This window comes from Papaver somniferum, chromosome 7, assembly GCF_003573695.1.
Source record: "Papaver somniferum cultivar HN1 chromosome 7, ASM357369v1, whole genome shotgun sequence".
Classification (NCBI taxonomy): Eukaryota; Viridiplantae; Streptophyta; class Magnoliopsida; order Ranunculales; family Papaveraceae; genus Papaver; species Papaver somniferum.
This window is the reverse complement of record NC_039364.1, coordinates 264683285-264827463: the sequence shown is the minus strand read 5'-3', so window position 1 is coordinate 264827463 and position 144179 is coordinate 264683285. Positions and strand designations below refer to the sequence as shown.

Below are 144179 nucleotides of genomic sequence, written 5' to 3'. Positions count from 1 at the left end.
GCGTTGTTGGTGCTTGGGTAGTCGATTCAAGTTGTATGTGTGTACAAACTCGTGCACCTTGTCTTGTCTCATGAATATATGGGCTATTGTGTGCGTATAAATGTTGGATTTCCTGGATTTTGTAGACGTGGACATAGTTGTATACCATTGTTCTGTCTCACGAATATGTGGCCTATTTTTTTGTGTGAATGTTGGATTTTTTTGATTTTTCATATGTGTACATAGTTGTACACCATCGTCCCTTCTCATGGATATATTGACTGTTATTTGAGTATGGATGTGAATTTTCAGGAATTTTACAGCTGTGTACATAGTTGTACACCAATGTAAATTAAAATATTTTAAAATTGAAAATTATATGGTCATATGGGTACTCTTTTTACTCGTCTCGGAAAGAGCTTTCCGAATATATAAAGTTCGCTAATTTTGGACGAGTGATTCGGAAGATAAATCATTTTTTTAATTATTTTTATATTAGTTAAAGTTGTTGACGTCATGATAAATCACTTTGGACTGAAATGTAAACATTTGGACTAAGTTGTAAATCAGGAAGGTTACTTGTGTATTTTCCATATTTCAAATAAAGAAAGGACTAATTTGTACCTAGTTGAATGGGTCAGGACTAATTAGTCTATTTGGATGGGATTTTGGACTAAATCGTATTTCCCTTGTATATATAATTTGAGGCCAAAATACTGGCTCCAGAATGAAAGTTAGGCCAAAAGCTTGAATTCTAGAGCTCCTGGACCCCGACCAATAGGAATTAAGAATTTTGAGAACTTTTCGGTCTTTTCTGCCGCACACGAGTGATAAGTACTTTTACGAAATCATACAAAAACCTAATCTTTAGACGCCACTTTTCCTCTCCCAATTATCCCTTACTTTCTTTCTCATGAAACCCTACACAACTAGCGAAATCCTTCTTCAAGCAAGTTGTCTTACGGCAAGGAAACTTAAATCTCAAAGGGTTTACGATAATAATCATGACAATATATAGGCAACTCAGTGGGGTTTTTTAGTGATTCTGATTTTTTTCTTATTATTTGGTGAAGGCTGTGAAGGTACTACTGATAACGGAACGAAGATCAATCTATTCGTGATTTTTTTTGGAATCATTATTTGGGATTGAAGTAGAAACTCTTGGAGAAATCTTAGGGTTTTACTCCGGATAAGATTTTATGCTTCTTAAATGGCACAAGTAAAACTATAAGGATTGTCATAGTTTTAGAAACGGCTACGTAACTCATTACAAGGGTAATTTATCAATAGTCATGTATCAATTTAATTTCTTATGTCGTCAAAATATATACTGAAGTAGTATTGTACTATAATCTCTTTCGTATCTGTAATGTTATTCGTACATATAGATGTGATGGGAATACTGCTATGATTTAATTATAATGTTATTTGTGTATATAGATGTGATGGGAAACTTCTATTCGAGTATTAATTTACTTCTAGCTGAAATCTCCTCGGCTAGAGTTACGCTCTGAGGAGATGCTGGCGAGAGGAAACAACAGAAAACAATCAAAGAAATGTTTTTATACAACATAATGCATATCTGAAAAGGATACGACTTAATTCACAATGAGGAAAATTTGGTAAGATCCATAAATAGTTAAAAGAACAAGCTTATTATAGGGGTGGCATGGTTTATTAGAGGGGCGGCATTCTAATAGGACAAAAAGGGTCATTACATGATAATTTAAGGTGTCCCTTATCAAAAAACTGGAAATAACAAATTAACCCTCATTATTGATAACCTAGTTTAGTGATGATAATAAAGTTTAGTGTTAATGATTAATTTCACTTATATTAACTCAAAATCAAAACAAAATCAGATTTTTAGAGTTAAAAAAAAAGTTCAGATGAGAAAAAAGAAAAACTTTTGTGATATTTGTGAAATCCTAGATTTTGATTCACTCAACCAAAATGAGTGATTCCAGTGACCCGGTATACTTGTAAATTAGTTCCCATTAGCTTTTTCTCTCTCAAAATTATCTAAAGTACGTAACGAAATCAAAACTTTTAAATTTTCAGAAGAACTTACGGTTGCAATTTTGATCATGACCAACCGTAACTAAGAGTTACGGTTCGTAAGTTATCGAATACCAACCGTAACTGGTTAGATTTAGGGAAGATCCAATCGTAAAACCAGTTACGGTTAGTAATTAAATTTGGACAACAACCATAACTAAATTACGGTTGGTAACTAATGAATCGAGACCAACTGTAACTAATCTACGGTTGGTGTGTCAACTTAACTTTTGAACCGTAAATCATTATTTGCTAAATTCTTAAGACACATGAGTATTTATGGTTGGTATGGTTGTTTGAGTAACAAACCATAAATCAATTACGGTTGATAAATATGATGCAAATACAAACCGTAACTGAACATATTTCTCAAAACTAAGAACTTACGGTTGGTATTTGAGTTAAAACCAACTGTAACATCAACACAATCTACAGTTACGGTTCGTATTTGAGTTACTACCAACCGTAACTCACATGCAACCAGAAATTTCAATTTCAATTTTCATACAAAACCCTAATTTTTGATACAAAATTAACTTAAATCCAATACGATAAACTAAACCCTAACTGGGTTTTTCCAAATATTTTTCAAACCGTCGATTAATCGAAGACGATGAAATTTTCAGTTTTAATGGAGGTTACGGTTGATGGAGGAGAAGAGAAGATGAAGAAGAAGATGAAAAAAAACTGATTTGATTTTTTCTGATTCATTAGGTTTTAAAAAAATTGATTTGATTTTGGTTGATTTAAGGTGAAAAGGGTAATCTAGTCAATTTACATCCCCTTTAGGACATCCCCTAACCAACTAAAGGGACATTACTATCACAATGCCGCCCCTCTAAATAACCATGCCGCGCGCCCCTATAATAAGCTTGTAAAAAAAAACACTATATTATGGGATTGATCATCTCATCAGTCGCTAATATTTTGTACAAAATAGGAAATGACCTTTACTAGCAAGGAAAAATAGTTGGCATTGTACCAAATTCAATTTGGTATATTATTTAGCATGTTCAGAGTGCAATTCTATGGAGAAAAAATTTAAGTGGGGTGCACCATGCAAGATCAAGAGACATGTACCAAGGTAACAATATTACTGCACACGTCAGAAAACCCTAATTGCATTAAACTATCAAAGAACTAACTGGAAAAATACTTATGCATGTATAAGCTAGAATTGCGAATACAAGATGAATCTGTAACTAAAACTGGAGCATTTTTTATCATAGGATCTGTTGCTGACGTTCTATCCGATGACCATGAAAGGGTCTCAACGGTTATGCGAATTAATGCGCTGATGGGAAAGGTATATATATATACCAACCAATGATAATATATAACATATTTTTCTAGCATATGAGAGCACCAAAATGAAAAAATATAAAAAAGTTTGTAAAGAATCTTGGTAGAAGATGTAATTGACATATTGTCCAGACGCACGTACATATTCGAAATCCAGATTGTTGGGGGGAAAGTTCTGACTACAGGACTATTTTATGTGCAGAGTAAATGATTTCGGAACTGCCTTACAGGAATGTAAATTGGTTTTTAGTTTACTCTCTTCATTTGGCTTTCCAAATGTTTTAGATGCAGCAGTTTCGAGACACACCATTAAGCCGGTTGAGGAGAGCTCAAAAGAAAAAGACACCAGAATGATAAAGGTATTCCAGTCTTTTTTTTCTTTTTTTTTTATAGAGATGGAATTCTGACTCCAAAGTCCAAACACTTCATTGAGCTAAGTTTCTCTAAGTTCAGTCAAATATTTGCCCCTGTAAGTTGCTTATACATTTTTGTAACTGAAGACTGTGAAATTGTACATATCACGGTACTATCTGTGGTTGGTGGCATCAAGCAGCTGGCAAAATTTCTTAATCAAGGTAAGGTCGTTTTGAAGAATGAGATGCACTGCTTGCCATCTTTTGTCTAATTTAGATTTTAACAACAATTATTGTCGTAGAGGAATAATTAGACTATCTCGGTCAGTTATTTGTGTCACACTAGCTAGAAGTATTTGTCCCTTCCGGTTCTCTGTGACCTATTGATTCATGTTCGTCCTAAATTAAGTTTGTTTCATCATGTTTCTCATTAGGGTAGATAAACTATATATGATACCATTCACCGGTGACATGGATGCAACTAAGACATACGTAGTTTTCGGTCTTTATACCATTTCAGTAGTTAGTAAATAGTCAATAGTTTATCAATAGTTAGTAATGGTCTAGGAGGAGTCTTTTAACTCTTGGAATTGGTTCCAAATAAGCGTGTGATTTCATTTTTCTATTTGTCAATAGGTAGCATTAATTTTTATATGTGAAATACATTTGTATAATGATGTTTTATGTGCTGTCTGTTCGAGAGCATAATTCAAAATCCATGATTAATCATTACTGGCACAAGTTCCATTAACCTTTTTCCTCATGGGTTGTATTAATTTCATAATTTGGTTTTGCAGGCCGTATATTTTTAGGACTATGTAAGGAACAAGGATGCTATCTTTTGACCACAACTCACATGGAAAGAGAGACATTATGTATACCAAAAGAGAAAAGTATGAGTATCATTGTATCAGTATCCATAAGAGATTTAATCCATGATTTAGACAATGAGGGTTTTGTACATAGATGTAAAATTTATCACTAGATCAGTGGTTAATCTCTGGGAAATACAGTAAACTATGTGTCAGTTGTCATTTTTTTTAAAACGCTTACTGAAGATTAGAAAAAGATTGGTTGTCCCAAAAAGGAAGACCGCTATGCTGATTCTCTAAGATCTCTACAGTTTCAATTATATGGGACTAAATTTCACCCCGGTTGTTTGAATTTCAGCTGCAACTATTCGAGTTGTTAAAACTCTGCAATTCCTATACAATTAGATACTACATTTTGACGCAATAGGCGAGACCCAGGCGATCCCTATACAAGTAGATACTACATTTTGACGCAATAGGAGAGACTCATCTCTACACTATCAACACAGATAATAATTCAATTAACTTATCCCCGTGCAACGCACGGGCAAGACACTAGTATAATAAAGTTAAGTAAAATATGTGAAAAATAAAACTCAAAGGAAAATATAGAGAGGATATTGTGCAAGTCGTATAAAAAGAGAAATTATCTCCTTTCTGGGTACAAAAATAAAAATAATCTCTTTTACCGGGACGTACCCATGGATCAGCTCCATATCAATTACATGTTCCTCTCTCAATCTTTCTTTAGCTTCTCTGGCCGCACCATGACTCGAATCAGTCTCGGTCTTTTTAAAGCCTCCACCTTCTTTTTCAATTCTGTTCTATACATACCGACCACCTGCTTCAATTTTGCAATTGTTCTACTTTTCTCAACTTCCAGAGCTAGTTTGGCTTCAATTTCAGATATCTTTGCTCGCAACTCCTCAAGTAATCGAGCAGCTTCCTCCTTGTCCACACTGATCTTTTGGGCATCTTCAAGGAATCAAGCAGACTCCTCCTTGTCCACGCTCTCCTCTGGTCTGAATTGCTCTAGTCTGCATTTCTGAGGAATAGTGAACAAAACATATTGGGGCATCTCCTCGTAGCACGGAACCTTTTGTACCAGTTCCATATAAACACCTCCAATCTAATGGCAACTGCAAGATGAAACTTAGCTTATATAAAGACAACTCTCTTTATTGATATTTAGAAAATCTCTCAAAAATAAACACAAGCTCTAATCTTGCTCATATGATCAACCACAACTTTGGTGATCATATATATATAACTATGAATTCCTTTTCCTAGTCCTATTACCTTATTACATGTCTTTCCTTTTCTTAGAACTAGATGACTTCTAATTCCCTTAGGATTATATGAATTTCCTAATCTTGTCCTAACCAGCTTGTTAGTGGCTTCTATGTTGAAGTTTAACCAACATTCTCCCTGTTAAGCTTCAACCTTACCCCGTGACATATATTGTACTCCAATCAATTGTCTCATTTCTTCAAACTTGATCCGAGCTAATGCCTTTGCCAATATATCTGCTTTCTGCTCAGTTCCTGGTATGTGTTCAACGTTGATGATCTCCTTCTCGATACATTCTCGTATGAAATGATACCTTTTGTGAATGTGTTTCGTCTTCCCATGAAACACTGGATTTTTAGTGAGTGAAATTGCAGACTTATTATCAATCTTGATGAGAACTTTTCCAGGTTCTCTTCCTTTTATTTCACCCAACAGTTCTTGAAGCCATATTGATTGTTTAGCTGCTTCTGTTGCAGCCATAAACTCGGCTTCACAGGATGAGAGGGTTACAGTGTCTTGCTTCTGTGAACACCATGTAATAGGTTCTTCACCTAGATAAAATATATGACCAGTTGTACCTTTTCCATCATCTTGGTCAATATTATGACTGCTTTCACTATACCCAACAATTCCTTTTGATCCTCCTCGACCATACTTCAATCCATACGTGATTGTTCCTTTTAGGTATCTTAATATTTGCTTCATGATGTCACCATGAGACTTGCGTGGACTTTGCATATAACGACTAGCTACTCCCACTGAGAAATCCAAGTCTGGTCTTGTGTGTAACAAGTACCTAAGACACCCAACATTTCTTATATAACACGTTGAATCAATCTCTTCTTCTTCTTGTGCCTTTGAAACTTTAAGTCCAAAAGCCATTGGTATCTTAGTTGGATTACAAGTTTCAAGTCCTGCTTCTTTCAGAATTCTCCTTGCATAAGCTTCTTGTTTAATCTGAATCCCATCTACTCCTTGATGGACTTCTATGCCAAGGTAATAAGTGAGTTTTCCGAGGTCTGACATCTCAAACTTTGATGACATTTCTCTCTTGAACTCATTGATCACCTTAAGGGAGTTGCCAGTCAAAAATAGATCATCTACATAGACTGCAATCACAAGAAGCGTTCAATTTTCTTCTCTTCTGTATACTGATGTTTCTTTAGAGCACTTAACAAATCTGATTTCTCTTAATATTTGATCTAACTTTGTATTCCATGCTCGAGGAGCTTGTCTTAGACCATATAGAGCTTTTGATAACTTATAAACCTTATGCTCTTGTCCTTTTACTTCAAAACCTTCCGGTTGTTCAACATACACATCTTCTCGCAATTCACCATGTAAGAATGTTGTCTTAACGTCTAAGTGGTGAATTTCCCATGAGTTTGATGCAGCTTCCGCTATTAAGAGACGAATTGTCTCTAGTCTAGCAACTGGTGCGAAAACTTCATCAAAGTCTATGCCTGATTCTTGAACGTATCCCTTAGCTACAAGTCTTGCCTTATATTTGTTAATAGTTCCATCAGCATTTCTTTTAACCTTGAAGATCCACTTGAGGCCAATCACTTTTACCCCACCTGGCTTATCAACTAGAAACCAAGTCTTGTTTCTGTTGATTGAAATAATTTCTTCTCTACATGCTTGTGTACATTTAGTCGAGACCTTTGCTTCCTGAAAATTCCTTGGTTCATCATTAACAGAAAGTAGCATAATCTCACATTCTTCTGCAGCTTGAAGAACATAATCCTCCAGATACTTTGGCTTTTGTATCTGTCTTGTTGATTTTCGCAATGGAATGGGTTGAGTTATTTCATCGGTCTCCTCTTCTTCTTCTTCTTCTTCTTCTTCCTCTTCTTCTTCTACTTCTTCGTTATTCTCAGTGCTTTCATTATTCTCTTCTTCTTCTTGATTAACATCATTGTTTTCATTGGTATTGATGATTATGGGTCCTTTGCCTTCATCAATTACTTGACCCCATCTCATGTGAAACATTCATGGACCCCTACTTGGTCCATCATTAGTTTCTTTCCATTTCCAGTTTGATTTTTCATCGAATACCACATCTCGACTCACTATTACTCTTTTCGTTGTTGGATTGAATAATCTGTAAGCTTTGGATCCAGGCTCAATTCCTAGATGCACAAGAGTCTGAGATCGATCATCCAGTTTCTTAAGAGTTGCAGATCAACTTTTGCGTATGCTTTGCAACCAAACACTCTTAAATGATCTATGTTTGGTTTTCTATTTTGCAAAATTTCATATGGAGTCATGTCTTTCAGAGCTTTCGTAGGTATCCTGTTTATTAGGTATGTGGAGTGTCGTAAAGCTTCTCCCCATAGATAATTAGGTACCTGCATAGCCTTTAAAGAACTTCTTGTCATCTCCATTAGAGTCTTGTTTCTCCTCTCCACCACTCCGTTTTGTTGTGGTGTATATGGTGCTGTGAGTTGCCTTTTGATTCCATTTGACTCACAGAACTTGTTGAACTCTAAGGAAGTGAACTCTCCTCTATCAGTTCTAAGCATTTTGACCTCCTCTTTTAACTCTTTTTCTATCATATTTCTGAAAGCTTTGAATCTGTCAAATGCTTCACTCTTTTCTTTCATAAGAATAGACCACATATATCTTGAGAAGTCATCTATAATAACAAATATGTATTTGTTATTTGCAAGGGTTTGTGGTGTAATAGGACTATATAAATCAGCATGAAGAAGCTCTAATGGCTTTGAGGCTCTGAATGTTGTTGCTTTTGGAAAACCTTGACGCGTTTGTTTCCCAACTAAACATGATTCACATATCCTTGATTCATCGTTTATCTGTGGTAGCCCTAGAACCATCTTGTTCTGAGACATAGTTTTTAAGGTTCTGAAACTTATGTGTCCTAACCTTGTGTGCCACTTCCATGTCTGATCTTCCAGTCTCATATTCAGACACAATGGCCTTCCAATCATGAGACTTATCTTGTAGAGTCTATTCTGTGAGCGTGAGACTCTAACTAAAAGTCTTCCACTTGGGTCATGAAGTGTTATATAATCTTGTCGCATTCTAACATCACATCCAACTTCTGTAGCTTGTCCTAAACTTAGAATGTTGCTTTGTAAGTTTGGGATGAAGTAGATGTTTGTGACAAGCTTCTGTTCTCCGGTCTTGCTCTGAGATAGAATTGATCATTTCCCTTCAATTTCTATAGAAGATCCATCCCCAAACTTCACTTGTCCTTTGATTTTCTCATTGAGTTCAGAAAAGTAGTGTCTCTTACCAGTCATGTGATTTCTGGCTCCATTATCTAAATACCAGATTCCTTCTTCTCCATCCTTTGATTCGTAGTTCTTTGGTATTAGTTTTCCTTCGTTTAAGAATACAACTTCTTGCATGAAAATAGATGTATCTGCTTCCCTTGTTTCATTCTTGTTTGCTTCTTCCATCTTTTGTATTCTTTCAGGGCATACAGAGGAGAAGTGTCCTGGTTTATCACATCTGTACACTATGGGAAAAATATACATCTACAACTGGAGATTTGCAACACTTAGATATACATCGTAGAAAGTCCTATGTTTTACAACTGGTTTCAAAGAAAGAGTTGTCGTATATCATCACTACCAACCCTTAGGAACAAGGAGTTGCGCTAAGAAAACAAACGACAACTCCTTTAGCAAAACTGTTGTGACGACATTTAGGTATAACAACTTTGTTTCATAAGTGTAGTGACTTAGCCTATCACAATTCTCACAAGTGTTGTTGAAGAACACAAAAATATGATAATGAAAAATACGTTAGAGGGGAGATTCGAACATGAACCTAATGCATGGATGTATAGCTCATCAACCATCCTTACAGTTCACAAGTTTAGGTTTTTTTTTTTTTAATAGAAACGTATAACAACACTTATAAGTGTTGTTGAAGTTAAAATATAGAATGTGGGAAAAAATTAGGTTTGGGGGATTCGACCCTGAGCCTCCTATATGGAAGTCTACACCACTAACCATACCTACACTATCACAAGTTCTGTAAAGTTGGTGGTTCTTTAATATACTATTATGACAACCCTTCATAAGCGTTGTAAAACAAAATATAATGCTCAAATCCGAATGAGCCGCAAATAGCGCGAAGCATTCTCTGTAACCATATACATTCTTCTCTGTAAATAGTCACATACATTCTATAAGACCACCCACTTTAAGCAAAGCATGCAACTGGGGAATTATGGCAAAAGTATACCATCAAATTATAAGTTAGAAGGGAGGGAGCATATATATACGAATATAAGCAGATGTAGAGAAAATATACACAAGTTGAGACCAAGGCAGAATTTAAGTGGGCAAATATAGCAACCATAACAACTGAAATGTCTTATTCTCTCTCCTCCTTCATCCGGCCTTGAGACCGGAAATGAAATGATATATCATTTACATTGGCGGAGTTAAAAATGGTGTTATAAAAGTAACAGAGCTAGCATTTTATAATTAAGCACACAAATGGAGCTGTTAACTGTCTTTTTGCAAGAAAAATACTAGTATTAGTAAAGAAAATACAACCAGAGTATGCAAGCTGCATTCTTACAACCTACAAACCTGTACATATGAGAACAGTGGTCTGCACTCTGCACGTTTCTGAAAAACATTACCATCTCCAAACCGATATTCACACACAAATGATGATAACAAAAGCATCCCTGAATTACCAACAATAGAACATAGAGTTTGATAAGTGATAAATACACAAGCCAATACGCGCAGTCACATAGCACACACTGCAATACTGATATCAGCGAAAAAACACCCCATGTGTGGCAGTAGCATGGATACATAAAATATCCATAGAAGTGGCGAGTGATAGCAGCTACTGCTCCATACTCATTCTCAATAGAAGCATACTTCACAAATAAAGATCTTGCACTATTAATTAACAACTCATACAGAACTACACACTCAGTTGTAGCAAGAAACTTGAGAATAGCAGTTGAAGTAGATTACTGAGAAGGCAAATAACACCAAATATTGCTAAAGTAAGAATACAATACCGTAAAAACAATAAACTACTGATCTAACTTGTGAACTTCTTTTTCTTCTTCTTTTTGTTCTTCTTCTTTGTCGGAACCACTATGGTATATTCCCCATCTTCTCTTAAGTAACTCTCGCTCTCGTCATCCATTTGGAAACCAAGAGTTGAAGTATCTACTGGTTGGAAATTTGTGTCATGCTTTTCATTGTATTCCTCTAATTCATGGAAACCCCTAGGTGGTGGTTTCACCATCACATACCAGTTAGATGTATTTGACTCTCGAGAATAGAAAACTTGTCGCGCTTGCTTTGCTAAAATGAATGGATCATTACAGTATTGGTTCTTATGCTGCTTTAAATTGACTAATGTAAATCCATCTTCTACCTTCACACCAAAATTGGTGTGAGCCCAATCACATTTGAATATTGGAATTTGAAACATATGATTGTAGTCCAACAATAGAATTTCTTCTAAAACACCGTAGAACCCACTAGTTTCTGACAATCCTGCAACTAAGGTTGTTGATTCAATTGAAACTCCACTGTTTTGTGTGACTCTCTTAACATCCTTCCTAATAAACCTAGTGTCATTGATAAGCAAGCCTTTATATGATATGCAGTTTTCTAACGGCCCATAGGACAACCATTCTACCGTGTGTGATATTGGCATGCCTTGTTCAATTTGCATCTTAACCTACAAAGGTATAATCTCAAGACATAAGAATATAACTAAATTTGTTATCTAAGCATAAGAAGTTAGACTTATATGATTCATAATCTGACTAAGAGTGGACTAAACATACCTTTTGTTGAAACCAATCTGCAAATGTGTCAGACTGTATGGAATTGAGTTGGTCTTCACTAGTAATTTCCCTCCCAGCAGGAGATTTTAACTCGTCCATATGCATTCTAAGACAAAATTAAAATTAGAAAATGAAGTATTAATTGACAGACCATTTTTAATAAACGTGAACATCATACTTACATCATATATGGGTCAATTTCGGGTGTGTTAAAAAGCACATATATGTGAGCTATCTTTAACTTCTCACTATCCATACGCACTTGGACACCTTTAGAAAGAGGACGTGCTTCCGGTTTGGAACCATTTTGAGTGTTTTCGTTACGCCTTTGCTTTACTCCTGTTTCAGCTGCTTGGGCCTTACGAATATCAAAATACCTAACACACTCCATTCCAAGATAACACTCGGCTATACAAGCTTCAGGTTGTGCATAATTATTTACATATTCTTTGAATGTCTTCATATACCTAGGAAAGCCGAGTATGCAACAATAACTAGTTAATTAAATATTAGTATCTCTAAGATACAAAGGGCATAACTTTCTACACGAAACCAAAAAACAGAAGTAATATAAATTAAATTGGCATACCTTTCAAATGGATACATCCAACTATATTGTACAGATCCACATAATCGCACTTTTCGAGCTAGGTGAATTGTCAAGTGCATCATGACATCAAAAAGTGACGGAGGGAAGTACCTCTCCAACATACACAAAGTCTCAACAACTTCTACTTCAAGTTCTATTAATCTATGGAGATCAACTGCCCTTTGGCATATTTCGTGAAAATAAGAACATAACCTGAAAATTGCCTCCCTTGGCCCTACAGGTAAAAGTCCTTGCAAAGCAACGGGTAATATTTGTTGCATAAGAACATGGTAATCATGAGCCTTAAGAACACCTAAGCAACCATATTTTGAGAAATGCTTTCTAAGATCAGAACTAAAACCATATGGAACCTTTAAATTTCTCATCCTATTATACAATATAGCCTTTTCCTTGTCATTTAAACAGTATGGTGCTGGTGGAAGAATCGTTTTTCCATTTATATCTACAGGATGTAATTCTGGTCTTATTCCCATACTCTTTAGATCATTGCGGGACTTTAGACCGTCTTTTGTTTTGGACTTTATATTCAATATGGTACCAATAATACTCTCGCAAATATTTTTTTTTGTATGCATAACATCAATATTGTGTCGTAGTAATAAATCCTAGGAAGATGGAAAAACCCAACATTAGTAATTAATTCTATAAAGAAATAAAAGATCAGACATTTAATCTATGGAAAAACCCAACATTGATAATGTGAAGTTTAGAGGCTAACATGGTGCAAAGCAGAAGAACCCATAGCCAAATATTAACAAGTAAGTTTGAAGTTATGGAACTAACCTTCCAGTAAGGAAAGTCGAAGAATATTGACCGTTTTTTAAACACCCGAAGTTCAGTTTCATCATCATTTGCACCAGAAATAGCCGCGTCAGCAACAACATCCCTTTTCCGCTTCCCACATTTAGAATTACCCACATTTGCACTTGCTGCCGCACTACTCTTGCCCTTATTCTTCTTATTTTGCTCTTTCTTTTTCCTTATCTCCTCCTCGTTCTTCTCCGCTTTCCCAAAATCATTTGTAATACTATTCTGACATTCAAGTGCCGCAGCACCAGACATAACAGGTGGCTTTTCCTTCCTCTCAATCTCTCCATTAAACCAGTCTTTATTCTTCCGAAGAGGATGATTATGACGAAGAAATCTCCTATGACTCAAGTAGACAGTTTTACGACTAAATGCCAACCAGTTTGAAAGTGTATTTTTACCGCAAAGAGGACATGCTGCCTTCCCTTTATACGTACATCCAGATAAATTACCATATGCAGGGAAATCGTTTATTGTCCACATTAATAACGCCTTCAAGTTAAAATCTGTTTTAGTAAACGAATCATATACCTGCACCCCTTTCTTCCACAACTCAAAAAGATCATCAATCAAGGGCTGCAAGTATACATCAATGTCATCTTGAGAAGTTCGTCAAAAGATTTCCTAGATAAACCATTTACTGTCTTGTGCCTATACAATTCAACAGTGATGGATAACTTTGTGTGTGTTTTACAATTAGGATATAACGGTGTGTCCGCCTCTTCCACATGGTTTTCCAAACCCTCATCTTGCACAGGTTCATGTCCCTGATCGATATGTGCATCAGCTTCAACAGCAGCATCTATATGATATGATCCCCTTGTTGCTCCCTCTTGGTGTACATCAGTAGAAGTGTGTATAGTCTCCCCGTGAAAAACCCACTTAGTGTATGTAGGATTCCAACCCCGTTTCAGCAAGTGAAGATGCATTTCTTTCGGAGGAAGTGGGAAAGTGAGATTATTACAATCAACACAAGGATAACTGAATTCAGAAGGATTTCCAAGTCTCTGAAAAACGGTATCTATGAAATTCTTCAAGGCCTCTTGATATGGAAGATCACCCCTACATGAAAGAACGACGAAATAATTAATCACGGAATAACACAATAAAAGAGGGAAAACCAATGTAAAGAATGTAATATTCTACAGTCAACAACATATTAACCTTGGCCAATGAACCCAATCTTTATTCATAATTTTGAATGACTTGAATCTGCAAATCTGTTCAGTTCTTCAATCCAGTTAAAAAAAACTTTCAATTTCCCTTCTCAACCAACACTGGAGCCACTTCTTTGGTTGGAATGTTGAATTTATTAAAGATTAATGGCACCTGGCGCAATCAAAATATGATAACCAGCATAAGTAACCACAACGGATTAACAAATAATAAGATATTTACATATACAAAAAAAAGATTGGAGCAGTAATTCTCTCATATTATCTGGGTGGTAACTTCTTAAATTACATTGATGCAATGATGCATCATTCATTTCACTGATGCACGAATCACTGGCCGTATGAAAATTATATTTAAACTTTTTTCTAATGGGGTGCAACCGGAAGGTCCATATCATACTGCATACTTCAATGAAAACCACACATTGATATCTATAATATATGCATGTGTATCAAACATGTAAGCAAAACAATGAAAGAGAGTAAAGTAAATCATCTTACCGTCACTTGAAGTCTGAACCTTGAGATCAATTACTCAAGTAACATCTCCGAAATAAGCATCTTTCGCCCCGGTATTGCGAGAAATTGAATGAAATGAATTTCAGTGAAATCATTGGATACCAGTATATAACAATAAAAAAAGCTTTTGGAGACTACTTTATAATTTCAAAATATGATAACCAGCATAAGTAACCACCCAGATAATATAATTCTAGACATTCAACACATTGGAGCAGGCAATTCTTATTCTACATTGGATCAGAACAAAATTGAACTCAGAACACACAAATGGAGCAATTGAAAACTCTCTAGAATCATGAAACCCTCTTTTCTTCATTACTGCCATGCAAATAAGAAAGGAACAAACTACCCATATTGTTGATTTTAATCAAATTTTAAACCAAACCCATATTGTTTTGTGTTGATTATCAAAAAACCTAATTCAAATTTTAATACAAAAAAGTCACTGAAAAAAACCTAAGTCAAAAATCAAAAAAACAATATACCCTAAATTGAGCTTTGGTTACAGATCGATCTTCAACTTCGGGAAATTGGTGGAGGTGGTTAGTCGAGATATGGGTTACAGATCGATCTTCAACATTGTGTGGTGATGATGAAGTTTGTGAAGTAATCTCCTGAGATCGATGAAGTTAAAAACGATGGTAATGAACGGAGCTGTTGGAGTCGTAGACGATGAAGTTGCCAGTGGTTTGGGTGATGGAGGTGTTGTTGTACCGAAGTGGTTTGAGTAATGGTGGTTTGAGTAATGGTGGTTTGAGGTGAAGTTTCTCCGTCGAACACACTGGGGAGATGCAGTTGAGGGAAAAAAAGAAAAGGATAAGGAAGGAATAGATATGAGAATGATGTTAAACAAAAAAAAAACTTAACGGTTGTAGATGAAATAGAATTAAAAATTAAATGAATGGGTGGTTATGATGTGATGATATACATAGAATATTCCAAAGGAATATTCCCAGTATATGGTTGGATTCATCGTTCTTATGAAGTCTCTGAGTTAGAGTAGTCCACTCACCGCCAGGTTTCGATCTCGGAGCCATGTTATGTCTCGAAGTTGCCAAAACCGGTCAGGTTTAAGGGTTGGAGGAATATTATGAAAGCATCTTACCTATGAATCGACAGATTCATCGTTCTTATGAAGTCTCTGAGTTAGAGTAGTCCACTCACCGCCAGGTTTCGATCTCGGAGCCATGTTATGTCTCGAAGTTGCCAAAACCGGTCAGGTTTAAGGGTTTGAGGAATATTATGAAAGCATATTACCTATGAATCGACAGATTCATCATTCTTATGAAGTCTCTGAGTTAGAGTAGTCCACTCAGCGCCAGGTTTCGATCTCGGAGCCATGTTATGTCTCGAAGTTTCCAAAACCGGTCAGGTTTAAGGGTTGGAGGAATATTATGAAAGCATCTTACCTATGAATCGACAGATTCATCGTTCTTATGAAGTCTCTGACTTAGAGTAGTCCACTCACCGCCAGGTTTCGATCTCGGAGCCATGTTATGTATCGAAGTTGCCAAAACCGGTCAGGTTTAAGGGTTGGAGGAATATTATGAAAGCATATTACCTATGAATCGACAGATTCATCGTTCTTATGAAGTCTCCGAGTTAGAGTATTCCACTCACCGCCAGGTTTCGATCTCGGAGCCATGTTATGTCTCGAAGTTTCCAAAACCGGTCAGGTTTAGGGTTGGAGGAATATTATGAAAGCATCTTACCTATGAATCGACAGATTCATCGTTCTTATGAAGTCTCCGAGTTAGAGTAGTCCACTCACCGCCAGGTTTCGATCTCGGAGCCATGTTATGTCTCGAAGTTGCCAAAACCGGTCAGGTTTAAGGTTTGGAGGAATATTATGAAAGCATCTTACCTATGAATCGACAGATTCATCGTTCTTATGAAGTCTCCGAGTTAGAGTAGTCCACTCACCGCCAGGTTTCGATCTCGGAGCCATGTTATGTCTCGAAGTTGCCAAAACCGGTCAGGTTTAAGGGTTGGAGGAATATTATGAAAGCATCTTACCTATTAATCGACAAATTCATCTTTCTTATGAAGTCTCTGACTTAGAGTAGTCCACTCACCGCCAGGTTTCGATCTCGGAGCCATGTTATGTCTCGAAGTTGCCAAAACCGGTCAGGTTTAAGGGTTGGAGGAATATTATGAAAGCATCTTACCTATGAATCGACAGATTCATCGTTCTTATGAAGTCTCTGAGTTAGAGTAGCCCACTCACCGCCAGGTTTCGATCTCGGAGCCATGTTATGTCTCGAAGTTGCCAAAACCGGTCAGGTTTAAGGGTTGGAGGAATATTATGAAAGCATCTTACCTATGAATCGACAGATTCATCGTTCTTATGAAGTCTCTGACTTAGAGTAGTCCACTCACCGCCAGGTTTCGATCTCGGAGCCATGTTATGTCTCGAAGTTGCCAAAACCGGTCAGGTTTAAGGGTTGGAGGAATATTATGAAAGTATCTTACCTATGAATCGACAGATTCATCGTTCTTATGAAGTCTCTGACTTAGAGTAGTCCACTCACCGCCAGGTTTCGATCTCGGAGCCATGTTATGTCTCGAAGTTGCCAAAACCGGTCAGGTTTAAGGGTTGGAGGAATATTATGAAAGCATCTTACCTATGAATCGACAGATTCATCGTTCTTATGAAGTCTCTGACTTAGAGTAGTCCACTCACCGCCAGGTTTCGATCTCGGAGCCATGTTATGTCTCGAAGTTGCCAAAACCGGTCAGGTTTAAGGGTTGGAGGAATATTATGAAAGCATCTTACCTATGAATCGACAGATTCATCGTTCTTATGAAGTCTCTGAGTTAGAGTAGTCCACTCACCGCCAGGTTTCGATCTCGGAGCCATGTTATGTCTCGAAGTTGCCAAAACCGGTCAGGTTTAAGGGTTGGAGGAATATTATGAAAGCATCTTACCTATGAATCGACAGATTCATCGTTCTTATGAAGTCTCTGACTTAGAGTAGTCCACTCACCGCCAGGTTTCGATCTCGGAGCCATGTTATGTCTCGAAGTTGCCAAAACCGGTCAGGTTTAAGGGTTGGAGGAATATTATGAAAGCATCTTACCTATGAATCGACAGATTCATCGTTCTTATGAAGTCTCCGACTTAGAGTAGTCCACTCACTCGCCAGGTTTCGATCTCGGAGCCATGTTATGTCTCGAAGTTGCCAAAACCGGTCAGGTTTAAGGGTTGGAGGAATATTATGAAAGCATCTTACCTATGAATCGACAGATTCATCGTTCTTATGAAGTCTCCGACTTAGAGTAGTCCACTCACCGCCAGGTTTCGATCTCGGAGCCATGTTATGTCTCGAAGTTGCCAAAACCGGTCAGGTTTAAGGGTTGGAGGAATATTATGAAAGCATCTTACCTATGAATCGACAGATTCATCGTTCTTATGAAGTCTCCTTAGAGTAGTCCACTCACCGCCAGGTTTCGATCTCGGAGCCATGTTATGTCTCGAAGTTGCCAAAACCGGTCAGGTTTAAGGGTTGGAGGAATATTATGAAAGCATCTTACCTATGAATCGACAGATTCATCGTTCTTATGAAGTCTCCGACTTAGAGTAGTCCACACCGCACAGGTTTCGATCTCGGAGCCATGTTATGTCTCGAAGTTGCCAAAACCGGTCAGGTTTAAGGGTTGGAGGAATATTATGAAAGCATCTTACCTATGAATCGACAGATTCATCGTTCTTATGAAGTCTCCGACTTAGAGTAGTCCACTCACCGCCAGGTTTCGATCTCGGAGCCATGTTATGTCTCGAAGTTGCCAAAACCGGTCAGGTTTAAGGGTTGGAGGAATATTATGAAAGCATCTTACCTATGAATCGACAGATTCATCGTTCTTATGAAGTCTCTGACTTAGAGTAGTCCACTCACCGCCAGGTTTCGATCTCGGAGCCATGTTATGTCTCGAAGTTGCCAAAACCGGTCAGGTTTAAGGGTTGGAGGAATATTATGAAAGCATCTTACCTATGAATCGACAGATTCATCGTTCTTATGAAGTCTCCTTAGAGTAGTCCACTCACCGCCAGGTTTCGATCTCGGAGCCATGTTATGTCTCGAAGTTGCCAAAACCGGTCAGGTTTAAGGGTTGGAGGAATATTATGAAAGCATCTTACCTATGAATCGACAGATTCATCGTTCTTATGAAGTCTCTGACTTAGAGTAGTCCACTCACCGCCAGGTTTCGATCTCGGAGCCATGTTATGTCTCGAAGTTGCCAAAACCGGTCAGGTTTAAGGGTTGGAGGAATATTATGAAAGCATCTTACCTATGAATCGACAGATTCATCGTTCTTATGAAGTCTCTGACTTAGAGTAGTCCACTCACCGCCAGGTTTCGATCTCGGAGCCATGTTATGTCTCGAAGTTGCCAAAACCGGTCAGGTTTAAGGGTTGGAGGAATATTATGAAAGCATCTTACCTATATGAATCGACAGATTCATCGTTCTTATGAAGTCTCTGACTTAGAGTAGTCCACTCACCGCCAGGTTTCGATCTCGGAGCCATGTTATATCTCGAAGTTGCCAAAACCGGACAGGTTTAAGGGTTGGAGGAATATTCTAATGGCACCGATATTATTTATAGATAGACGGATTCATCGTTTTTACGAAGTCTCTGACTTAGAATAGTCCACTTACCAGTTACCGCCAGGTTTCGAGCTCGGAGCCAGGTTATATCTATGTTACTTAGAGTGTTACCACCAATTTTTTTTTTTGTAATTTTGTCTAATCCAACGTACCAAAGTTAGGGAAGCAACTGCTACTAAATCTAACGGTGGGAATCTTGTGTTTGTTTGTCAAAATTGTGTTTCTTTGCCAATCCGTATGCTTTTGCTTAGACCAATCAGAATATTCCACTTTCCCGCCCCAGATAAGCCCCAGTTTGGTCACGTGTTGCCCAAGAAATTTTCAGACAATATTAATGTTTGACCACTGCACGTGTCCTATCCCATGTTAATTCCCCCCAGTATTTTCACAACGCGCCCAAAATCATTATTCTCTTCACTCTTCACAAAAATAAGAAAACTCTCTCACCAAAAAAAAAGAAAAAAATCTCTCACCTATCGCCATGTCTGCAACTGTGAATCTCTAACCTTAACAACCTCTTATTGGAAAACCCTAACAATCTCTCATCAGGAAACCCTAACAATCTCTCAATCACTCAAACTCTTCAGAAAACCATAACTATCTATTAATCTCAGAGCTCTTCAACTTTGAAGAAAACCCTAACAAATTTTCAAGAAAAGGATTTCACGAAGGGGTAATCTCTCATATTCTCAAATCTTAAGAAAATAAATCTCTTTGTTCCAGTTTTCTATTTTAGTAATTTTGAGTTTTTTTTTCTTCACATAAATGTTCAGATCTTCACATGCAATTTAGGATTTGTTGTTTCCATGATGAAATTGGTATTGGGTCCTATTTAATTTTGGGAATTTTCGATTTTAGGTCTTTTTATGATGATTTTCATTTCGATGATTGTCTCTGCAGCTCATGTTCTAGTTTTTTAGGTCTTTGTTCTGTGTTATAACAAAAAATCCCCCCTTTGTTCGATGCATGAAGTATAATTTAGAATTCGTAAGAATTTGTGATTTGATAGGTGTAGCCTTATTCTCTTTAGGTGTATGATTTGATTATATTTGTGCCAAAGCATGAAGTTTAGCCACTGTGATTATATTTTTGCAAGGCATAACTGCAATAATGAAGACTAACAAGGAAACAATAAAGAAAAAGCTGGTCAGGGAGTTGGCCATAAAGGTAAAGGCTTCTCATCTCAATTTCAGTGTAAATAAATTTATTCACCATATCATTTTAACTAACCTATATGCATTGTTGTTGCAGATGAAAAAAACAGTCCAAAACTGATAAAGGTTCTCCATCTAGAACCATCCCTTCCACCTGAAAGTAGGCGATCATCACCAAGGAACAAGAAGTTTGCGATAAAGGTAAAGACTTTTCATCTCAATTTCACAACAAACTACTTACCTTCTCATTTTAACTAAGCTACACTTTTTGCAGATGAAAAACAAGCAGAACACTCAACAGTCCCCAACTGAAAGTGCTTCACTCACTTCAAAGCTGCAAACCCCGACTCAAACCAAGTCCGCAGAACCATCTCTTTCACCTGGAAGTAGGCGATCATCACAAAGGAACAAGAAGTTAGAACCAAGTGCTGCTGTTTCTTCTCTAACTAAATGTGCAACAACTCCAAAGCGTCGTCGACAACCTGAAAGTGCTAAAATGTCATCACCAACTACAAAGAGACAGGCTACTAGGAAGAAGAATGTGCAATCTGAAAGTGCTCAACATTCACAGACCACAACTACAAAGTCCCAATCAAAAAGATCTGAAGGAGATACTGAAAAATCTGGAGTGGGGCGAAAGAATGTAAAGCGAAAACTTGACACAAGCATCACAGGCCCATGTCTGAATGTTCAACTTAGGGATCCACACGACACTCTCGCATATTTTCAAGATGAAGAAGAAGAGGAAGAGGAGGAGGAAGTTGTGGAAGAGGATAACTCTGATCATGTGGAGCCTGATGATGAAGAAGAGAATGATAATGGTAATGGTGATGATCCTGAATTGGAAGAAGAAAATGATAATGGTAATGATGATAATGAGGAAGGTGAAGAAGGAAAAGAAACGAAGAAAAGAAAATATGTTCCACGTGGTCCAACCCAGATGTATGCACTGAAGTTAGATTCTGCTGATCCGAAAAGAACAATTTCCTTCAACGCTAATGAACAACCGATTGGTGATCCATATGTGCAACTTGCAAGTGTGCTAGGGGTGCTTGTTCGGAAACTTCCATTAACGTACAACGATTGGATACTTGTCCCTTATGAAGCCAAAGAAAACATATGGAAGATAGTCTCGGTTCGCAATTGATAACTCTTTTCATTCGTCAGTAATTATTTAAGTCATAGTCAACAATTATTTAATTCATAGGGTATTCTAATTCAATTATTTAAATTTATTTGTAGAACCGATTCATTGTACCTGAGTATTACAAAGACTATTATTTCAGCAAGATGGGAACTTATCTTAGAGAAGCAAGGTCAAGGAAAGCTGGTTTGGTACTCGACGCTTTGGATCGGATACAAGGGGAAGAACAAAAGAAACAGCTGGAGAAGTTAATGCCCAGGACCATGACAGTTAGGGAGTGGGAAGAGTTTGTGAAACATGTAGACTCTATTGAATTCAGAGTAAGTAATTTCTATTATATAGAATGCCTATATATTTGTATTAAAAACTTTAAAGTCTGTCAAATGATTTTTTTACTTTTCTATTCAGGTCAGAAGAATAAAAATGCAAGAAAATCGTTCAAAACACACCACCCCACATACCATAAGTCGATAAGGTTACGCCCGATTGGAGGTGAAATTGGTATGTTCTACAGTCTTGATATTCACCATGTGAAAGCTATTGCATCGTTAAAAATATAATTGTTTGAAGTTCTCTACAAAGTTTTATCTTAGAAATATTCTGAGATAATACCATGTTGTTATGCTATTCTTGATGACTCATGTATTGATACATTTATTTGGCAGCAAAAAGAGCAAAACACAACCAAAGAGATTGATAGAGCTATAATCTGGAAAGTTGGTCATAAACAGCGCAAAGGAAAGAAACCACATCCTGGTGTTGTAGAATCTTTGGTAAGAAATCTTCTCATGTTACTTTGTTTTATTTGTGTGTGCTTGAAAAAGTCAAAAATATCTGATGTTTTACACGCTTACACAGGAAAAACTTGAAAAGCTCGAGAAAAGTATCATGTTGATTGTGGATCATCCGTGACAGATGATATTCTTGCAAAGGCCTTTGGTGAGGACAAGAAAACTAAAGGGAGACTTAAAGGAATTGGTTTTGGAGCGACACATAAAAAGGTTGTTGCGCAGTCCCACTATAAGATGATGATTAAAGAGTGTCAAGAATCCTATAAAGCATTGAGTGATCGAGTGGTGCTACTAGAGGTGAGAATTTAACTTGTCTTTTATTAGGTCTCCTACTGCTGATTGGTCTTAATATAGGGAACGAAATCAAAATGTGTTTGCAATGGAGTCTTACCCTCTCACATGTTAAGTCCCAGCAACAATCATGAGGCTAGCACTAGCAGAAATGTTATCTGTAATGAAAGAGTCTCAACTGATACCACTCCAAGTCATGTCAGGAAACAAAATGAGGTTCAAGTGCCAAAGAGATTCCAAGTTTGCAAGTTTTTAAGCTGGTACAAGGAGGATGAGGTGGTTGCAGAGGCTGAAATTGCTGAAACAGATCCAAGTAAGCAGATACATGGAAAACCAATCGGTCTTGGAGCCTACACTGTATGTGTGAAGGTTTCTTATGTGGATGATGCTCTTGTCTACCAAGCTACTTCAGAAGTCAGAACTGTTCATGATGTTGTTTCAAATTTTATCACATGGCCCAAAGATAGAATAATCTACCAATAGACTTCTTAATCTTCTGTGATCTTTTTGGAGACTTAACTTTTGGTAACAAACATATCACTGCCACTTTTTTGTATGTTTTGTGTATATCACATTGGTATGTGAATGCTTTAACTCTGGGTTTGGTTTAATTTGAATGAATCTTTCAGTTTAATCCAATTGTTTATTTACATTTCAGTTTAATCTAATTGTTTCTTTACATTTCACAAATAGTAGTGACAAAAGTGAAATATATATTCTGAAATATGGGTTTGATCTTATTCACAAGTATTGTAAAATAGTTTATTTACAATCATAACTATGTGTTGTCCAAGATAGTCCTACTACACATAGTATAGTTGTATCAAGGTACTTCTACAATGCTAACAAGTGTACTGACTGTAATATTCACAATACTAATAAGTGTTATGTTAACAATTTCTGCTACCCATGACAATAATTGTAAAAACAAATGTTCTACAATGCTAACAAGTGTACTGACTGTAATATTCACAATACTAGTAAGTGTTGTGTTAACAATTTCTACTTCATACCACAATCATTGTAAAATGAAATCTTGCAACATCAGCAGGTGTTGTTCAGAATAGTTATACAACTCAAGGAAGTGTAGTGAGAGGAGTATTCACAATACTAATAGACATCTTGAAAAGGTTTTCAACTACATAAACTAGATATTGTGAAACAGTTACTTTACAACATAAGTTTGTGTTGTCCAAGATAGTTCGACAATTCATACAAGTGTTGTGAAAATATTATTCATAATACTGGTAATTGTTGTTGCATATGTTTCTACGATATGCTACTTATGTTGTCCACGATTGTTCTACAATACAAGCAAGAGTTTTGTTAGGTTATCAAAAAAAATCGAAAGAGAATCACAACATTGACAAACTATTGTCGAACCATGAATCACATCACCCTTTACAACACTTGTCAACCATTGTAGAAAAACTTGGACTTTCTACAATACCCCCGTTCCACAATGCATGAAATGGAGTAGTCGTAGGGGTACTGCAACTCTTATCTTTTGTCGTCAATGATGATTTTTCCCGTAGTGGTAAAAAATAATGTTTGATCTATCCTTATTTTCTTTCCCTTGGTTTTGATCATTCTGACTTGTTGTTCTATCTTGTGAGTTAAACCTTCCTCCCCTTCCTCGGCCTCTGTTTACTCTACCACCTCTTCCACGACCTCTTCCTCTTGTCGCAGAGTTTTGTTGGTAAGAGTTTGTGTACAAGAGTTTTCCTTGAGTTTATCCATTGTTTTCTTCATCAAGGATTATCTCTTCATATGCTTTCAATCTTACAATTATATATTCATAGCTAGTCTTCTTTAAATCTAAGACTTGTTCGAGAAAAGCTATGGTATAAATATACTTGGATCTTGGTAAACTATTGAGAAACTTCTTTACCAGTTTATCTTCATCAATGGATTGTCCAAGTGACGCAACTTTTGAGGCTATCTCTGATAGCTTTCCTGCAAAGCTATCAATAGTATCAGTGTCTTTCATCTTCATTCTTTCAAATTCAGATATTAAGGTTTTGCAGACGGATTTCTTTAACTCGATCAGCTCCGAGATTACGTGCCTTTATTGCATCCCAAATTTTCTTTGAAGTTTCATGTTCACTAACTTGTAGAACAAGACATTCTGGTATTGCTTGAAAGAGTAATCCAATGGCAACATTGTTTTTGTCTGGGTCCAATGTACCAGGATCAATTGTTTCCCAAACTTTGTAGATTTTCATCAGTAGCTTCATTCTCATGGCCCATACTGTGTAGTTTGTGGCGTTGAGGATTGGAACTTGTATTGATGGTGGCGTGAACTGTTTTGCACCCACAATGGTGGTTTCGTTTTCCATGGCTCAGAAACAAGCTCTCATACCAATTAATGACAACTGCAAGATGAAACTTAGCTTATATAAAGACAACTCTCTTTATTGATGTTTAGAAAATTTCTCAAAGCTAAACACAAGCTCTAATCTTGCTCATATGATCAACCACAACTTTGGTGATCATATATATATAGAACTATGAATTCCTTTTCCTAGTCCTATTACCTTATTACATGTCTTTCCTTTTCTTAGAACTAGATGACTTCTAATTCCCTTAGGATTACATCAATTTCCTAATCTTGTCCTAACCAGCTTGTTAGTGACTTCTATGTTGAAGTTTAACCAACACAATCGACTTTTCGAATTCCCTAATGGCATCCGAGTAAAGTTTGCCGTGATGGTTCAGAGCAAACCACAGTTTTCTCGCCGTGTCGAACTTTTTCTCGAGATCGGCGAGGCACTGTTTAGAGTGTTGTACCATCCCCGCAGCATCACAAAACTCATCAATGGTCGAGTATTTTGAATGCTCTTTTAAAAGAGCCTGGATTTCATCCGGGAATCTTATCATCCTTCGTAGAAAACGACAATAACGGTAACCATGATCATCATCTGACAAAGCCATCTTCTTCTTAATTTATTTATTAAACCCTATGGTGTTTTTCTCTGACTATGTATTTATATTTATAGTGAACATAAATCAATAAATAAGGAAACGTAAAATCTCATCTCTAAAATAGATACAGCTGCTAAAAAAAATGATCGGTTTCCTTGTTTAAGGATGTCTAAGTCATAATAATGTGTAAAGAACAAGGAAACTTGGCAACGCAATGCCATGATGTTTCTGACTGCTAAATATTGCAAGTTATTGAATAGTATATCAGCCGTCTGCTTGGACATGAAAAATACGTAAGCTTCCGAAAATAAGTTGGAAGTGCAAATCGACTACTTCGTGCTTAACTTACCCACAAGTAAGTCTGAGATATTCTGTCATCCCCATATCACTGTATAAACTGGTAAAGATCTAGTCACTTTTAAAGAGACCCCTTTATTGATTCGTTACCTGTATGTGTCGTCCCACCGTGTTCATTCAGAAAGAAATCTGTATGTTTAAATACCTCATGCAACCAAATTCCCAATAACTGCTGGATTGTTAGAAATCTGGATTATATGTTTACTTCACACACTGGTCTTATTTTCTTCTTGCAAATTGGCTAGACTGACCGCATTGTAGATATAGATCATAATGATAACAGGAAAACTACATAGCCTTGGTGCTGAATGTTACAAATTCCCAATAACTGCTGGATTGTTAGAAATAAGAACACAGGCAAAATTTTGTCAATTGGATTTTTTGCAAATAGGAATTAAAAAAAAAAAGTTCGTGCTCTAACCGCCAGGCAGTATCATTATTTATTCGAAAGAAAGAAATTGTGTACCAAATACGAAAACTATACAAAAACAAATAGCCTTTGGAGGAAAAAAAAATGAGCTCATATGGGCACGTTTTCTTCAGAAGATCTGAAAATAATGGGAACCCTTTCCACATCGTGCTTGTTATATCAATGCTTGATAGATTCTTTGTTCCTGGTGGTATTTCAACATAGGAAATTCATACTAACTGATCAGTGTGGGACTATAAATTTTAAGAAAGGATCCTCTGAAGCTTTAAGTAAAGACTTAAAGTCTTTCTTTCTGAATGTCTTGTTGTGGATTTATTTCCGAGTCAAGATCTGCAATCAAAACTGGCAATTTTTGGTGATTCTATGAGTGTCATTGAGATCTGGATGTGGGAAAAGGGATTAGAGTGCATTATTATGAGGCGATGGACGTCGTAGACCACCCATTTAAAATAACTTGTCAAATTGCTTGGATGTCACCTTTTTTAGTTTGGCTTCGAAACTCAAGACTAGGGCTGAATATGGTCTCGGTTTTTCGCTGGAACCGGATCGAACCAGACCAATTAGGAAGAAATCAAACCGAACCATTTACTAATGGATTGGTTATGGTGTAGAAAGTGGAAAACCGATAGTGTTGGTTTTGGTTTGGTTTGACCTCTAAAACCGAACCAAAAATCATTGGAAAACCGATTAATTTTTAAACTTAGTTTCTACAGTTGAATTATAAGTATTAGATTCTACCCATTGATTTAGAGGATAAATAGAAACCCTAAATCTAATATTTCATTATGATACTCTCCCTCTTTCTCTTTCTCCTTCTCTCAGTCGCCTCCCTTCTCCACCCCCAACTACAGCAGCCACTGCTGCTACTCGACTTTCTTCTTCTCGTCTTCCTTCTTTTTTGTTTGTCATTAACTAAATTAAGATATATTATATATCTTCTTTTGATCTCTAGATTTAGATTAAGCTTTAACTATTCTTGATATTCTTTTTATTTATCTTTTGTCTGTAAATATTTGTAAACCAGTAATATTTGCAGCTACGATTTTTTTTCTGTAAATTTGTGTAATTTTTTTTTTTGGTTTGACATAATTATTGGTTAACCAAAAACCACTGGGACAAACCGAAACCGGCCGGAACCATTTGGAAACCGAACTAATGGTTAATGGATTGGTTTGGTTTAGATTTTTAGAAACCGATAGTATTGGTTTCGGTTTTGGTTTGGCTAGAAACCGAACCAAAATCGACCATGAACATCCCTACTCAAGACAGCCTAAGAGCGTTTAGACTTCCCCCTTAAGAAAACCAACATTCATCTGTATTAGGATATATACTAGTAGTCAAAGTCATATTGACTTGACTATAGTAGTTTTTCTCTCAATGTATAAATACCTCTCATATATGTTTGTCTAAACTACCGAATTAAGAACTCTTTAATAATAATACCTTTCATTACATTGTGATAGCTTTCTCATGGTATCATTGAGGTCGGTCTGGGAGCTCTCTCTGTAATAACAAGTTTTTCAATACGTATCTTCCACAGAGTGTGATTCAATCACGATTTAGATCAAATACATATTAAAAATTCTCTAATCTTCTTCCACTTCTTGATTTAGAATTTTAGTCATCTTCAGGATTTCTTGGAATTTAGGGTTTTTCAACACGTTTCAATATCTTTCTTTTATCATTATTTCATCAATTTTTTATGTCGAGTACTAGGGGAATGATGAATAATATTCAACAACAACAACAACAACAACAATAACAATTGAATCAAGATGGTGGATCTTCCGCTGCTACTGCTTCTGTTAATGGAGATTCTGGGTATTTTTCTTTGCCTTTTAATAACATTGGTAATTTCATCTCAGAAAAATTAGATAATATAAATTTCTTGTTATGGCATGATCAATTTGAGTCCGTATTAATAACTACAGATCTTTATGGTTATGTGAGTGGTGAAATTGTTGAACCTCCTTCAGAAGTAACTATTAATGGTATTACGAGTGTTAATCCAAGATGGGTTTATTGGAGAAAGGCATATCATTTGTTGTGAGTTGTCTTAAAGCAACTTTTACTCGAACAATTTCAGGGGATGTTCTTGGGATGAGTTCTGCTCGCCATATATGGCAATATCTTGAAACTAGTTTTAGGTCTCAATTTGGTGCAAGACGTAATTTGTTGCGTAATCAGTTACATGGGTTAATAAGAGGATCTCAAACTGTTAGTGAGTTCTTACATAATTTGAAGATGATTACTGATTCTCTGGCAACAATTAATGATAGAGTATCTGATGCTGACATTATGATGTATGCTCTTAATGGTCTTGGTAGAGAATATGACACTTTTTTATAGCTGCTCAAAATCATGAAACACCTTATACATTTGGTGAATTGAAGGCTAGGTTGTTAACTCATGAGCAGTGGCTTAGTGATCAAACTCAAGGTCAAGCTAGTTTTGTTTTTGATAGTACTAATCCAACAACATTCTATGGAAAGAATACTCATATTGGTGGTAAAAATGGTAAAGGTAAATCAAAGAATTTCAAGAATAATGGTTCTACTTCAAAGAATGGGTCTTCTTTCAAAGGTGGTGTTGGGTCTACTAGCTCTATTGGAGATGTTTCTGATGAAGATGCAAGAAGACCATTTGTGGATTTCTCCACAGTGGAGTGTCAAATATGCAGGAAAACTGGTCATCTCGCAACTAGGTGCTTTTTTAGGTATCATCCACCAGTTACCAATACTAATACTCAGTCTTCTAATGCTGCTAATGTACAAAATGTGGAGCAAACTTTCAGTGGAGTTCAGGTTAACTCAGCTATGTGTGATGATCCTTCTGGTGCTGCTTCTTCTACAACTTGGATTTCTGACTCAGGAGCTTCTAGGTGTATGACTGGAGAATCAACAATTATGCATAATACTTCTACATATAATGGATCAGACAAGGTGGTTGTTGGTAATTGTAAGACTCTTGCTATTTCTCAAACTGGTAGTTCTATACTTCATACTTCTACTGCAAATTTCAAACTAGATAACATCTTATTAGTCCCAGAAATAGCTCAGAAGCTACTGTCAGTAGCTCAGTTTACTAGAGATAACTGTTGTTATTTTGTCTTTGATCCTTGGAGTTATGAGATTAGAGATTTAAGTTCTCACACAATTTTGGCTCAGGGTAGAATGGTCAATAACTTGTATCATATTCAAAATTTATCTTTCAGCTCACATTCTCATTTTACATCCTTTTCTACTATGCTTGCTTCTTCTTCTTCTGTTTGACATAATAGGTTAGGTCACCCAACTTAGAAAATTGTGCATCATTTGAGTTCTAATAATTCAATTTCTCTGAATTCTAAGTCTTTTGATTCTCTTTGTCATCCATGTCAAATTGTCTAAAGTAAAAGACTTCCTTTTCATCTTTCAAACACTCATGAATCCAATCCTCTAGCACTTATCTATTGTGATGTTTGGGGACCATCACCAGTGCTTTCTTATGCGGGATATAAATATTATATTATTTTCATAGATGATGCAAGTAGATTTCACTGGATTTATCCAATGAAATTGAAAAATGATTCCTTAGATTGTTTTGTTCACTTCAAAAATCTTACTGAAAATTTGTTTTCTACAAAAATACTTTGTTTTCAAATAGATAATGCTTGTGAACTTGCAAAAGGAGTTTTTAAACAATTTCTAGATTCTAAAGGTATTCAATTAAGAGTTTATTGTCCAAACACACCAGAACATAATGGTTTAGCAGAAAGAAAACATCGACATATTACAGAAATGGGAAATACCCTACTTTTTCACTCTTCTTGTCCAAAATATTTTTGGTTTGATGCATTTGTTGCTATCACATTCCTTATTAATAGAAATCCTACTCCTGTTTTATCCGTGAAATCTCCCTATGAGATTTTATTTTCATGCTTTACCTGATTATTCGTTTTTGAGAATTTTTGGTTCCACTAGTTTTCCATATCTTGGACATTATAGACCTGATAAGCTTTCTCCAAAGTCAGTAAAGTGTGTGTTCATTGGTATTGCCCTGTGCATAAGGGTTATAGATGTTTTGATCCAATTTCTAAGAAGATTCATATATCTAGGCATGTGATACTTGATGAGACTTCTTTTTATTATGCATCTTCTTAATCTACTTTGTCTAGTGATAACTTACAAACATATTCTGAGTCAGAATCATCAGATTCTGCTATTTCCCAACTGTTGCTCCCCAGCCTTTTGTTGTCACTAGATCAATGCAAAGAATTTCAAAACCAAAACAGTTTCCTGATTTTGTCACTATTAATAACTACGGATCTTTATGGTTATGTGAGTGATGAAATTGTTGAACCTTCTTCAGAAGTAACTATTAATGGTATTAGGAATGTTAATCCAAGATGGGTTTATTGGCGTTCTGTTGTGAGCTGTCTTAAAGAAACTTCTACTCCAACAATTACAGGGGATGTTCTTGGAATGAGTTCTGCTCGCCAGATATGGAAATATCTTTAAATTAGTTTTAGGTCTCAATTTGGTGCAAGACGTAATTTGTTGCGTAATCAGTTATATGGGTTAAGAAGAGGATCTCAAACTGTTAGTGAGTTCTTACATAATTTGAAGATGATTACTGATTCTCTGGCAGCAATTAATGATAGAGTATTCGATGCTGACATTATGATGTATGATCTTAATGGTCTTGGTAGAGAATATGACACTTTTTTTATATATGCTCAAAATCGTGAAACACCTTATACATTTGGCGAATTGAAGGTTAGGTTGTTAACTCATGAGCAGTGGCTTTGTGATCAAACTCAGGGTCAAAGCTAGTTCTTGTTTTGATAGTACTAATCCAACAACATTCTATGGAAAGAATACTCATATTATATTGTTTTCATAGATGATGCAAGTAGATTTCACTGGATTTATCTATTGAAATTGAAAACTGATGCCTTAGATTGTTTTGTTCACTTCGAAAATCTTACTGAAAATTTTTTCTCTACAAAAATACTTTGTGTTCAAACAGATAATGCTTGTGAACTTGTAAAAAGAGTTTTTAAACAATTTCTAGATTCTAAAGTTATTCAATTAAGACTTTCTTGTCCAAACACACCAGAACGGAATGTTTTGGCATAAAGAAAACATCGACATATTACAGAAATGGGCAATACCCTACTTTTTCACTCTACTTGTCCAATTCTTTTTTTGGTTTGATGCATTTCTTACTGCCAGATTCCTTATTAATAGAACTCCTACTCCTATTTTATCCATGAAATCTCCCTATGAGATTCTTTTTCATGCTTTACCTGATTATTCTTTTTTGAGAATTTTTGGTTCCACTTGTTTTCCATATCTTGGACATTATATACCTGATAAGCTTTCTCCAAAGTCAGTAAAGTATGTGTTCATTAGTTATAGCCCTGTGCATAAGGGTTAGAGATGTTTTGATCCAATTTCTAAGAAGATTCATATATCTAGGCATGTGATATTTGATGAGACTTCTTTTTATTATGCATATTCTTCATCTACTTTATCAAGTGATAACTTACAAACATATTCTGAGTCAGAATCATAAGATTTTTCTATTATCCCAACTGTTGCTCCTCAGCCTTCTATTGTCACTAGATCAATGCAAGGAATTTCAAAACCAAAACAGTTTCCTGATTTTGTCACTAAACATTCAGTTAAACATCATATTCCAAATGCCTACACTTGTTCTTTGAATACTATTACATAGCCAAAATCTTACAAAGAAGCATCTAAGATTGTACAGTGGGTAGGATTAATGAAAGATGAAGTTGAAGCTCTTAGGATAAATGAAACTTGGATTTATGTCTTACCAGAACCACACATGAAAATTCTTGGTTGTAAGTGAGTTTACAAGGTAAAACTTAAACTTGTACTTATGTCTAAGCCAGTGCCTCTACGGTATCATCTACCGCTATGTTTCTCATAATTGTTGTTTGGTTTACCAAGAAGAGAGTGTGCAACGAAAGCGTTGTTACCATGCTGGAACGTGTATGCTACTGCTAAACTTATAGGGGAGGCCAATATCTGCGTTTTACGATTTATATGATATTTTTATTCATGTTTAAAGAGTCTATCAGTTTCTTTTCTTTCGTTGCGCAGCGCACTTTCATACAAGGTGATTTGAAGTTAGCTAAGTAATGTAATTGGAGTTGCGGGATAACTTGAATGAATGTAAATGTGTTACACTGGCAGGTTAATGTGAATGTGAAATACTTTCGGCAATTCGCTTTCAGCTATAATTTTTTTTTTTTCAAAATAGTTTTATGAACACAACTTCTAATAAGAGTTGTGTTCCATATTTCAACTACACAAACCAGAGGTGGTGAAAGAATGTCTTTACAATATAACTAGGCAACATAGTTTTACAACTCTAACAAGTGTCGTGCAAATCTTATCATAATAGTAATAAGAGTTGTTACATATTTTTGCAATACACATCCTAGGTTGTCTAAGATAGTCTTTCAACTTATACAAGTGTTGCGTTACATATTTCTACGATACACATCCTTTGTTGTGTAAAATTGTCCTACAACACAAGCAAGAGTTGTGTTAGGCTTTCAAAAAAAATCGAAAGAGAATCACAACTTTGGATAAATATTGTCGAACCATGAATCACATCACCCTTTACAACTCTTAGTCAAGAATTGTAGAAAAGCTTGGACTTTCTACAATACCCCCATTCCACAATGCATAAAATGGAGTTGTCGTAGGGGTACTACAACTCTAATATGTAGTCGTCAATGATGATTTTTCCCGTAGTGCGTTTCTACCTATTTCAACCAAACAATGGTTTTGGTTAACAACAACACAAGTATCCATAAAAACACCAAAGAATTGATAGCTTACATTTCACAAGCCAGTTCCATATTCTGATACAAGTCATAAAATAGCCACACCTTCAGAATTAACCATTCTGGTCTCAACACCTTCTTCGTTTCCCTCCCTAAGATCAACCCTGCTCCTTCACTTTGTGACCGAAGCAAGACTGGAACGACCATTTCTTGGTTTAGGCCAGGATTGTACAGATTGATCTCTCGAATCTAAAGTACTTCCGTGCAGTACATTTGTTTAGATCTAAATTCGTTTCTCATCAACACACCCAAATTTACCAAAACCAGCAGAAACAGTTTTTACCCCAAAACAATGGGGAATTGGAAAAACATTTCACAAAACCAGATTATCTAACATGCATTTCTTATCTTTCTCTACTTTCATCCCGCAATCCTAGTTATATGAATGTTGGAACCTTAAAGTTTGAATATAGATAATAAATAGAGAGGCTTGTAGTAAAATAATTGAATAGAAGCAAAGATATGATTTTATAAGATCCTTGTTGGTTTTATATGTTTTAATTACCAACAATTAATGCATATCTCTAGAGAATAAAAATTAGTAATGTGCATTTACTAATTGGAGATTTTCTATTGAGAGATTTCAGAAATATTGGACAAGCATTTATTGGAATTAGGAAAATCGAATTTTTCCATTGATTGCATATCTTGAGAATATTTTCGGTTTTGGAAACTCCTTAGTGTACAAACATCCTTGGTCTATAAATACCTAAGTTTGGAAACTACGAGTACCGTTAGTCGGAAACTAGATAATTGCAGTGTTATTAGTTTTCGATTGATTTGATTAACTAACGGTTGTTGAAACTTTGATTGCACCTAGTTTGTTTATTCTTGAGAATCTTCTCTTCTGATATAAGATTCACTCAAAGTAGATCACAGTATCGATGGGATCCTTAGAACTGTTGTTAGATCTAAAGATATCTTGTGATAATCCATTGTTAATAGACTCCGTTATGTGTGTGATTGATCACAAGAGATTCAAGTGGTGTTGTGCAGGTTATTGAAGATTAAAGAAGATTTGAAGACAAAGAAGATTTCTTATTAGTTTTCGTATCTTGTGAATTTGTGTGCACAAACCTTGATCGGCTGGGATCCAACTAGAATCGGATTTGTTCAACTGGTTAGTTGCGTGAGATCGCATTCTCTATATTTTTCTTTGAGATTTATATTGATAGAGTGCGAATCTATACTGGACTATTTCGGTAGTTAAATTTAGATTGATCTATCTAGATAAATGAGTTTATTAGATCAAACAGAAGAGCCTTTGTCAAATAACTCATCTAAATATTTTACCAATATTGATTAAAGTGGTTACCAAACAAATTCTTCCTTTGATGTTTGGAATGCGGGACTTGCTATTCACGTGCGTGACTCTAAAAATCGAAGGCGCAGAGATACTGAGGGAACTAAGTAGCTAGGTGTAGTCTGCTTGGTCTCAACTGTACGAAGTTGGTATTAGATTTTGTATAGCTGCTTAATTCTAAGAGTGTTCGAAACTGGACTAGGTCCCAGGGTTTTTTAACATTTGTGCTCGTTAACAAAATCTTGCTGTATCTTTTACTTTGATTTCCGCATTATAATTGTGTATTATAATAAAAAAAATACACATATGCGTCAACTCCGCAGTACTTGATAGTGATCTTATAGAGTTTGGTTATTAACGAACCTATTATCAAGTAACACACTTTGTTGTAGTATCGTCTGGATCTTGTATCCATAGCAATCACACAAGTTATCTTGTTGTATTGTCTCGATCTTGTATTCATAGACAATCACACGAATTGTCGTATTGTCTTTACTCTGTCTATAAACGATCATATTCGGTAGAGAACTTATAAGTTGAAACAAAAGACTGTGGTGTATTTGGGTACCCTTGTCTTTTCAAGGAGGGAAATACTTATCTTTCCATATAATTATCCTAATGATGGGGATGGGGGCGGGGTGAGATGTGGATATTTATGTCATGTTTTTGGTTTGATTCATCAACAGACGAATACAAGGTTGTAGTCATTTTTACTTCCTTGGAAGATGTTTCGACTTTCATCCCAGAAGGAAAGGGAACTCCAAAATTAATAGGGCACAAAAGTAGGGGTGAGATATTTTTGATCCAAAAGATAGAGATGTGCAAACTGCATTGAGACTATTGAATACTTGAAGTGGAAAAAATTTTGTCGACTGATGTACGGTACCATAATAAGAAAAGCTAGACTAGAGGGAACAAATGATGTGATAATAATAGTTATGAAAATAAACTTTTTCCAAACTAGTTCTCTCCTGGTTTTCATAAATGGTGATGCCAGTAGGACGAGTGATGTATGGATAAGTTTATTCATCCAGACTACAAAAATCAGATGTTCGCTTCAGCATATTTGTACTTTTTGTAGCAACATAAACTGGCTTGTTCATGCAGGTATACTTGTCAGCCACCAATGCAATTTGGTATGTTCCCATCATGTTGATTATACCTCCACTTTCTACCACTTCATCAGCCCAACAAATATCATGTCAACCTCGTTCAATGTATGCCACAACAAAGCAAATAAGAAGCGTTAAAGAAACATCTAGTTTTGCTAGCTCATTTGAGAACCATAAAGCATGTTCTATCAAGTTTTCCCTCTGCACATTTAGTTTTCCCTCTGCACATTTAAGATCAAGCCAAATTAGGATCTCCAGTGGTAGTCAGTAGTATCATACTTTCATATTATAAAAAGGTAGCGAATTGACAAACTTCAGTGGTATTCAGTAATTTGGGACAATGATCTACAATTATTACTCATCTGATCCACTAAGAAAAATTAATCTCGAGGATATACGACACAATTTCATGCCATTCCTTTGAGAATGTCTAGTTTGATCATCATAGACATAGTATCTACATATAAAATAAAAACAGTATCAAAAAAGAGATTTCAATTGAAAAATGGGTTGTAATTTTCACTTGCCGGAACCTTTTGTTCAAGTTAAAAGGATATGGCCCAGACCCTATTTAACAATTCGACAAATAATACGTGAATCGATACGTGGCGCGAATTATACGTGCACGACTTTAACGAATAATATGGATCCGCGTTTAATCCGGCAATAAATTTTGTATGAAATGGTCAAACTTAAGGCGCTGACTCTTCGGCTAAAAAAGGTATGTAGAAAAAGTGTTAGCAAAAGGAATCGAACCCGAAAAACTCCCGCACTAACCCTCAAACCACCGTTCCGTGAGTTATTTCTGGTTAGTAATGCACATATATTTTATATTATTAAATCATAAGTTCTTAAAATGTAACTTTTTATAACCTCATACTAAAATGTAACTTTTTTTTCATTATATCTATCTTACAAAAAAAACAAATGGTTTTTGTCTAATCTGACGACTAAACATGGGCCTTTTCAGAGACCAACAGTTCCAACTGCTTTTAAAATAGGGAAGATAAATCGTGGCTCTGACCTAACCCCCGTTTTAAGCCCCCATCCGACGTCTGTGATCTCTTTTTTGCCAGAAATCAGCATTTCCTTCGCCTTCTCCTCCTACTGTTCTTCCATTTCAGAAAAATAAAACCCATTAACACCACCATTCAATCCCTTTAAATCATACGTCATGAAAACACCATTATGTTTCTTTACCAATCCCTACTAATATTCGACTACATAAACCCCCAAAAAAGTTATCCTGTGCAGATTCTCAATGCTTACCTATCCCCTTTCTCCTTTCAAAATTCATGTAAGTTTCTCTCATTTTGGTACTCTTCTAGGGAAAATTTTATGACTTTGATATTGTTGTTTCATGTTTTTTTTGTTTTATTTGATACTCTTCCAGAAGCATTGCCTGATTTTGTTGTTGCAGATTTTGGAGCACCACGGACTCAGGTAAATGTCAATTGAATTCCACTCCGTTTGAATTGAGTTATTAAGCTTTGCAATTGTTTAGTCACATCAACTGTTTGTTATAATGCATACTCATTTTTGTATGATGGGAACCCATTTTTATAAAAAATGATCGGTCACATACCAAGGTAATAATGCTAAACAGTCCCCCATTTTCCTATCATCAGCTAAACTTATAATGATATAGGAATCCATTTTCATAAGATCTTCTAACTCATTCTTTTTTAGCATTTGTATAACTTATTCATTTACTGAATTTAAATTCCCAACCTTTCCCTGTGATTTAAATGTTAATGTTTTGGGGTTTTGTTTAAATGATGTCTATTGCAGACTCTCAAATCATCTCTTTATGATGGGATTATGTAAGTTATCAAGTTAACTTGCAGTTGATGGATTAGCAAGTTAAATTACATGCTGAATTGATTGGTTATCGTTTTTACTTAGTGTTGATTTTTTTTGGTGATTTTGAGTATTCTAATGGTTTCGTATAGGGTATCAGGATGAGAATGTAACATTCTTTCTGGTTGTTAAATTCTTCAACATTTAAGACGTTGTAATCAGTGTAATGTATTTTTTTTTAGGTTCACGGACCTGAAATAAATCCTACAACGATTAAAACTGCAACAAGAATGGTGCCTCATTTTACCAAAAATCAAGCAAGTGCAATAGCTTTAGGCATGTAATCTTAACATTGTTTAAATCTTTCGGCAGAAAATTCAATGGTTCAATCTATCACTAATCAAGCCATAGCTGTAATCAATTGTTGGATGTAAGATGAGGTATTTGTGAAATTACTGTCATTTGTGGTTGTTCCTTTTCAACTATTATCATCAATTGCTTGACTCATATCATTTTTAGTTGTTCTTCTAACTGTTATCTGTTGTGCCTCACTTAACTGGAAAAAAAAAAGTATCATTCTCAGCCACGCAAGACCTCTCCAAATGTTTTCCACCCGTTGGTGAATCCAAAATCCTTCCCCATCACATATTGAGTTACCAACAAATCTGAAGAGTTTAGATGTTACTATCGTGGATATATGGTTATCCTGGATGAAGGAGTAAGTAAGGAATTGGGTCCTCGCTAAAATCATCACAATGAACTACAACGAATAACACCCTCTAGTGAGTAACGTTAACAAGGGATGACATCGTGCATTTAAGCATGAATCTACAAATTTTATAAAAGGCAGAGTGACATGATGTTTGTAGTATACTTGGTTAGTGATTTCTCTTCTAATCCAAGTGTTGGATTAGAATACCAGTGCTAGAATTGCTTATAAATGCCATTCTATTTAGCCTTTTTGTACACTTTGGTCATACTCAATACGCACTACCAATACTCTAAAAAGAAAATAAGCACTGCCAAATATTGATGATTTATCTAAACTAGCCACCATACGATCAACACCAAGTAAATATGTGAATGCTACCGGTGTACAAGAAAAAAAAAGTTATACTATATCTACTTTCAATAACATATCAAAACCCTGGGCTGTTACGGTACGTGTCATATTTTAGTAACCATACATATACAAGAATTAGGTTTTCTAAACTAATTATACGCGTATATATCCCAAATTACGAATAATTGACCCAATTTATCGAATTTACCTTCCGTAAAAACGAATAGTTAACCGAATAGTCGACCAACATTATTTTATTTTTTCCTCAGCAAAAGCAAGAATTAGATTGAGGAAGCTTACCAGAAGTACGCAAAAAACAGAAACCCACATCACATAGAGATTGAATATAGGCTCAACCCCCTGAACCCCAAAACCCGAAAGAAAATAGAACTTAATATACATAGAAGTGTCTCCAATAGACATAACATTATCAAGTTGAATCCCTTGCACAGCTTCATGGTTTTTGCACCAATAAAAAGCTTGAGTTTTGATTTATTTTATAACTTTTTCCACGCTGAAAAATGCGTCTTTAAAGACAAGCTTGTTCCGATGCGTCCAGATTGTCCATGAATTGTTGCTGGAAGGATCTTCCAAAGCACATGACCAACAACTGTCAAGTTTTTGAAACTCCGTCCTTTGATAATAAGGTCAATACAATTGGGCATAACCCAGTCCAAATTCGAATAAGGTAGAAAATACTGCCATATGCTAGAAGAAACAGAGTAATTAAGAAGTAAATTCGTAGAAGATTCACCTGTTTTGCAGCAAAAGAGACAACTGTTAACTATTAAAGTACGCTTTTTTTGCGGAGATCCATTGTTGCAATCTTCTTGTGATAGACCTGCCAAATGAAGAATCCTATCTTGTGCGGCCAAGCCCTGAACCATATACTATTTCATGATCCTTGTTAAACCAAGAATAAACTGGCTTCACATTGAATTTTCCAGATTTATTGACCGACCACTGAATTTATTTTCCGTCAAAATGAGCAATACACGTAGGGGTGAGTATGGGCCGGCATGGACCGGTTTTTACTTCATCCGCATCCAATCCAATTCACTACGGATTTCGAACTTGGCATCCTCATCCAATCTTGCATCCAACGGATGCACGGATGAACGGATTGGGTGCGGATAATCCAATGGATTTGTGTCAGTTAAAATTTATAATGAAAAAATAAAGTCAATATAAATGACTTTATATAGAATCTACAAATTTTATATATGTATATAAATAAAGAAGTGACATGGACAAGACTCCAAGCAAACATCTTAAAAATTTCAAAATTATCTGTATATTTTTTAAAAACTATACAAACGCACTTAATCTAACAGATACGGATGTCCAATGAATTTTCAAGATTGCATCCAGGCCCAATCCGTAATCCATTGGATTTCAAAAATTTCATCCGCGTCCAACCCATTAGCAAACGGTACGGACATCTGTCCGCAAAGATACGATTGGTCCTGGTTAAATCCGCGGACTACGGATAAAATGCTCATCCTTACACACGTACATATGTTGTGTCCCGAATTGCTAGCTAGGATCCCGGTCAGCCCAATACATCCAACGAGCTGGGATCATTGTACATAAGTACCCAATAATACCCGAATCTGTCTATTGTAGCCGGATGAAAACCGGCAAAACTAGGGTTTCGCAAGTAGAGTTCATCTGAACCGTTCGATTTACATTTATAAGCTATCCTGAATAAACCCTACACATCACAACTCTTGGCTTAGAGAGAGGCTGCCATTGTTTTTCTTCGTTCCAGCAGATTAGTTGTTTTCTCATTCACGTCACGAGGTAATATCAATCTAATCAATCTATTGCTTGAACTTAATCTTTTTGATCTGATTAGTCATATGAATCTAATTAGTTTTCGAAGTAATCTGTGTAAAAATTGTTTTTGAAAGCATTTAGATGTAATTTCTTTATCTGGTAGTTACTGAAATGTACTCCTGAAAACAATTTTAAGAATATAATCAAGGCTTGAATCTCAGAAAGGGCTAGTTTTCACATAACCATACTGTGGTTTTGGAGAAAGATAAACAAACTAGCCTGAGAATTGGTACTCTTTTGTGCCATAGGCCTTTGGTACAGGACCATTTTTAGTTACTTACTGGATTTGGATGTTACATCTATTTATATTTCTGATTTTTCTACATATAAAGGCTTTGATAAGAATTTTTAATTTGGATTTATTCACATCTACTTTGCTAAGAATGTTGTTCAGTCTCTATTTGATTTGAACCGTGTGTTAATATTTGTTGGGAATGTGAACATTGTGTTGATGTTGTAGTAGCAATAGGTGTCAAAAAGAATAATGTGATTTCTGATTGTTAGAATGCGGGGGTACTCGTTGCTCGCTTTTGGAATCAATGTGTTTTTGGTGGAACTGGTTATGTGTTTTCTTTGTTCTGTCTTTGATCCGACTATGATCCGATTATTTCATTATTACATTATATGTAAATTAATACTCCCTCCGTCCCACTCCTAAGTGACCTATTTGATTTTAGATTTTGTCCCAATGATAAGTGACCTATATCACTAAACAATGAGATATTCCGGAATTATCCTTTTAGTTAATTATAAATAATATATGAAATATGTATAATTTGATAGGCATGTTTATATTCGTTACGTAGGTGTTTTAAAATGCTTTTCAATTGTATGAAATTTGCGAACATCCGTGGAGTATTTTGAGAGATAAACCATTTTTAAATTTCACTAGTTATTATTCATAAGGGTATAATTGTAAAAAATGATTAAAAATACTATTTTCCTTGCTTGCCTTAAAAATTGTGCAAATTTCAAATAGGTCACTTAGGAGTGGGACGGAGGGAGTATTCAGTTTGGTTTTGAATAATGTGTTTTGTCGAATTGATCACATGTTAGTTTGTAACTTATATTGAAGCTGGTTGATGAAGAATGTTTTGATCTTTATTACTCAGTTTGGTTTTGAATTATGAGTTTTGCCGAATTGATCACATGTTATTTTGTAACCTTTAAATTCAAGCTGGTTAGTGAAGTATGTTAACTGAACTATATTTGATTTGAACTGTTTATCAATTCTTTCTGGACAATGTAAAACCATGTTGTAGTAGTTTGGATCAAAAAGAATAATGCGATTTATGATTGGTGATATATGAGGCGTAATGTTGGTTTCATCTGCCTCATTATGGTGATATATGAGGCGTAATGTTGGTTTCATCTGCCTTCGCATTATGTTTTGCAACTACTTGTATGTTAACTGAACTATATTTGATTTGAACCGTTTATCAGTTCTTGCTGGACAATGTTTTGATCAAAAAGAACAATGCGATTTATGATTGGTTTCATCTGCCTTTGCATCATGTTTTGCAACTACTTGTATGTTAACTGAACTATATTTGATTTGAACTGTTTATCAATTCTTGCTGGACAATGTTTGGATCAAAAAGAACAATGCGATTTATGATTGATGATATATGAGGCGTAATATTGGTTTCATCTGCCTTTGCATTATGTTTTGCAATTACTTGTGTGTTCTAATTTTTTTCTATTCTTTATTGTTTGCAATTTGCTATGATGATGATGTTTCTTATTTCTTGGTTAAGTACATTTGAGTATAATTTAAGAAACAAGATCCCTGTGCGTATAGTTTAAGAAACAAGATCCCTGTGTTAAAATAAACATGCTCTGCAGATGTCTCACCGAAAGTTTGAGCACCCAAGACATGGTTCGTTGGGATTTCTTCCTAGGAAAAGGGCTGCGCGTCACAGAGGAAAAGGTTTTTGTTTTCCCTAACTTTATTTTGTTCAGTGTGTTCTTTAAATTGAATAGAGTAGCTTGTCAACCTTGCAATTTCATTTAGTTTCCACGCTTGTTAATGCTTTGATGCATTTGTTCTTGCAATAATTCTTTGATTATTGAATAGTGCGTTCTTTGATTATTTTTTGTTGCCATGAGAGCTTTAAGAAACAATGTAGTGGCAACCTTATGCTTAGCTGTGTTCACTACTTGCGTTGTTGCTATTCCTTACAGTTCGATGATGTCTGTGCAGTGAAGTCCTTCCCCAAGGATGATTCATCAAAGCCATGTAGATTGACTGCATTTCTTGGATACAAGGCTGGGATGACTCACATTGTTCGAGAAGTTGAAAAACCTGGATCAAGTGAGTTATTATTATTTTATTCTTTTCATTTTATAATAACAACTCAACGTTTCATATTTAAGTTGATTCCAGTTGTATTGACCTAGTTGTTTTATTTTTACAGAACTGCATAAAAAGGAGACCTGTGAAGCAGTGACAATCATAGAAACACCACCTATGGTTGTAGTTGGAGTTGTTGGATATATTAGAACACCTCGTGGCTTGCGTTCACTTGGGACTGTTTGGGCTCAGCATCTTAACGAGGAAGTGAAGAGGCGATTTTACAAGAATTTTGCCAAGTCCAAGAAGAAGGCATTTGTCAAGTACTCCAAGAAATATGAGACTGAGGAAGGGAAGAAGGATATCCAGTCTCAATTGGAAAAACTGAAGAAGTACTGTACTGTGATTCGTATCTTGGCTCATACCCAGGTATTTTATTTCGTCTAAAGCTGTACATTCCAGTCATTTGATTATCAACAATTGCACCCATTACCAATTCGGGAAGATTGACTGGAGAAAATGGCTTGGGCTGCTACACCTAATTGTGGCCATTCACGCACATCATATGCATTTTTTTTAATATATATAACCATTTAATCGGAATTCAATTGGCTTGTTGACTTTGTTAGATTTTTACTGAGCCTGGATTTGTCTGTCTGTAGATTCGAAAGATGAAAGGGTTGAAGCAAAAGAAAGCCCATCTGATGGAGATCCAAGTAAATGGTGGAGATATTGCTCAAAAGGTTGACTTTGCTTACGGTTTTTTGAGAAACAGGTTCCCGTCGATGCCATATTTCAGAAGGACGAGATGATTGATATAATTGGTGTGACAAAGGGTAAGGGTTATGAAGGTGTGGTTACTCGTCTTCCTTGTAAGACTCACAGAGGTTTGCGTAAGGTTGCTTGTATTGGTGCTTGGCATCCTGCTAGGGTTTCCTACACAGTTGCTAGGGCTGGTCAAAACGGATACCACCACGTGGACTGAGATGAACAAAAAGATTTACAGGCTTGGGAAGGTTGGCCAGGAGTCTCACACAGCACTCACTGAGTTTGATAGGTGAAGTGACATCTCTTTGATCTACTTTCTGTTTTCTAGTTCAGTTTATTTTTGGTGTTTGATTCACCCTTACTTTGTTGCTGACCTTCCTAAATTTTTCTCGTTAATCAGGACTGAAAAGGATATTACTCCCATGGGCGGTTTCCCTCATTATGGTATCGTGAATGAAGACTATCTGCTGATTAAAGGTTGCTGTGTTGGGCCAAAGAAGCGTGTTGTCACACTAAGACAACCACTTCTGAAGCAGACATCCAGGCTTGCAATGGAAGAGATTAAGCTCAAGTTCATTGACACTTCCTCTAAGTTCGGCCATGGTCGTTTCCAGACTACAGATGAAAAGAACAAGTACTTCGGTCGTGCCAAGGCATAGGTGTTACAATTCATGGGGAATTTTACTCTCGTTTTCTCTTGAAGTTTTGGATTATCTGAACATTAAATAGCTTAGTTTTGAATATACCATGGATGGAGTATGGACCTATTTATATATTTTGATTTCTTTTCTGAATAAGAGGACTAATATTAAAAAAAAAAAAAAAAAAAAAAGTGCCGGATCTCTGTCCAGGATATAAATTGTGCCATTTGTTCACACATTGCCAAGCTATATGTTGTGAATCGTGATGCTTGCCTCCAATCTGCATCAAGTTCTTCTTAATAGCTGATGGAGAATCCACCAATGACATGTCAGTTTTTCAAGGCCTAAGACCATCAATCAATGCCCAGGGTATCCTCAATTAGATTAAAAATTGTCCCAGATATACTTTAACTTAGCATCTAGGTACCATCCAGATGTTGGGCTTCTGTTGATTCATCCCTACAATACAACACCTGCTGTCCTGGTCATGAGATTGAGGATGATCTCATGGTCTGATATATTGATAGCAGGCTCAAATGAAGGTGGTGCATCTGTTTCCAGACTTGACTATGAAGGCCTCCCCGCTTGCCTAGCTCAATCACCACAGCTTCACAAGCAGATGACAGTTTGTAGTGATTTTGGGTGCGTCTTTATTTGCTTGCTTCAAAGCATTTTGGGCGCATGTATATAGATTAACTTTGTTACAGTAACAAAAGGGTCGAAGTTTTCAATACTGCGGAATCACCTGAATGCAGTTAGCTTAGTATGATTTTTGCCAGCACTATTCAACATAGAAATCGAGATGTTTCTATGTAGCTGCTGCTGCAATGCAATCGTTGGAACTCCAACTCGATCACTTCGCTTTTCCCTCTCGTCTCCCATTGTCTCACTCCCTAGTTTGTTTTCTTCTTTTTTTTCATTTCCCTAGTTATTCCCATCTGAACTAGTGTCATTTTTTTTTATTACTGTAATGACCATAGCCTAATTCTGTTGATCTCAGACTTCTCAGTTGAAGGGAAGAATGATTAGTCCTACATGCTCCAGGAAGCACAACCCTACTCAAAATGCTTTCTATATGACCAGCGCTTGACTCTTCCAAATGGCTCACGCAGCCGTGCGGTAAGCACAAAGCGAACTATTCTTTCGCCTTTTACTAAAGAATACCGTGTGCTTGCCGTTTATAAGCGGCATACACCTATTTTTGAAGGGTTTCTCTTTTTCTAGAGGAACCCAACAACATTTAAAACAAATCTTTTAGTCCCCTTGCCTTTGCTAACCTTATGCCAATTCAAGCAAAATCTGAGCATTCTTGGTACCATAACAGGGGAAAATGTTCAAATAACCGACAAGATAGAACTACCTGCACAAAAGAACTGGTGCCAGAGCTTGTTTTTTTGTTGTGAAGAGGTCAAAAACTAGAGCGAGTAAGTTTATTGGTGACCAATTCAATGCTTTCAGTCTGTAATAGATCAGCTCTTGGCTCTTAGGCATTTATCCAAATGCTGTGTTTTGATATGCCAGGGGCTAGAGTCATTTTTCCAACTTGTATTTTGCATTTGGGATTTATGCATTTTATGTAACTTAGACAGTCAGAAACTATCTCCATTGGATTCAGCTAAAGAAGTGCTTGGCTGCTTTTTGAAACTGAGAATAGCAAATATTTAGTCCCATAATATTCAAGTCTGAGTTAGGGACATGAATGAAGTTATTATAAATTGGAGTTAATGCATCCCTTGGTACTCATCTTTGCGCGTAATAACCGAGGCGCGTCAATTGCTGGTTGAAAACTATTTCCAAACCCCCTCCTCGGCCTTGGGTCTCCAAGGGCCGTCTTGGTTTCCCACTCTTTCATAACCACCGTGCGGGTTTTGAGGAGGATAACCACCTGATCGCATCGCGGATTATAGCATACCATGGGAGGGGACCTTGCTGAGTCGGTCGCATTTGTCCTCCATCTGCATGCCACCCATATTGTTCGTTCCCATCCGCATACCTGTTGTTCACCCCCAGGCTGCTGGGTCATGCCACCATAACCTCTCATACCCATGCCTTGCATTCCTCCCTCATCACCCATACCTATACCTGCAGTCATAATAGGGTTAGAAGGAGCACTGGAGCAGCAAGGGAGCTTGCACCTGCACGTCCCATTCCAGAACAAGATTCAATAAGCTTTACCCGTGTTGATCGTAGACGTTACAGCCGTTTGCGGAACAGCTTTCTCTTCTCCCTGTAATTGATAGAAATCAACTCCAATATCGGCCAAAGAATTGGTTTTAGCTGCAGGGCACAAACAAATAAGCACAGAACCCAAAAAATAAAAAGAACAAAGTAAACCTATTTCCAGATATAATCCTGAAGTAATTGAAACATCAAAAGCAAAGAAGCCAGTGACAGCCCAGACTTTCAGTTCATGTCCTTGGTTTTTCAAATCTTGTTTTTCACCAAAAGCTCCCTGTGGCACTCCATATGGGTTTTGAAGACATATCCCGAATGTGCAGGGAACTTGTTCACAGGACCACCTGCCTGCGAAGGTCCTGTTGGAGCAGATAAATCTAAATATGGAGATCCTTGAGAAGTTGGCCCTAAAGTAAATTTGCAGCTCTGGTTGCGAGAATTGAGAGCTTGTAAAAGTAAATTTGAACATTGGAGACATCGGAAGGAGCAAAACTGAGGCCTTCAAACGTGTCTCTGAAGTCAAAGCCAGACAGGATTAGTTGAATCTGTAGTGGGGCTGGTTGGAAGGTTTCAGGCCACTGCATTGGGTTGAAAGTTGGCGGTGGAAGAAAAATCCTGCGGTGGTTGGTTATTTTCTGCGAAGGTAAAGCCTTGAAGGGAGTCTCACGGAATGGGTCTTCAGTAGGCTGTAAATGAGATAACAAACCAATTATCAAGTTTATCACATACGAGCAAGAGGAACATAAATATCAGTAATTTTAAGCAGCCATGATATTAAGTAATGGCAGGAATTTGATGCCAGGAAAAATCAGCCTTGGTCTGGGAAACCAGTAAGATTACACCCCAAGTCGAAAATCTTGAGTGTTAGCAACAACATCCTTTGCCGTTGAAACATCACAGCTTATTTTTTTAGATTGGTAAACTTGAGCTCTTTGCAATAGTTGGAGTTCTAATTTCATGTCTTTATGCCTAACAATTAAGATGTTTCCCAGACTCTCTTGTCCACTTATTATTTGTCCCCACTAAAATGAGAAGTTGACACTATTTGAAGTTTCATACCTGGCTCAGCACAGTGGATGCTGATGATAGTGCTGCGACCCTGGAGCAGAATCAACGGGTTCCAGCTTCAGATGTTGTGGTCGTAGAAGTTGAGGGGACGATAGCCAGAGCATCCAAGAAGGACCCAACTGTAGATCCATTACTTGCCGGAGGAGAGGAAGCTAACAAGACGAAATAACATTGGTTTAGCTCCAGCCTCAAGAAATAGGAGTTATTTAGCTTCAGGGAACTCGCAGATGCCACCAAACATAAATAATTTCAAGAATAAAAATAATCCATCAAACATAACACTGGTTAGTGGTATAGACCCAAACTACCTACCGGCTTAACTGGTGATGGCACAGCTTAAATTAAAATCACTCATCATCAACCAAAATTCAAAACATCCAATCTTTCATTACACTAAAACAAACACCAAAACTCACCGAAGGCAAAGAGTACCAGCTTTCAAATACACAAGATCACCGATACAACTTCCTAATTCATGGCCGATCCGGCTTTAAAACCAAATCAAACTTAGCCCCTTCTCTGTGTCAAATCATAACCTAAGGAGTAGTTGGCTTCAAGCATGAGAAAAGGGTTGTTGCTTTTCTGGGTGGTAAAAATTAAGGTGCAAATTAACAAACAAAACGAGAGGAAGAAGTGATTAGGGCTGTGAAGCACGGACACATCAGATTCATTTCGTGTCCGTGTCGGACGCACTATGGACACATGACGCGGCCACGACGCCCACACGACGCGTGACGGACGTATCAAAATCCGTGTCCTCACTTGACGCACGTTGGACGCACATTGGACACACATCGGACACACTCGGACGCACGTCGGACGCATATGTTACCCTATATCTTAAATTCCAATTTTTTTTATCAAAACTCGTCTCTCTCTCTCGTCTATCTTCTACTCTCAGAACTCAGAAGAATACCCCTTCCCACAGTCTCCCTCACCTTTACTCTTCTCCTCTCAGATCTAAGTTGATCATCCGAAAATCAACTTATTTAGTTTTTTACAATCATTTGCTAGTTGTTCTGGCTTTATCTCTTAGTTGTTTACATTGAATTTGAAGGTATGTTCTCTTTCTTTTACTCTCCCTTCTTCCTTCTGATTTGCATGATTTTGTTGAGTTATTGATTTTTTGTTCTATTTTCAATCTATTGTGAATTTGGGTTGTTGCTGTATTTGGTGAATTTAGGTTTTGTTTTGATTTTAGTGGTGGGGATCATGTGTATTGTCTACTGTGTAGGTTTTAGGGTTTTTTTTGGGGCCTTTGGGGGTACTTTTGGTTGTTCATTGAATTTGAGCTTTATATATAATACTTATAATTTATCTTTTAATTTTCTGCTTGTAATGATTTTATACTTGTATTTTGATGGCTATCATCTCTTTAATTTTGATGCAGATAGCCAGATATGAGCGAAGAGGTTTTAAGCACTACTCCGCTATGGAGATATGTGACTAAGAAGGATAAAGTTAAAGGTGGTGGTAATTGGAATTTTGTATGTAACCACTGTCAAGTTCCATATTCGGGTTCATATTCAAGAGTGAAAGCACATTTGTTAAAGATTCCAGGCTCTGGAATTAGAATATGTCCAAAGGTCAGAGAACATAAACTTCAGGAAATGAAACAATTGAGTGATGAAGCTGAGGCCAGAGCAAAAGCATCTAAGTTTAAAAGTGTGCCTCTGCCAACATGTGGATCAGGTAGTGGTTCTTCTTTTGCGTCAAATTCTTCATCACTTGTTGAAGATCCTAGGAAGAAGAAAAGAGGGGTTGAGAGCCCAATAGAGAAATTGTATAATGCTGCCAGACGTGAAGAAATGGATAGCATAATTGCACGGTTGTTTTATGCAGCTGGCTTGCCATTCCATCTTGCTAGGTGTCCATATTATAAAGTTGCATTTAATTTGGCTACATCAGATAGTAAAAGCATTCAAGGTTATATTCCTCCGGGTTATAATAAACTAAGAACAACTCTTTTACGGAAGGAAAGAGAACATGTTGAGAAAGAGCTAGAACCAATTAAGAGCACTTGGAAAGAAAAAGGTGTGAGTATTGTGACCGATGGATGGACCGACGAACAACGAAGACCCCTCATGAACTTTATGGCTGTTTCAGAGGCTGGTGCAATGTTTATTAAAGCAGTCAACACTCAAGGGTCAGTGAAGGACAAAGAGTACATTTCTAAGTTGATCATTGAGACAATTACGGAAGTTGGGCATCAGAATGTTGTGCAAGTAATCACGGACAATGCACCAGTTTGTAAGAGTGCAGGGCTACTTGTAGAAGGTCAGTTTAAACACATTTTTTGGACTCCATGTGTAGTCCACACACTAAACCTTGCTTTAAAGAATATATGTCATCCGAGAGATATTCGAACTAATGTTTTAGTATATGAAGGGTGTGCTTGGATTAGTGAAATTATTGCTGAGGTGGTACTGATCAGAAACTTCATCACTAAACATTCCATGAGATTAGCCATGTTTAATGAACATGTGGAGTTAAAATTATTCACACTTGCAGAGACACGTTTTTCCTCTAGTATTATAATGCTTCAAAGATTTAAAGATGTGAAGCAAGGACTCCGTAACTTGGTAATTTGCAATCAATGGTCATCATATAAAGATGATGATCCTAATCAAGCATTGTTTATAAAAGAGAAGTTGTTGGATGATGATTGGTGGAACACTTTGCAGTATGTTATTGATTTTACAAAACCTATCATAGAAATGCTTAGATTATGCGACACAGACGAGCCTTGTCTTCACTTGGTTTATGAAAGGTGGGATCGAATGATAGATGAGGTAAAGAGCATTATACATCGCCACGAGGGCTTACAAGAATATGATATTTCACCATTTCATATGGTGGTGGACGGGATTTTAACAGATCGTTGGAGTAAAAGTAGCACACCGCTTCACTCTTTGGCACATTCATTGAACCCAAGGTATGTATGACAGTGTAAAATATGCAATCGCTTATTTATATTTTCTGGTCGGTTGAGTTAAGTGTTAAAAAAAATTATACTAAAATCATAATTGAAACAACATAGGTATTATAGTCGTCAGTGGCTTGATGAACGTCCAGGGCGTGTTCCACCACATAGAGATCTTTTGATTGCAGGTCAAAGATTGAAGTGTTTCGAGAGGTATTACGATGCGGATGAGTTAAGAGAAGTTAACATTGAGTATGTTAAGTTTTCATCTTGCCGTGAAGAATTTGCAAATGCAAATACCATAAATGATAGATGGAGTATGAATCCTTATGTGTGGTGGGTTACTTATGGGGTGTATGCTCCTTTACTTCAGCAAAAAGCACTCATGTTGCTTGGCCAACCTTGTTCATCTTCTTGTAGTGAGAGAAACTGGAGTACGTATAGTTTCATAAATTCTGTGAAGAGAAATAAAATTACTCCACAAAGAGGTGAAGATTTGGTATTTGTTCATACTAATCTTCGTCTCTTATCAAGACGAACCCCAGAATACTTGTTAGGGGATACAAGAATGTGGGACATTGGAGGTGATTCTTTTGATACTATGGAGGGTACTGTTGGTGTACTTGAAGTTGCTGATCTTTCTCTTAATGAGCCAGAGATGGAACGCATGATATTGGATGATAATGAAGCTAATGTGGAGGAGCTATACCCCCTGGTTTGACTGTTGACGTTATTTTTTGGTGACCAGGTAACCGTCCATCTCCTTGATCTGTTTTATTCTAAAATTTTAGTTACTATCATGCCAATTCTTTGTTTTATGATGTGAATTCCCCCTAAAATTTGTGTTTAAACTGACCTTCTACAAGTAGCCCTGCACTCTTACAAACTCTGGCAAGTTTCATTTATGCCAATTCTTTGTTTTAAATTTCTACAGCTGGATCCTGGATGTAGCGGCATTCACATCATACTTGGAGGATCCTTGTTTTTTGGGCTAGTATTTGGTTCATGAAGTTGCGCTGTTGCGGGAAGGACTTCACTCCCCTTTGCGAAGCCTTCTAATTTTTTGTTGATATGTATATATATATAGACTAGTAAATGTCGCGGAAAGGACTTTACTCCCTTTTGCAAAGCCTTCTAATTTTTTGTTGATATGTATATATAGACTAGTAAATGTCTATATAACCTTTTGTTGATAATGGATATCTATGTTCTCCTGGAAGGCTGGAACATTTAGACAGGTAAATACTTAATCTTTTATGTTAGGAATGGGGACAAACATATATAATTTAATGAAAATATTTATATATATACGTGTCCGTGTCCTAGTATTTTGAGAAATTGCCGGTCCTCGTGTCCGTGTCGTGTCGTGTCCGTGTCGTGTGTCGGTGCTTCCCAGGATTAGGGCATACCAAATTCTCGCAAACAGATTCTCAACCGAAATGCATGCTTGACATTGTTTCTGCTGATTCTTCAATCTTCTTTTTCGATTGCTAATTAGAAGACTTAGGGTTTCTTCCCACAATTTTCTCATCTCCTTGGAGGAAAGAGAGAAAGACTAAGGGGTTTTGAGTTTGTTTTAGAGGCTTGCCAGAGTAAATGACAACCCAGCTTATGTAGGTTGCGCGGTTGGCTTTAATGCCAAGGAGTACAACACGCACAGATGGATAAGGTAAAAAAAAAATTATTTGTGGCTGCTGGGATTCGAGCCCAGGTTTCCACGGCCACAACGTGGAATTCTTACCACTAAACTACAGCCACAATGTTGAGTTGCAAACTAACAGGACTATATGTACGCAAGGCGGAAACTGGCAAGGGTCTTAAAGATCTACCAAAAGCACGTGCGAAGGAGAAGGATTTAGTCCCACATCTCTCAAAAACGCAAACTATACTTGATATTTAGATCTCAAGATTTGAGAAATGAACGTCGAGCTTGGTTGCGCGAGCTTGTTAGGTGGTTGAACACTGGTCGGGTTTCACCCGGTAGGTGCTGTTGTGCACGTTGTGTTGACTCGCCCACCCGGGTAGGTGCTGTTGTGTACGTTGTGTTGACTCGCATTGTCCGGGGGTAGGATTGGGCTGCGCTATCATTATAGCGGAGTGCGCCGCGTCAGGCTGGTTGCTCTGCACCTCTCATTCTTGACAGTGGAAGGATCATGAGTCGATGTGCCACAGTTCCAACTCAGCCTGGTGAGCTGAGTCAGATGAACAACCACTTCTTTAATTCTTTTTTTTTTTTTGCTTCAGAACAAATTTAACCATCTCCAGCTCCTTTAGGGTGACTGAAGTAATTAATCCGACTAATCCAGACTACAAAGCTTCAAACTCAAGTCCTCCTTGAAACTCTCTGGTGAGTTCAAACATTTTTTTAGCGAAAGCGTCTCATAGAAGGCCTTTATAACAGTTCATTTTTTTGTATTACGGGTTCTTAGCTCTGGCTTGCCTGTGAAACTCATATATGACATGACTATTTGTGTCCCTAATGTCTTCGCTATTCGGCACATGGAACATTTTAAGTTCCTATTTAGGTTGCCTGTGAAACTGCTATTCGGCACATGGAACTCAACCAAGCAAAAAAATTGCACCTTGGAGCCAACTAATGAGAAACATAGAATGGAATCTCACCAAACCAGAACCTGACAGACTTTCCATTATGCATTTTAGCCTTGGTTGCACAGATGCCAGACACTACAAAATTCTCAAAAAACTATGACGCGGACACGTATATACATATTTTATTTATATATATAATCATGTATTTATACAGCAAAGTCAATCATTTCGATCCTAAAAATTAGAAAATGATACTACATGTGTATAAATTTCAAAAGAAAAGAAGATATCGTTTGTTATACACGCCGAAGGTCAAACAATCAGTCACTGTTAAACACATGGCACAATCAAAATGCATTCTTAGAACAACACATGCCCAACTAAGGGTATACGTGATGTCATTTCCAATTACAAAACCCTAATGAAGACCTAATTATTGATCTAAATGTTTGTCTTTTTTTATTTGGTTAATAATAGTAAAAATAAAGGAAAACGTTAAAATGAAAATGAAGAAGAAAAAAAATGCATCGGACACGCGTCATCGGTGCGTCCAAAACAGACGCGCGCAGGACGCGCAAATTGGTGTGTCGGACACGCGCCTGTCAGCGTCCCACGCGCGTCCCGTATCCGACGCGGACACGGCTCAAGAAATGGAGCTTCCGTGCAACCCATATTTTAGCTGAGCAATTCCTTTCAATGGCCCATCTTCTTTCTCAATGCCTTGGCTCTCTAGATGTATTTTCCAAGAAAATCTGCAAAAGACAAAAATTGTTGATCGATCAACATTTTCTTACAAAGTATTTAAGCCCCATATCAAGCAAACATGCAACAGCAAGTGCATATCAAGCAGCGGATATGGCATTCCTTGATGCTCGCAACTTGTCGATTTCATTCTCCAGATGTTTTCTGATGAATTCCTTGGTGTGGGCATTCACTTTGTCAGTCTTGTTGAACATTATAAGCACTGGGATTTTCTTCTTTACAACAATCGCATTGGTCAAGATCAAGATTTCATATAGGTATTGGGCAGCTGTGCGACAGTTTGGCAAAAAGTCTAGAGCATCGATGACAAAGATAACGCCAGCTGCTTGAGGCAAGTATTTGCCAAGCTTTGGTCGAAGTCGAGGGTGTCCAGGAACATCAACTACACGGACAGGCTTTATCTTGCCTTTCTTAGAGGATTCAGAGCGTAGCACAAAATTTCCTTCATTTGGATCCACGGATGCAACAGTACCCTGATGTGCTGAGCCATCTGGAAGCTGGTAAAAGGGAACAGTTCTCCCACTACCATTTAAAGCAGCAAGAACCATCGTGGCAGATTTTGAATGCTTAATTAAGCTAGTTACCAAGAAAAATGCAAATAAAAGTACCAAAACAACAACAGCAACATAAATCTGTTCAATAGGTGATATCCGTTTTGTATTACATGGTTCCATTGTTCTATACTCATTTTGATGTATCCTTGGGAGAGAACAATGAATTTAAAATCTCAATCCGGAAGTATAGAAGAAAAGGAAAGAAGAACTTGTGGCAGGATAATAAAGAACTTGCTAGGCCTCTAATACATAGGCATAAAACTTACAGAATTCGTATGACTTAATGATTATTAGAACAACTAGGACTTGAAAATAGAAAAGTGAGACTCCCATTGTTCCCACCAGTTATTCGACAGAGCATGATACAAGTTTATAAATTTGGATAGATGAATATCTCGCTAGATGTCTCTAAACTAACCATTTTCTGCATTACGACTGGTCGTGTTTTATGTTTGTAATGTATTGTTTTCATGTATTATGTGTGGTAATGCAAACTGAGGTCTTTCATTACTTTTCTTACGTTTTTGCTCTTTTTTTCTATACGAGTTATGGTGACTGCTTTGCTATTCCAGTAATCAAAACAAACTCAAAAGTTTGTTGTAAGCGCATATAAGGGGACAGGAACAGGAAGTAACACAAAGAAGAGATGTATTGCCATTGGGTCAGAGTATCAGACGATAAGCTAAAAACTATTCAAAGTCGCAACAGGGTTAACGTCAGAGAAGAGATGACTTACTATCAACATATATGTTTATGTACTCCATAGCCTCGTACACATGGGGACTGGCATGTTTCTCTGTACTGGACTTTCTAGTGCCCTCCTGAACATTAAATTTCTGCTCCTTGTTGCCAAATGACTGGGGTGTACCACCAACTCTGTGTAGCTCAATTAACTGGCAAAAAAATAAACACAATCTCAAATCTGTAAAAAATTTAACCTAAGATATTTTACCAGTACATCAAATGCATAAAAGGAACAAGAGGAGGGTAAATTTTGTCTTACTGAAATATCTGCAACCCACATGTCAACGGAGTTTCAATAGTGAGAGCATGCCAAAAGCTTTCCATCGTGAATACTAAGGTCATCCAATGTAGACCACCCCATATCAACAACTTTGTGACACTTTATAGGCTTCCATGAGTAAACCTAGAGTTCAAGAAAAAACAGAAATTGTGTCATGTAGTGCACTTCTGAGACATAACATTACAGGATACATGATAGGTATCCACATACCTTCAATTGATTGTCCAGTGCCCAAAGTCATAGACTGTAACCCCATAAGCCTGGAAAGGAGAAAAGGAATCAGTTTCTGGACAGAAAGCAAAGTAACTAATACATTTTGTACACTAAGCACGCAGAATTGCGGACTCAGAAGCCCTTATGCCTGAAGCAGGCATGTAGATATAGATTTCTAGAACACTGGGTTGTTATGCAGCAAGTTGATACCTAATATATTGGTCCGCCACCATACCCTAAGTCAAAATCAGTTACGTAAGTCGAGGAGTTCGACATATATGGTGTCTATACAGTGGTGCTTGTCGGAAAAGCATGTACACTTCTAGGATCTAGCCATCTAATGAGTTCCTCCCCCAAGTTCCAAGTCTAGCTTGAAGATGATCCTTAGCTGTTGGCTGAGCATTTTATGCATGTAACATAGTAACATACATAGTAGTTCCCTATATGGTGCTTTTCACCCTTCATGAAGCAAGTGAAGTGCATGTAGAATATTCAAAATCGTGAGTGAACCATAAAGGTGTGCCACATTTACAAATACATTGTGACTTTGACCATGTCCGTGTAAGCTGGAAGCTATTGAATTTTAAACAAGCAATCACATGCAAGGTCTTTAAGCAGGTGGAAGTATACTCCTAAGGAGTTGATTTGGAAGTGTACTGCTCTACAGCCTTGTCTTATCCAACATGTCTAAAACAAATTATAACTAAATATTTTGTATCTAATTTTTTTTCCCAGAAATTCAGACACCAAGGGACCATGAGAAACCTGGTGCTCATAATCATGCTCCACTTGTTTGACCCTTTCTATCGAGTTAGAAAAGATTTAGTCTACGTCTGGTCAATGTTTGTGTACACAAAGACAGTCCTACTTGGTTGGAGAAGTTATGTCAAACCGCAACCAATTATGGGAGCGAAAACAACTAAAGGATATCTTTTTGAAAGGGAACAGTAAAGTACATACCACTGGTCCTGCCCATCTTCCAGATCCCAGAAGTTTACAGTCCGGTCCGCAGAGCCTGGAAACCAGTTCAGGTGTTACAATTTATCAACAAAAGAAATTAGGGATGGTGAAGGAACACATAAAAAGATGGGCTTGGTGCCAAATATATGAGATGACCTATATTTGCAGAGACAACCATAGCATGCAATAAGTTGCTGATAGGAAGCTTAATTGCCTTAATGTCACATAATCTATCTTCCCAAGTGTAAGAGATGATTGGAGTAGAGTCATCTCAAAACATGTCCTAGGAAAAATGTTGGGCCTTGTAGACCATTATACTCTGTGCTATCCGAAATACAATCCTCACACAGATATAAATACACAGAAATTAAGAAAATTAATTGGTAAGCAAAACACCTACAGCTAGAAGGAACTCCCATAAACTTAAGTAAAAACAGCCCAGGCAAAGATGTCAAAATCATAATATCGGAGATCTCATAAAGTCTAGGAAGATATTGAGTGAGTTTCAAAATATATCAGCTCCTAAAACTGAAATTTGCCACCTTGAAAAAAAAAGGCTTTACTAACAAACAAAAGGATTACTTGCCACATTCTACTCTTTATTATCACATAACAGAGAGGGGGACCAGCATCAACAAACCGGAAGCATAAATGAACTGAATGAACATGATGATGACTAATTCTTAGCTCACAGACAAATTTCTTCGATCCCAAATTCTTGGAATTTAAGCCACAACCACTTTTTGATGATCCAGCAGCCTTTTCTGTTGCCGAGCGTCTAATCATCAAGCTTGCTACTCTTTCTTCTGCCACTACAGACATCTAAATGATTCAAGCAAATAACAATATTAACACCAGTACACCTTAAATTGTTTAAAATGCTAATAACAAAACAAAAAGAAAATTCAAAATGAGAGACATGATTCTACCTGAAAGACAACTATAGACGGAAACATTGGTAATCAGCTCTCTCAGATTCCCTCTTCTACATGATATTCATCTTTGGTTGACCGTTGAGGTAAACCTGAAAATCAAATTTAACAGCTGACAGTATGAAAAACCAACCAATTTTTAACCAAGAAGTTTGTAATACCTCAGGATGGAAATAAGTGGAACATAAAGGGAAAACGGATTCAGGGACCCGTCATTCTAATAGAAACCAGAAAGTAGATTGACCATATTGCTAGGGAATTAGCTAATAATGGTCACAAAAAGATGGGACGGTGGTGATTAAACACTTGTGTATATATAGTGTTATCACTACATAAAAATCTTTGTTTTTTTTCTTCTGATTAATGAATATCTAAAATTGCTGCACCAACGCAAAAGAACTTGCAGACAGCTATAATTCTAAGCAAAAGACAACAAGACAAACAAAGTCGATAATTTTCATGATGATCATTCAAAATTAAAATATATTTTAACATACCTAGCAGGAAGTAGTAGCTTAGCACGTTCCAAAATGCAGACCACTTTCACCCTTGACTCTCCCCACAAAACGCTTCTGTATATAATAATATAGTAAGACTGAGTAATGCACAACGGAAGCAAAACCCACCAGCGATATGCAGTGGATGAATTCTTATAAGCCGTCATAGCAAGAGAAATAAACCGGTAAATGCATTTTAATAAAATTCCCAGCAACCAAGCCAAAGTCTCAACGGAGGTCAATGATCTTTATCCTCGGCAGTACGTGATACCATTTATATAGGTAGTTTCATGAAGCTTGTATATGTTGCACACGGGGATTACACCAAAATTCGACCAAGTAAAATGAGACAAAAATTATCAATATATGGAGCTGCTCACATTCGTTACTCTAGAATTAATAGCGAACCTAAGATTCATAATTGATTCAATCACCACATTCTTATGAGAAGATTTTCTATGTACCTGCAGTAAAATGGGACAGTCAGATACGCGGAACTAAGAAGAGCAGATGCAGTTGAGACATGAGGCCATGGAACTATGCAAGCAACAAAATGACTCAATCAGAACAAAGTACTGATTCTGCAATACCAAATCAATCTTACCAGGTAGTCACCGTGGTTGTTCTGCTGGTTCAATCGTTCTGAAACATCAAAAGCTCTTATGCCAACGCTATGGCTCGAACACTTCTCTGTACCTGGTAAAACTTCCTTAATCAGCAGCAAACCAAACCAACATATACAATCAACAAATGCAACCATTTGAAGTTAACTTTGGGAAGATCGGTGTTTTCAACTCCACTTCCACAATAAGTAAAACATGTCAAACTTCCTAAGAATGTTGTAAGAACAATCATTGAAAGGGTGGAGAATAATTTGTAAAAAAAGAAACAAAGGAGTGCTTTGGAGGGAGAGTGTGATCCAGATCAGTTCATACAATTGCCCTTAAACATTTCTGTGCAACAACATGGGAAGTTTAGGACTTCCACAACTTGTCAAGATTTAAAACTTCATCTTACTCCTCGGGCAAATTGTGTGAACCTTGATTTGACCTTTAGCCTTAACTTGTGATAAGTGGTTTACCAAATCCACTGCAGACACCAGCTGGAATTCGTATAAGGAACCACACATATAGACACTGGAAAGAACAGATAGAAATGCTGTATACAATGTTTCAGCAGAACAGAATACATTTTGTATAAGATATGATAAAGCTGCACATGGTGTTTTTCGCAGACTACATAATAGAAGATGCAATAGCTGACTAGAGACATATGATCTTGCACCATTTAACATAATTTGGCTGAAACTTATATCCCTATATGTCTGCTGATTATAGTCTTGTATATGTTTTTAAAATCTCAGCATGTGATCATATATGCAGGATTTTCTCATCTTTTCTTCTATTCATAATGCGTTCACTTCCAGAAAAACATCATTCTCTATTTGTATAACATTTAAAAGATTGGAGGCAATATTGATTTGGTAAATGAGAACAATCTTTTTTATTAGACTACTTCATGTGCAAATATTATAGATATACAAGATTTATATGAAAATCATTCCCTGATTAATTTTTGCAGGATCTAACATCAACAACAAGAATAGGCGAAGTTCAGGACAAGACACAAGACATGGAAATCATTCGAAATTCTGGAAACATATATCACTAACACCAATGCTTCCTATAAATCAGTTACCGTAGCAACTGAAGCTGATGCTGCCAATTCAAGCCACTTGGAGATCTTATGGGTGTTGGGCACAGCAGCAGTAGAATGTCAAAATAATCGCGAGGCTCAAAAAGGCTATCACAAAGCAATTAAGTACTAAGGTTCGAAAGGGTACGCATACCAGGTGCCAAAAGGGCTGCAGTTAGAGTATGTTCTGCTAAAAGTGTAATGAAGGACCTAGCCTGAAACCCCTGGTCAGGAAGTCATTTCTTTTACCATTCTTCTTCTTTTAGTTAGAGAAACTGAAAGCTGTAATTATTGAAGATCTAAATTCAATTCTCTAGCACCTTTTGCAAGTGAACCACCTATCCTATACGCTATACCCCGATCACCAAAAAAAAAAAAAAAAACAATTAAACCAAAATTTTTAAATAGCACAACAAAAAGCTATACATGAGTTAGCTGACCACTCATCAGAGGGTGGACTAGAAGACCAAGATTCCTTGCTTACCTAGTCACTGAAGGAAGAAGCTAGTTTAATTTTTGCAGGTGTATAGAGCATTGCTTGCACAATCCACGCCTAAACTCAGTAATACATTAAGGTATGCGAGAAAACAAGTGTAGCATAACCAGCAACCACCATAAAAAAAAATGGAATAGATTAATAACACACCTCCACTCCACCTGAAGATCGACCCGTAAAGATGGATAAATATTTAGTAAAATAGTAAAAAATTGAAGAAGTAAACTTAGAATAGACAGTTAGCAAAAGGGAATATCCCTGTTTTCCACATTTAAGCTTCATCATTCGAAAGGACACAAACTACTCAGCGTACTGATTTAATGGACACTGAAAACAAGTTTTTATCACTATTTCTAGTTGTACTCTAACATCTGCCATAAATATATTAAATTAAGAAAAAATGGGCCTTGATACAGAACAGCAAACACGAGTTTGACACTGTATAAACGGAAGAAGCTCTTAACCACAAATGTCGGTATCAGATCTTATTTCATAACACTACAAGGAATGCAGACAAAATTATGTGTCATCAATAAGTGACACTTACCTGCGGCTTCAAAAGAATGAGCAGGATTGGCAACAGAGAGGGAACCATAATGAGCCAAATCTTATCCAAATCACATTTCGTTTCACATGTGCTTCTGAATAGAATATCCGGTTTGGCCAGTAACAGCATATCCCGCTCTACCCATTTTATCAATCCATGCCTTAGCATCCTCTGGCCTGCCATACCTCCGTAAACCTTGTGCGATAATGCCATAAGTCCACCCGTTCGGTTCATAGCCTTTCATGCACATCTTATGAAATAACTGGCTAGCGTAGTCCATTCTGTTGCGCATGGCTAGTCTTCTCAACAGCAGATTGTATGTAAAAATGTCGGGCGGAAAGCATTGTTCAACCACTTCGTCCATATTCTCAAGAAATTCGTCTCCAGAACCCACCTTGATCCCGCCAGAAAACAAACCAACCAGCTGCCCAAGCGTCAGTTTGGAAGATAGGGATGCTTCTTTGGGTGTAGCTTCGAAATTAACAAAAGCTTGATAAAGAGTCCGGCCCTCTTTCCTGAAAGAATGATAGAGAAGTACATTTCCGATGAAGGAAGAGGCTTGGCGGCCATAATGCTCCATCTCTTGAATAACCTTCACTACCCTATTGTAATCTGTAAGTGTACAATATGAATTTATAAGCTCCTCGTAGTAATGGAGAGTGGGGATCAATCCTTTGCTCCTCATCCTGCATGAATAATTATGTGCTTTATCTGGCCTCCCGGCTTGACACAAACCAACCAGAAAAGTGTTGTACAGTCTCGTTCCAGGCTTTCCAGTGTTGCACAGATGTTCAAAAACACTCTCAGCCTCATCAGTACGTCCACTCTTTAGATAGCTATGCAGCATAAGAATCTCGGTACTCAAAAGTGGCGCAACCCCATCAACCAGCATCCTGTTAAATACTTTTCTTGCAAGGTCAGGTCTTTTTGCATGCCCAGCTCCATCTATGAAGAAGTTGTAAATGTCAGGGTTAGGTTGCTCTCGGGACAACTGCATATCTAGCAGCATAAGAAAATTGTCTTCTGGATTTCTCCCCATGCATACGGAGCCAATAACAGCTCTGTACAAAGACCTGGTAGGTTTGTGACCGTTATCTTGCATTTCCATCAGCAGTTTAAAGGCCATATTCCCCTGATTTGAACCGATAAACGCATTTATCATTTCCTTGAAAGTGTCACGGTTTGTAACTTTACTGGTTTTACTTAGTGTGACATGCATATCATAGGCCTCGTAAGGCCGTCTGGCATGGGCCAAAGCATTGATGCATGCATAAAATTTATCATCACATGGCACACCATTCTGTATGGCAATATTAAGCACGGTATTCATCTTACCCAGCTTATTTACACTCCACAAAGCATCCGCAAGAATAGAAAAGGTCTTCTTGCCAGGAAAGTAACCTTGCTCGATAGAATCCTGTAAAACCTTACATGCATCATCAACACTCCCGTCCCCGCAGAGCGTATTAATGAGATAATTGTAAGCCATGCTATTTAGTGATAACCCGTAATCCAATCTCGAATTGTACAACTCAAACGCAACATCAACCATTCCAGCTTTGCAAAAGAAGCATAAAACCGCATTCATAGTCGCTTTATCAGGTGTAACTTTTCCTTCCCTCATATCCAACATAAGGTCATAAACATCCATCAGCCGATTTTCCCTCAAAAGCCTACTAATCAACAGATTATATCTGAAAGCAGCAGGCAGATACCCTTCTAAGAACTGCTTATCTCGCACAAAATTGATAGCCTCGTTAATATTTCCAGCTCTCACAAGATTCTTAATCCAAATATCATAAGCAACCGGCATCGGGACATTTTTCAACTCCCAAAAGTCCTTCAACAAGTTACCCGCATGACCGAACATGTCCCTCTTACAAAACGCATCAACAAGAACACCCAACATATGATCATTAACAGCACCACCATTACTCTCCAACCCACGCAAAAACTCTTCCGCTTCCTTCAACTTATTCTGCTTCACGAAATTCTTCACTCTCAAACACGAAGTAACCTCATTATCAAAACCCCTCAAGGTAATCTGCTCCGATATAACATCAAACACATCGAAAATACCTTGCTCCACCAACGCATTCAAAAAAACATGGTACGCAAACGAATCCAAATCGAGCCCTTGAAACCTCATTTTACCAAACAACTGAAGTGCAATCTCAGGTTTACCAGCAACCGCATAACCCATGACAAGCGTATCGTAAAACCGCACATTATGCGCAGACCTTCCACTCTTAAACTTATCTAAGAAACTCAACATGACATTCATCAATTTCTCTTTGGTTAAAATCTTAAAAATCGCATTAAAAGTAGTACGCGTATGAGTAAACCCATGTTGCCTACCAGCCCAATCGAAAAACTTCAAACAAGCAAAAACCTCTTCAGTTCGATTTCCTTCAGAGTTTTTATTAATACCAATCTTACCTTTCTTCTTGTCTAAACAGTGTTTAAACACCTTCAACACAAGCTCCTCATTGAGTTTCAGCCCCAATCGACTCAATTCGATATCCCTTTTCCCATCTTTCGCAACTAAGATCTCGTAAATCCGATCAAGCTGCCCGTCGTTTCTCGAATTGAACCAATCTTTGATTGACAAAGCTAGCTCCTTTGATGTAATATCGTTCAGAGATTCATGTGGTAATGGTTTTAATGAAGGTAATGGATGATAAGCTAGAGAAGAAAAAGAATGAGAATAACAAGAAGATGAAGAAGAAGAAGAAATGATGAATTTTATGGTTAGGATTGGGGATAAACATGCCCTAGCTTTTCCCCATTTTGACAACATCATCTCATTTGATTTTTGAATTTCAATTAAAAGGATTCACAGAAGAAATTGGGATAAACCCTAGAAATGACTTGAAGAAGAAGATGGCATTGGTGTTACCTATTATTCAGTTGCAGAGAGCTTCAACTGGAGGAAGAAGACGGCGGATAAAACTGATTTTATGTCTTCATGTCGGTCTTAAGAAAAAAAAAAAAAGGATCTTCCGTGACGCTTCGGCAACGGAGGAGGAGGTTTTATTGGTTCGCGTTTGGCAAACGTTTCTGCTTCTTAGCCAGTAGTTCCCATGTGATCTTGGCCATGTTCCAGAATGTATTGAAAACTATTCATCTAACATATACTATTTCCCTTTCAGAAAAAATGATATTTTTTAATCTTTTATTTTTACCTAAAAATGATCTGGCTTGATTGGGGTATATTCAAACTAATTGGGGTATATCCAATTTTAAAGGGACTCTTTTTGAGGATTTTAGGGGGAGTCCTAATGGGTAAGTTACAAAACTACCCTTACCCTTTAAAAACCTATTACCCTAAATCAGTTTTAATCTTTTCATTTCATCTTCTTATTCTCTTCTTCTTCTCCTCCACAACCCTACCGGCTCCATCACACCACCACCAAAACTCGTCGATCAATTCGTTAAAATCGTCAATTCGAAAACTCCGATTAATCTTCATCAATGGATCCACCACAGCGGAGGGCAAGTCGTATGAAAAAAGCTAATCGAAAACCCAATGAGTATAATGGTTGCTAAGAAAATGAAGAAAAAAACGGTTGAAGAAGGAGAAATTGAACCCGCTCAAAACAAAGAAATGGTGCGATTAAGAAAGTAAGGGCCTACTTAAACTCACTCTAGTACCTCGATTTGATGTTTGCATGTCAAATTAGGGCAGAAAATCGAAAATGTGACTTGGAAGTTGCGATGCCGGCAAGGTACTATGTTATCAACCTTGCCGACTTTTCATAGTTAGGGTTTGGCCGGCAAGCTCTTAGGTTGAAGAACTTGCCGGTTGTTTAGTATCTGTAACTGCTACTAGCAGGGCCGGCAGGTTATTCAAATGTAGACCTTGCCGGCGTCAGCTTTTTAATGAAGCCGGCATGTTATTAGTTTTTACCCTGCCGGCCCCTTGTTTTGAATATTTGGTTCCTGATGCCTAGAATTTATAAAACCGGAAAGGTATTCATATAAGACCATGCCGGCTGTTAGTTGGCCGAAAGTGTATGGGTAATGGACCTTGCCGACCTGTAATGTGAAAAATTCATGTTATACTGTGTTCATATTTGTCATCAACCGGCAGGCTTTTGATGATACCCTGCCGGCTATACTTTAGCCAGCACGTATGTTTTAGTCAACACTTCCGGCCATTGTTCCGCCGGATTGGTTAAACATGTCGACCCTGCCGACCTGTAATTTTTTTTCTTAATTGTTCTTGTTCAGGTTGGAAAAGGCAAAGAAGAAAGCTCTGAAAGCTCTTAGTCCTCCTTCAAGACCTCCTCGTGTTGGTGAAAAACTCTTGACTTTAACACATCGAGGGACATACGTTGTGCCGGGAACGAAAAAGATCCGTATAACGAATGATTCTCAACCACCGTCGAGGGTACTCAGGATAAGGAAATGCGGCAAAACCTTATGAAACTCCGAGACGCCATCGACAAATTGACTGCGGAGGAGGTGATATTTGATCCGTATCGAGATGATAGAAATCAAGGTTTAATCCAAAGGAGAAATGAAGTTGTTGCATTATACTGTGGATCCTTGATGACTACGTTTGATGGATTTTCAATGTACGATCCACATAGGGTAATGCGATAATTGGGTTACATCCAAGAAGAACCTCATTTCGATGAAGCAAAGCCGTTCTTTACTGTGGATATGACTGATTGCACCACTTCCCAAAAAAGTATGAACGTCGCTTACCTTCCAGCACCAACTCAAGAACATTGGAACGATAGACGTCGCCGTAAAATCGATGTGACTCTTTTGGACGACGTGACCGCCGGTCATGAAGCTACTGAGAGATACATGACGTGGTACTTGGGTTGGGCTCGTCCTACTGTGATTAGGAAAATGACTGCGGAAGAACTGGCTCGTAAGAAGAAGATGGAATCGAAAGACCCAACAACAATGCTTAAGTTCTTTGTAAGTATTTAAGAGTTGCTCTTACTATTTTAAGATTGATTGCATTACCGAATCATTCTATTAACTGTTTGTTGTTTAAATGAAAATAGAAGGACCAGTTGAAGACCTTTGTGAGGGTGTTGTGTTGCGCGAAAGACAAAGGAGAGCCTTTGTCGATTGAAGAGCAAACCAAGCACATTTCCTATGCTTGCAATGTTGAAAATGAGGATGCCCATATATTGTTCAAGCAACTTGAGTCTCAAGTAAAGGAGGAAGAAAAAGCTAGGAGGGAAGCACAAGCCAAGATGAAGGCTGATAAAAAGAGGAATCGTAGTGGTCGTGGTGGTGAAGGTGGCAGCAGTGGTCGTGGTGGTGAAGGTAGCAGCAGTGGTCGTGGTGGTGAAGGTAGTGTTCCAAAACGGGGACGTGTTCGTGGTCGTGGTGAATGAATGCTTTCCTAGTTTATTTGTTTATGTTGTGGTGGACAAATGTTTAAGTTAATGGTGTGGACAAATGTTTGTTTAAGGTTTATGGTACATGTTTTCATATTTTGGACAAAAAGTGTTGGATTTCTAGTTGTTGAATGAATGGTTTGTTTAGCTATGTAAAATTTAAATACATATGCCGACATGCTTCTTTTAAGTTACATTGCCGACTGTCGCAGGACCGACAAGGTTGTGAATTGTCAGACTGCCGGCCCTGACAACGGAAATTGTGTAGTTACCAGGGTCGACAAGGTAATACGATTCCTACCTAGCCGTATGTTTACTAGCCGGCAAGGTAATATGTTATAGACCATGTCGGCTATGTGTGGCAAAAAAACCTTTCTCCTGATGACTAAAATATTATCAGGTCGGCATGGTAACAAAATTTCTATCTAGCCGGTTGTTTATTAGCCGGCAGGGTAGTATGTTATCGACCCTGCCGACTATGTGTGGCAAAAAAACCTTTCTCCTGATGCCTAAAATCTTATCAGGTCGGCATGGTAAAAAAATTCATACCTATCCGGTTGTTTACTAGGTCGGCATGTTGGAGAAAACAAACCTCGCCGGCGGATTCAAAATTCAAGTTTTTTTGCAAGTACAATTTCATTGATTGACTTGTACTTGGGCACTATAACGGCCAAATTTGGCCACCATCCAATAAATACACTACTTCTCTCTACAAAACAACCTATGAATAGTTCCATATATTATCCAAATCTCATACCATCATACAATCCATCTAACTCACCCAATAGCTAAACAAAAATGGCTTCATTTGATTCTAATGAAGATTTTGCAATCACCAAAGCTTGGTATGCGGAAAAACGACTTAGACGTCAATCCTCGGAAAGGGTGGATTCCACAACCTTTTGGGCTAGGTTACACAACAAATTTAGCCAAGAGTGTGGGAATCCTAATGCAAGAAGTGTTCAACAAATTCACAATAGCACCTTGTCATCGAAAACGCGATACTTGCCTTTTTAGCTCTCCAACCTCAGATTTTTAACACTCGGCCCTTCACCTTGTCCATTACGCAATTTGTGAGTAATTTTGTGGTTTTTTTTACGTAACCCATGTTGTTTTATCTTCCAATGAAACACCACCAACAAATGTAAGTTTGTTTTTGTAGCATGAAGTCGTGAAAGCGCGCAACTTGGAGGAAAAGGAGGAAGCATTCGCGTTCGATGCAAGCTATCACTTCTTGGCCGAAAGAATCCCGGAGGATAACCCGGACTACTTAGATGCTGTATCGTCTTCGTCGGAGGAAGATTGATGGTTTTAGAAGTTTTAGTGTAGGTTTTGTAAGTTTTACAAGATTGATGCTCTATGTAAGCCGTCACGAGACTATAACTCGTACACTAGGGTCGCCTAGGGGTTCAAAAGCTTGATGCACATGCTAAGTGCATTCGTTTTTCCGTCGACAAAGATTAGGTTTTATGTTTCAATCAATGTAGTAACCAAAATCGCATGAATAAAGTAAATACATCTTCCATATTTTGTTTTATGTTTGGTATAAGTTTAGATCGGCAGAGACAGAAATCCTTAACATGCCGGCTACATGTCAGCCGACAGTGTTATAAATTATGTGCATGCCGACTTTACGATAGCCGGCATGGTAGGAAATATTTACATGCCGACCGTAAGATTGTTTCCCAAAATAGTCGGCGTGTTCTTCATCTGAGGAACATGCCGGCCGAATACTGGTCGGCAGCTTATTCAAATTGGGCACTGCCGGCCGAAAACTGGTCGGCAGCTTATTCAAAGTGGACCTTGTCGGCCGAAGACCGGTCGGCACCTTATTCAAACCACGACCTTGCCGGCCTTGTGCATTTTCAAAACCAAATTTTTTGATCGAAATCGAACTCATAAGACAGATGAAGATTTAATCTACTGAATTCATAATTTCAAATTTTTAATCTAAACTCAATTAATTAACCTAATCAAAATTTTAGTATTAATTAACCAAGGGTATATTAGCCATTTATAAAATACAAGGTTAAGGGGTGGCTTGATTTTACTTCGAAATAACCAGATTTTGTCTTATTGGGTATACCCCAATTAGTTTGAGTATACCCCAATCTCGCCGGGAAAAATAAGCCTAACTGGGAATATAAGTTGAAAAAAATAGGCCTAATTAAGATTGTAAAAGTATCACTTTTCCTGAAACAGTATCATTTCAATTCTGTCCCTTTCAGAATTGAACTTTAGTCTGGCCTGAGACCAACTCGGCAGATATAAGCTTTCTCAAGATGAAAGGCTCATGTGTTCTCGTTTTGAAATGCCTGGGAAGCACTGACATGGACACGAGACACGGATACAAGGACCTCCAATACTCAAAATCATGATGACACGGACACGTTTTTTTTAATACGAAAGAAAGATTGAATTAAATGGAATCATACAATAGAGTTTCATCTGAAGCCAGTGCTTCAGCTAACCAGGAGGGAATAATTTGTTGCCATTCCTGTTTGTCTTGAAAAGAAAGTGCATCTTTCGCAATAGTATCTGCGACATTATTTCCTTCACGATGGACAAAAATACAGTTCCATATGTTAAAATTATTAAGAAGGTAAATGATATCCTGAATAATATTAGCATTGGTCCATTTGATAGCTCTTCTTCTTCCGTTAATCGCATTCACTACTCTCTGGATGTCACCTTCTAGATGCAGGTTCATAAAACCCTTCTCTTTATCCCACCTCACCGCTTCAAATGCCGTCAGTGCTTCAGCTTGCTCTGGATTCATTGCTGATGTGTGACTTCACCAAGCTCCATTGCTTGCACCTGTTGCATCACGACTAATTAGTCCAATACCTGCTAGATTATTATATTTGCAAAAAGCTACATCAAAGTTAATGATGAGTGCCAAATATTGTATATATTTATCCCTTTTTGTTGGCATTTAACTCATCTTTTGTGCATTAATTCTACATTTTATCCCATATTATGTATTTTCATTGTTTTCAAGAATAAATATTTTTCTTACTTAATTTTGCATTTTTAGGTAATAAATAAAGTCTGGATAACTTGCGGAGCGGAAAAGAGTTGAAGAGTAGTGAGAAGCCGGAAGAAATTACGCAAGGAAGCCGCAAAGAATGGAGCGCACGTCCAAAAAAAGCTAGGAATGGGCTCAAGAAGGAAGAATTGTTCTTAAAGAAGATATGGGCGTGGCATACCCAAGGCCCAAAACCCTTACCCAAACCCATTTTCTATAACCAAAACCGCCTCCATCTTCAGCCGTCGGATTGGATCCATCTCATCATCCGATGGTCGCTCCTTCATCGCGCATCAAAATCTGAAGATCCTGCAAAACACCATAGTGCCTAAATTCCAAGCCTTCAGATTAGATCATATTTAGATCCTACGGTCGCTTCTCTGCCTGTTCATCAAATATCGATACTTCCGGTTAACACTACAACACCTAACCTCGATCTTCGCCGTTGATTTTGTTGTATCAAAGCATCTGACGGTCGCTACCAGCCTCTTCAGGGGTAGCCATCCGATTCACCTACCAGCTTCGCATCCAGTGACTCAGATTCGCCAACATCGAAATTTGATATCCCGCCTCACACACTAGCAACCTATACCTATACCCTAAACTCGACCCATTCTTCTCCTCTTTCTTTCTTCTTCTCCCCCACTCCTCTGCAGAAACCACCGTACACCACCACCTTCTCCACCTCTGTCACCACCTGCTCTACCACCTCACCTCTGCAGCGCCATCACTTCTTCACCATCATCACCCGACACCACACCATCCCCCTAGCCGAGTTGCTTTAACTCCTCTCACCAACTGACCTAGGTGAGGGTTGATAAAACACCTCGAATTAGGGAGAAATTGACGCAATTGGAGTCAGAGAAGGACCGAGAGGGAAGAAAAGAGGCATGGGTCACCACCAATTCAGCGAATTTGGTGAGCAATTTCGGAATTGAAAAATACCTAATTTCTAATTTTAGGGTTTGAAAAAATTTTGGGTAATTGTATGCTATAAATAGAGAGTGTGTAGAGCAATTTGAGGGTGTTCTTGGGCTAGCCGAGATTCCCCCAAAATTGGGTTAGTTTAGGTTTAATTTTAATTTCAATTTCAACTGTTTAATTTTAGGGTTTCAAAATTTCAATTAGATTTCAATTTAGGGTTTCAATTTTAATTCCCTGTTATGTTTCAATTCTAATTTCACTGCATATGTTAAAATTGTTATTTTCTGTTAATGTGCTTGTTTTAATTTCATGTTTTAATTTCCAATCAATTCCTGTTACATGTGTCCTGTTAACATGTGTTGTTCTTGTTTATGTGTTAGAGTCATTGTTAATGTCCTGTTAGTGCCATGTAATGTTTAGTGTTAAGTTTGTGATACATGTGAAGTGATGGAAGGCTAGGCTAGAAGCCTTAGAAGCACTGAACTGATTGTGCAATGGAAGAAATCAGTGCTCATAGCAAGCTGATTATCTTGCCATTCCTTTTGTATGCTTAGGATGCAATGTGCTGATTGTGCAATGGAAGAAATCAGTGCTCATAGCAAGCTGATTATCTTGCCATTCCATTTTTGTTTGCCTGTATTCTTGCCTTAGCCTTGCTCTGTTAGTTTCACTATCATCCTTGCCCTTGGCCTTAGGCCTTGGTTCATCTTGCACTGTTTTCTGCTTGTAGTTGTTGTGTTCTTTCCCTTTGCTATATTGCCTTGTTTTGCTTGTTGAGTCATTGTCTTGTTAAATTTTCTTCATTGTCTTTGCTTCTTATTGCATTGTCTTTGCTTCACTGCCATCTTTGCTTCCACTGCCCTGCAACTCTGTTGCTTCTCTTATTCCACAGCCCTGCAACTCTGTTGCTTCTCTGTTTTCTTCCTCTTGCCTTGTTTTGCCCTGCTGTTGCTACATTCATTGCTTAGGCTGTTGCTGCTACTTGCACTGCTTGTGTTGCTTTTGCCCTGCAGCTGCTGTGCAGCACTTGTGCTGCTACTGCATTGCCTTCCTTTCTCTTGCTGCTGCTGCTGCTTCCTCCCAAAGCTCACAGTTCATTCTTAGGAATAAGGCTAAAGCCAACTGAGCCCAAAGCTCACTTCAAAAGCTGAGCCCAATTCAGTTCATTGAAACCAAAGGTTTAAAGCCCAAGGCCCAGTGCAATTCCAAAGGTACAAAGCCCAAGGTTTAGTTCATTAAGGCCCAGAAATAGGTTCAGAACAAGAAAAGGCCCAGTTCAGCCCAAGCCTAAGTTTAAAGCCAAAGCCTAGTGTACTGATAGGCTAAAGCCAAAGCCAACTTCAATCACAAGCCCATTTACACTTCAAAGACCAACTGAGCCCAAGCTCAGTTCATTTCATTGTTAAAAACAAACCCATTAAGCCCAACAGTTCCAAAGGGTATTCAAAGCCCATTAGCAAATTTAGAACCCAAAATAGCTAGAAACTACAAAACACTCCCAATCTCTGTGGATCGACCCGTACTTGCACGAGCTACAACCGACGACCGTGCACTTGCGGTATTACTGTAGGCCCGCGTTTTCATTACGCTCATATTTTCACACTCCTTCGGGCCCACCAAGTTTTTGGCGCCGTTGCCGGGGACCATTTTGCATTTAAATATAATATCTTTGAGGCCCACCAGTTAACTTTGATATCATTGTTACACGGTTTATTCCATTTCTTTTGTCGCACTAGAGAAGTATTATTTGTGTTCACAGTATGTTGTATTCCCTGGACCCTTTGCCAATCTGCAATATGGGTCTTAATACCTGTGACAACTGAATCCATGTTAATATGTTCATTTTCGAAAACAATACTACACCTCAGTTTCCATATGTGCCACATTGTAAAGCATATATATTGAAATTGATATATATATAATAATTAAACAATTTTTAAATGCTAAAATCATAGTGTTATGGTATATCAAATATATTAATCACACAATTATATGATAAAAAACTCAATTTAATGCCTTTAGAGTAGTTCACATGTAGAAAAATTAACTATTATATCAATTTCCATGACACAGTAAATTACCCAACTAGTAAAATAAAATATATATTTTTACACGTGCGTCGTGTCGGCGTCCGACGTGCGTCGGACGCGGACACGACAGTAATAAAGATGTGTCGGTGCTTCACATGCCAATACTAAATGATAGTATTTCATTTTAGAATATGGCTCGATAGATTCCAGAATCGGAGCCGTTGCCTGATGGATACATGATTGATCTAATCAGTAATCACATAGCTACTAAATTCAGATATATTGCAGTTTGGAAGTGGAATTTTGCATAATGAATATCAGAACTTTATCAAGATACAAGCAAAATATACAGCACATGCCATGAATCTTTCATTAGCAGTTAGCCCGCAATGAACTTTTCTTTACAGTTAAAATGCCTTGAAATTAAAATTACTTGCCAACTAAAGCCTTTGATTAGTGTATCGAGTGTGCTTATGAAAATTGATAAATTACATTCACATTCTCTAGCTTCCAAAGAAAGACTCAAGTCCCACAACCCCTAGAAATGGTCCGAGTATCTCCATTCTTGTCCCTTCTTCTTCACATCTGTTAGTCAATTCCCCGCATCCCATCGAAATAAGTAATCTAAGTAATAGTAACAAAAGGTTGTGAAAACAGTAAAATGATTTTGTGCAGCCATGATAATCGCAACTGAAAATTTTACTCTCTTGAAGGTATGGTGCAATAAGATACATTTCCATATATGAAATGTCCTACACGAATGGTAGTTGAGATTGTTAACACTACAAGGTTCAATTGACCAATACCGACGTTCGTAGCTCATGTACACGATGAAAACAAAACAACATCACAAATAAAAAATTACAGACCTTTACTCAGTAGAAGTTTGAAACCCAACATCAGCTTCTTCTTCCAAGAATCTCACTAGTTGTTTCACCTCCATCTCCATATGTTCCTACAAAAATCAAAAAATCAAGTCAAAATCAGGTCAACTTCATAAAAAAAAAAGAGAGATATTCAAAGAAATCGCACAAGCCAACCAAAAGAACTATACTTACAGAGAGACAAGGTCTGTATTTTTGCCAGTTTGAAACACATTCTTCTTTATCCCATTCGTCCACAAGATTAGCCAGGAGGTTTTTCAGAATGTGAAACACAGTAGGAGAAAACTAATAATATTATGTTTTGGTGGTCGGTCTAGGGTTGGTCTTTTAAGTTAATGGGGAGATGTGGTCTTAAAGGTTGTTTGGGAACCATTATATTCTAATGGATTATGATGTGATAATCCATTATCTAGCTCATAACCCGTTATATGAGTGTTTGTAAAAATTATAATAATTGGTTGTTTTAATTATAATTGGAAAAATGCATTATAAAAAAGTAAATGTTTTTAAAAATTATGATAAGCAACTATTTTTTTAACAAAATTGAATTAGATTTTTCTTTATTATTTTATTTAAAGGGAGACAAGAAATCAACAGTGGACCAAATGTTCATTTCTCCCATCTTTAAAAGCACATTTCTAAGATAATCAATTATTTAAATAAAAAAAAGTTTGTGAAAATTTATGATAAAAATGATTTTATCAAACAAGGCCTTAAAATAGGTTTTTAAGTTCTGGTGTTTTATTTATTTTAGGTTTCTTGTTTTTGATCTTCCGAATGGTTAAGCTTTGTACGGGATTGGTCTACAATCTTTTGTCGATTCTTTTGTGTTTCCATCCATTATCTGATAGTTTCTTTTTTATTTTGTTTTTTGGTTTCTTATTTTGGTCTGCAACTTATCTTTGTAATTAATGAAATTTTATGAGCTAACAGTTGCTGGTCTTTAAATATTTTTTATTTATTTTTTTGGTTTAGAACATTCGACTATCTTATTGCTTTACAAATACCACAATAACGCCACGAAAGACAAACCTACAAAAAAGACCCTAACAGAAAAGTTATCACATGATTTGAGGTTAAGAATTAGCTAGTTTGGGATTTGAAATGGTGGTCGGAGGTCCCACCATACTGCTAAATTAATCATTTTAAATTAAATTCTGATAATCTATAAAATAAAAATTGAAAAAAAAATCTTGTGAACATGAGCCAATTCCGAATTATAATGAAAAATCTATGAATAATTTATGAAAGCATCACTTATTATGTGTTGCTAATCCAATTTGTGAATATGAAACAGTCCACAAACTTTTAGCAACTATTCGTGAACTAAACCGTAAAAACGTGGCTAGATGCTTTTTTTACTCAACTTTTTGATGTTTGCTCTTCTAAGCAAGATGCATATTCTTCTACACAATTGATTGTCATATTAAAGTGTGAGATGTTTTATACTCATCTCTAATTTTCATTGTGATTTAAACTTTCAATCATCTCGCAATAGCGAGGTTAAGGTTATTAATTTCGGTAACTAACACACAAAAAGATCTCAAGAATAATCAAACTAGATGCAATCAAAATTGAAAACGCGGGACTATAACAACCACATCCAATATTTTGTTCGGCAATCTTTATGGACTAAACTCCAATATAATTCTGAGAGTACCAACTTAAAAGTGAATCTCAATCGAAAAGGATATCAAAAAGTTTTATCTCTTTCATTAGTAAATCATCAATATAGAAATCTGTGAGACTGATTTACATGAAAATAAATTGGACGACACCAAAGACTAATGTCAGAGAGTCAATCAAGTTCTATTCGACAAACAAGGTCGGATTTATCAACTATGATTTAATTACGCATAACCTATGATATTTCAATTATATAAAAAAATATAATGCGAAAAAGAAATAACACAGACCCCAGAAAATTTGTTAACGAGGAAACCGCAAATGCAGAAAATCCAGGGCCTAGTACAGACTTGAACACCACACTGTATAACAATGGTTGAGAACATTTGTTTTCTTATTTTCATAGCTACGAATGTTCAACAACAATGATGTTGAGTTGAACACGTTCAGAATCGCTAGAGTACTTGGAGTAGCGAAGAATTCAAGGAATGTTGAAGAGCCAAGTAAATCAAGCATGTTGAATGAGAATCGCAAAAGTCTATTTATTTTGTAATCCATATGTATTGATAGTTTTATCACTAATATTGACAAAAGGAGAGATTGTTAGAGCATTGCTCGGTCGAACTTGCAAGCGTTGGTATCTCAAGCTTGTTTGTCAAGTTTAGTTGATCAAAACTTGTTTATGGGTGAAAACTATTCCTTCCGAATTTGGTAATTTGGGGTGTGTGGATGAGGAATGAATCTAAACCCTGAACAAATGCACTGCACGGGAGTTCTTTCTGATTTGAGAAATCAATCTGTACAATTCTGGCCTAAACCAAGAAATAGTCGTTCCAGACTTGCTTCGTTCACAAAGTGAAGGAGATGGGGTTGATCTTAGGGAGGGAAGAGAAGAAGGTGTTGAGATTGTGAAGGTGTTGGCTATGTATGACTTGTATCAGAAAGGTGAATTGGCTTACAGAATGAAAGCTATCAGTTCTGGTGTTGAATACGATTGTATCAACACTTGGTTTCTGTTTTCTTGTCTTGTCGAAATAGGGAGGAGAACATATTTATACAAGTCATTGAGACTTACTCACGTATCTCGTGGGAAGTGGAGAAAGTGGAGTGATGGAGTAGTGGAGTTGCGGGTGTTAGTGTTACACGATCAGTCTTGCCCACTTCTCCCATCATCATTACCCGTCCATGACTTCCTGACACGTTCTTGTGATGGCGTGTTGTACGCTGCACGCTGTAAACCGCCAGACCAATACCCCAGTATGTATCCCCCAATTTGTGACATGATTGATGTCTCGAGTGTGTGGATCATGGGACCCACAGAAGGTAGCATGTGATGCTAGATTAAATAACTAAGTTATTTAGGAAGTCGATACTTGTGAAGTATCGTGTGTATTCTATGCAAGTAATGCATCGAATATACTCAGCATGTATGAAGCATCGCTGTTTGAGCGTCTTAAAATAGCTTCATGTCCAGCCTACTTCATGTGATGGTTTGGAGGCTGCGCAAGCAAGTCCTGACTTGGCCAACCACATGGTGTGGTAGAGTGGCGGATGATAATCACCACAACACCTCATTGACTAGTTAACTCCTGACCAGGGTTGTATAACCAAGCAGGTGAAGTTGAACGGACGAGATGATATTTGAGATACTCATCTGCGACCGTTAGTGGAATTAGGGTTTATGAAGAGGTGCGCAAGCATCACTCTTCAGCTTGGTCGAAACCAAGCTTGGGACGCAATTTTGTTCGGGCCGATCGTGCATGCGTGTATTCGGCATGCCGGTGTAGGCGTTCATACCTCATTGTCTCATGAAAGTGTGATCTAAGCCACTCAATTTGTTCGGCGAAGTTGAGTGGTTGAGATCGATTTGTGAAAGAAATCCGGTGCCGCAAAACCCACGCGTCATGCCAACTTCGGGCGCGCGTTTCGGGACGACCAAGCTTGGTCGGTCTTGGACGATTAGTCTAGTATACGTACGGCGGGCTGGTGTACACGTCCATACCTTAATACCCCATAGAAACGTGATTTGAGCCACTCAATTTGTCCGGAAAAGTTGAGTGGTCGATATTAGTTTGCAATTGGGAGGTGTGACCACCCCTAGTTTGGGCGTCCGAATCGAGACGACCAGGAATGATATGCCTTGGCCGATCGGGTGTGGAGATATGTGGGCCCACAGTGATCGTGTTGATACTCACTGGACCTGCTTAATCGACTCCTAGACCCTTCGTTCGATCAGGTGAAAATGGACGCTCGTGATCGAAAACCCTAATTAGGGTTTTGCCAGCCGTGCGTCATGCCTTATTTGGGCGCACGAATTGGGACGACCATCCATGTTTTTTCCTGACCGATCGGTCATATATGTAGGCGGGCCCATGATGTTTTTGTTGACATGCTCTGGACCCTTTGAATCTATATCTACACCCTCCATCTATGCCTGCGAAGATGGATGGTTAAGACTGATTTGCGACACATGTAATGTGTTGCAAACCCTAATTTAGGGTTTCTCGTCCACGCTGCTTTGGTTGGACGAATTGCCAAGCCATGCTACCCTTTTGGGGAGGCCGACCATGTGGGGTCCGCATTGGTCCTGTGTTGAGCATTCCAATACCTGCTTGAGGGTTATGGATTCGATCTAAGCCATCCAATCATGCTGGTGAAGTTGGATGGTCGTGATTATTTCTGAGACTGATATGAACAGTCCAGATGCTCAATCGGGCTAGTATAACATTCCGAGAGTTATAGCCTGTACGGGTATTTCGTACGTGCCTTCTTATTTAATGCTTGGAGATTCGTGTTGCTCTGCTGAGAGCAACAGTCAGTCGTCATGCCGCACCAATAATAAGAGTAGAGCATTACAGGAAATACAAGGCTGGTCATTCAATAATTGGTAATGCTATAATTTTATAGTGAAGAAGTATTCTCCACTTTATCAGTGGCTTTATCCTTTGCAGGGTGTCAGCGCATAAATTTGGTTTTACAATTTTAGTCCTGAACTAAAATCCACCATCAATATTAAGTCCCCTGCCTAGCGCATAATGGTTGCATTATTGTGGGGTAGGCATGAGATGGTGGCAGTTAAAGATAAAACTTATGAGACAAAGTTAGATGTTACCAGGAGAGACGGGTCATCTTGTCCTTGGAGCATGTCACGTTCAAGAGGCGTCCAGGCGAGCGTTCCCCTAGCATGATGTCGGTCTTTCCTTCTTCGATCGACCTTGCTATGCATGCTTCGGTCGAGGGGATATTGCGCCTGCTTTATCGAACGTGGGATTGATGTGCCTAATCGATGAACTGTTGCGCCTGCTTCGTTCGTGGGAGTACGCCAGGTGTGACGACGACCTTGGTGGGACCGGTTTCCTCCTTCAGATATTTGAGCCAAGAAGGGAATAGAACTTGTATGCTCCTCTTCCCATAGACAACCGTGCATGTAACCCTGAACGGATGTGGACCCCACCATGTATATGCTTCGACCAAACGTTACCATGTTGCACCTGTTTGATAGGCGTGTGGTCCCGCCTACTTCGCTCAACCGTGGGACTCATCATGCGTCTGCTTGATCGAATGTGGCTTGTTGTGCCTGCTTCGGTTAAACATGGGTCCACTGTGTGCCTGCTTTGGTCGAACGTGGGACCCGATGTAAGCATGCTTGCTTCGAACATGGGCATATGTGCATGCTTCAATTAAACACGGGTCCACCGTGTACATGCTTCAAACGTCGGCCCTGTGCTTCGACTGAAAACCGGCCCTGCCGTGTGCGCCTATTTCATTCGAATACCAGCCTTATGACCTTGATCAACTCCGGCTTCGTGGACTCGACCAACACCGGCCTTGTTTGCTGACGTGGCCCAATACCAGCCTTACTTGCTGACGTGGCCCAATACCATCCTTGTGACCTTGATCGGGCTTGACCAATACCGGCCTGACGTGACCCCAGCCTACTTGCGTGACGTGATATCAGCCTTTCTTGCGTGATGGGATATTAGCCTTGCGATCTCGACCAATACCAGCTTCGCGGACTTGGGCAACACCAGCCTCGTTTGCTGACGTGGCTCAATACCAGCCTTGCTTGCTTTACCCGTGGGACCCGTCGCGTGCCTGCTTTGCTTGGGGCCGGCTGTTTCCTCACCCAACACCAGACTTGCTCCTTGATCAACACCGTCCTTGCCTTGACGAACACCGGCCTTGCTGACGGACATCGCTGCCTCGACCGACTCGGCCTTGTTGTCTTATTTCGTTCGAACACCGGACTTGTCCCGTATACCAGCTTTGTTTCTACCAACACCGGTCTTGCTGTTGTGACCAACACCGGTCTTGTTGACAAATACTGGTCTTTCTAACCAACATCGGTCTTCCCTTTGCTCGAACGTGGCACCCAGGCGTGCTTGCTTTGCCCAAACGTGAACCTTGTATGTTCAAATATGGTGTGGGTCCCGTTGAGAGCGTTGAAGAAGCTTCTGGAGCGAGCAGGTCCTGGAGAGCGTTGAAGCAGCTTCTGGTGGAGGGAGCGTTGAAGCGGCTTCTGCTGGAGAGAGTGTTGAAGCGGCTTCTGCTGGAGAGAGTGTTGAAGCAGCTTCTTCAGGAGAGAGCGTTGAAGCAGCTTCCTCTTCAGTTTGATTTACACTTGCGAATTACATGCTTCTTGATTGACCATGTTGAAGAAGTCCCTGACTGACAGTGAGGAACTTCATCCTGTGCCTCAGTCCCCAAGCGTGATTTATATGGTTCTATCTTGTATGGTCGGTGGGTTTACCATAATAAAGATATCGCCATCTCTCTTCCGTGACTCTACTACTTCTCCGTGGGAAAATAAAATATGCAGAAGTTCGGATTACCTCTGTCCGTAGTGGTTGTTTCTACGGTGAAGCTTGAAAAACGGTTCTCAACCGCAACTGCGATCAGAAGAGAATGGGAGGAAGATGGCGCGAACTTGGCGGTATTCATATAGTGGTAGAGATCGTCTCGTTATTAGAGGGAGAAGCTAATGATGGAACCTATAGCTTCTTGATGTTGCCTCATGGAATGAAGAAGAGGGGGACAGTCCCCTACCCACGAATATCCATTGAGCCTTCGACTTGACAGATGTTGCCACGCTGGGTTCATGAGACCGTCTTTACGCCTGCGTTGCGCTTCACAGACGTCCAGGAATATCACCGGCCTTTGAAAATACTTCTGCACTCTTGAGTATATATTCGTCTTTGGAAATCTTGGAACGATAGCGTGCTTGCATCTCTCTAAATTCACCATCTTTGAGATGGGAAGTGCTAAGTGTCATACTCCTTTGCCATTATCATCTTCGGATAGTGTCTTTGAGGAGTAGGGAAGTTCCTTCATGCGAATGACTTAACTAATGATGAAGCTCTTGACATGGAGAATCTGTATGTACCTCTTAAGACCCAGGTGCAATCTCGTTTGGTAACGCATCTACTTCTTCTACGGGAGACGAAATTCTGAAAGCGTCTCTCATTGATGTTATTGTCGTGGATCCAGACATGGAATATCGTGGAAGTTGTTTCATCATTGTGGCGGTCGTGAATGTGCTATTGGAGTTGGAGTTGGCGATCTTGGACGCGCAAAATGTTGTATCTCAGTGGTTTTCCTCTTACTGCTTCCGCGAAACTGGTTCTTTCTGGCAAGGCAGATGTTGTTGTAGATGAGCGTTCAACAGGTCCATAGGATGACCAAAAGCGCAGATTCTCCAACATAGCACGATAGACATGCACCACTGTCTGATAGAGTGACTCGCCCGGATCTTGATCGACATGACGCGTGGACATCGTTATCTCCTTGAGGCTGCTCCCTTGAGGTATCGGCTCCAGTGGAAGATTGCCTCCATAGAGCGCTGATACGTTGCACCGGCATTCTTTAAACCAAATGGCAGTACAGTATAATAAAAATTCCCGAGAGGAGTTCGAAACCAGAAAACCTCCACAAAAATCCAGCTGAAACATAAAATCAAATTTACCAACTTCCACAGCAAGATCAAGAAAACTATGAGCAACTATCGAGAAAGCCAATTTGGAAAAGCTTGTTAATCATCTTCAAACTCTTCTCATAGTCTGAAAATTTGGCTGCTTTCGATACCCCCAGAGAGACCTCTAAAAGTCCTCTCCATCGTAGCTCCAGTTATCCTTTTCATCATATTGCTCACTATAATCACCGCCTGAGGATGCACGAGAAACTTGTCTATCATCAGACGATGAACCCTCATCACTTTCCTCATCTTCATCACTTTAATCCTATAAATGTTCGTAATTGTCATCATTTGACTCACCTTCACGCATGGTTCTGGAGAAAAAAATTCTTTGGATTGGCTCGTTCATCTTGAAACCGCTTGCGAAGCTTTCTCTCATGATACTCCTCCATCTTTTTCTTCTCATAAGAAACATCTGAATCCTCTTCACTGGTATCCATCTCCTCAACTGGATATTCAAAACCATCCTCAGACTCCTCAGATTCGCTTTCAGTCGCATTCCTATAACCTTTACACTTTTCTGATTTATCTGATCTCCCCTCCTCTTTCATGTCTACTCTTGCAAAATGCTTCACCCTCCATACAACAAACAAAGTATCAACATCCTTATTTTCTTTCCGACTGGATGATTCCTGTGCGCGTCTGGCTATATCCTCTTCCAACTCATCCCTCAACCTCTATATCTCCTGATCTCTCAGCGAGAATGCAAGATCATTGGCTTGATTGTATTCTGCTGAAAGAGGTGGATTTAAAGGAAGATTAATACCAATATTTGTCATTTCTATCTCTTATCTATCTAATCTTTTCCTTTCCTAGTAAATTTGAGAATGATCATGAAAATCTCTCTACTAAACCCCCTTTTAAAAACCACATTGTACCCATTAATAGCCATTTGTGATGACGATTTGTTTGTTAGTCTAAATTCAAATGCTTCACTAACCTTTACCCCCCTTGGAACCACCATTCAGAGGTGTATTGGTAGGTCACAAAATTTTGAAGAGTTTTTTTGGGTTTTAATTAAAAATCTTTGATTTCATGCAGATTCGGAGAAAGTAGCACCTATTGAGAGGCACCATTGGCGTATGGGGTACGTCAAATAGACGGGTTATCTTCATATCCAACCTAGCCAACTTTGCTAACAAACTTGCCAAAAATTACTTTAACTTTCAAAGCCCAAAACCACAAAAGTTCATTACCCAGTACCCTAATTTCTTTTACTATCAACCCCCCCACCCCCACCCCCAGAAAACTACCATAATCACGTTTGGTGGTTTGTGCAATCATTCTCGTACCTACCCAAGCAAATACAAGCCTATTTATGACTTACAAACTCTATATCTAGTCATGCTTACATATCAAATGTACGCAAGGAAGAAAATATTAGTTTGGTTTATTGGACAAACCGAAGTCTTGTAATATTGTTGCTACCAATCCCATGTGCACTTGAAGCCTCAATAGCTTTTAATATCTTCAAAAAGTGTGATGGAAGGAGACACTTCGAATTGCAATCCAATAACCAAGTTTTTACACCAATTCTCACCAGAACACTTATTAAACCTTATTCAACTATCTCATACTTCCCATTTTAAGGTTCAGTCTTTGATTAAAGATAATTTTTACACTCCTCTCCTCATCTTCATAGTCTGTCAGTATTATTAGGGATGCACCACAACAAGATTCTTTTCTATCCAAATGTATATTTTATTTTATACTCTTGGTTCTCCTCCGCATAAACATCTCTTCATATCTATCATCTTTATAAGTTATATGGAGTCTCCCAGTTCACCAGACAATACTCATCCTTGAACTTCAGATATTCAAAAACTCACAGCTCAAACGGCTGGAAAACTAAGCCTACCTTCAACCCTATATGAACCGATGTTTATTGATAAGACTGTTTATTAGCTGAATTTGATAACAAATGGAAGTGGTGTATGGTTGGCTATATTTGTTGTAAAACTCTGATTCCTATTTTTTAATTCGTTATTATATCTGTAACCAATAGCTTTACGCTCAAACTCCCACTTGTACCACATTCAATGGTTTGAGAAATATAGTTCTTATTATATTTCTGGCAGAGAGTGATTTTAACAGAGTAAACGAGCAAATACCTTGATATGCTTGTGGTCATTTAATGGTTCTTTGAGTTGTCCCTCAACCTGGTTGGCCAACAAATCATCAAGTCTCCTTTGCAGAAGAGATGTTTTGGCTGATATACTGTGTAAAATCCCAAAGGAATGTACCGAATTCGAGGATCTTCAAAAACTCACTTTCACACTTGGAGAACTAGTAGAGGCTCAAACACCTTACGGAAACCATCATTTGAAGAAGAATGTCAAAGTTTGTATCAGAGTTCTTGTTCAAAAGTCTCTACCTACTGGAATCCCTATTATTAGAGCACTGCTCGGTCAACCTCGCATGCGTTGCTATCTCAAGCATGTTTGTCAATGTTAGTGATTAAAACTATGAGTCTTGATTTCTAGTCTCTTATTGCTAAGTCTCGGACTAGGATAGTAAGTGTGGTTGAGCTCAAGGACTTCATGTCGATTCATCAGACAAGTAGAAGATCTACTCAAGGAACCGGTGGAACTTCTCGACAAAAAGGTATGTGAAGACTTGAACTTATATATCACTCAAACGTCTATCTATTATATCTCCTACTCTTTGAGACAAAAGTTGTATGCTATATATATATAGACTAGATCATACACATTTGGTATTTCGATCCGAGTATACCTTGCCTATCTATATCTCGAAATATGAGTTGGTAAGATTTTCGCTTCGACCAAGTTTATCTTCATCTAGTGACGAAAGTCATGAAAAGTTTCAAACACTTTGAAAATTGCTCTGACGAAAAATGGTCTGTGAATAACGGCTGTATAACGTCCTCTGAGAATGTTTCAATGATTGTAATGAGAGTTTAGATTATATAACCATGGATTCCATAAACCGAAGTTTTCTAACTTTGTTGATCAAGAGAACCGGAAGGATGGCATGTTGCCAAGTCCGTGAACTCAGTCCGCGAACTGCCGAAGTTCTCAAACCCGAGAATTTCTGCTGAGTTGACAAACTACTTGCGTGAGCCAAGTCCGCGAACCCAGTCCGCGAACCGGCGAAGTTCTCAAACCCGAGAATTTCTGCTGGAGTTTGTAAACTCTATCCGGTGTCTTAAGTCCGCGAATCTAGTGTGCGAACTTGAGATGGTTATACATCTAAAGATGATTTTCGAACTTAATCTTAAAAGACTAAGGAATACTTTTGCAAACCGTGGCTATAAAAGTTCATGAACCGATTCATGTGGATCGAATCATCTTTGTTTCAATTGTGTCTTGTGTAGTTACATAAAATCTCATAGCAATTGAACAACTCTGTAACTAGTTCATTTGAGTCACTTGAACTAGTTATGGTGAGGAAGAACATGGTTGGTATGAAATGCTCAAATGGCTCCTTTTGGTTGATAATTGTTGAACCAACAATGTACACGTTTGGGTGCGGTTAACAAACCTAGAGGCGTGCATTTCATTTGTGTATAACAAGCTATGTTTTCGATCTAACGGTTGAGAAATATTATCTTGGATCTAAAACAGGTTTTCATCTAACGGTGAATATTGATTGCTTTGTACCTAAGTCAAAACCCTGATTTGAGATACTATATAAGGGGACATCTGGCAGCTCTGCAAAACTAATCCCCACACGTCCGTATGATACTAGTTTGCTTGCTAGAGTCGATTCTCCTTTAACCTTTGGTTTTCTTCTTCTAAAACCAGGTTAACGACTTAAAGACTTCATTGGGATAGTGAATCCAGACCGATAATACTCTTATCGTAGTTGTGTGATCTGATCTTGTGTCTTCTATCGTACGAGTACAATCATATTCATTGGCTTGAGATCATGAGAGTTCTCCGATAGGCAAGATATAAAAAGTAATCACAAACACCTTCGTCTCATCGTTTGTGATTCCACGACATCTTGTTTCGCTACCATACGATTAAGATTGTTGTGAGGTGATTGATTAATCTAGGCTGTTCGTCGGGAATATAAGACCGGATTATCAATTGGTTCTTGTTCACCTTGATTATTATCAAAAAACGGAACAAACTCTTTTAGGGTTTATCTGTGGGAGACAGATTCATCCTTTGATAGACTTGTCTGTGTGAGACATATTTGTTTATTGTTAAAGCCTGCGATTTTGGGTCGTAACAACTCTTAGTTGTGGGTGAGATCAGCTAAGGGAATCAAGTGCGCAATATCCTGCTGGGATCAGAGGCGTAGGGGTATAACTGTACCTTGGATCAGTGGGATACGTATTGGGGTTCAACTATAGTCCAGTTCGAAGTTAGCTTGTAGAAGGCTAGTGTCTGTAGCGGCTTAATACAGTGTGTATTCAATCTGGACTAGGTCCCGGGGTTTTTATGCATTTGCGGTTTCCTCGTTAACAAAATTCTGGTATCTGTGTTATTTATATTTCCGCATTATATTTGTTATATAATTGAAATAATAAAGGTTGTGTGTTGGTGATCATCAATTGGAAATCTGACCTTTGGTTGTTGATTGATATTGATTGATCCTTGGACATTGGTCTTTGGTACCGTCCAAGTATTCCTTGTGTTTGATTATATACTCGCTGATTTCTATTAGCTTGAGTGAATCAAAACAAGAGAGAGATATTAACTTCTTGAGATACTCTTTATCTAGATTGAGTCTGACTGTCTAGTTGATTCTCTAGTAAGTGTTTCGGAGTTATTCCATACAGATTGCTAAGCGAAATATTGGGTGGTGTTGTTAGACCCCCGCTTTTTCAATTGGTATCAGAGCAAGAAAACACGTTTAAGACCTTACAAGTCTGTGTTTGTAGCAATCTGACTCTATGGATAAGGGTACTATCTCTGATAAACGCGTCACCAGAAATAAAAGTTCTGTCTCATCTAACTCTATAGGAGAAGGTTTATAGTATCCCTAGTATAGATAAACCTTCTATATTGACGAGACATACTAAAGCCATCATATGTTCTTCCGATAACTCTTCAAATGAACGGGAAACGGCTGAAGAGAGTCAATTGATTCTAGACCTTGCTAGAATTCAAGATGATAGATTTAATCGTTTAAAACATCATGTCGATGTCCTACTTGGCGTAATAACATATTGCAAATCTATAGGAAATTCTGATGTTTAGTCTTCGTGTACGTCTCTTGAAGCTATCCTCAGAAAGGATGCCTTGGAAATTGAATATCTCTTGAGTAAGCTCTCTATTCAAGGATGCTCAAGGCAATCTAATGTGCCAAGTACTTCTGACACAAAGGATGCTTCTTGATCATAAGATAAAACAAAAGCCCCTTCGTGTAAAACGAATGTTCCTGAAGCCACAATAAATCAAAGAGGTTGCACATCAAATGGAGGGAAGAAATCTTCTAACGATGGTTTTAAGACTGTACTTCCTAATCATTCTGATGATCAGAAAGTATGTCTTGTCTGTGTGACAAAGAGTTCTGTTAAACGAAAGAGAACCTCGAAGTTGAAGAAAAATTCCTTGGTTCAACTTCAACACACCTTAGATTTAATTCTTAAAGGTGTAACTAACATTCGTATGACTAAACCAATTGGTTTTCGTACCCTTCCTGTGTATGCTACCAGGAATGTCAGTTCAATGAGTTCCTCGAACACTCAGGTCCAAAACAGACAACTGTATAAACATTGTCTAAAGGAAGATCGTAAGATGGTCTCTGTAAATAACGCTGCCCCTGGAAGTTCTGATGAAAGAAGAAAAATTGATGAACTGAGAAATAATCTGAAGAAGATAATCGAAGAGCATGAAGGATTCGTCAAGAGGTTGTCTTCCTCCTCAAACCTAAATTCTTCTGGTAAGAACTCAAACTATGTCTTGTATTTTGATGACAGTGAGTTTTATGATAACTTCTCACTTAACAAGAGATCATTTTCTAGACTTAGGAGGAAAAATAAACTCGACGATAAACACAGATCTCTTGATGAGCATGTTGCTCATAATTGTGCTAATTAATCACAAGGTTTAAAGAGCTTACTCATAAAAATCCTTTGAGTAAAATGTGTTAATAATTAGGTATACTTTGGTTGATAGGTCTGTTAAGTGGAGCTATTTTCTTATCGTCCATAGCTAGACGTTTGCAGACCTATTCTAATTAAAGTATTGGTTTTGTTCTAGTTTATCAATTTTCGTTGTTAGGAAATTTGTTTTTATCCTAATCCTTGATACAGCTACTCGTCTTGAGTTTTTCGAGTTTTTATCTCAGTTGTAGCAAACGTTTTCCTTGTGGGCCTTATTTTTCTGGGTATTGTTACACTCGTACGGGTACCTATGTTCTGTAAAGAGTTAACTGCTTAAACCCTAAATTCCCTTTCTCAAGAAACCTTTAAGTAATCATCTTCTGGAGTGAAAAAAATCACGTACGCTCACTCTAGGTAGGTTTATGAGTTGTCAAGAATGTCTTCTTCTTCATCTTGCTATGGTGGTTTTGCAAGAGGATTCCTTGAAAAAGGTGTCGTTGTTGAGTCCAAGAAGAAAAGACCACTGGTAGATGAAGATCATCCTAATGCTTCATGTTATTTTGCCTATGTTCACGAGGATGCTGAAAAGGATGATATGGTTTCTGCTGAAGTTGTTCACGACTTTCTTAAGTACTTTGGGGAAGCAAAACAAGAGCTCATTGTGACTCTGAAAAATCTTGATGCATTGAAAACTGAGTTGGAAAAGGTTACAGCTGACCTTGATCTCATAAAGTCTCACATCAATGATCTTCGCAAAGAGAATCACCTATCTGAAGTCACAATGACTGCTGGTGATCACAAGCTCAAAGACCTCTTAAATCGTAAGGATCTGAATCGTCCACTTGACTTGTTCATGTTTGGAATAACACTGGAGTCTGTTTCTCTTTAGCTTGTTTTACTTTGTTGCCTAGTATGTCTTCTTTTTGGTTTAGTTGGAAGAATAACTAGTTCCTTGAATAGCGATGATTGTGACTACACATAGCTATTATTTTCATCTTCTTATTTTTAGGTTTTTGGTTTAAATCCTAAAACTATTTGGAGGATGATGTTTTGTAGTATTTAATCTTTATGGTTTGTTATATTTCAATTTGTTATTGGATATTGGTGTTTACGTCCGTGAACTATGTTGTCCCATATTTTATCAAAAGTAAAGTCGCTCATGATCGATATTCGTTTATTGGTTTAAGAATGAACGGACTTTTGACATATACAAAAGTTAAGCCTATATTGTCAATCTTTGACGGAAGATAGGTTAAAATCTTTTGTGTGCAAGGATGATGCCTATTATTGTTATGCATATAATGATTTAAGATATAATGAATCCTTGTGTGTTATCCACGGTATTGATCTTCATTGATCCAATCTGTTTGTATTACCGTGAAGGCTCCATTGTGTGTCTTATGTTGAGCACGATATAACTTAGTCGATTATTTTGATTGGATTTGTTGGTTGTTCCGTAAGACGCTATATGTTGAGCATTTTGGAACTAAATTAATCATCTTGTTTGGTTATTTAGTTTGTACTCCATAAGTTTCTTCTTGTGTCGAGTACATGAATGGTTAAGCTAATCATTTTCTATGATGAACTTAGTCGGGGTTCCGTAAGTTTACTTATGTTGAGCCCAAATAATTAAATTGATCACTTTTGTGTTTAATTTGATTACGTATTCCGATTAAATTAGTCATGGGTTTACTTGTGTCTAGTTTGATTGAGATTTTTGGATATAAAAATCATTCTCATGGTTTTGGTGTCCAATTAAATCCTTTGTTTCTTTTTAAATTAAGGTCGCTCTTTGTTGTTCCCTTGGGAATGACATCTATGGGGGAGAGTTCTTTTGAACTTGTGCTTAATGGTCATATCTTGAGGGGTGTGTGGCTGTGGAATTTTAGAGGGGTTATCTTGTATCTTTAAACTCCTTGATGAATGTTGTTAGCTTCGGCTATGTGATTGCATCTAAATAAGTTGATGTGTGTTCTTTCTTTTGGTCATGAAATGTCTCTTATGAAAATTTCATTATGATCTCGTTCTTTTAGCTTTGCCAATTTTATTGAAAAAAAAGGGGAGAAATAATGTAGTTCACACTACAAATACATATGGTTTTCGGATCATTGTGTAAGGGGGAGTGGTTTCCATAATCGAGATGGAGTATTGACTAAGGGGGAGTGAAACATATCACCATAATATTATTGTTGAAGTTGTGATACAATTGGAATTTGACACTGTGTAGTAATACTATGACACTGTATAACAATGATCGAGGACTATGTTTTCTCATTGTTATAGCTACGGATCTTCAACAACGGTGATGCTAAACTTACAACCTTTGGGATCATTAGAGTACTTGGAAGTGAGGAAGATTTCGAGTAATGTTGAAGATTAGACTGATGGAATAGGAGCCACTAAAGTTTTATCTATTATATTCCATATGTATTGATAGTTTTGTCACTAAAATTGACAAAGGGGGAGATTGTTAGAGTGCTGGTCGGTCAACCTAGCATTTGTTGCTATCTCAAGCATGTTTGTCAATGTTAGTGATCAAAATTATAAGTCTTGATTTCTAGTCTCTATAGCTAAGTCTCGGACTAGGATAGTAAGTGTGGTTGAGCTCAAGGACTTCATGGCGATTCATCATACAAGTAGAAGATCTACTCAAGGAACCGGTGGAACTTCTCGACAAAAAGGTATGTGAAGACTTGAACTTATCTATCACTCAAACGTCTATCTATTCTATCTCCTACTCTTTGAGACAAAAGTCGTATGCTATATATATAGACTAGATCATACACATTTGGTATTTCGATCCGAGTATACCTTGCCTATCTATATCTCGAAATATGAGTTGGTAAGCTTTTCGCTTCGACCAAGTTTATCTTCATCTAGTGACGAAAGTCCTGAAAAATTTCAATCACTTTGAAAATTGCTCTGACGAAAAATGGTCTGTGAATAACGACTGTATAACGTCCTTTGAGAATGTTTCAATGATTGGAATGAGAGTTTAGATTACATAACCATGGATTCCATAAACCGAAGTTTTCAAACTTTGTTGATCAAGAGAACCGGGAGGATGGCATGTTGCCAAGTCCGTGAACTGCCGAAGTTCTCAAACCCGAGAATTTCTGCTGAGTTGACAACCTACTTGTGTGAGCCAAGTCCGCGAACCCAGTCCGCGAACCGGCGAAGTTCTCAAACCCGAGAATTTCTGTTGGATTTTGTAAACTCTATCCGGTGTCTTATGTCCGCGAACCTAGTGTGCGAACTTGAGATGGTTATATATCTAAAGATGATTTCTGAACTTAATCTTAAAAGATTAAGGAATGCTTTTGCAAACCGTGGCTATAAAAGTTCATGAACCGATTCATGTGGACCGAATCATCTTTGTTTACATTGTGCCTTGTGTAGTTACATAAGATCTCATAGGAATTGAACAACTCTCTCACTAGTTCATTTGAGTCACTTGAACTAGTTATGGTGAGGAAGAACATGGTTGGTATGAAATGCTCAAATGGCTAACCTTTTGGTTGATCATTGTTGAAGCAACAATGTACATGTTTGGGTGCGGTGAACAAACCTAGAGGCGTGCATTTCATTTGTGTATGACAAGCTAAGTTTTCGATCTAACGGTTGAAAAATATTAGCTTGGATCTAAATCAGGTTTTCATCTAACGGTGAATATTGATTGCTTTGTACCTAAGGCAAAACCCTGATTTGAGAGACTATATAAGGGGACATCTAGCAACTCTGCAAAACTAATCCCCACACGTCCATGTGATACTAGTTTGCTTTCTAGAGTCGATTCTCCTTTAACCTTTGGTTGTTTTCTTCTAAAACCAGGTTAACGACTTAAAGACTTCATTGGGATTGTGAAGCCAGACCGATAATACTTTTATCGTAGTTGTGTGATCTGATCTTGCATCTTCTATCGTACGATTACAATCATATTGATTGACTTGAGATCGTGAGAGTTCTCCGATAGGCAAGATATAAAAAATAATCACAAACACCTTTGTCTCATCGTTTGTGATTCCACAACATCTTGTTTCGCTACCATACGATTAAGATTGTTGTGAGGTGATTGATTAATCTAGTCTGTTCTTCAGGAATATAAGACCGGATTATCAATTGGTTCTTGTTCACCTTGATTATTATCAAAATACAGAACAAACTCTTTTAGGGTTTATTTGTGGGAGACAGATTTATCCTTTGATAGACTTGTCTGTGTGAGACAGATTTTTTTATTGTTAAAGCCTGCGATTTTGGGTCGTAGAAACTCTTAGTTGTGGTTGAGATCAGCTAAGGGAATCAAGTGCGCAGTATCCTGCTGGGATCAGAGGTGTAGGGATGCAACTGTACCTTGGATCAGTCTGAGACTGATTGGGGTTCAACTATAGTCTAGTCTGAAGTTAGCTTGTAGTAGGCTAGTGTCTGTAGCGGCTTAATACAGTGTATATTTAATCTGGACTAGGTCCCGGGGTTTTTCTGCATTTGTGGTTTCCTCGTTAACAAAATTCTGGTGTCTGTGTTATTTCTATTTCCGCATTATATTTGTTATATAATTGAAATAATACAGGTTGTGTTGGTGATCATCAATTGGAAATCTGACCTTTGGTTGTTGATTGATATTGATTGATCCTTGGACATTGGTTTTTGGTACCGTCCAAGTATTCCTTGTGTTTGATTATATATTCACTGATTTGTATTAGCTTGAGTGAATCAAAACAAGAGAGAGATATTAACTCCTTGAGATACTTTTTATCTAGATTGAGTATGACTGTCTAGTTGATTCTCTAGTAAGTGTTTTGGAGTTAGTCCATACAGATTGCTAAGCGAAATATTGGGTGGTGTTGTTAGACCCCTGCTTTTTCACCTATCTTTACTTTAGGGAGAGCCCAACCACTCCTCATTGAATGCAGATATTACAAGGTTCTGCATAATTTCTATACTTCCTGTAGTGTGTTAGATCACAAAGATTTTAATTGTCCAACTTGGAAATCTAAACAGAAGCTAATAGAAATCTAAACAGAAGCTAATACAAGAAACAACTTCACCTAGCTCGAAATATGTCCGCCCAGATGTTTCAAGGCTCATGATGCCAAAACAATCAGATGATCATCATTCTGCATCTACTACCAACATATATAGTGGTAACTAAATCACACCATCATGTTTCCAAGCGAAGTAGTGCCTGGAACTCAAATTGGTACTATATTTCCTCATGTCAATTCCAAAGGAAAAGCTAACGAGTTATCCCAAAGCACTGATATTATTGTTCAAAAAGGATTAGCAAATAATTTCTAGATGGGTCCCTTTGTTTATCGATCAACTGCTTTAACGATCTTCGAGGTTGGGATGATTAAGCAAAGCTCAACTCAATTGAATAATGGTATATCGTTTATTTTCAAGAAAGTTACTACTCAGAATGTTACAGTCGAAGCATCTAATGCTAATCCCGAGTCATCAAATCGGGGTCTCATTCGAACCACCAACTCTTCTAGAAAATTTAAAATTGTTGATGTTCCGACAAACGAACATACTATTAACATAGACGAAGTTATCTCCTCATCTGCGGAACATGATGCTCTATCAAATCCTAAAAGTAAGATCAATCCTAGAGCGGATTTAAGAAAACGTACTAGGGCCATCAATTCTACTCTAGATAGAATTTTGGTCATCCCAAGTCAAACTGATATCTCTGAACCAGATTACTCAAAACTTTGTCCCCCTATCACCAAATTGGGAGATCTCCCTGCTATCATTCTATCCAAATGTCAATACCCATTCCTTGGTTGATCCTTATGGTAGTTATATTGTACCTGCTGATGATACCCCAAGCAATTATGGTCTCCGTAATAATTTTCCTCATGCGACTGCTACTCCGAGTTTCAGTTCCCCCCAAGATGCTTCTCAAATTGGTGGTTCTAGTGATTCTTAACTTGGTGGTGGTTCTGCCTCTACCACTCAGGAAAATTCAATACCTCCCCCACCCTTTAAATGACCCTATGAATGCGGCTATTCCTGTTGATTAATTCCATGTCAATAATGTTAATATGATTTTCTGGAATATTAGAGGATTGGGGAAAGAGACTGCTAATAAGGAACTCGGTTTGTTATGTAGAAACATTAACCATGATATCATGTTTTTGCCGGAGACTAAAATGAATAAAGACTTGGGTGCTAGAAGACTTAAAAATATAGGTTTCCCCTGCACTTTTAATGTCCCAAGTATTGGAAGATGTGGTGGTCTAGTCCTAGCCTGGAAAAAGGAGATTCATCTCAACATTTTATCCTCAAGCTTGAGGGGCATCTATGTCATATCTACTGACATTATTCATTCCAAACTTTGTCATATAAATTTTATATATGTTAAACCTAACAGTAGTCTACGGATAAGAATGGCAGTCTGGAAGTGGATGACTCTGATTTTAGGTACCCCAAACTCTTCCAGATGAACCTGTCTTTTTTATAGGAGACTTTAATGCTCTTTTAGGTACTAAGGATAAGAATGGTGGCGTGGAGGTGGATAACTCTGATTTTTTTTTCTGTGTTTACTTGCATTATCCTAGTTTTTCTGGTCCTAGATTCACTTGGTCTAATATGCAACAAGGTCCTGGCCCCATTCTTGAAAGATTGGATAGATGTCTTATTAATCAAACTGTTGAGGTTCTATTTCCTAAACCGTGTGTCAATAATCTTCCTAGGGACTCTTCTGATCACTGTCTTATGCATATAGGTTTTCAATTTTGAAGACATTTGTATGCCTAGATATTTTGATTTTATGGCTACGTGGATTGAAGATCATACTTTTAGAGATATTATTTCTAACTCTTGGTCTGTTAATGTTGTGAGCTTCCCCTGCTTGTAAACTCAAAGCCAAACTTCTGAGTAATAAGAAAGGCCTTAGATACTGAAATAAATCATATTTTGGTAATATTCAAACCAATATATACCACAAGGGGGGAATTAGTTGAAGACCAAACCTCTAATCCAACTGATTCTAGCTCCATTGCCAGACTGAGAGCTATATTGGAATACCTTCTACAATCTAGAAGAACTTTATTGGAAGGAAAAATATAGAGAGGTCTTTCTTATGGAAGGTGATAGAAATTTTCCTTATTTCCATAGAGTTACTCACTTTAGAAGGAAAATAAATGCCATAATCTGGATAAAGAATTCCTGAGGTACTATTCTAACTGATAGAAACAGTATCGGAACCTATTTTATAAATTACTTCAAAAATCTTTACTCCTCCCACCCCAACAATTCCAGGATGAAATCCTTCAAGATCTCCCTGTGAAATTTACAGTTGCTGATAACTCTCTCCTGAATTCTCCTCTCTCTCCGGAGGAGATTAAGAATGTTGTGTTTCAAATGGGGGGAAAAAGGCTCACGGGCCTGATGTGTTCACTGGTCTGTTTTACCAGAAACATTGGGATATTGTTGGAGAGGCTGTCATTGATATGACGAAGACTTGTTTTAGAACTGGGCATATAAACAAAGATTTCAACCATACTAATATTGCTCTCATTCCAAAAGTTACTCTTGCTCTCATCCCAAATGAATTTGTAACTTTATCTATAAAATTCTCTCCAAAACTCTAGCTAATAGATTTAAACCTTTTATGAAATATTATCTCCCAAAGTCAAAGTGTCTTTGTTCCTAAGAGGAGTATATCCGATAATATTCTTCTAGAAAATGAGGCTATATTTGTTGTTAACCACAATGAAAGAACTGAAGGCAATGCTGCCATTAGACTTGATACGCCAACGCTTATGATAAACTGGAATGGTCCTTTCTTGAGAATGTTTTGACTAGAATGGGGCTTTCTGACCACATAATTAAGTTAATAAATTAGTGTATCTCTTATGTGTCTTACTCTATCCTCCTCAATGGTAGTACTCCTACTGGCCTTTTCAAACCTGAGAGAGGATCGACACATGGAGATCCTCTATCTCCTTACCTTTATATCATTTGTTTTGAGGCTATATCTTCCTATATAGATGCTATTTCTAAGAAAGGTTTGGTTAAAGCATAAAAGTGTGTAAGGATGCTCCTACTATGACACACCTTTTGTTTGCTGATGATTCCCTTCCTTTCTCTAAAGCTACTGTTAAGGACTTTCAGACTATCAAAAAGTACCTCCAAAAGTACTGCTTGTCCTCTGCCCAAGAAATCAATTTTGATAAGTCTGACATTCCCTTTAGTAGGAAAATTCCTGAGCATAGGAAAAATCAACTTGCTAGCATTCTTGAGATCCAAAACAAAGATTTAGGAGAAAATTATCTTGGCACTCCTACTGTATTTCAAGCCTCTAAAGTTCAAACCCCATATGGGTATTATCCAATCAATTGATGTCAGGATTTCTATCTGACTTCATAATCTCATGTCTCAAGCTGCTAGAACTACTCTAATTAAACATATTGGTCAAGCAATTCCCTTATTCCCAAATATCTTCTCAAAAAATGGATTCACAACTCTACAAGTTTTGGTGGGGGAAGACCCTTGATCCTAAAGATAGGAAGCTCCAACTTCTGGTTGATATATTTTATGTTCTCCTAATAAATCAGAAGATGGTCTGGGTTTTAGGTAAGCTGAGTTAAATAATATGGTTATGCTAGCCAGAAATGTTTGGAGGATTATTGAAAATCCTAACTGCATGCTAGCCAATGTTCTTAAAGCTAAATACTTCCCTAGAACTGATTTCTTAAATGCCAAGTGTTCTAACAAGTGCTCTTTGACTTGGAAGTGTCTACATGCTATAAAAGAATTAATTAAGCATTTTATTTCCTGGATTGTGGGGATGGTCAATTTATTGATCCTTGGTGTGATAAATGAATTCCTTCTTTAAGTCTTCCACACGTAACCCTCTTGTTCCTCCTGATCCTAATATTAAAGTTTCTTATTTTATCAATGCTACTACTAGATCTTGGGACGTTACTAGATTAAACACATGTTTTGATGATGCTTTTGTTAAGAAGATTGTCACAATTCCCTTAAGCCAGTTATGCACCCCTGATAGGAGGCCTTGGGAACTTTCAAACAATGGTAGATTGACCTATAAATCTGCCTACATGGGATCAGGAGACTTAGGCCCTCCGTTTGTATCAATCTTTGGAAGCGCATTTGGAAAAATAGTGTTCCTTATAGAATCCAAGTTTTTACCTGGAAAACTGCCAGAAATGCTATGCTTGCTATAACTGTTGATTTCGATAAGATTCGACGTAGTTGTTGTTGTCGTAGGTGAAGAAGAAGACTGGGGAGGAAGAAGAAGAACTGAGGAGGCCGAACAAAGAGGAAGAGACTAGAGAGTGGAGAGAAAGAGGGTTATCTTATCTGCTAGTACCACTAGAGTTTCAATAATGGACGATTAAGATTAGTTTTATCAATGGTGTATATTTAGCGGGTTTTTCGGACGGGTTCTAGCTAATACCAACTATCAACCCGAACATAGTGGGGTTTTATTTTCACAACCAATCCCGCATCCACAACGGGCGGGTTCGAATTAAAAACCCACGAATTTAACAGGTACGTGCGGGTTCGAGTAAGTTGTACGGATTTTGTGCATCTCTAATCAGAATATGAAAACATTTAGAAAAGACTTTGTGCCCAAACCTGAATATGATAAGAGAAAAAAATATTTAAGAGAAAAAGACAAGTTCTATTTCTTTAGCTGCCTGCTGAAACAGATGACAAGGAAACCACATAATAGAGAGTAGAGTCATAAACGCACTTTCTCACACCTACAATTATTACCGGCCCGAGTCACCAGATAAAGGCACTAATAGGTCTGCCTCTGCCCGAAAGATGACCACAATATCTCAGTTCAGCTGCCTCTTATCACTTGTCACAAAAATTTCATCTCGGCTCAGGTACCCCTTATCACAACAGGTGGGATCTCTTTATTTTACTTCTTGTTGGTTTAAACGGCCAAAACAACCCTAGCATAAAAATTCATCTACTTGATCTTATCTGAGCAGTAAAAGAAGCCGCCGCTGCTAATTTCTCAATTGGCAGTCCAACTAAGGCGTTGCCCACCTTCGCCGGTGTTCTGGTAGCGGTTCTCTACTGGATTGCCTTGAGAAGTGCGGTGTTTCTTCACTGCAATGAAGACTGCCTGCCTGCCTCCTGAGTCCATCACACATTCTTCTGACATTGTTAGAAGGGACTATGATGGAAGAGCGGGCTCGCCCCACCCACCAGTCCATTGTTTCTTTTCTTATATGCTGTTGAACTGTTTGATGATTTGCTTCAATGGAATTTTTTTTCTTCTTAGTTCTGTATAGCTAATTAGGAATTTGGGTATTCATTTTTCTCTCTTGAATTTTGTTGCTTGCAGTAGATAACGGTGGGAACTTGAAGAAATCTATATCTGTTCTCATTGAAAAGGTAAAATGATTCTAACCCTTTTTTTTTTTTTTTTTTTTTTTTTTTTTTTGAGTTTTAGTAGGATTTGCTCAAACATTCAATTCTTCTTTGAAAACATTGATTGTTGCGAATTACAGCATCAACTTGGAGTTTGTATGAATGATTTGTTAGTTCTTTGAATCGATAGTTGTAGGCTCGTCATGGTTGTGCAGAGTTAACACTTCAAAGTTTGGAATTCTCCAGTTTGTTGTTGGCTCTAAAATTAGAATGGGTACAAACTTTGCTTCAGTCGTAAAACTATATTGCATTTTGGGTCACATTGAGATGACCCTAGAATCTCTCACAATCATACGGAGAGTTTAAAGTTCTTTCCTCTGAGGTCTAAACTTTATTCGGCTTCAACTTTCCAAAGCGCAAGCAGTACATATTGGTCCCATGCTGCAGGAAAAAGTGTGATCTGTGGAGTAGTGGAAATCACAACCTGGGCCATTAGACAACCAAAAGAAAGCCCTAAAGTGATACTCCTAGTTGTTAGGATGGAACGAGGATTCTAGCTGCAGTTGTATAGGAGTTCTAGTTACCAGTATACAATTAAGTAAACTGACTTTTGCTCTGGATTGTTTCTTGAGCATGTAGATAATCTTCTATTTGCTTTGGCAGTGATTAAAAAAGTTGAGTTTGTTGAATGATAAGTTAGTTTGTTTGTGGTGCCATAACTACAAGAGACAATCACCTGTACATCATGTCCACTTTGAACTTCTTCCGTTCCAAAAATAGCTTTGAACTACATCACTCAATCTGGATGGTTTTACTTATACATGTTATCTGCATGAAATAGAAACTGTGAGTGACCAGCTGTTGATCCAATTAGGCTTCTCTCATTGTTGTTTGAATTTCTTGCGACCATATTTCAGAGATATGCTTTTGGGGAACTAATTGCTTCTCCATTCTTATTGATTAAACTATTGTCATTAGCTTATTATTAGTAAACAAACATCATGTTTAGGGGGGTTAGAATCATTTGTTGCGAAATACAACAGCAACTTGGAGTTTATATGAATAATTTGTTGGTTCTTTGAATCGATAGTTGTAGGTTCTTAATGGTTGTGCAGAGTTGACATTTCTAAGTTTGGAATTCCCTGTTTGTTGGCTGTGAAACTCGAATCGGGTACAGAGTTTAATTTGACAATCACCATGTGTTTGTTCATAAAACTTGTTAGTTGTTACTATTGATTTTGCATCTGCTATGCAGCTTGTAACTTTTAAGCCTGAAAAATCTATCTCACAATTGATAAGGAACTCTGTACTATTAATTCTACAAGAGTTGAGGATATTTTGTGTTTTAGAGCAAGCACTGTGGTAGTGATTGCTACCCCACATCCAGGCATTGTAGGGAAATGTCATCCACTATGGTGTAGGAACCCATCTCTATGATTTTAACAGCATAGTGGTTGCCCACACCCTACATCGTGGGAATGTGGGGTAGGAACCACTACCATATGGCTTGCTTAGAACATAGGTTTATGGGTGATGCTAGTTGTACTGCCTACAACCTGAAGTTCTACACGTGTGTATTTGAGGCCCTTGTGTCCTACGTGCTTAAAATTAGGTACACTTGAAGTGTTTCTCGTTTAAAATTATTGTTAGCTGGACAATTAGCGTAGTAGGTATTTTCTTCCATGATGATATATACACAACCCGTCATAATCCGACTTGACTTTTCATGTAGCTTTGTATTACTAATTTAATATTGTTTATTCACTTCGACTCCCTTTCCTCCATTAATCTCTGTTACAGCACATGTACACGGCTCTGTATGTTTTGGTTGCATGTTTCCATACTTTAATCGTGCAAATAGTAATGTGGGGATCCGCTTGCAGCTTAAGAAAAACGAGTTTTGCTGCCTGTAATGCCTCCACAGCTTTCCAACGAACGGGTTTTTTTCTTATGTTTAGCCTCATTCGTACATTCAAGGTTTATCTGAACAGTATTAGTCTAGACGTGTTTCAGTCATCTCGCACAGTTGAATCTGATGTGCATGGTTTCTGTGAACCCCACTGCTGAAATATCGTCCGGGAAGAACTTTGCCCAAAGTCCAAATTGTTGTGGCTGGCATCACAAGGAATGAGAATTGGACCCAAAGCTATAAATGTAATGCCCAGTTCTTGAAGGTCTTGAAAAATAACCGTACCGTCGTGATTTTTCTTTAGTAGTGGTATCTATTCAGTACACAGCGCACCATTTAGGACTGAAACCCTGTGTAACTTTTGTTGCCCACCTTCACCGGTGCTCTGGCAGCTCTATTTATGTTGCCTTGAGAAGTGCGGTGTTGCTTCACTGCAATGGAGACTGCCTGCTTCCTGATTCCGCACACATTTTTCTACATTGTTAGAAGGGAGCATGGTTTTGATACCCTAATTTTTCCTTGTCACATTCTTCTACAAAGGGACTATGATCGACTCGTAGACTCATCCCACACACCATCATTCTTATAACTTGTTTTCCCTTATGTGCTTTTCAAGTGGTTTATGATTTGTTTCAGTGAATTTTCTTTCTTCTAGAGAATGGGTGTTCATTTTCCTTACTTGAGTTTTTGGTTTTATCAGGTGTTGGCACTGTAAGAAGCTTACACTGGAGAAATGGGTTGGAACTTTAAGGAGGCCAAAATGTTCTTATTGGAAAGGTTAGATGATTCTAACTTTTCTTTTTGCTGATCTATGTTGAGTTTCAGTGGGAATTGCTTGAACATTCGATTCTACTTTTAAATACCCAAAAATTAAAAAAAAAAGGCTTGTTTGATCTTAAAACCCAAAGTAATGAAGATATCTGAAGTAGCTTCGTGTGTTGCAAAATGCAACACTAAAAATAACAGCAACTTGGTGTTTATATGAGTAAGTTGTTAGTGCTTTGAATAAATAGTCGTAGGTTCTTCATGTTTGTGCAGAGTTGACACTTCAAAGTTTGGATTTCCCAGTTTGTTGGCTTCAAAATTCCTACAGGTACAGGGTACAAACTTATGATTTGATAATCACCATGTTAGTTGTTACTATCGTTTTTGCCTCTGAAATGCAGCTAGTAAGCATGAAAACGTTTTTTAATGATTCACAAAAGAACTCTGAAGTGTTGTTTCCAAGGGAGTTGAGAATATTCTGTGTTACAGAGCAACTTAAAAAACCTAAAAAGAATCTGACTTGGCTGTTGTGTGGCAGTGCGTAGTTGATTTAATATTGTTCATTCATTTCAACCAGCCCTCTATTGGTCTCTGCACAGTACATGGTTCTGTATGTTTGTTTGGACAGTGGTACATATCCATATCCCCCACTCTTGCCCCCGATACGTGGCACACATCTTAACCCCAGGTCTGGAAAATAGTGAACCCACATTGGGGGATAGCAGTGGGGGACAAGAAGCAGTTTTGGTTTTAATTGTGCCAAAAGTAATGTGGGGACCCACTTTGCAGCTTAAGCAGAATCTGTTTTTGCTGCCTGTAATGCCCCCCACAGGTTTCCACTAACTCCGCAATTCGCTATTTTAGTATTTTATTATTTTCTTATGTGTAGCCTCCAATGTCATAATGTTGTATGTAGGCACTATAAACCTTTAGATATCCATTCAGTACTCAGGGTAAGGGTAATGTTTTGAACTGAATCCATGTCTAACTTTTAGATAAGTATTTGCATAATATGATAATATCATGCTAGTTGTAGGAATTGAGTAAACATTCACTTCTGCTTATAAATCCTAAAAATGACTTGCCCGTTCCTTAAAACCAATGTTATAAAGTAGTTCATCTGTTGCAAAATACAACATTGAAAACAACAGCAACTTGGAGTTTATATGAACAATTTTGTTAGTTCTTTGAATGTAGTTTCTTCATGGTTTTGCAGAGTTGACACCAGCAACTTTGGGGAGTTTATGCGAAATTCACTCTTTGTTTTTTGAAGCTGATTGGCTAACTTTGGCCAATAAACTTTGGAAAACAACGGGAGTAAATGTCTTTTGTTAAGAAACATGTTTCTGACATCAACGACAATGTCAATGCAAGGATCCAGGATAAGGAGGTGTCCCACCAGACCAGCAGAGGTTGATATTTTAGTACCCTTGAATCTTTGATGCCTACAGAAGTCTACGTTGCACTAGGTGTCGTGTCTACATGGTAGTATGCAGATTTTTGTGAGGACCTCGGCTGGGAACCATCCTTCAGAGCTTGGAGCCAAAATGCCAGCTTGCTTTTAGGTGGCAATTGGGGTTTTTAGCTGCAGTTGTGCAGGAGTTACAGTTACCACTTATCTATTAGTTTTGAAATGGCTTCATGTAGGAATTAGGATAGGAACAGGCAAACTTCTGTCTCCTCTGTCGATGATTAAATGATTTTGTATGCATCATAGATTATACCATATGAACTGCTTTGAGGGTCAAGTTTTACACCGCGGATGAGAGTTGAAACAAGATCGTGTTAATTGTGTTTTCAACAATGTGGTCTTGTATTTGATCAGAGTGCCCCTATCTTTCTCTCATGCATAATTGTGTTTGATTCCTTGTATTAGCATTGGCAACATTAGGGACATGGTCAGCATGGCAGCAGCATTGTGTAGCCCAAAGTTTTAATGATTTTGTTCGTATAACAAACTAAGCCCATCATATTTAGCATGGTTTTGTTTTCTTCAACATTTTGTATGTGACATGCACTCTCGTTTTAGGAAACCGGGTTAAATTCTCTGCACTCATCATCGACCTAACTTTTACCACTATTACTATTACAGGTGAGTCTGAACAGCTTGATTTGTATGCAATAACAAGTAGTCAGCTTGTTGTTTGGATATTTCAATTTGAGCTAGTATCATTCTTCAGTCTTTGAGTATGACATTGACACCCCAAATTATTTTAAAATCCAGTTTTCCTCTACCTATCATTTCAAAGATTAATTGCTGCTTCTCTGACAGCTTTAACTATAATTAAGAATCTCGTGGGAAATTTGAAGTCTTTGCCCACCAGTCCACCACACTCTTGCAACTAGCAGGGTTGGTGAGATAACATCAAACGTAAAGGAGACGTACAGTTAAAACGGTACCTAGTCCTATGGCTAGCCAGTACAAGGATTGCTTAACAAAACTGTAACGTGAGGTCACTCTGAGACAGCTATATATATATATATATATATATATATATATATATATATATATATGCCCACACACTCATTTAAACTTTTTTTTATAGCACGGAGAACGATTTGATTAAATTAAAAGGCGGCTTATCCGATGATGGGGATTAGAGCTGGCAAACGGGCGGGATGGGTCTGGCTTGTGACCAACCCGCGGGTTACGGGTTAATACCAGCCTGAGCTCGCGGGTTGAAATTCTTCACGGGTGGTCATTTATCCTACCCGCGCCCGTCCCGGGTAAAGCTCGCGGGTTCACGGGTGCTCACGGGTGAACTGGTTTTTGTTGAGTTAACTCGCCAGAAACCGATTTTTGGGCTATTTCCGGCCATATTCAGCCCATCTAAAATTCCTTTCCTACAACCTAAGTACCTAACATTCATCCAATTCATTTTTATATCAATTCAAAAACTCAAAATTACAAAACTAAACTAATTTTGCCTTTAAAGAAACACAGATACTACTATACTAGTCATTAGTAGTTTAGTACTTAAGTACTTTAGTTACAACTTACAGACTTACAGTTCATGAATCATGATGATATTTCCAAGTTTCCAACAATGAAAATAAACATAGTTTCCAACAATGAAAATAAACCTCCGAGACTGTACCATATTAATAACCACTTCCTGCACAAAATATATATTGTGTGGTTAATCAAAAAAGTGTGAACTGTCAAAAAAAACATCTCCAATCTCTTTTCTATGCAAATTGGAGACATTGGTAAGTGATAAATAACTGTCTGTCCAAAAAACATTCTCTTTGAGTTGCTCCAACTATTCAATATGAATCTGTAATTTCAAGAAAAAATAAACCAAGCAAAAAAAAGATTCAAGTCAAAACACATGGAATTTGCATAATTACCCCGCTTTATATTGAAGAAGTACGCATACTAACTAGACGCATAAGAATTTACTTCCTCCACATCCTCCACTGCCCCATCCTCCACTGCGTCAGGTTCAAATCCTAATACATCTTCTTCAACAATCACATTGTCCTCATCCATATCTTCTTTTCCTACATGGATAAAAACAACCAATGTTATAGATAAGAATTAGACATTCAATAAATACAATATTACTGATTTTCTTACCAATTCCATATTCCCAATCACGAGTTGTTATTAACGCCTCAGCATTTTCAGGTAATAAGGAACTGCGAAATCGATCAATCACCCTTCCTCCAATGCTAAATGCAGACTCCGATGCGACGGTTGAAATAGGAATTGACAAAATATCCTCTGCCATTCTTGAAAGTACTGGATATTGTTGTTCATGGTTCTTCCAATAGTTTAGGATGTCGAGTGAATTTAGACAACCTCTGTACGTCTCGCCAAGATATTCATCTAACTCTGACAAGTCAGTTAATACATTACCACCACGTTCCTGTGTTGCAACATATTCCTGCATGAAACAACCTAGAAGTGGGTGAACTATGAATATACGAGTCTTAAAAGTCTTAGAAACAAGCTAACACCATCACATATTATATCCACAGTTGAAAACAAGCTAACGCCATCACATATTACATCCACAGTTGAAAACAAGCTAAATCCAACAATGTAAAGCACTCATGTGACTGCACAGCAAAACAGCTTCATCGTCATAATGTGGCATTAAACTTACATCCTAAGGGATTTCACTGATTAGTAAAACCTACTCATGACCACAAACATGATACATCTTAGTTTAGAGCAGGAGGCAATATCTCTATATTGAGACATTCTATAAAGTGTGGAACACTTCCAATGGGTGGAGTTCCTGACACGAGAACCTAAACGTTCAGCTAATAGCTTGTCGATTCTTAGTATATAATCTAAAGGAAAATCATCTAACAAAATATGTAATCAAGTTTAACCAAGAGAACATAAGAATCCCCAAAAACGGTGAATCCAAAACTCACATTACCCTAGTTTCACAATAACATGCAACACAATCCAGTAAATCCCAATCAAATGCACATCTAAACTTCAAAGCATTAACAGGTGAAAACAATAGTAACCCCCATGTAAAGAACACACCGACATTTTCACAATAGAAATTTAACCAATGAATTAACACTAAAATAAAATTAGCCCAAAATCTATAGAGAAAACAATTTAGGAAGAGAAATAATTACAGTTCACTAACATGAATTAGAGTTAAGTAAGCTTTAAAATTACCTGAAAAAAGTCACTCCCTTCTTGGACAACAAAATTCCCACCATTTTGAACACCCAAATTTTGAGCTGCACAACTGTTGGAAGCTCTTGAACATGACAGGGTGTAATACTCATTAAAAAGTGCTTTTATATTATTATGGACTTTATTAACTTGACGTTCTAATTCTCTCTCATCAGCATACAACTTGGAGTAAGTAAATTTCACAAAATTCATTTTCGATCTAGGATCTAACACAACTGCCATAGCCAATATAGGACTCAACTCCTTCCAATAACTATCAAATTTTTCTTGCATCTCTTTTACCATGTTCCTAATGAATTCAATATTACTTCTGCTCTCTTTCTTTAGTAACACCTGAACTTTACAAATTCTTTCAAAATACAGATTGGAAGTAGGATACTTACTACCAGAAAATATCTTTGTGAGTTCATGAAACACCTTGAGAAACTTTGTGACTACTTCAATTTGTTCCCATTCTTCATTAGTTGGACAGTCTTCATAGTCTGAATCCACCAACTTCAAATGAGAGAAAACTGGCTTATACAAGATACAACTATCTAACATAAGATAAGTTGAATTCCACCTGCATAAAACAAACATTCAGTGAGTATCTAAAAAAACATTAATACAATTCTCTAACTTTACAATTTATAACAGAATAAAAGTGGAATCCCACCTTGTCTTTACGTCTTGCCGAATACCTCTTTTCAGTCCAGACATTCCTAAAGTACCAACAATGTCCAAGAACTTCTGTTTTCTTACTTGGGACTTTTTAAGGGACTTTACTGTCGCTCGAATCTTAAGCACAGCTGGATCAATCTTCGTAAGTCCTTCTTTTACAATAAGAGCCAAGATATGAGCACAACAACGCACATGAAAGTATTTTCCATCATTCAACAAGATCTTCTTTGCAACAAGTCTACTCTTCATAATTCCAGCACAAGCTCCGTTATTTGCAGCATTATCCAAGGTGATGTTGGATACCTTGTCTTCAATTCCCCAATCTTCTATCATTGCAAATAACTTGGAAGAAAGGTGTTCACCTGTTTGAGGAAGTAGAAAGGGGAAAAGTTAACATGAAATTATATTTAAGATAATAAAGAAATAAAATTAAGGGCTTTACCTGTATGAGGTGGTGGAAGGGGACAGAAATTCAGAAGCTTCTTTTGCAATATCCAATCTTGATCAACATAGTGCGCAGTTAAGCTTATATATCCAGTAGTTGTTACAGAAGTCCACATGTCTGATGTTAGACATATCCTACCTGTAAGGATAAGCCATACACATTAGCACATCATATTAATGAAACACATATATCCATAAATTCTTTAGGAAAAGGCAATTTTGAATCATACCTGGAGCAAGTTTCAATCTGTTGCGAATAACTTCTTTTTGTGCTTTATGTTTCTTTACCACGTCGGCTTTCCCAGTATTCCTTGATATTGGTTTAAAGTCATCATTCAAATAAGCACATATATCCCTAAATTCTTTCCACTCCACCAAAGCAAATGGAACATTTCTTGCAATGAGTAAAGCTGAAAACAAATCCCGTAATTTCATTTGATCAATCTTGCGTAGACGGGTAGACAACTGGCTATTCTGTGAAGCTGCTAACATCATCTGCCCTACATCCATAGACTGACGTTTAAGGCACTTATGCCTTTTCATGGCTGAGGTTCCACCTCTTTGGCTTTCATATTTATATCCTACATTACAAGCCTTGCACACCCCCTTCGTTGTACCATCTTTATACTTAACAAGTTTAAAAAATTCCCAAACTTCGGATCTAAGTCTATTTTTCTTTCCACGTGCAACTGGTGCAGGTGCACAACCAACAGTTGGATCCTCATTCACAGAATCTAGCATCTCAGCATCAATCATCATCTTGACCGTCACCACTCATAACATCGTTGTAATGGTCTGGTTTGGTAACTCTTGTTCTTGTACACTTGACATCCTGAAATGGATGGAGCCACAAAGAACAAGTCAAAGAGTCATTCAGAAACGTGAAAATTATATAAACAGAAATTGAATAATACATATACATGTACATCAAACAAAACTATTATAGCAATCGGCCAACTAAGATCCCATAACTAACAGCCTTGGTTCTAAGTTCACATGATCAGGAAGATAAACAGCACCTAAACTCAGTTTTGGAAACAACCAATTGATCTTCATTATACGGGGGAAAAGATACAACCATCATGATACATTGACCTGACCAACCAAACTTGCAATATTGTTGTTTAATAATAATGTTATAAGAAACATAGTTCAACAAAAATGCATTAACTCTGAGATCTGCAATAATGATGTTCATGCACATGTTTCCAAGAGTTTTCATGATTTACATGGAAGCAAGCACATATCATAAGCATCACCAGTCACCATGTTCACATTCCAACCGTATGCTACACAATTACATTCTCCCTTGATACCAAAAAAATAACTAAGAAATTAACAAGAGAGTTTATCCGAGACGGCCGAATATAAACAGCAGTTACAGCACCTAAACTCGATGTGCTACAACTATGAGCTTTACCATCAACATCCAAACATGATAAAATGTACCGAAACAAATATCATATCCATTTTCCTAGATCCGAACATGATATTAATTGCCAAAAAAAACACAAAACCAAACAGAAATATGTGGATCTCTCTATCTTCTTAAAGAGTACATGAAATTAATAAGAAGATGAATAAACAGGAGGTACAAACAAACCAGTACTAGTGTAGTGTACTTGTAGATTGGTGCTACTTCTCCCGAGGCTGGAAAAAAGAGCAATGGTATTCTTCCCTGCAACCCAAACACACGATCAGATGGTGATTGTGTACAAAAAGAATGAAAATTACCATAAAAGATAAAGAAGTCAAATTTTATTTGATTTAAATTTACAAAATGTACTTACAGATTTAGGGGACAACCACTTATCCAAACTGCTCAAACCAAAATTTAAAGATTTCACTAGAACTCCAATCTACAAAACAAAAAGGATGCAAGTACAGCAGTAACAGCACTGGTTTAAATGTAGAAAAATGCTGGTAATATGAATGATACTTCGAAAAAGATAAACAAGATAAACAAAGAAAGACCTTTTGTATATGATTTCAATCACCTCAAGCATGTTAAATCTCAACCAAAATTCAAACTAAACTCATTCAATTTGAAGCTCATACAATTAATATCTCAAATTCACAAGCAAACTCTAAACTGCTCATTCAATTCCAACCCATTACCCATAGTACCATTACTATCATTTCAATTTCACAAGCAAAACTGTTGAATACGAATACAACAAATAAATCATGGAAGTATCGAACTGAACAACATGAGTACATGACCAAATCAAACAGATCTTGTATATATAATCATCAGATTCATCACCAATTACAATCATACAATAAACTAAAACATGTGAAATTCAAAAAAATCTTAATCAAATCAAATTCAAAATCAAACAGAATAACAGATCTACTAAGAACAAGTCAAACTGAAGACTGAACTCAAATCGAATGAAAAAAAAACATCTTACATATTATTAATCGAACAGAAAATCAATTCACTCTTCACGAACCCAGAAAATCAATTCGTTGTTGTATTCCTCCGATCTTCACGAGCCCAGAAAATCAATCCGCTCTTATATTTCTCTTCAAGACTTCAAACAATTTGTTATTCAAGCAGGCTAATCAAAAAATTTATATAAAGAAGAAAACAAATAAGAAAATCTGATTACCTGTCTTTGATCTTTAGATGAATCTAATAATTTTTCTGTCACTTCTGTGAATCTGTGAAGTTTACTCAGGAGAGTAGGAGACTCAGCAGCGCTGCAGCAGGGTCAGGGAAGAAGAAAAAAAGAGGAAGAAAGAAGAGGAAGGCGAGCTAGGGTTTTTTCCTTTTATATGAAGAGGAACGAACATGTTACATGACACGTAACAGATAACTGTGTCATTGTGTGACACGCAGCAGCCTAAGTGGCAGTGGGTGCGGACCGAGCCGGGTTACCCGCGGGTTGCACGGGACGGGACGGGTTAACCCGTTTCTTCACAAACCACTAATTATACAACCCGCGCCCGTCTTGTGTAGTTACGATCCGGGACGGGCACGAGTTTTCACGGGACGGGACGGGCCAACCCGCGGGTTTTGGCTCGGATTGCCAGCTCTAACGGGGATAGTGTGGTAGATTATACTGCCATTTTCTTTTATTTATAGGAATCAAACATTCCCAAAATACTAATCCCTATTTTGGAAGCTATTATCCCTTTTGGGTTGAACCAAATAAGTCCCACACGAATGGAATCTCGTATAAATGTGAGTGTTTGTTCTAAAGGTTACCGATTATTCAATCTGTTTAAAGTTTTGGTTGGATTAAGTTGATATTAGTAATTTTCTTACCATCAGTAAAAACGGTTTTTTTTGTTTTTTTTTGGTACTACTTACAGCTGTAAAAACGTATGTTTGGAGACACAATTGTTAATCTGTATATGGTCAGCAATCACATGAAAATGAAAAATATTTTGGGCCAGGCATATATTTGTGTTGTGTTCAAAGTGAACAACTCTTTCAGAGTGTTGAGTAAGCCTACTCAAAATGAAGATAAAGTTGCAATTGAAGAATGTGAGGAGGATAGTGAAGAATTCTATGACGTAGAATCGAATAAATATGCTCCTTATTTGGCTTATGAAGATAAAGCTAGCAAGAAAACAGAAAAAGAGCGTTCGAGGCTCAAATGAAATGGCGAAATTCCAAATAGTGAGAATCTAGGTAAAGGACAAAGATCCGTTGCTAGGAAACTTAAATAGGTAAGGTTTTCTCTTCTTGTGTTCTAGATAACAACTGTTTTTTATTGCTTATTCTTTTTGGTTGTTTCTTTGGTCTTGGATTTTCCAGAGGCATCTAGTTAGTTTTAGTTTCTTTGTTAGGGTGGTGTTTCTGCCATCGCTTTGGACTCGCTTAGGCGCCCTTCTCTTGTATTCTTTTTCCATTTTTATGAAATGAAATTAACCTTTTAAGTCATAAAAAATAAATAAATTTGTGTTGTGTATTTAGCTGCGTTTACCTTTTCATTCAGGTCCAAGTGTAAGATTTGCAACCAGTGTCTCATTTTCTATGTTTCATCGCTTCCATGGTTCCAAAACGCAATCTTCTTCCCTGGCTACCGAACTCAACTTTATAACCACTAAGTTTCCCTTCACTTTTTTTTTTCTTTTTATCTTCTCACAAATATTACTGGGTATAATGTTAAAGTCGTTCGTCAATAATACCATTGACTTGAATTCGAAATGGAAAAAAAAATACCCCCCATGTCAATGGTCAAAGGTAACATAGTCAAACGACATAACTCTCATCAACAAATCCATACTAGTGGACATAAAAATCAGAAAGTTCAACAGTAAGGGTACGTCTAAATACCTCGTAATCCCCACAGGAAAACTTAATTTTAACAAAATACCTTTTTGTTAAAATTGTACTTTTGTTGGTGGTAGTACAGATTACGGAGTCTAGTATCCCACCAACAAAACAGCTCAAAACCTCAAGCTCTCTCATTTTCTCTGTCAAGAAGAAGAAAAATAATGGGAACATTAGATATAGAATCACATCCAGAACCACGTTAAGAAGAAGGTGCAGATGAAGATGAATTACCACCCATTGAAGAAGCTAGCCTGACAGTAACAAACAAACACAGCCAGTATGGACATTCAGAATATGGTTCTTAGGCATACTCTCATGTGGTGGCCGTGTACCTTAGTTCAGGTCTCTCTTTTCCAAATTTCAAGTAATTGCGTTTTATTTTATTTTTGTCTTCTTGAATCAATTTACTGTGGTTTTTAATTCATTTTAATGGTCAAAGTAAATCTAGTCTCTTCTTCAACTCACACTCAACTTCACCTGATACAGGAGGAGTTGGACATTCTAAACAACGGTGGACGGGTGGAGTCCTTACATGTTGAAATGAATAACCTAGGACTTGGACCACTTGGTTGTCATGAGTATGATCATACTGATACTAGTGACAAGTTCTGCAACAAAGTACATTGTACCACTCTCCTACGGGGTGGCTTTTTTTTTTTTTTTTGGTATAAGCCAAACTAGGGGTTTGGGTGCCATAATTTCAAAATGATTTCTAATTCCTGGCTTAATTGGGGTATACCCAGATTAATTCGGCTGCTGAGCTATAGTCGGCATGCTAAGGATTTATAACCTTGCCAACCTGTACTTATATCAAATAGAAAACATAATATGGGAAGATGTAATTCACTTTATTCATGCAATTTTGGTTACTACATTGATTGAAACATAAAACCTAACTCATTGTCGACGGAAAAACGAATGCACTTAGCATGTGCATCAAGCCTTTGAACCCCTAGGCGACCCTAGTTGACGAGTTATAGTCTCGTGAGGGTTTACATTAGAGATCTACCCACAAAACCTACACTAAAACCATCAATCTTCGTTGGAAGAATCCCATTCATCTCCGGGCTGCGTGAAGTCCGGAGCATTCTCCGGGATTTTGGAGACCATGAATTCATAGCTTGCATCGAATGTGAATGCTTCCCCCTTTTCCTCCAAGTAGCGTGCTTTCACGGCTTCATGCTACAAAAACAAAACACAAACTTAATTTGTTAGTGGTGTTTAATAGGAATATCAAACAACATGGATCACGTAAAATAAACCACAAAAACACTTACAAATTGTTCAATGAACAAGTTAAGTTGGTAGCCTTGAAAATCCGGGGTTGGAGAGCTAAAAAAGCGAGTATCGCATTTTCGATGACTAAGTGCCTATCATGGACTTTTTGAACACTTCTTCCATTAGGATTCCCAAACTCTTGCCTAAATTTGTTGTGTACCCTAGACCAAAAGGTTACGGCATCCACCTTTACGGAGGACTCATGTCTAACTCGAGTTTCCGCGTACCAAGCTTTGGTGATTTCCAAATCTTCATTAGAATCAAATGAATCCATTGTTGTATGTAGAGAGCTATTGGGTGAGTTAGATGGAGTGTATGACGATATGAGCTTTGGAGAGTATATGCAAATAGTTGTGTGTTGTTTTGTAGAGAGAAGTAGTGTATTTATAGGATGGTGCCCAAATTTGGCCGTTATAGTGCATAAGTACAAGTCAATGAATGCAATTGTACTTGGAAAAATTTGAATTTTGAATTCGCCGGCGAGGTTTCTGTTTCCCAAGTATGCCGACTAAGTCTGGCCCGGCAGGGTCCGAATTTTGTTACCATGCCGACCTTATGCTGATTTTAGGCATCAGTAGAACATTTTCTTCTGTGTAACCGCCGGAAATGTATTTGGTCAGTAGTATGCCGGCTATCATAAAGTCGGCAGGGTAGAAATTTTCTTACCATGTCGACCTTATGACTTTTAGGCGTCAGGAGTTCATGCAATTTTCTGTTTAACCGTCGGAACGGTATTTGGTCACTAGCGTGCGGCTATAATGTGGTCGGCAAGGAACATAATTTATAACCATGCCGACCTTATGATTTTTAGGCATCAGGAGTTCCTGCAATTTTCTGTTTAACCGTCGGAACGGTATTTGGTCATTAGCGTGCCGGCTTTGATTTGGTCGACAAGGAATATAATTTTTAACCATGCCGACCTTATGATGATTTTAGGCATCATGAGAAGGTATTTGCTGCAGACATAGCCGACAGGGTCGATAATATAATACCCTGTCGACTTCGTAAGAGCCGGCTAGGTATTGATCTGATTACCCTGTCGACCCTGGTATGCAAATAATTTCTGGTGTCAGGGCCGGCAGTCTGACAGTTCAAAACCTTGCCGTCCCTGGTGTGGTCGGCATTGTAACTTAAAAAAAGCATGCCGGCATAAGTATTGAAACTTTACATATCTAAACAAACAATTCATTCAACAACTAGAAATCCAACACTTGTTATCCAAAATACGAAAACATGTCCCATAAACCTTAAAAAGAAAACATTTGTCCAACCGTTAACCTTAACATTTGTCCAACGCAACATAAAGAAATAAAATAGATACTGCATTCATTCACCACCACGACCACGACCCCGACCCCGTTTAAGAACACCACCACTACTACTACCTTCACCACCACGACCACTACGAGTTCTCTTTTTGTCAACATTCATCTTGGCTTGTGCTTCCCTCCGGGGTTTTTCTTTTCTATTTACTTCAGCATTAGCTTGCTTGAAAATTTCAATAGCATCCTCATTGTCAACATTGCTAGCAAAGTCAATGTGCTTGCTTTGCTCCTCAATCGACAAAGGATCTCCTCTTTCTCTCGCGCAACACATCACCCTCACAAGGCTCTTCAAATGTCCTTCTATTTTCAAATAAACAACAAACAATTAATAGAATGATTTGATAATGTAATCTTAAAATAGTAAGAGAAACTCAAAAACACTTACAAAGAACTTAAGACTTGTTGCTGGGTCTTTCGATGCCAACTTCCTCATACGAGCCAAATCTTCAGCAGTCATTTCCCTAATCACAGTAGGACGAGCCCAACCCAAGTACCACGTCATGTATTTCTCACTAGCTTCATGACCGGTGGTCACCTCGTCCAAAAGACTCACATCGATTTTATGGGAACCTCTTCTTTCTTCCCAATGTTCTAGAGCTGGCGATGGAGCGTAAGAGACGTTAATGATTTTTTGGGACGTGGTGCAGTCATCCTTTGACACAGTAAAAAACGGCTTATCTTTATCGAAATGAGGTTCTTCTTGGACGTAACCCAATTGTCGCATTACCCAATGTGGATCGTACATTGAATATCCATTGGTGGTCAACAACAAGGGTCCATAGTATAATGCAACTTCATCTCTCCTTTGGATTAAACCTTGATTTCTAGCATCTCGATACGGATCAAATATCACATCATCCGCAGTCAATTTGTCGATGGCGATTCGGAGTTTGATAAGATTTTGCGGCATTTCCTTATCCTGAGTACCCTTAAAACTGTACCTTTCGCTCTTGGCTTATCAACCGCAACATTCGCATCCACTTTGATGTAGGAGTTGGCTTTCACCAAAGAAGGGAAGTGCTCATATATCCAAACCTATGCAAAAAAATTTTTTTAGCAAGAATCTTATCTTACGAGAATTTTGCAAATATAAATGATTTAGACAATAAAATTACCTGGAAGACACATATGTTTCCGTTAACTTGCGCAGTGAGTTCCCTAGAACCCTTTGTCAACTCATTGTTCAAGAAGGCGACCACCGCGGTACCCCAAGAATGCTCATGCATCTTATCTAAGGGATCCAATAGTTGCATATAACTGGCGTCGACCAAGCTTCCAGAACTGTCGGGGAAGATACATTTGCCCAGGACGTATAGCAAATAAGCTGACGCGGTAGCATTGATTCGCACCGGGTTCACTCTTCCTTCCTTATCAAAGATTTTCTTTGTCTCACATAATGTGCCCATTAACTTCTTCATATTAAACTTCTTGCTTAGACGACCATCCTTCTTCTCAAGTCTCCGTCTTAATATGATTCCAACCTAACAATTTCTGGCTCAATTTGTAAATATCCTTGAAAGAAAACTTATTATCGAAGCCCATACTGACTGCTTTTCCCTCAACCTCGAGGCCTAGAATTTGATGAGCATCATCGGGAGTTATCGCCATCTCACCGAATGGGAATAACATTGTATCAATCTCTCCGTAGAACCTCTCACAGAATGCAGATACGGTAACTTTATCATGCTCAATATTCGAACTCTCCACCGCAGGCCACAACCCGGATTTCTTGACAATCACTTTCACCTCCTCACATTCATCCTCAAGATTCCAAGTTTTAGTCACTGAACATGAAGCTTGGCGCCTCATGAGACGGACAACATGCTTGTGATCCTAAATACCAAAAAAAACAAAATAAAAAGAAATACAAACACTTGACGCAAATTTAAGATAGTTACACACTTAAATAAAAAACAAAGACGGATTGAGATTACTTACGATAGTATTATGGATCGTACATGCCCATGAGTCTTTGTATCCAAAAAGAACATTTCTACCATCTACTGGGGTCCCCCTTGGAGGCTCACCTTTTTTCAGTGTAAGCATCAAGTGAGGGGGAGGCATGTGGGAATCAGCTGGTTTAGTGATCACCCTCTTCTTCTTTCCAGGTTCAGTTGAAGTTGAAGCTTCGGTTTGTTGAACAATAGCCACAGTTTGTTCTCCATCTTCTTCTTCTTCTTCTTCTTCTTCTTCTTCCACTGCTTCTTCAACAATTTCATCTTCGATATCCTTATCTTTATCTCCATTACCATCATCATCATCATCATCATCATCATCATCATCATCACCTCCTCCAACATTAGGCATTTCTTGATGACCATCATCATCATCATCATTGTTACCTCCTCCAGCAGCCGGAGTGCTTTCATCAATATCATCATCATCATCACCTCTTTTACCAGATGGAATTGATTGGTCTTCATCCGGGGTCTTGTCTGAATCACTGGGTTCCGATGGTGGTTCAGAATCATTTGGTACACGGATCTTGAGCTTTCTCGGCACAATGTATGCCCCTCTATGTGTTGAAGTCAAGAGTTTTTCACTAACACGGGGAGGTCTTGAAGGAGGACTAAGAGCTTTCAGAGCTTTATCCTTTTCCTTTTGCAACCTGAAAAAGAACGATTAATAAAAAAATACATAAGTCGGCAGGGTCGACAAATATAACCTTGCCGGCTACATATAAATCGGAAGGGTCGACTAAATAATGCATGCCGGCTAAACAGAGGCCGGTAGGGTAATATTCACATAACATGCCGGCTAATAACAAATATGAACACAGTAGATACAAGGATTTTCCACAAAACCAGTCGGCAAGTGGTAGGCTTTGAAAAGGTGTAAAATTATCCCCGGCCAAAAACTTGGTGGACCCGGAGATATGTATAAAAATTAAGCGTGATAAAAACGGGGGCCTACAGTAATACCGCAAGTGCACGGTCGTCGGTTGTAGCTCGTGCAAGTACGGGTCGATCCACAGAGATCGGGTGTGTTTCGGAAGTGTTTCTTGCTAATTGGGTTCCTAAATTGTTGTTGGGTTTTGAAACCTTTTGGCTTAAATTGGGCTTTGAGTGCTAATGGGTTTGTTCAAAATAAAAAGAACTGAGCTTGGGCTCAGTTTGGTCTTTGAAATGCAAATGGGCTTTGGCCTTAAACAACTGGGCTTTTGTTTTAGTAAAGAGTCTGGGCCTTTGGGCTTTACTGATTTGAATTGGGCTCAGTTGGATTGGAACTTGGGTTCAGTTGGCTGCAGGAGAAGGAGTGGCAGGGTAGCAGCAGCCTGACAGCAACAGACAAGGCAGCAACAAGAGCAGCAGCAGCTTGACAGCAGTGGAAGTGGTAGCAGCAGTAGCAACTGCACAAGCAGTGCAGCAGCAGTGCAACAAGAAAAGAAGTAGCAGCACAAGCAGCAGGAGCAAGAGTGGCAGCAGCTTGGCAGGGCAGCTGCACAAGCAGTGCAAAGAAAGAGCTGCACAGCAGCACAAGAGAGCACACAACAGGGGACAGCAAATAGAATGTACAAGCAAGGAACAAAGCAACAGCAAAATAAAGTGAACAGAAGCAAATGAAAATTACAGTGGACAAAACAATGCAAAAGCAACAGAAAATAAAATGAAAGATACAACAGGGCAACAACAAAAGCAAAGAACAAAACAAGAATGGACCAAGGCCTAAGGCCAAGGGCAGGGGTGATAAAGAAACTGACAAGAAGCAATACTAAGGCAAGAATACAGGCATTCCTATAGAATGGGTTGAAAACTAGCTTGCTATAAGCACTAGCTTCTCCCAATGCACAATCAACACTGCAACCTAAGCATACACAGGGAATGGCAAGAAAATCAGCTTGCTTTAAGCACTGATTTCTTCCATTACACAATCAGCACAAAGCTTCTAAGAAATCTAGCCTAGCATTCCTTCAAATGACAGTAAAAAAACATGACAGGAACATTGATACTAACAGTGAGCAACAACAAGTTAACAGGACTAACTGACTAACAATGAACAAACTGAAATACTAACAGGAATTAATTGAACCTAACATGATACTTAACACATTAACATTAACAGTGAATAACACAACATCACAAACATAACAAGAGCACAGCAATTAACAAGAAACAATTTGAGAAAACATGAACTGAAATGAGCTTGTAAATTGAAAATTGAAAATTAACAGTTAACAGGACATGAGAGTCCTGGATGTGGGCTAATCCCAACATAGTTTTTACACACATCCCTCACCACATATTTATACCCAATTACATCATTAGGGCTTTCCCCCAATTTTCCCCCAAAATCAGTGAAATTAGGTTTTGCCCAAAAATCCAAAATTCACTCACCTAACACACTGATAACACCCCTAATACGTGACCCATGCTTCTAATTAGAAGTACCATCAATTTCCCCCAAAAATCCCCAATTTATGGAATTAGGGTTCATATAAAAATTTCTATTAAAGTTTACCTAATCACTGATGACACTGGTAGATGTCGGCCCATGCCTCCAATTCCTCTCCTGATGCTCTAGCTACGTCCAATTGTCCATCTAAATCAACCTAATTTACCAATTTTCACACGTTAGGGTTTTGGAAGAAAAACGTGTATCAAAATGGGAAATTAGGTGGCTAGATAGGTGGTAATGATGGTAGTGGAGATGGGTTATAGTGGTTGAGTGATTTGAGAGTTGGTAGAGGTGGTTGTGGTGGTGGTTGAGCGGGAACAGGGAGATGGTGGTGGTTCTGCACAGGGTGGGTGGTGATGGTGGAGATGGGTCGATAGAATGAGATTAGGTGATGTTTGGTTTGGGGTATAGTGTTCGGTCACTAAGGTGTGTAGTGGGATCATCGAGTTTGATGTTTGGCGAATCTCGACCGTGGGATGCGATGATGATTGGTAGATCGGACGGTGATGCGGAGGAAGCGATGAGCGACCGTTGGATTATATGATACAACAAAATCAACGATGCCAGATGGAGTTAGGTGTTGTAGTGTTAGGCGGAGATATCAATCTTCGATGCACAGCAAGGGAGCGACCGTTGGATTCAACTACCATCTAATCTGAAGGCTTGGAATTTCAGCTCTGTGGTGCTCGGCAGAGACATCAGATTTCGATGCTCTATGAGGAGCGACCGTCGGATGCTTTGGAAATGATCTGACGGCTGAGAACGGAGGCGCTTTTGTGTGTAGAAAATGAGGTTGTGCGCACCATTCTTCGCGGCTTCCTTGCGTAATTTCTCCCGGCTTTTCACTACTTTTCTGCTCTTTTCGCTCCGCGACTCATCAACTTTATTTATTACCTAAAAATGCAAAATTAATTAATAAAAATATTTATTCTTGAAAACAATGAAAATACAGAATATGGGATAAAATGTAGAATTAATGCATAAAAGATGAGTTAAAATGCCAACAAAAGGGATAAAATATACAATATTTGGCACTCATCAAATACCCCCAAACCTGAATTTTACTTGTCCTCAAGTAAAACAAAACTAAGGAAATCCTAACTATACCACTGTCGCTGGTCTCTCGAATGCATTTAGCGTATGCACTAAGCCTTTTAAACCACTAAGTGTCCCTAGTGGACGAGTTGAAGTCTCGTGAAGGTTTACCAGAGGTGTGCCTACAAAACCTAAGGACAAAATATAAGCTCATATTCCATCAAATGTGACATGTGCAAAACAGTTAAGCTCACAGCAAAATGGAGATGTCAATCTAGCTATCGAAGGCACAATCCTAGCACTGATAACAATAAGGACATGTGATAAGAGTGTAAAGTGTATCTACACATGTGTAAAGAAAGATCTGAAGTCATGACTACTAATCACCAAGAGATAGTTTCTCAGGCTAAGAACTGAGGTCGAAATCTAGCTAGCTGTCCGGACTTTACGAGAATTGTGAATGAGTTGGAGGTATTTCACAATTACTCGCGTTGTACATCAATGGCATACACCCTCCTTGCTTACAACACAAAACACAAAAGATGACTATTTACATGACTCTTATTTACATTGACAATTCTCTTTTTATTTTTGGAACAAGAGATGATGGAATTGATAAATACTTGATTTTTTTTTTTTTTGTTTTTGTATTTTTTTTTTTCTTTTTTTCTGAATATATACATCGTTTTTTTTTTTTTTTTTTTTTTTTTTTTTTTTTTTTTTTTTTTTTTTTTGAAACACTTTTGATACATAACAAAAGAAACAAAAGATTACATGACACTTTGCAAGAGGTAGCCCTTTTTGATGCACCCAGTTAAATTCGATGGTTGTCTTTCTTAATGTAACCTCCACCTTCTATCCCAACCAACCAAAGAACAAGCTAGTCAAGTTTCGTTCAGTATTCTAAAGTGATTGGCAATCGTAACTTCCTATCAAACACCTTGAAGATCGAGGCCATACATGTATTGGTAGATCGTGCGCGTGCAAATTTCTTATCACTATGTGAATTGTGCTAGAATCAGGGTGCCTAAATATCTAGACTAAGACTCCTAATAAAATACATATTTGCACAAGAGTCAACATTTCAAGGTAAATGAGCTCCATTTTTTATGATTTTTCATTTTTTAATTTTTTTGGAATTTTTCAATTTTTTCAAAAAGAAAGGAGTTCATTTTCAATTATGGCATATTATCGTGGTATCTACTCTATACCCCCAAACCTAAACTAAACATTGTCCTCAATGTTTCAAAATATGGAAAGAATTAAAATGCAACATATGGAAAGGGACATGCTGAGTAGAGTAAAAGGAGAGAGAATACCCGATTTCGGCGAAAGCAGAATTAAAACTCCGTTATTCAAGGCAAAAATCCAACATATTTTAGCCGAGATCAAATTGGATTAGCAAAATATATACAAAAGGAACAAAAGGTTTTTTTTTTTTTTTTTTTTTTGAAAAAGAAAATGAAATTTGGTTTTTGAATTGGGAGCACGCCCACTGTGCAAGCCTCTAATGGAATGGAATGAAGGCTGCGGCCTACGAAAATCCAAGTTTTAATTTTGAAAGTTTAATTTGGCCCAGTTGGTTAAGGCCCGACGTTTGTTTTAAAACTTTGGTTTCGAGGTCCACTTTCGAGTGGAATACAAGTCCAATTGATGCTTACAAGCTCAGCTGGGTTTAAACCCAGAGTTCAAAATACAAGTCCAATGAAAGAATTTAAACAAGCCCACAAAAAATAAATACAAGCCCACAAATAAATTATTACAAACCCAAAATAGAAAAATAAAAAGCCCAAAAAAATTGGGTTAATTATTACAAGCCCACAATTAAAGAAATTTGGAAGCCCACAGGTTGGGTTCTCTCAATGAAATGGGTTTAGGCTTACCTTTTTAGCACAGCCCAGCTGCTCTGATATTGTTGCAAAAACCCAGTTGGGTTTTGGTTCTTTTCCTTGGTGGCGTCCCAGCAGAGGAAAAACAGGTTCAGAACAGCAGGTCCAATAGCAAATGAAATGAAGCAGATGCAGATGCAAATGCTATGCAATGAAATACAAAATAGCTAAGAAAACACACAGATAAAACACAGCACCAATCCCCGGCAACGGCGCCAAAAACTTGGTAGGCTTTGAAAAGGTGTAAAATTATCCCCGGCCAAAAACTTGGTGGACCCGGAGATATGTATAAAAATTAAGCGTGATAAAAACGGGGGCCTACAGTAATACCGCAAGTGCACGGTCGTCGGTTGTAGCTCGTGCAAGTACGGGTCGATCCACAGAGATCGGGTGTGTTTCGGAAGTGTTTCTTGCTAATTGGGTTCCTAAATTGTTGTTGGGTTTTGAAACCTTTTGGCTTAAATTGGGCTTTGAGTGCTAATGGGTTTGTTCAAAATAAAAAGAACTGAGCTTGGGCTCAGTTTGGTCTTTGAAATGCAAATGGGCTTTGGCCTTAAACAACTGGGCTTTTGTTTTAGTAAAGAGTCTGGGCCTTTGGGCTTTACTGATTTGAATTGGGCTCAGTTGGATTGGAACTTGGGTTCAGTTGGCTGCAGGAGAAGGAGTGGCAGGGTAGCAGCAGCCTGACAGCAACAGACAAGGCAGCAACAAGAGCAGCAGCAGCTTGACAGCAGTGGAAGTGGTAGCAGCAGTAGCAACTGCACAAGCAGTGCAGCAGCAGTGCAACAAGAAAAGAAGTAGCAGCACAAGCAGCAGGAGCAAGAGTGGCAGCAGCTTGGCAGGGCAGCTGCACAAGCAGTGCAAAGAAAGAGCTGCACAGCAGCACAAGAGAGCACACAACAGGGGACAGCAAATAGAATGTACAAGCAAGGAACAAAGCAACAGCAAAATAAAAGTGAACAGAAGCAAATGAAAATTACAGTGGACAAAACAATGCAAAAGCAACAGAAAATAAAATGAAAGATACAACAGGGCAACAACAAAAGCAAAGAACAAAACAAGAATGGACCAAGGCCTAAGGCCAAGGGCAGGGGTGATAAAGAAACTGACAAGAAGCAATACTAAGGCAAGAATACAGGCATTCCTATAGAATGGGTTGAAAACTAGCTTGCTATAAGCACTAGCTTCTCCCAATGCACAATCAACACTGCAACCTAAGCATACACAGGGAATGGCAAGAAAATCAGCTTGCTTTAAGCACTGATTTCTTCCATTACACAATCAGCACAAAGCTTCTAAGAAATCTAGCCTAGCATTCCTTCAAATGACAGTAAAACAAACATGACAGGAACATTGATACTAACAGTGAGCAACAACACAAGTTAACAGGACTAACTGACTAACAATGAACAAAACTGAAATACTAACAGGAATTAATTGAACCTAACATGATACTTAACACATTAACATTAACAGTGAATAACACAACATCACAAACATAACAAGAGCACAGCAATTAACAAGAAACAATATTGAGAACAACATGAACTGAAATGAGCTTGTAAATTGAAAATTGAAAATTAACAGTTAACAGGACATGAGAGTCCTGGATGTGGGCTAATCCCAACATAGTTTTTACACACATCCCTCACCACATATTTATACCCAATTACATCATTAGGGCTTTCCCCCAATTTTCCCCCAAAATCAGTGAAATTAGGTTTTGCCCAAAAATCCAAAATTCACTCACCTAACACACTGATAACACCCCTAATACGTGACCCATGCTTCTAATTAGAAGTACCATCAATTTCCCCCAAAAATCCCCAATTTATGGAATTAGGGTTCATATAAAAATTTCTATTAAAGTTTACCTAATCACTGATGACACTGGTAGATGTCGGCCCATGCCTCCAATTCCTCTCCTGATGCTCTAGCTACGTCCAATTGTCCATCTAAATCAACCTAATTTACCAATTTTCACACGTTAGGGTTTTGGAAGAAAAACGTGTATCAAAATGGGAAATTAGGTGGCTAGATAGGTGGTAATGATGGTAGTGGAGATGGGTTATAGTGGTTGAGTGATTTGAGAGTTGGTAGAGGTGGTTGTGGTGGTGGTTGAGCGGGAACAGGGAGATGGTGGTGGTTCTGCACAGGGTGGGTGGTGATGGTGGAGATGGGTCGATAGAATGAGATTAGGTGATGTTTGGTTTGGGGTATAGTGTTCGGTCACTAAGGTGTGTAGTGGGATCATCGAGTTTGATGTTTGGCGAATCTCGACCGTGGGATGCGATGATGATTGGTAGATCGGACGGTGATGCGGAGGCAAGCGATGAGCGACCGTTGGATTATATGATACAACAAAATCAACGATGCCAGATGGAGTTAGGTGTTGTAGTGTTAGGCGGAGATATCAATCTTCGATGCACAGCAAGGGAGCGACCGTTGGATTCAACTACCATCTAATCTGAAGGCTTGGAATTTCAGCTCTGTGGTGCTCGGCAGAGACATCAGATTTCGATGCTCTATGAGGGAGCGACCGTCGGATGCTTTTGGGAACTGATCTGACGGCTGAGAACGGAGGCGCTTTTGTGTGTAGAAAATGAGGTTGTGCGCACCATTCTTCGCGGCTTCCTTGCGTAATTTCTCCCGGCTTTTCACTACTTTTCTGCTCTTTTCGCTCCGCGACTCATCAGAACTTTATTTATTACCTAAAAATGCAAAATTAATTAATAAAAATATTTATTCTTGAAAACAATGAAAATACAGAATATGGGATAAAATGTAGAATTAATGCATAAAAGATGAGTTAAAATGCCAACAAAAAGGGATAAAAATATACAATATTTGGCACTCATCAGCAAGGTCCATTACCAACACACTGCCGGCCAATAAACAACCGGCTTGGTTTTATCCAAATACCATTCTGACTTTAAAATTCAAGGCATCAGGAAACACAAACTATTTTCAAAACAGCCGGCAGGGTAAAAAACTATAACACACCGACGGAAAAAAACTAACGTCGGCACGCTCCTAGGTTGAATAACTTGCCGACCCAGCAAGTACCAGTTACATATATTCAATAGACGACAAGATCTTCAACCTAAGAGCCTGCCGGCCTAACCCTAAATATGAACAGTCGGCAAGGTCGATAACATAATACCTTGCCGGCGTCGCAACTGCCAATTCACAATTTCGATTTCTCTGACCTAATTTGACATGCAAACATGAAATTAAAGTACTAGAGTGAGTTTAAGTATGCCCTTACTTTCTTAATCGCACCATTTCTCGTGTTTCAGCGGCTACGAATTCTTCTTCTTCAACCGTTTTTTTCTTCACTTTCTTTTGAACCAAACTTGCAATTCCAGGGTTATACTCACTGGGTTTTCGATTAGCTTCTTTCATACGAGTAGCTTTACGTCTTGGCGGATCCATTGTTGAAGATTAATCGGAGTTTTCGAATCGACGATTTCGATGAATCAATCGACGAGTTTCGAGTTTTGATGGAGAAGAAGAAGAGAGTCGGTATGGTTGTGGAGGAGAAGAAGAAGAGAAGAAGGAAGATGAAATGAAAATAATAAAACTGATTTAGGGTAATGGGATTATAAAGGGTAAGGGTATTTTTGTAACTTACCCATTAGGACCCCCCCTAAAATCTTTAAAAAGAGTCCACTTAAAATTGGGTATACCCCAATTAATCTGGGTATACCCCAATTAATCTGGGTATACCCCAATCAATCCAGGTTCTAATTATGTTTATTTTGACTTTTGCTCATGAATTAACCATTTTTCCATAAAAATAATTTGATCAAAATCAAAATCTTTTTTCATGAAATTGTAAAGAAAGAAATCTATTTTCATGGAATTGTAGAAAAAGCGTAGTCATGTAGTATATCTTAAAGTCCGAGGAACAAGACTGACTCTCGGAGCTGAAGTAAAAAATTTGAATCACTGCCCGCAAACAAATTCTTTTCTTCGTGCGTGATATTGATCATAATTTTAAGACATACATATCTTGGTGAGGTAAAAAAAAAACCATCGTGAAAATCACATCGTGGGATAAGAATTTTTCACGATGATATTTTCGGTGTGTTAAAATGCACTCGCAAGATTACTTGTATATCAACATGTAATTAAGTTATGAGTTTTTCTTCGTTGGCTTAATCTTAAAAGTGCTTATTATTATTTTCTCTTTTTGATATTGTTTTTCTATTCTCTTCTAATGGATCTATAAATTTCTGCAGGCACCCTCTGACTTCTGCAATGGATTCTATCCTATATTGGATCTTTGTGCGTAGCCTTTGTTTCTTGTTCATGACAGTATTGTCAACAATGGTTATATTACCGTCCACCTTTCTACTTCATCCTGCACTTTTGCAAAGAAAAGCAGTGTCAGCCTTAAGTATATCTTAATATGAGATAATTGTTATCTCCCTGATCATACTTTTGTATCCATGAGAAACCATTTTCTTCTACCGATTCAACACACGATCCAAAACCCAGAAATTCAAATTCAAAACTTTCCGCCTAATGTCATCCAATATTATTGGGGCCAACATTTTTTGCGGATCACATGCAATCACCATATAATAGAAAATATTCTTTCCTTCATTTTGATTATTCGTTACCACTATTTAGGGAAACAAGAATATACGGAATATATTATCTATCCTCATCCCTAAATAAAAGCGGAGAAAATATTTGCTTTATTCTTCGTGCAAAAGTAATCTCAAACCCTAAACAAAGTTTGCTCTCTGGAAAACTCATGGATACCGGTAACAACAACAACAACAACATATCTGAGATTACTGAAAAGATGAGAAGCACAACAATCAGAAAGGATACGGGTGCTATTGGTTCTGCGAAGAACTTAACTGAAGTTGCAGAAGTTTGGTCCAACAGTCTAATTGGTAAACTAATAACTAAGGAGGATGAAATATAAACAACGACCATCAAGGATGAGCTCAACATACTATGGAAAAACTACAGGAAATGGGAAACAAAAGTTGTGGGCAAGTATTTATTTGTCTTCAAGTTCAATACCCAAAAAGATGTGAAAGATGTCCTGAAAAAGTCTCCTTGGAATGTTCAAAAGAGTTTACTGGCCTTACAAGTTTACTCTACGGACAAAGCTTACAAGGATTATGTTTTTGATACCCAAGCCTGGCATGTTCAGTTCAAGGGGCTACTGTTGGAGCATCATCATGAGGCAGTAGTTAATGAAGCTATTGAATATTTGGGAAAAAATATATCCACGGAACCAAAGAATTGTATACCAAGGTCTGGAAACATGATTACTGCTCGTGTTGAAGTGGATCTCAAGAAGCCTCTGAAAAGAGGAGAATGGTGGAACTCAAATTTAGGTGAACCAGTCTGGATAACGTATCATTGGGTAAAATAACTCAAATTTAGGTGAACCAGTGTGGTCATTGCTATACAGTGGATCATGATGATGATGCTTGTGAAGAAATAACAGAATTACTACGTGAGAGCTATGACTCAAGATGAATATGAAGAGCATTTAAATGCTAAACTCAAGGCTGCCGAGGAAAAGAACACAAATGTGAAGAAGGATCTCGATACTGAATATGTTCATATTGAGAATGATGCTGAGCTACAAAATGTTGCAGAGGAAACTAGGACTATCAAAAGGGTTAGAAATCAACAGTTCCCAGATAATGGATCAAATCCTTCCATACAAGGTCCAATTCTGGCTGCTCATGGAGGGAGTTCTAACAATGATGTCATGAACAATACTAGTGCTGAAACTATGGAAGGATTAGAAATGGATGAACATGGAAACAATGTGGCATACATAAAGATGAATGCTATGCAGAGTCAGGGGAGCCATGTAGTTAAGGTAAAAAATAACTCTTCTCTTTTTCCCCTTATAGATTTCATATTTCTATTTTGCACCCTTTATATGCATGTTTATTTGTTTATCAAAAACACTTCTGTCCAAGTTTTCTAGATTGACCACTATCCCTAACACCATGAGAGTCTTAGCATGGAATTGTCAAGGTTTTGCTAATAAAACCACTAGAGATCACCTTAAGACTTAGTTCATAGATATGATCCGGATGTCATTTTTTTTTCGAAGCCAAAATAGGAGAAGATAAGATTCGAAAACTTATCAGACCCTATAGATTTCCTAATAGTAGATTAATACCATCTAAGGGATTGGCAGGTGGTTTAATATTACTCTGGAAAGATGGCTTTCACTTTAAAATTGAAAATGCAAATTCTTGGATTATAAACTGTTTGGTGCAGGATGGTCCTTCTAAACCAGTATGGTTATTAACCTGTATGGCTCACGTTACCTAAATAACAAGGAGAAACAATGGACATATATATTAAGGAGTTGAGTCCTAGTATACAACAACCATGGGTAATTATTGGCGATTTAAATCTTTTCTTCAGCAACGAAAATCGGATATCTGTTTCACATAATGTCTCAAGTACTTCTAATCCTTCTCATACTTCAAATGCGTATACTTCATATGCAAGGGATGCGCCTTATGTAAATCTTATCTATGAAGCTGGTTTAGAGGATACGGGGTATACAGGAAGGTACTTCACATGGTCAAGTAATGTTCACGACACCGGTATTCGTCGTTCAAGACTTGATAGAGCTATCACTAACGAAGAGTGGGTTATTCATTTTCCAGACTCTAAAATGCTCCATTTACCACAATTGGGCTCTGACCATTGTCCAATTATATTGGATACTTCATCTGTGGATCATGACAAGAAGAGAAATTGGAAATACTTCCAATATTATGAAAGGGATGAAACCTTAAAATCAGAAATTGTTGCAGCCTGGAGCCAACCAGTTATGGTTCTCATGCTTTTCAGTTGTCAAGGCATCTTATCACGACAAGAAGGTATGTCTCAAAATGGAACACAGAAAAATTCGGCAATATTCAGAGCAATATATTTCTTCTTCATCAACAACTGAAATCTATTCGAAATGAAAATCATGGTCCAAACACTGATACTCAGGTACAAAAAGTAGAGAATCAGATTAAGTAGTGGCATCAAATTCAAAATGAATTTTGGGGACAAAAAGCAAGAGATGAATACTATCTTCAAATTGATAGGAATACAAAGTTTCACCATGATAATGCTAATAGAAGACGCTCCAGAAATAATATTGTGGCTCTTAAGGATAGTAACGGACACTGGTGCACCACAAGGAGAGACTTATAACATTTACTCACTAAACATTATAGTTCTTTACATTTTACTTCCTCCCCAGCAAAGAATGAATAAATTATCCAATGCATTCCACAAGTAACACAGATGCAGATAATATGGAGCTGATGAAAATTCTTGATGCGACTGAAGTTCTTAAAGCTCTTAAGGATATGAAATCTTAGAAAGCCCCTGGACCAGACGGTTTTCCACCAGGGTTTTTCAAAACTCATTGGGATATTGTGGGTACTGATGTGGTGGAAATGGTTAGACAGTTCTTCAAAACTGGATATATTATCAAAAGCTTAAATGCTACAAGTGTTTCTCTCATCCCCAAAACAAAAAACAAACAATTTCCTTCTGACTTGAGACGCATTGCACTTTGCAACACCTCATATAAGATAATATCGAAGATTCTGTCATCAAGGTTGAAGAATTTTATGGGAAAAATAATATCCCCACTCCAAGCATTATATGTGCCAGGTAGACAGATTTCAGATAATATACATCTTGCTCAAGAAATAGTTCACACAGTGAAGGATAAGAAGGAATTTTCAAAATATATAGCTTTAAAACTAGACATGTCGAAAGCCTTTGATTGGATTGAATGGTTATTTCCCATGGACATTATGGCTCAGATGGGCTTTTGTCTGGAGTGGTGCAATCTTATCCAGCAGTGCATCAACACGAAAAAGATATCTATCAACTTGAATGCTGCTCCTTGTTATTATTACCATCCAACTAGGGGAGTACGTCAAGGTGACCCCTTATCACCCTACTTATTCGTCATTGTAATTGAAGCTTTCTCTTGTTAACTGATTCAAGCAGAGCAAGACAAGATAATTGAAGGCATAAAAATTGCTCAAAATGCACCCTCAATCTCTCACTTATTCTTCGCAGATGATTGCTTATTATTCATAAATGCTGATCTCTACAATGTTAACAATTTTCTTGAAATCATTGAAGACTTTGGTGTTGCATCTAGGAAAATTGTGAACTTTAACAAGTCAAGTGTATATACTTCAGCACTCATCTTCCTCAGAGATTCCAAAGAATACTCACTACAAGATTGAAAGTCCCCAAGATGAATTCAAATGAACGATACTTGGGTATTCCTCTTTTAATTGGTAAAAACAAGATTGAATGTTTCTCGCTAGTTGTAGATAGAGTTAAACACCGACTGTCCAGTTGGAATGAGAAGAATATGTCTCAGTGCAGTAAATCTCTTATGATTAGAAATGTCACCAGATTATACCAACCTATTCGATGAGCTATCTTCAGATTCCAGTGGACACAATTAATCAGATTGATAGATTACAAAGAAAATTTTGGTGGGGCTTTGAGGAGAAAAATGGTATGTATACTGCATCTTGGAAACTTCTGGGATTACACAAAAACTTGGGTGGACAAGGATTTCGAGACTTGAAAGTTCTTAATAAAGCTCTTCTTGTCAGAGCTACATGGAGAATCTGTTCTAATCCAGATGCACAATGGGTAAAAGAAATGCAAGCCAAGTACTTTCCATGAACTTCTTTGTTACATGCCAGCATCAGGAAAAATTTCTCATGGATGTGGAATAGGATACAAAAACAAATTCCTTTCATAAAAAATAACAGCCGATGAAGAGTAGGGAAAGGTGATAAGATAAAAATCTGGTTGGATGTCTGGATTGTAGGCATGAATGACCCACCAATGCCAAGACAGGGTGTATCTGACAGTGGACAATATATATGGGTTCATGAACTTTTCACTCAAGACAGAAAACAATGGGATGCATAGTTGATTCGTTACCTTTTTGGCGCCGAAACAACTGAGATGATACTAAGTATGAGAATTTCTGTGGCAGCTGAAGATAAACTTATCTGGGGGTTAACTAGAAATGGAATTTTCTCTCTTCAATCAACTTATAACAAGCTGCATGAGCTAAGCCTAAGTAATATGCATGTCTCTCCTAGAATTCAAAACACTAATATAAGTTGGAAGCAATTCTGGAGCATTCAAACATGGCCGAGAGTTAAACACTTTTTCTGGAAATGTTTAACTGACTTATTGCCTGCAAAGGAAAGACTTGCGAGCGTATGCATATACATCAATCATGCATGCCCATTTTGTTCCCAATTTGATGAAAGCACAATGCATGTTCTCTTCTCATGCCCGTTCTCAAGAGCAGTGTGGATGCAAGTTCCTGGTGGTTCTAGTATTTTGTCAGGAAATCATGATGATATTGCAGGGATTTTTAAAAGTTGGGTGTTACATAACCAACAACAAACTACTCAAGATGGTTGGTTAAATACTGCCATGATATTTGCATGAACGATATGTAATGAAAGATGTGAAGTTAATTTCCAGCGCAAAAAGGCGAATCCAGCTACAACAACTAAGAAGGCGCTAAGTTTTGCTAACTATATTGAAAGTCTCAGCACCAAAATAGAAGTTAGCTCTTACATACAACATGATAGAATATTAATACCACACTGGAAACCACCTATTTTCCCCTACTCTACTATTAATTGTGATGCTTCTTATGATTCAAATGCTGGACTAACAAGAATTGCACTTGTTTTACGTGACTTTGCAGGACAGTGGATGGGATGCAAGTCCAAGCGCTATGCAGGAATAAAGAATTCTGAAGCAGCAGAGTGTTTAGCGTTCCTTGATGCAGTAAATTGGAGCAAAGAGTTGCAGTCCAACTGCATAGTTATTGAAACAGATCTTAAAGGAATCGAAGGATATATCAACAAATCGAGTCCAGTAATTGCGCGGGAGAATGAGGACATTCTGCTGGATGCTATTAGTATTTTAAAAACAATCTCAAATTGGGAGTGTAATTTCATTCCTACAACTTCCAATAAACTTGCTGACAAACTAGCCAATTCAGCAAAAGATTTGGCATTACTAGAGTATGGTTTGATAATCCTCCTAGCATTATTGAAAACCAACTTCTGTCAGACAATGTAACCGTTTCAAGTTAATAAAGCTTTCATGAAGAATAGCAAAATTACTGATAATATTGTCCTTGCCCAAGAAGTCATTCATTCAACGAAGAAAAAGAAAAAGAAAGGACAAGACAGCACCTTAGGGCTTAATTTAGATATGAGCAAGGCATTTGATAAGGTAAATTGGACTTATCTCATGAACATTTTAGGGAAACTTGGTTTTTCGATAGACTGGTGCGCAATGATATACGAGTGTATTAGCACCCCCACTATTGATGCTCTATATAACGGGGTGTCGGGGCCTTTCTTTACTCCTTCTAGAGGCCTGCTGCAAGGGGATCCATTGCCCCCTTACCTCTTTCTTATATGTATGGAGGGCCTTTCCAGGCTTCTCAAACAAGCGGAACTGGATAATAAAATTAGCGGTATCAAGGTTGCCAAGGACAGTCTCACAATCACCCACATGTTATTTGCCGACGACTGCCTTATTTTCACTAAAGGAACCTTGTTTGATGCTAGGAACCTACTAGATATTATCAATTGTTTTAGTAATGCCTCCGGGCAGATGACAAACTTCCAAAAATCAGGTATCTTTTTCAATAAATCAATGCCAAACAGATTTGGCAAAATGATTATGAGAATTTTTAAGGTTCACAAAATCTCAATTACTGACAATTACCTTGGGACTCCGATGTTTATCGGCAAATCGAAAGTGAAGTGCTTCGACTCTATGATTATTAGAGTCAAAAGCCGACTTCAAAATTGGATGGGAAGACTACTCTCACAGGCAGCTAGAACAGTGGTAGTCAAGTCGATTTTGGAATCATTACCCATTTACCAAATAGGTTATTATATGATCCCAAAGTCCATAATCATCCAACTTACTTCTATCCAACGGGTATTCTGGTGGGGGAAGAAGGAAGGTAGTAAAGGAGGTTACTTTAAGGCATGGGAAGCTTTTAACAAACCCATTCATTTAGGAGGACTAGGCTTTAGAGATCCTCTCTCAAACAACCTGACACAACTAGGTAGATTCGCATGGTACTTAATCACCAACCCGGATGCTCCTTGGGCCTCCATCCTTAGAGCCAAATATTACAGAAAGTGTAGGCATCCTTTAGATAGAAACATCTCAAAGAAAGGTTCCTGGATTTGGCAATGCCTTCAAAAAGGGCTAGTACAGATTAAACCTCATTGCATTTGGGAAGTGGGAAGTAGTGAGACAATCCACATTTGGGAAGACAGGTGGATCCCGACTATCCAAGTTGTTCCACCTTCAAACAACCCCCACTTCACTGGACACCTAGTCAAGGACCTGATAAACCATGACACCTTCAGTTGGAATTTACCTCTTCTTAGTTCTATCTTTGACCCTCAAACTGTTAGTGCAATCACCTTAATTCATATAAACAAATCTGGCAAGGATACTCTTAAGTGGATCCCAATAATCTCAGTACTAAGAGCTTGTACAATGCCATAAAAAGAATATAACCAAGTGGAATTACTCAATGGGATAGAATACGGCAGATGGAAGCTTCACCTAGAGCTAATCTGTTTGCCTTTAAATGTGTTCAAAATATGCTTGCGACTAATGATAAGCTTTCTCAATACACCGACATACCTAACAGATGTGCTTTTTGTTCTCAACATGGAGAGACAATGGAGCATATCTGCTTCACATGTCCGTTCGCTCGAAGCGTTTGGTTCGCGTCAGCCAGCAGTCCTTTCCCACCAAACACTTACCCGTCTTCGGTGGTTAATTGGATTCTACAATTACATATTAACCCTGCAGGTTGGAATAACTATCAGGGGCAATGGATGGCTAAATGTATAATTACCATCTGGTATATTTGGCTGGCTCGTTGTGATAAGGTTTTCAGGGGCATTGACACTAATCCTGGAACAGAAATAAAGTGGACTGCTCAAGCAACTCTAGCAAGACATCCAAGCACAAACAGACCTTCATGTAGACATTTCATAGACCAGAATTCGGCATGCCCACCCTTGGGAACACAAAAAATCAACTTTTCAGGAATCTATGACACGCATAACCAAAATGGACAAATAGCTTTGATTCTCAGAAGTTCTAATGGCTGGTGCAGGGAAGTGAAGCAGCTGCGATGCAGAGTGCAAAGTCAGCATGAGGCGGAGATGCAGGCAGCCTTGGAAGCAACAATATGGGTAAATCAGTTGAATTCCAATGCTATCCAAATTGAAGGAAACTGCGCTGAAATCATCAAAGCAATCAAAGGAGAGGCCTGCCACGTCAACTGGAGAGCAAGATCCAGACTTGCAAGCATTCACGAGGAAATTAGGGAAAACGGAAATGAGTCATTTCGTGTCAATAATCAGGGTTTAAGATGATTTCCTTTAAGTTGTTTTGATTTCTCATGAGTCATTTCGTGTTGGAATTTCTTGAGTTTCAGTCGGTTTGTCAAATCTCGATATGGCGGTAGATTCATCTTCTTTCTTTAAATAGATTCATCAATTTTAGGGCCATGATGTTGTAGTTAAGCAGAAATTACATTTTCTTTGTGAAATTTGTGGCTGATTGAGGTAATCAAACTGTTAGGAATGAGAGGTTTAGAGAGTCTAAGGGTTTACAGAAACCTATTAAAAGCCGTGAAGAAACATATTGGTAGTAAGAAACAATTTACTGATTACATCAATCAAGAATTCCGCAGCACATCATCATTAACAACAGATGCATCTTTAATCAAACAGAAGATTAACCTAGCTTCAAATTACACTTATATGCTCAATAGCATTCACCATCACCGGTTACTACTTACATACATGCTTCAATTCAATCTCTGTTCATTTTGTTCTTTCATTTTGAAGAAGATTAGTAGAGTATTCTTCAACTCTATCTGTTTGTAAAAATGCTTGAGAGGAGAACGATGTTCAATTTTATTCAAATTTACTCGGTATTAAATTTCCTCGCGTTTTTAGGGGCCACCCGAAAGGATTTAGGGGCCATCAATTTATATCCAGCCAAAGACTCTAGTTAAGGGGTACCCTATATGATATTGAAGTTACATAAATGCCCTTCTGGTAAAACTGTATAAAAACCAAATAAAAAAAAATTCTACTCATTTCAACTCTTCTTCTTCCAGTTTCATATGATCTTCTGATTGTGGAAGAAAAAAAACTTTCCCTCGTTCTTGTGTTCAACCGAAACATCGCCGCGAATCGTAAAATCAAAACATCGTCGATTCGTTTATAAAACAATGGATAAGGGAAATGAAACCCACATACCTAGAACCAAAAACGTTGCTCGGGGTATCGATCCAAAGATTGGGATTTTAGCAAGAAATAAAGAAATTGTTGCTGCAAATGAAGAAGAACGCGAAGAAGAAGTACCCGTCGATGTAGTCGGTGGTGGCGATTCCGATAGTCAAACACCTCGTCAACTTCAAATGGCCCCAATTAGGTAAGAATCTATCATTTTTGGGGTTTATTTCGCTTTAATTCGACGAATAAAGAAAAAAAATTTCTAGGGTTTTCGGTTATTTATCCAGATTCGGGTGATATTCATGCTTATTTACTTCCGAATGTAGTCGTGTTCTTCATTTCTCAAGAACATCGACAGTATTCGGGAGAAATATTTGGTGGTTATCGGCCGAATATTGTTGGCCATATCTTCTTGGATACAAACTGGTAATAATCGGTAGTTTAATGAATTTTTTGGCCCCTGAAAATATTTAAGTAGACACACAGTATTCGGAAGTACACTCACTACCGAATATATATATATTGAAAAAATCTCAAAATTTCTGATATAGGAAAAATCTCATTTTGGGGCCAGTATTTATTCGGAAGACAATATAATGTTTTATACCTCCGATTGTGTAGGATAAAATTTTAGAATTTCTGAACTCCAGTTGATGAATATTCGGTTGTAAACATGTTTAAATATACTCCGATTGTTTTTCATTCGGAAAAAATATTTGTCTTCTTACTTCCGAATTTGTTCATTCGGGTTATAGTTGTGTACTTTGTCTTCCGATTGTGTAGGATGAAAAATTTAGAGCTTCTGAACTCCAATTGACGCATATTCGGTTGTAAATATGTTTAGTTAGCTTTCGATTGTTTTGTATTCGGGAACAATATGTGTCTTCTTACGTCCGAATGTGTACATTTGGGTTATATTTCCATACTTTGTCTTCCGATTGTATAGTTTGTAAATATTGTTCCTTTCTTTGTTGTTTAGACAAAGTCGAGAAAGGAGGAAGAAAGTGACATTTAGTGCTAGGAGGGAAAGGAGTGCCAAAGATAATTCAAGTGCTCAACAAAGCTTACAAGAACAAAGCAGTCAACAAGGAGTGCAACCAAGTGCTGAACAAAGTGTAGAACAACAAGGCAGTGAACAAGGGGTGCAACCAAGTGTTGAACAAGCCGCTCAACAAAGTGCAGAACCAACTGCTCCACAAGTTACACCCCACCATGAAATTGAACCAGTTGATCCAGTGCCAAGAGTAGAAGAAGAAGGACAACCAAGTGGTACCCAAAAAGCCAAAAAAGGAAAAGATGGTGTAAAGAAGGATATTGCTAAGAAAGCATCACATCTTTTCCCTCAGCACTTGAAGAAGAAGGTTATTCCAGCAGGCACAATCCTTGGGCTACCGGCGGATGGAGGAAAATTGCTATTTGGATACATCCCATGTTTCTTCAAGGGTGCACCATGTTATAAAATTGTGCACCGAGTACAACCGTATTCTTGCTAGGCACAGAGACGACAGGTTTGCGGCACAAGATGCTTATTCCAAGTGGAGAGGAGAGTCGTTTCTACATTTCGAAGCCGCGTTGATTGTTGCATCTCGGACTGGGAAAAAAGAATAACATGTGATGTTTGAGTGCTGTAAATTTAAATTTTTAATATTAATCGGAGATTTGATAAAATATGGAATTCCCGAATATGATTAATCGGATTGAAGTGTTATAATACCGTTGTTCCGATTACATAGTTTCAAAAAAATTTATAGCCGTGCCTCGAAATACCCACCAAATCGGTAGATAGATATTTAAGAGTTCTACCGATTATAATATTCAGAATCAAAACGTGTATCATTACCAACCGATTATAATATTCGGAATCAAAACGTGTATCAAAGAGCCCGATTCCTGCATTCGGGAGACAACATTGTATTTTTTGCGACCGATTAAATCATATATCTTCACAAAAAAGTTTCCAAAAAACTTGTACAAATTACATGTTCGAAAAAAAAAACGATCAAACATCGTCATCATCCGAGGGGATCAATTCGAGTAACTCAGCGGGAAAGTTGTTGTCCATAACGCGATCCCAATAAACCATGTTGGACTCATATTGTTTCACCCAATCCTTGCAATGGTCCATCGGGAAGTAATCGTGCCACTTACTCAACGGAGGTAACGGACAATCTTTCTTTACTCTTAAACCGATAAAATGCATTTCATTCACAAATGCCATTACGATTCTTCTATCTTTAACCGACTCGTCGCAAGCCGTTCTTGTGGGTGCAAACGTCATGCTAAGTCCATACATAGGAGGAACAAAGAAATGTACCACGCAATTCAAAACGTCCGCTAGGAGATATCCAAATTTAGGCATTGTCATCCAATACTTGGATCCGATTGTCTTCAATCCCTTTCGGCACTTCACACGCGCAACTAAGTCTTTGAACTCTTGTTCTTTATCGTATCTATCTCCTCGCCTCATCACCTCCATATAAAAACCCTTGTCCTTCACTAGTTGTACCGCCATCTTATTTCTTAAATATTGGCATTGGGTGACATCTTCGATATCCGCCTCTCTAAAGTAAGCCATTTGTTCTGTAGCAACATGAAACCCACAATTTCCATCCCCATCAACCTCGTCGGTCGACAAAATAAATGGAATGATAAGTGGAGGGAGTTGTTCCAAATAATCTTTGTATATTGTATATGTGGATCGATTTGGTCTTCTATTAAGATCTCTAGGGCAACGAAAAGTACCTTTGTCCTCTTTTATAGTAAGAATTTCCATTGGTTGGGTTTGTTGCGAGGCGTTCATTTGCTCAACAACTTCTTCGACAACATTGGGTTGACTTACTTGAGAAGGCTCTGTAGAGATCTTTGACCTTACTTTTCGGGTGGTTGGTCCACTTTGATCATTTCTTGGACGACCTCTTTTCTTAGATTCCGTCTCATCTTCAAATTCGGCTTCCGAACGCTCGTGCCTAGACAATATTCTTTTATTAGACAAATACTCCTTCAACTCTTTTCTTTGGATGGTCCTCGACACTTTGGTGTTCGGCCTACCGGTGTTCTTTTGCTTAATAGGTTCATCAACCTCCCTTAAACAAGGGTGAAGGGCTTCCTCCAAATTATGCATCAATGTTTGCTTTTTGGTGCCGTTTGATGTAGCGTAACTCTCGGCTATTCGTGCACACAATTCCGACTCCAAGAAAGACGGATCATCAACTACCGGGGTGTTCGGAATGAAATTTAATTGCTTCCAAAATGGATGAATATCATTGATGTCAATCACTTCAACATACCTACCCAACTTATGACGACACGGGAGTCCAATACCTATCATATCCTTGCAAACACAAACCGTATTCTCGTCATCATAAGTTTTATATAACTTCAATTGTTTCATCATGCGATTTATTGCCCATCTTGAAACTTTATGAACAACTCCCCTTAGAAGCAATTTTTCCTTAATATGTTCCATCGGGAATTGGTGTACACTAAATTGCATACATTTCCTAATCTTTACGAGATCACGATTGGTGAATTCATGGATTGCTTCTTGGATCGACACAACTCCATTTTGACTACCAATTAGTATTTTCTTTAGTCGACCATGATACCCCTCCGCAATGATTGTCTCCTCATTCTTGAAATTACGATATTGATATGTCCATGCAAACACAAACCTCTCCTTAATCTTTAACCATTGTTTTTTACAATACTCAACCGGTTTTGGGTAGTCCGTGCCGTATTCATCCTCAAATTTATTAAATTTACATTCGTAAATTTCCTCGGTCATCGACCAAACGATTTTGTCCCATGCTTTCATGAACATTTTCCAAATAATTCCATCCTCCTTCCACTTTTCTTCAAATAACCGATCCTCTTCCTTACGTTCTTCCACGGTTAATTTACTAATGCGCTCATCCTCTTCCTTTGACCTCTTGGTACCTTTCCTTGGTCTTTTAGCTTGGAAATGATGATGACAATTGGTTTTGAGATTGCATTGAATGTGCCACGTATATTGCAAGTTTTGGGCTTCCGGAAACACTACCGCTATTGCATGCATTAAGGCTTGATCGTTATCCGTTACAATAACCCTTGGAAAATTATCACCGTTATGAATGGACCTCAACGTCTCCAACATCCAAATGAAACTCACATTGTTCTCATGATCCATTAAACCCCATGCAATCGTAAACGTGTTTTTGTCCGAAGTATGGCAAGCAATGTTCAACAACGGCATGTTATACTTGTTTGTCTTATAAGTAACATCTATCAACAAAATTTGATGAAAGCATTGAGCCAATTGGATCATTTCGGGATGTGCCAAGAAAATACGAACCACTACACCATCCTTTTCTTCCCTTCTCAGGTGTAGTCGTGTAACTCCGCTAACCACTCCGATTGTTGCATGACCGTTCTACCATCCCATTCAGTCCTTTTGATCGTATCTAGGGCCGACTTAATTGTAGACAAAGAAGACAAGTTGTCGGGGTCGTCCGCCTTTATTTTACTTAAGATCGCACTCGCTTTTTGGATCCGCATAGACCTCACCGTCTGCATTTGATGTTGTTTTAACTTGGCAACCATTACATGTCCAATTAAATCCAACGGATCATCATGGTTGTGACAAGCGTTATCAACTTTATACATTTTATACTCTTTACCTTTAATACCATCGGGCTTATAGAAGACAATCTTAAATGGGCATCCTATCTTCTTGGTATTGCTTCGGTATTTCCTATTCGTCTTCCGTACGTACTTACTATTCTTTCCCTCGTGACTCTTTCGCGTCCCACCTCGCTCACAAATCATTTCAAATCGAGTGTCACTAACATGATTATTTTGAACTACCACGCACATGTTATCTTTTTCCTTGTTCATAATCCATTCCTTTGTCTCCTTCTTACTTCCAAATGTCTAAACGTGCATAAAACAAAAAAAATCTAATAAGCATAACCATTTAACATATAAATTTTGAAAAAAAAAAGTAGTAATGAGTATACCAAATCGTTTGCATAGTATAGGGAAGTGTCGGGCCTCAAATAGAAATCATCAACAAACTCTTCAACGACCTGCATAAGAAAGCAACAAATTATTATACAATAATCAGAGGCTATTAAATAAGTCAAACTGCCGAATATACTATATTCGGAATCCTATCGGTTACCCAAAACACCCGATTTGTGCAAATGAATGTACACAGTTTACTGAGTGCAAAAAATGATATAATCGGAAACTAAAAATATATAGTAAAACAGCCGAATATAAATAACCGGGAGATAACTTTAATCGATAAACATTCGATTTTCAAGTTTTCGGAAATTTTATTTTGAGGCCACTGTTATATTCGGCAGTCAAATAATGTTAAACTATTACCGATTGTAAAGGATAAGAATACTGAGTTTTGAAATTTTTTGAGGAATTCGTTTTTGGGGCCATTCGGGGGTAAATAACTCTACATAACTACCGAATGTAGATTTTTTTGGAAAACCAGTTTGGGTTTTTTTCTCATATTCGGCAGTAAACTACTATCTTGGAACTACCGAATATACATATTTGGTACTCTGTGTGTTATATTCGTAAGTTTATTCGAGAAATTATCTACCGAATCTGGGTAGTTCATGGCATTCAATGCATGCAATAATCGGTTTTTCTTGTTTACAAAAGCACACAAACGCATGCAAATCGAGTATTTGAGTTTCTTAACACAATACCTGTGTTTTACATGCATCGTTAACTTCAATATCAGGCGATTCTCCATTTTCTTCCATGAAAGGGTCGTCTAGGTTTTCCTCTCCACAAAAGTTTGGATCATTCAACATATACCCCAAATCGTCTTCGCCATGATTCTCACCTTCTTCTTCATATCCATCCATTTTGTAGTGATAAAATGAGTTTTCCCTTTTTTCCTTCACCTTCTTCTCTATAATTCTAACAACTCAAAAATGAAAAAGAAATGGAAAAAATGAAACATAAATCATTTTAATATTGCACCGACTACAATCGGAAGTCTGGGAATATTTTGGCTTCCGGTTGAAATCGGAGGACAAAAATGTTATCATATCCTCCTAATATATAAGGATAATTTTGCAATTACGAATTACGCGAGATAAGGGCCGACTACATTTTCCCTTTGGGTGACCTTTTTTGTTTTATTGTTGGTCCCTAAATCCTTTTGAGTGGCCCCTAAAAACGCGAGGTCAAATTTCTTCATGCTCAGTCATAAGTTTGTGAACCTGCTTAATTGTTAGGAATCGCCTGTGAACAAAATATGTTAGGTCTTTGAGTGGGACTATGTGCAGGTGTTTGCTTTGAGTTAGGTTCTTAAGCTGGATATATACAGGTGATACTTGATGTAAAAACCCTTAAATTTGGAGTTGGATAAAGATATTGGTTTTAGGTGGTGCAATCCCCATGTAAAGGATTGATTTCCAATCAATTGGTCAGATTCGGTATTGAGTGAGAAGAAATTTATTGTTTAATGAGATACAGAAATGTAATTTACGTGTGTAGAGCTCAGATAAATAGCAATGGGTTACTGTTTAAGGCACTCATAAAACTTTGACGCCCACACAGATGCTTTTGGAATAATAGTAGTATTTTTCTTTTCCATACTCATACGCCTAAGGAAAACAAAACAGACCCTTATAGTTGCATCAATGTTCAGAATAGGTATCGTGTTTAAAGTGATTAATTAAAAGGTTTATGTTTATCATTATGTATAGGACTTGCTCTTCTCCTACAACATTGCTGTTGATAGATCGGAAGAAATGGAGAGGACACTAAGAAAATCTGCCGGAAGTGTTGGTCTTCAGCTTCCTGAAGTCTATCGAGCTTGATTTGCAATTTGCCTCCAGTTCGTTTCAAGCCACCGTTTTGGTAAACTTGTGCTTCTTAAAGATTAAAACAGTAGCGTTCTTTTTACTAATTAGTAATTCTATTGTTCTTAGCAATCATACATACTGTTCTTCCTGGTGTCGTTTTTGTTGCGATCAGTATATTTAAATGCAGTTTGAAAGCAAATACTGTAGTAAAACTGTGTCGCGGTGTATGTTTTTGTTTCATTGCAAAACTCGAGCTTATTCCTGTTTAAAGTTAAGTTAGGACCACATTCTTCTCAGGTGTTAACAGGTACTATCTTCTCACCTGGTCTTTGGACTTCGTGATGCTTGTCTTCTCCATACAGAGAGGAAAGTAAAGCTCTGGCTATTAGGTGGTTTGGTTGGTGTTGCAAACTAAGTAATAGAATAGTACAAACTGTACGCACTTGGAAACCATGATGACAACTAGTAGCTAATGAAAACGGTAATAATGTTATTGGGTTCTGTTGGATATAAGATTCGAAGGAAAATTAAGCAGTAAAAAAGAATACCCCACTCTCCTCCATGATTCGTGAATGATTATGTGAAAACAACATAAAAACAGAAAACTTTGATCTTAGTGCATATCCATCAATAATATGAGCATGGGTTGTATTAATCATTCTTTTCTCTTATATTCATATTTTTGTAGGAATCATTTTATTGCTTTTTATTTAGTGTCACGACATAGAGAACAGGAAAAAAAAGAACAGACAATTATGTGCAACATTAGATTTCTTATTACTACTTCTGTTTGTAGTTGGTGTTATAGAGTTGAGAACAGCTAAACATATTGTGCAGTATGTGGTCGGTGATAGATATCCCTCCACTGATTACTTGAGTAGAAAATACTTGTGCTACACATGTCTGTACCAGCACTGTAACCGCCGGATTGAAATTTTAGGCTTCTTTTGGCCCCAGTGACATGCTTAAGATTTCATCTACATGTTTGCACTATTGTTTTAGCTGGTACAAATAGTTGGAATTGCAACCACAGGCACTATTGTTTTAGCTGGTACAAATAGTTGGAATTGCAACCACAGGCATCTAGTTCTTGTCAATATCTGATTCTGTAGTTTTTTTCTTCTTCCCGAAAATCTGATGTTGGAACTGAAAAACTCATTATTACTGTTAACAGTTAAGTGAATGATTCGACTTGTTGATTAATTAGTCTTGTAGGCTAATCAAAACTCTTTTCTAATGTTAGTTTAGTGATTTAGGTTGCAGGCCTATTACTATCTGTATGTGGACATCTGTGTTGTTTGCTAACATTTGATGGTGACACACAATGTGAATTAGATAGGGTGTCTTAACTCAAGAATTAATGAATTAGATAGGGTGTCTTAACAAAAATGTAGGATCAGAATCTCGCAATGACAATGTTTCAGCGAAATTATCAGTGACACGGTACAACAGCGTCGCAGAACAATTTCAGAAATGATAAAATAAATGACGTCAGCTAAGATCACGAGAAAGATATGATAATCCTGTGAAAATTAGAGAGTTTGCGAAATTAACATCTGTAAGGTTGCGAGAATGTCGCAAACCATACCCGAAAATAAGGGACAGATTAGCTGTCATCCACTATGTATTTCCTTATAAATAGTCGTTCGAATTGTAAAGAGGAGGGGGCTTTTGAGGAAGAAACAAGTAAATAGGAGAGAGAAAGTTTAGAGCAGAGATCATTCTTGAGTTCTTTATCTTTTCTTGTAAGAACATCCAAAGATTAATCAATAAAATTAAGAATATAAACCTAAAATGAGTTGATCAATAATGAAATCACATGAAGAGTGTAGTGTAGGATTTCCTGCAACTAATAATGGCGCTAGAAACAGGGAGGTGTTGAAGATTATTCTAGAAAAAGCTAAAGATTGATATTGAGATTTGTGAAAATTTAAAGTGATTGATTAAGAATTTTTCATAATTTCTTGCAATACTGTTAACATTGAAGAAATGGCTAGAAGAAGAAATACATCCGAACAACCGACTACTATTAGAAGAAGCAAAAGAATTGCTGGAAGAGAAAGAAGTGGAATGGGATAATCTACTAGAATGAGAAATAATAGAGAAAATCAAATTCAATCGCCAATTCAACAAACACTAGTTCAAGAGAGGAATACAGATTATGACAGGGTGAGCATACACACTTGGCGATCAAATTCAGCAGAAGAAATAGAAGAAGAGCAACAAAACAGAAATTATAGACAGGAAGAGAGAAATCAAGAAGCAGATGAAGGAATAATTCATGGAGATGAGGAAATTGGAGCGTTAGAAACATTGAGACGAAGAATACATGAAGAAAGAAGAGCTGAGGCAGAAGAACGTGCAAATTTAACAAGGCAAAATCACGAATTAAGGGTGGAGAATATAAGACTACAGAATAAAAGATCGACAAGTATTACAAAATCATATTCAAGATCGACTAGAAGAGAAATGAGGCGAAATTCACCCACAATCAATGCTGGAAAGAATATTCAAGAAGAAATATCAAATCCTAATGAAGAATATCGCGAAAATAGAGAAAGAACTGATGATCGTTACGTTCCACAAAATGAAACTTTTGATGATGGGAAAATTGGAGGAAATCAAGAGAACGGACAAAATAACCAAGATGGCGAAGGAAATCAAGAGGAATGAAGAAAAATTTTACATGTGAGAGAAACTCAAAGAAATCAACAGACAATTGAAGAAGAAATTGAAAGGCATTATGCTGAACAAACACGTTTAATCTGCGAACGTGAAAGATTGAGAGCGGAAATGGAAGAAGAAGAGCTTCAAGAGGCAATTCGCCAGAACAATCATGACAATCGAGAAAGAAAGCATACACAAAACCGGAATAACGATAATCTCAATGAGGAGTATGATAGAGTAAAGAGAATGGCTGAAAGACAGTTAATTGAATTGATAAGAAATGAACAAAGTTATGGAGGGGAAATGAAAGGCATCATCATTTGCGAGTTCAAGATAGAGATGAGGAAGAGAATCGCAGAAGAAGACGAGACGGGGATAATGAAGAAGAGATGCAAAATTTCGCGAGAGAAGATAGACGTGAACGCAGAAGAAGAGAGGCAAAATTAAAGAGACCAATGGATCAAGATTCAGGTGTAAATAAACAAATCTTGAAAGAATTAGAAGAAATGAGAGGAATGCTAAATAACAGAGAAGTAGGTAGAAGACAATTGGATGAAGCAATAGAAGAAGCTGCGAAAACTCCATTTACAAGGGAAGTACAATTAGGAGGAATACCACCGAAATGCAATTTGCCCGCATTAACCAGCATTTTTGATGGAACAACTTGTGCAATTCAGCACATTAAAGCCTATGTGAGGTGCATGTTACAATGGGAAAATCATGATGCGGTATTGTGCAAATATTTCGCATCCAGCTTAACAGGAGAAGCGTTAAAATGGTTTGAAGGTTTACCAAAGAATACAATAACCTCCTTCAATCATTTGCAGACTACATTCTTGGGGCATATATAAGTAATAATTCCTCACGACCTGGTATAGAAGATGTGTTTGGATTAAAACAAAGGATTGGCGAAAGTTTGAAACACTTGACTAAAAGATGGAGAACTATGTGTAGCGAAATGGCTGGCCGTGTAGATGAGAGATATCTCATATTATCATTTATCAATGCTATGTTTGCAACAAACCTATTGTATGTCCAAATTTTCAGAGTCAAGAATACGATTACAATGACTGAATTGCGAGAACTTCAAGAAGAATACATTGCTCTAGAGGAAAGGCAAAATGAAATGGAATCATATCCAGTTGCGAACACCAGCTCACAAACAGCGAATGCAAGCTTATTACCCAAGCTAATAAACACAGTGGCGAATACTTCGCAAGTACAACAGAGAAGGTGACAAGTAACAATCAACAGAAATTGGTAGCTATGGGGAGCCGAGATCAAGAAGAGTATGAAAGAGAAAGAAATTTCTACAATCGTGGAGGAAATAACAAGATTCAAAGACTCGATCAACCGCAAGAAACTTATGGAGGTCAAAGACAAAACTATAATAAGGACAAGGAGTCACAAGGTAATATGGGAAGAAATCAAGATGCCACCTCTAAATGCAAGTGTGGAGAAGATATGGGAAGCTATAATCTTGATGGAAAATACCAACACCATGGAACATGGGAACGGAACCACCTCCAAACCACAGAAGTCATGAATTTTGTTCTTATCATCATTTTCATGGACATACCACAAATGATTGCAGAAATGTAAAAAGAATTATTTTGAGAATGATAGATCAAGGAAAACTAAACGACTTTCTGGTAGGGCATCGCAATCTCAACCATTACCACCACCACCAGAACATCACAAAGTGAATACGATGAAAAAGAAAGAAACATTCTTCATAGAAGTTGGTGCAAAAGCAAAAAATCTATTCTGTCACTCTATCGTACATTCATATAAGACAATTGAAGATTTTCATGATAATGTTTTGAGTAGAGTGTTCGCAAGAGATAATGATGGAAGAGAAATTATGAATATTGCGAAAATCTCGCCACTAGAGGAATGGCAGAAACAGATCATTTCTTTTACTGCAGAAGAATTCCCGAAGGAGAAGAGGTGCATGACAATCCATTGGTAATAA

The 144179-nt window shown here is 37.7% G+C and overlaps 6 protein-coding genes, 4 long non-coding RNA genes, 2 other non-coding genes and 1 pseudogene across 22 annotated transcripts; 6 read left to right on the top strand and 7 right to left on the bottom strand.

Moving 5' to 3' along the window:
- Window positions 1-36739: 36739 nt before the first annotated feature.
- Window positions 36740-37961, top strand: LOC113293749. Its single transcript, XR_003332528.1, has 3 exons — window positions 36740-36988; window positions 37085-37134; window positions 37734-37961. It is a non-coding gene; the product is annotated as an uncharacterized LOC113293749 (long non-coding RNA).
- A 2327-nt stretch (window positions 37962-40288) lies between these two features.
- LOC113300319 lies at window positions 40289-44286 on the top strand (annotated as a pseudogene).
- A 918-nt stretch (window positions 44287-45204) lies between these two features.
- On the top strand, window positions 45205-45325 carry LOC113300673. Its single transcript, XR_003335880.1, has one exon. It is a non-coding gene; the product is annotated as a U5 spliceosomal RNA (small nuclear RNA).
- A 408-nt stretch (window positions 45326-45733) lies between these two features.
- LOC113293748 lies at window positions 45734-47909 on the bottom strand. The gene is made up of 4 exons (XM_026542281.1): window positions 47755-47909; window positions 47330-47490; window positions 46271-46956; window positions 45734-46177 (listed from the first exon to the last, which is right to left on the bottom strand). Exons 3-4 carry the CDS (start codon window positions 46746-46748, stop codon window positions 45804-45806), a joined length of 852 nt encoding a protein of 283 aa, XP_026398066.1. The 5' UTR covers window positions 46749-46956; window positions 47330-47490; window positions 47755-47909; the 3' UTR covers window positions 45734-45803.
- Window positions 47910-48738: 829 nt separating this feature from the next.
- Window positions 48739-50982, top strand: LOC113296514. Its single transcript, XM_026544818.1, has 2 exons — window positions 48739-50273; window positions 50379-50982. Exons 1-2 carry the CDS (start codon window positions 48739-48741, stop codon window positions 50980-50982), a joined length of 2139 nt encoding a protein of 712 aa, XP_026400603.1.
- Window positions 50983-51947: 965 nt separating this feature from the next.
- TRNAH-GUG lies at window positions 51948-52019 on the bottom strand. Its single transcript has one exon. It is a non-coding gene; the product is annotated as a tRNA-His (tRNA).
- A 1104-nt stretch (window positions 52020-53123) lies between these two features.
- Window positions 53124-63474, bottom strand: LOC113300317 (pentatricopeptide repeat-containing protein At1g71210, mitochondrial-like). Of its 11 annotated transcripts, none has more exons than XM_026549529.1 (10): window positions 60492-63474; window positions 60095-60105; window positions 58358-58449; window positions 57754-57828; window positions 57254-57348; window positions 56325-57146; window positions 55362-55411; window positions 55131-55274; window positions 54864-55020; window positions 53124-53563 (listed from the first exon to the last, which is right to left on the bottom strand). In XM_026549529.1, the coding sequence occupies exon 1, from the start codon at window positions 63292-63294 to the stop codon at window positions 60574-60576; it is 2721 nt and encodes a 906-aa protein (XP_026405314.1). In that variant the 5' UTR covers window positions 63295-63474; the 3' UTR covers window positions 53124-53563; window positions 54864-55020; window positions 55131-55274; window positions 55362-55411; window positions 56325-57146; window positions 57254-57348; window positions 57754-57828; window positions 58358-58449; window positions 60095-60105; window positions 60492-60573. The 11 variants fall into 11 exon arrangements, with proteins under 11 accessions (XP_026405314.1, XP_026405316.1, XP_026405318.1 ...); XM_026549531.1 differs by lacking the exon at window positions 60095-60105 and adding an exon at window positions 58134-58217; XM_026549533.1 differs by lacking the exon at window positions 60095-60105 and adding an exon at window positions 58162-58217.
- On the bottom strand, window positions 53654-54247 carry LOC113296513 (signal recognition particle receptor subunit beta-like). The gene has a single exon (XM_026544817.1). It carries the CDS (start codon window positions 54245-54247, stop codon window positions 53654-53656), a length of 594 nt encoding a protein of 197 aa, XP_026400602.1.
- Window positions 63475-68276: 4802 nt separating the features above from the next.
- LOC113296512 lies at window positions 68277-68636 on the bottom strand. The gene has a single exon (XM_026544816.1). It carries the CDS (start codon window positions 68634-68636, stop codon window positions 68277-68279), a length of 360 nt encoding a protein of 119 aa, XP_026400601.1.
- Window positions 68637-72186: 3550 nt separating this feature from the next.
- Window positions 72187-73028, bottom strand: LOC113296651. Its single transcript, XR_003333095.1, has 3 exons — window positions 72898-73028; window positions 72709-72794; window positions 72187-72463 (listed from the first exon to the last, which is right to left on the bottom strand). It is a non-coding gene; the product is annotated as an uncharacterized LOC113296651 (long non-coding RNA).
- A 23248-nt stretch (window positions 73029-96276) lies between these two features.
- Window positions 96277-101126, top strand: LOC113293747. The gene is made up of 4 exons (XR_003332527.1): window positions 96277-96722; window positions 99308-99384; window positions 99646-99700; window positions 100589-101126. It is a non-coding gene; the product is annotated as an uncharacterized LOC113293747 (long non-coding RNA).
- A 1979-nt stretch (window positions 101127-103105) lies between these two features.
- On the bottom strand, window positions 103106-107663 carry LOC113293746. Its single transcript, XR_003332526.1, has 4 exons — window positions 107560-107663; window positions 106936-107004; window positions 106749-106823; window positions 103106-103262 (listed from the first exon to the last, which is right to left on the bottom strand). It is a non-coding gene; the product is annotated as an uncharacterized LOC113293746 (long non-coding RNA).
- A 23352-nt stretch (window positions 107664-131015) lies between these two features.
- On the top strand, window positions 131016-131852 carry LOC113296511. Its single transcript, XM_026544814.1, has one exon. The coding sequence runs from the start codon at window positions 131016-131018 to the stop codon at window positions 131850-131852; it is 837 nt and encodes a 278-aa protein (XP_026400599.1).
- Window positions 131853-144179: the final 12327 nt, after the last annotated feature.

Coding starts and splice junctions, on each gene's coding strand:
- LOC113293748 (XM_026542281.1), bottom strand. CDS start 46,748: ATGTCTCCAATGTTCAAATTTACTTTTACAAGCTCTCAATTCTCGCAA. Junction 46,178..46,270: donor AACGTCTACGATCAACACGG/GTAAAGCTTATT, acceptor TTATGACTGCAG/GTATAGGTATGGGTGATGAG.
- LOC113296514 (XM_026544818.1), top strand. CDS start 48,739: ATGAGCGAAGAGGTTTTAAGCACTACTCCGCTATGGAGATATGTGACT. Junction 50,274..50,378: donor GCACATTCATTGAACCCAAG/GTATGTATGACA, acceptor GAAACAACATAG/GTATTATAGTCGTCAGTGGC.
- LOC113296513 (XM_026544817.1), bottom strand. CDS start 54,247: ATGGAACCATGTAATACAAAACGGATATCACCTATTGAACAGATTTAT.
- LOC113300317 (XM_026549529.1), bottom strand. CDS start 63,294: ATGATGTTGTCAAAATGGGGAAAAGCTAGGGCATGTTTATCCCCAATC.
- LOC113296512 (XM_026544816.1), bottom strand. CDS start 68,636: ATGAATCCAGAGCAAGCTGAAGCACTGACGGCATTTGAAGCGGTGAGG.
- LOC113296511 (XM_026544814.1), top strand. CDS start 131,016: ATGGAAGCTTCACCTAGAGCTAATCTGTTTGCCTTTAAATGTGTTCAA.